The following is a 143090-nucleotide window of genomic DNA, read 5'->3' on the forward strand; positions in this document are numbered from 1 at the left end:
GCTGGAGTCCTGGCTACTGGACAGGCATTTCAAATACACCAAATGAGCCATGAAGGTCGCCCGAGGCTTCTTCCATCTCAGGTATCCAACTACTCTGCAGTTCTGAACCCACAGGGGACCCAAGATCTTGGAGATGGGAGTTAATAATTCTAAGTCATAACATTAGCAAACACTGAAAAAGTCGACACAGAGAGAAAATGCCTCCTAGCTTTCATAGGATCTGAAAAAACAATTTACAAACATCTCATTGATCTGCTCCAGGAGGGAATTCCTACGAATAGCAATGGGTGTTAAGATAAAAATTAATTATACAGCATCCATCATAACAAATTTAAATGGGTGAAATGTCACCAGAAATGTTAGGGTGCTCTTTACTGTTTTACTTTCACAAACATAAAGACATAAGGTGAGTGACACCCTCTGGCCCTTAACTCCAATTTTCACACTGTCAAAATGTCCTCATCTTCCAAGGGCTTTTTGAGAAGAAAACTGAGATTAATCTCAATGTGTGTGGAGGGGGGAAGGGACGATACTAGAAAGGGCTGGACTTAAACACAACTTCCGGTGCCCAGAAATTCCATCAGGATCCTTCCAGTGCCCCGGGTGGGAACACGCCGACTTTGGAGAAATAAACTGATTTGATGCCCTTTGATTCAAAGTACTTAGGAGGTGTCTGCCTTTCTGAGAACTATTCCTTGTGACCACAGGGCACAGAGCCACAAACCAACTGCTTCATATCTGCAGTGGTTCCTGTGAGCATTGAAATGACTCCACTCAGCCCCATTTAGACCTCCCTCCTGTCAATCAGGGCTTTTCTTGGCAGGGGTCGAGTGTGAGGGGGCAGGGGGAGGGAGATGGACCAGATCTCACGTTCATAAATAGCCTGAAATTTAGACATTTGTCATTTTCTCCAAATAAAGTTATATAAATGCTATCTCTACTTTTGGAGTGTCCAAATATTAATTTTTTAAAATGCAAACATTTATTTTATTGTATTTCTTTGGTAGGGAGGTAGGTTAGGTTTACTTACTTTTTTTTTTTTTTAGAGGAGGTACTGGGGATTGAACCCAGGACCTCATGCATGCTAAGCTTACACTCTACCATTTGAGCTATGCTCTCCCCCTAAAATGCAAACATTCAAAAATCTATCATGTATGTATACCTGTGTTTTGACATCTCTTCATTTTTGGTAAATTTGGAGCCTCAAAAATGGGAGCAATCTGTGTTTTTTCTTTCTCTGGGAGGCCCTGCTCCACCCAGTAGTCACCTACAGCTCTTCCTCGCAAATGTTGAAACTTCTCAAATGAAAGGCTAGACAGACACTAAGCTGCAAATGCGAGCGATAAGTGAATATGTAGTGGGTACAGGCAGATGCAGAGGGTGATACTAAAATCTATTCCATTGAGCCCCAGTAGAAGGTATATCCCTCAAGAGCTGGGGCTCAATCTTTCATCCCTAAATCCCTAATTCATAGTATAATGGCCAGAACACAGTAGGCGCTCAATGCATGGGTGTCAAACGGGTGAATGAATGAATGAATGAACAACCCAAGCCTGGACAGATTACTCTTTATGCAATATATGATGCTGTCAAATTCAACTGCCTGCAAGGGAATCATTTGTCTACGGAGTAGGCAAATTTTCAATCTGAAGCTGACTTCAAGCCATTGCTCAGACCAAGCTAAAAGGAACATAAATGATTTTTAATATCCTACCAAGGAAAGCATACGTGGGAGAAAGGAAATCCGCAGCTGGAAAAATTAGAACGTATTCCAAAGCCAAGGAGAAATTCCTTTTGGATCGTCAATTATTTGGGATTACCTGAGCCTGGGTCACAGACCATTGGTGTGGATAATCAAGAATTGACTGCACATGTGGAGGTTAAGCCTGCCTGGACTCAGGCAACCCCCAGTGGCCTGATCACAGCCTCCTCCACTCCCCGCCACGGAGAGCCCAGGGTAGACTTGGGGGTGTAAGTCCATAGCAAGACTGAGGACAGGGACCTCCTACTAATGTCCCCAAAGACTGGAGTTTCCCCCAGAGCTTCAGGAATAAACTGGGGTTTGTGAAGAACTCTGCAACTAGAACAAAGGTTAACAGGAGTGAGGGCATCGTAGAAAAGAGAATCAGAAATCGTCCATGCCCGTGGCATTTTCCTAACTCATTGCAACCTCCTAATACATCATGTGCATGAAAAGTGGGGACAGCTGTGAACACAGTGGAAGACTGGGGAGTTTGGGCTCTGTTTCCCCTCATCATCACTGCTTTGTCCCTGGCAACTGGCGTCCACTTGAGTCCACGAGCTGCTCAAGGTCTTTCCCTGACAGCTTCCCCCTGGGGATGATCGACACTCCCTGCCTCTCCTCCTGCCCCAGAACCAATTTCCTGTTCTGCCTCAGCTCTCAAAGGTTAAGGTTAGGGTCATTTGATAGATTAATGTGGGCTTTCAGATTAATGTGTCGATGGGCACGCCTTCTAACAAGAGTCTTCAGGAGACCCTTCCCTGTATGTGTTGACCCATCTAATGGAGTGGCTTGAAAGGAAGGCAGAGTGGGGCAGGGCTTGGTGGGGTCAACTAGAGGGAGACTGAGGCTTCTCTGTGGCTGGATCTGTCTACAGAGGTGGGTGATGATCAGAATTTCCTGGACTGAGGGATGAGTCTAGGAAGTCACTTGCTATTTTTCTACCCCAAGGAGCTCCTGAGGGCATGTTAGAGGCTCTCCACTCTATTATTCTAGTTTCCTGAGGATATTTAAGCAAACACGAAGGGGGACCATTTGAGAAATACACTTAGCATCATAATCAATACAGAGGAAGAGAACAAGATGGACCAAAGATTCTGTGGCCCATTCTAGGGAGGGAGGGCATGGGAGGCACATAAACAGAGAGTTTGTGCCCATAGCTGAGCTTTATAAAGGAGCTCTTAGCCTCACCCGAAAGAGTAGGATAATTTATAGGTTAACATTTTCTTTTAATGTGGAGAGCATTTTCCTCATTTATAGTTAATTAGGTTAAGCATGCATGGGGAGCAAGGGAGAAAGGCTTTTAGTGATGCTCTAAGTGATTAGTAATTTGAATAAAGTCAAGAACCTCTAAAAGATGGAGCCTGGGCACGTGGTAACCGACTCTCTTCTAAGCGCTGGCACCAGCCCACTTAGCTTCCAAGATATTGTGGTCACTGAAGCCTTCAGATAAAAAGATACAGACTGCGCTAAATATTTTAAACAGGTTTTATGCCATAGGTACACATGATATAAGTGACATCAAAACAAATAACTGAAAACTGAACATATTGGATGTTGAGCTTTGGCCCTTGGGTCACACCAGCTTGCCGGGCCCCAGGGGGAAGGTGGCAGTGATGGGCAAGAAACATCCCATTTTGAGTTTCAGGTTCCTCATTTACACAATCGAAATAATAATAGCACACACCCTCTTAGTGTTGCCATTATGATTAGAGATAATACATGTATTTACCGAAAGAATATTAGGTGCCAATAAGTTAATAATCAACACTGTTGTAAGATCGAAACCATCCCTCCTTTGTTGGACCATATCCAGCCTTTTTGCATGACTTGTCTTAGACCTCCTTTTAACCCACCCAGACCTCTTCAGTCTGGCAATCATCGCATGCAAACAAGGTGAACCTTCTTAGTATATAGTTCCCCTTAACGCTAATCCAGCTGAAAGAGTTCCAAGTACTGTTTCTTTACCAGTAATTTTCAACACACAAACATACAGGCAACAGAAAGTCTTTACCACAGCCTGCAGGACATCATTTGCTTCTGTTACTTTGCATCCACTGTAGGCCTTCCTAGCCCATCCACAGGCCTTCATCCTCTACGTACAGACAGGTGAGTGAAAAGAGCCCAGGGAACCTTGGTCTGGTCCTGGTCTCATCATGCCCTGCTTGCGCAGCCTGTGGCTAGCTTTCAGACTCTCCAAACATCTGATTCACCTCCATAAAATACAGACTATCTTTATTAAGTAAATAAAATAATTTAAATGAAATAATTAAAAGTCCCAATCCATGAGTCAAAGAAGTGTTTTTCTAGACGCTAAGTATGACTGAGACATTATGCTATATGCCAGAAATTGACACATTGAAACTGACCATACTTCAATAAGAAAATTAAAAAAAAAACAAAACTAAAAATAGGCTTACCATATGATCTAGCAATTCCACTCCTGGGCATTTATCTGGAGGAAACTCTAATTCAAAAAAATACATGCACCCCAATGTTCACAGCAGCACTATATACGATAGCCAAGACATGGAAACAACTTAAGTGTCCATCGACATCCAGATGACTGGATAAAGAAATTGTGGTATATTTATACAATGGAATACTACTCAGCCATAAAAGAGAATAAAATAATACTATTTGCAGCAACATGGGTGGACCTGGGAGATCATTATTCTAAGTGAAGTAAGCCAGAAAGGGAAAGAAAAAAATCATATGATATCACTTATATGTGGAATCTAAAATAGTGACACAAATGAACTTATTTACTAAACAGAAACAGACTCACAGACATGGATAACAAGCTTATGGTTACCAGGGAGAAAAGGGGGTGTGGAGCGATAAACTGGGAGTTTGAGATGTGCAGATACTAACTACCGTATATAAAATAGATAAACAGCAAGGTCCTACTGTATAGCACAGGAAATTATACTCCATACCTTGTAATGGCCTATAATGAAAAAGAATATGAAAAGGAATATATATATCACCATGCTGTACACCAGAAATTAACACAACATTGTTATACTTCAATTAAAATCTTTTTAATAAATAAAAGCAGTGTTCACAGCTGGATAGTGAGGGGTCATCACCTTTCAGTTTCTTAGCTACCCCACCCCCTCAGGCAGCTGGCCTGATAGGTGATTCTTTTTTCCATTGTTTTAATTTAATTCTAATTGAATCTATGGCTGAAGAGGCCTTAAATGGACTCTTTTTTTTTTCCTGGTTAAATTTCCTCGGGGAGTGTACCCCAAGACCTCTCTCTTTGTGATAACTTATTCCAGCCAGCAGGGTGGGGGGGGGCAGTGCAATTCTTCATTACATCTCCCTACAAGCCTCCTCCAAAGCCCGGGCAAGAGGGGCCCCGCCACAGTTGCTGATGACTAGAGAATTACTCAAGTGTGAACTGTTTCACTGTCTGTCACTTTGCTCATTAGGCAAGTGAGAAAATGTATCTATGGCTCTGTCTCACAGTCCTCATTAGCTTAGCGGCACATTCTCACTTCCCTTATTTGTTTTAAAGATGGATGCACAAGAAACAGGACTCAGTCGGTGTTCCTCAGTATAATTTTGAGAAGCAAAAGCCTGGATAATCTTATTATCTTCCCAATAATTGTGTTGTTCAGATGATAGGCAAAGGGTGACTGCCTCCACCGCCTTTCTAGCCAGGGTATAGGGGTGCAGTGTTTTCACCATAGTAAGGATTGAAGTCCTCAGCATTGGAGTAAGATCATGGTGCTTTGGGAAAGATAATAAACAGATACTCCAGTGAGCCTGCATCCTAAGAATGTTGTTTTATTTCCTTCCAATACTCTAGTCCCTGTAGACTTATAAAAAAATATATATATAATATACATATTTTATATATATATATAAAATTAACACTACCTTTGTGTTAAATGTAAATCTATTTCCACCTGGAGATTTAGCAAAAGGTTCTTTCTGGTGGCGAGGAGGGTAGTTATATGGGAGTGGTATGTAGGTACATTTAAGATTTGATTTTTATGGAATACTCTTTACAGCTATTTATGATTGTTTATCATCTCTAGATTTATTTACTGAGATGGTAAAACAGAGCTGAGTTCACCTAATATCATTCAAGAGTTTGACATTCCGGTTGCCTTCCTGATAGAAGTGTGTCAGTCTATTTCTTGTTGGCTGCGCTTGACTTGGGGTGTTTAGGATCAATTTTTGTTCAGCCACATAAATGTTGTTCCAAGTTCATTAGCATCTGTGTGGAGTCCCAGCCACAGATACCCTGTGGCTGATGATTTAAGTGGGGAACATCCATCCCACAGGGTGAAAAGACAACAAAAATGCTACGTTCTTTTCTTTACCTAAACTTAAACCTTCTCACAGGCATGTAGCATGTTGGAGTTGGTGACAGCTGTTGGCACTGGTTCACACATAGGTCTGCATAACCAAAAAAAAAAAGAAAGAAAGAAAGAAAGAAAAAAAGATGGACTAGACCGGCAAATATGCAGAATATGTTTCTCTTTATTTGCATTTTTCAGATCTAGAGTTTAAAGCCTAAGAAGTGTGGAGAAAGAGGCATTCTCCCATTTTTTTATTTGCATTCTTTTTTATTGAAGTATAGTCAGTTTACAATCTTGTGTCAATTTCTGTTGTCCAGCATAATGTTTCAGTCATACATATTCTCTGATTTTTTTTTAAAAGCGTGATTCTTTTAGTAACAATGCCAGCTGAAAATGCCTCATTTTCATCTCCCTCCACGATTTTCTTCATTCAGAGAAATGAGAATGCACGAAGACCCATTCAAGGGAAATATAATGCATTCTTATAATATGACTTGGCCTAAGTAGCTAATCACTTTTTATTAACACTTTTTGGCACAGGCAGTTGGGATTTCTCCAAGCTGACTGTCAGGGCAGGGATGCTGGGAGTCTATATTAGTAATTAGCATTACAAGATCTCGACTCCTGGGGTGATTCAAATTAATACAAAATAAAAGTGCAAATTTCCAAATAGCTTTGAAAGCCATTATTAAATTTATGTTATTAAAGCCCTTTGCAGCCAGTATAACAGGAGTTCGGGGCAGAGTTTCCTTAAATATCTGCACCACTCGCCTTGGACTCTTTACAATTAAATAAAAGAGCACACAATGAAAGATCAAAAGAATTTTCTGTACAATTGAGTTACGCCTTGGCAGTACAGTTTTCCACCAAACCAAATCCCTACAAAGCAATATGAGTTTCATGGTCACAGTTGCTTTTGGACATTCCTTGATACATTTGGCAGCTATCTTGAGAGCATCCAAAGAACCGCTGGCAACATCAATCACTCATTTCATAAGCAGGCCCTCAGAGGCGACAGGAGGGCGCTTGGCACATTACCATCTCTGCACCACGCAACCCCTCCCCGGCAGGAGAACAGAGAAGCGAGAAACGGTACAGCATAGAGACATTATGGAGTCCTCGTCTTCGAATAAGGTCCCACTAATGTGTAAATAACCTGCTTTCTCTAACCATGTCTTTAGCAGACTAAGTGGCTAATTGTTATTGATCAGCTCTGCCCACTGTTCCAATATCAGTCATTATTGAAAATAATCTCAGTATCCTTCATTAAGCATGCATCTGTTTCCATGGGAATGCGTCTGAAACGCGGAGTGCTCCTTGAGTGTGACTGGTTTCACCGCGTGTGCGGCACTGAGGGCTGTGGTTGCTCAATCTGTCATAGTTAATCAACTCTCATCTCTTAACACTGGCTGCAGTTATCAATGAGGTAAGGATTAATATTCTGGGCGAAGCAGATGATAAATCATTTGTATATAATTAGTGTACAGCAAGGTTACAGCTGACATGAATTTTTATCTTAATTATGAGAGAAATTTGTTCCATTAATTTAATTTAGTTTGCATGAGTGGCTAGACACCTAACAAAGTTAATCTTACACCTGTCATTACAACATTAAGGAGAGAGCCTGGCGTCGAGGCGCTAGTCTCGGGTTCTCCCACGACGAGGATAATGTTGTTCATCCTGATGTGAAAATAGATGATCGTAGACAGAAGAGGTAAAGTCGACTCTTTCTAAAGTTGTCCCCGGGGATTTATGGGAGACTACTGAGTGACTCAACACGCTGCCGCGCTTTGGATCCACAGTCCCCTTTCAAAATGACCTCTCTCCTGCCTTGTAAATCAGGAGGAAGACACTGGATACAGGAAGAGATTTGTTAGGTCTTTAATGTATATATGTTAACTTCAGAGCCTTTGGCCAAAGACAGCTTTGCCTCATGACAAGCTGTTATTGCATTTGTATCAAATGCAATGAATTAAGAAACGCCTTCTGTTCAGGTGGTCTAAGCGCTGTGCGTTTATGCTGTAATTGAATAGAATAACTCACATAACTCGAGCTGTTGTACGAGTGGTGATCATGCAGGCATCCCGAAGGTGTCACAGCATTGCACAAACTGTTCACCCTGTACTCAACATCTGAGTAGTGACTAAGCCTGATCAATCATGTTTGACCGACAGATTAGGTGGGACTGTTTATGCAACAGAATGTGACATTCTTTATTTTCCCGATGATTAACTACACATTTAAAATAAAGTCTTGCTAGCCTGGCTTCTTTAACATGGTTTCCTTTCAGACTTACCTCTGTGATAATTATTTGGCCCCAGATGTCTGATCTGGTGCAGGGGGAGTCTTTAAAGGAAAAAGAGGTGGGGGAAGAGTCACAAAGTCACAATGCAAAAAAATCCTTGTACACAGTAGGACCGAGGAACGAGTCCAGTGATGCTGAAACATAACTAAAGACAGGATTGTGGAAGAGCCTATTTCTGAAACAGTGTATTTGTAACACAAGTTTCCGCCTCCAAAGGAGTGGGCCTTTGCATTGAAGAACCCCCAAATCAGCCTGCGACGGAAATGCTAATTGCACAGTAACTCAGATTAATGTATTGTAATATTAGTCCACAATTATCACTTGGAGATAGGGTCAAGAAGTGTATAGTTGGTTATTCACGAGAAATGACTGATTTAAAAACAAAGAGCTCTAATGGAATTCAATAGTGCTTTTCAGTCATTCTGCTTGGCATCTCTATTACCTGAGATGATTCACAGTCCATTATGGGAGCTTCCATGCTAATAGAATGTCTATCTTCTGTAATACAGACACATCAGAGCACTAACTGGGAATCTGTCACAATGAATTTCATCTAGATTTCACTTCATCTCTTCATGGACTGTAAAATTTGCTCTTGTACAATGCCTAAATTTACTGTGGGTAATTGAGAGAGATCTATAGATGCAGCCGCACTCGGTAAAAAGCAGTTTTCCAGAGATCTATTGTAAATTGTGCGGCTTTGCCTCAGCTGGGGAAAGATTACGGTGAGCTGAATCTTGCCTTTACTAATGAGATGTTTTGGTGAGTTCAAAAGAGAGGTTGGCGGGGGCGGCGGAGGGGGGGACTGGGTTGTGTATGAGATGCTTTAGGGAATTCTGCCACGTGGAAAAAAAGGAAAACAAGGAAGACACCTATCTTTCATTCCCAGGAAAGCTTTGCAAAAGGGACGAAAAATAAGTTTGGACACAGGCTTCATTGCCTTCCCTGGAAGGTATGAATCAGGGCTACAAGAGACATGATATTTTCCAAATCTGCCTGCATTTACTTGGCAGAAGAAGAATGTCTCGTGAACAACCCAGCCTTCCAGGAGCTTATATTTGCCTCCCAGTATGACTGCAGGTGGAACAAATTCCATCTCTCATTTGCTAAACCTTCTGTTTCACAGATTGTTAATCCTAACTAAAATATTTGGTATTAAGCTCTCTGCATGAATTGTTGATAAAGAATTAAGATAACACTTGAGCTATTAAATATAATGTGTGCTCATATTTTTTCAATGGATACTTGGGTTACTGCTCGTAAAGTAGACACACTAACCTTTTTTTTTTCCCCTTCAAACCGTTTCCCTTTCTTTATTTTACTTATCCCCATCAAAAGCTAAACAGAATCACTGGGTGCCCTTAACAATCGTAGGATTTAATATTTGTTAGCCAATTAGAATTGTGATATATTCTATAGCTTTTTTCCTAAGCCAGGAACTGAATAATAGCAACACGCTTCACTGGCAGTGAAGTGAGCTGAGCCTTTACATTAGGAGAAAATCAGAATGGGATGACTGCAGTTCATTACTGAAATAGGTAACTGATGAACTGAAAAGACAAAGGGCATTGTTAAATGAAATGTCATTATTAGAGGTGCTCATGTTTAACAAATGTACTGTAAGTTAATTCAGTAGTGTTTTCTATAAAGTTCCTCACTGAACGTTCGCTGCTCGTTTTGACTGTCTATGCATACCTAACGTCTCCTTAAAAAATGTTTCAAAGGAAACAACGTCAACTCGCGATGGTGGCGAGTAATTAAGCCTCGGTCACAACCGTCTCCCGAGCCGGGTCCTGGCGTCACTGTCACTGAAGACTCTGATCAGATGCTATTGTGTTTCTGTTCCTAGACTTACGTGCAAACTGCTAGGATGTAAATAATGCCAAAACAATTTTTTTTTAAATAAAAGCGCAATCATTTTGGAGAAGACTTGAGAAAAACGTTTTCAGCTTAAAGAGAAACAAAAGCAATGCAACCCCTTTGGCATCTGTGCAAAACTGTTTGCTTGGCTCTGGAGGTGATAAAAATAATTTATGAAGCTCTACATTTTTAGCAAGAGGAAATGACCTCAGCTTTTGGCCATCTGATGCAGTTAGCGAAGCCTCTCTCGACTACTTTTATGGATTTCCTTGAGCTGCATATTCTGTGACCTGTATTTCAGATTTATTGGCAGATACATAAGCCACATTAAGCAATATAAAATGCAGTGAACGCATCAAACAACTCAGCAGGGACCGACTGACAGCGGACGAGAGGCGGCCTCTTCGAAGAAGTCGTTCTGAATCGGATACCTGTTTATGCGTTTGTCCAACCAGGCTCTGAATTTTTGTTTGAAATAAAGACATTATTTCAAAACAAAAGCGTCTCCAGCCGAACACATAATATATTGGGTGGCGGGAAGAGGGTGTATGGCCAACTTTAAAATCTAATCAGATCCTCAGCATTTTGAGTGTGAACACTCTTTGCTTCCAGAGGGGGAGCATGACTCCTCGGCAGGAGGAAGGGGGCCCCCAGTACATTGTGTCTGGCTGGAAGCAAGACAATGGAGTGGCATTTTGATAAGGGAGATGCAGACTGACCAAGAACACCTTTTGGTAAATGCGTCCTGCCCTGATTAAGAGAAGGGAAGGGTCTGGAGGGAATGGGTGTCAAATAGAGCCATACACGAAGCCCTTGGAAAAGAGATGGAAAAATTCTGGTAAAACCTAGACCCCCCTCTCTGATGTCATAAAAGGCAGGGGCCCCATGTGGCAAAATGGAAAGAGGACCATTGTGGCATTCAGGAGGCCTGATTTTGAGCTGGACCGGCTGTATCATCTTGGGTAACTCACACCCTCTCTCTCTCTGGAGCTCACAACGGGACTCCGGGCATCCCTTCCGGCATAAAAATCCCTTGATTCTTGGAACAATGAGGTCCAAATGATTGATGTAAAACCAATGAGATCACAGGATGCAGGGGCCACCTCAACCAACAATGAATTACTTGGGAAGATTCAGGCACTTGCATAAAGCCAAACAGAAAAATGATGGACGTGTGGTTTCATGGGGAACTTCTAATTTGCCTTCTTGTGACTGCTACATTTTGCTGTTAACAATTCCTTTGCAAAGATTACCTTGTGGAACTCAGATAACAGTACTCCCCTCCAAAAAACCCTCCAGGTGAGTTCACCCCATGCTGGCCTCTCCGTTCTCTGAAGGTGGACGGCTCTTTGTACCAGGTTCTAGAGTGACATGGCCCAAGTTTAAGTCCTGGTTCTGCCACTCTCAGCTGTGGGACCTTGACCTTGGGCAACCCTCCTAAGCTCTCGGAGCCCCACTTTCCTCTTTGGTAAAAGAGGATGACAGTAATAGTGTTTGTCTAATGGGTTATTGGGATGATGAAATGAGATCCAATTTGTAAAGCATTTAGCACCAAGCATGACGGAGTAACATTCTCAGTGAGTATTAGGTCTTATTAGTGACATGATTATTATTAAGAGTAATAGTAATATTCATGCATTTTCTCAACAAGAGAGCAATTCATTGAAGGCAGAATCACGGCAAGCACGTGTCATTTGTGTTCCCTACAGGGTTTGGCTCACATTATGTTTTCAGAAAATAAGCACTGACGGATGAAGTCCTCATGAAGTAGAGAAAGGAGAATGAAGCGTACCAACAGCAACATAAAAACCTGCGCTCCTGCGGCTTGAAGCACGGTTCTGACGCTGACTGCTGTAGTTCACACTCCCCTCCTGCCAGCCCCCTCCATAAGTTATTCCCAGTCCCTACCCTCCAAGATCTGTATTAGCATCCTTGTTTCACAGAAACAAAATCTGAAGTTCTGAAAAGGTAAGATTCACAAGGGATACATCACGGAAGAGAAAAAAAAGATGAGATTCAAGCCCAGGTCAGTCGGTTGCCAATGTCCACGTCTATTATACAGCCCTTCAGCCACAAAATCCTGTCCAATCAGACAGATACTCAGCTTCTGAACGTGCGACATAGCTATCTCCTGCTGCTGTGTAGTGGGAAGGAATCAGAGATGAGAGAGCCATCGGGACCCTCAATGCTGAGCCACAGAACAAAACATACGGGAGGCAGTAGCAACAGCTAGAAGTTGAGAATCAGCCTTCCAAAAGGCACAGTATGAAAAGCAATGCAGATCACAGTCATTTGGGACTCACGCCATAGCCATCATCATCACCAGGGTCCCCTTTGAACCCTAACGATGGTGACTTAAAGACAAAAGGTGATGAATAATTCACACAGTGAACATGAAGAAAGAATATGAAAACAAATATATGTACATATGTGCATCACTGGGACATTGTGCTGTACACCAGAAATTGATACACTGTAACTGACTATACTTCAATTAAAAAAAAAAGACAGTGAACATAGATATTAAATAACAGTAATACGATGCTTCATTACTTGGAAATAACAGTCACGCCTTTCACTTACAAAGCCCCTCTGTCTCCCTGAAATGCTCATCAGCATTAAGTTAGGGGCAATAACGTGGGGGAATTCACATGGGCAAAGTTGAGACATGGCCTGAGAAGGGAAAGGGGATTCAGGGAGGCAGCCAAGACCAGCCATAAAATCCCAAAGTGTCAGAGCCGGTTGTGGCTTAGACTAGGGCCAGTAGAGAAACACGCGGTCCATTCAGGACATATTGGGCATCACATTGTCAAGAAAGACATGGTTTGATGAATGTCTTTGTCTGATTGAAAATGTCCAGTCTCTCCAATCCACCTTTTCCAGATCTCAATGTTATCTACCTCTCAGAAACATTTCCTCCTAGACTTGAATTATCCCCCATTGTTTACCCAAATGCTGGGTAGAAGTGCTTGAGATGATAAAACAGAGAGCACAGGAGTACATCTGCCTTGGGGACACTTCCTTCAGGTGCTTCACGGCAAAGGAGCCCAGAGCTCTGCTGGCAAATTTAATACGAGAGTGGAAGCAAGAGCCCCCTCTGATCATTCAAAGCTACAATTAGACATTCACCTGAAAAACTCAGGTAACCAAAACAAAAATGAGGGGGACTTTGTTTATTTAAATGATGAGGATAATTGCCTCAATCCTCCAATTCCCCTCACTCGGGTAGACTTGGCGGGAGAGTACCAGTATCCATGGTGATGCATCTAATAAGTAAACTGCGTTAGATCTGCCACTAGCAGAGAGGAAGGGGAAAGGTCTTGAAATCTATCTTTTGTGGCTTCCTTCCAGAAAAAGGGATTTCATTATATCCTGAAGACATGAGGCAGTTCAAAGAGGTTGGAAATATGGAACAAGAAGAGGAGGAGGAGAAGTTTGGGCTTATACACTTGCTTTTTTGGTTTTGTTTTTATATATGAGAATCAGACACTAGAAACAGAGACTCTAGGGGGAAGCTTTATTCTTTGGCCCAGGATTTTATTTTCGGTTTGTTCTATGGTTGGTATCTTTCCAAAGAGTTCTCCCCTACAAGGAAGCTTTCACATTTACCCCTATGTACATAATTTCAAATAAGGATGACAAGGGAATCCTTTTTTAAAAGATACACACACGATTTTATATTCCATGGCTGGAATGAAACTTGATGGAACAAATGCATAATGGTACCTGTTTAATAAACCCAGACGGTGCGGAATGATAATACAAGTCATTCCAAAAGAGACGCTACCGTGTGCCTCCAACAGCAGAACAACAACTTGCTTTGCCTTCATCTATTTTGAAAACTGTTTTATGATTACAAGCATGCAAGCTGTTCTAAATATTATTGTAAATAATTAATCCTTTTCTTTACAATTACTTATTAATTAGCTGTCATAACACTGTTGTGAATTAGGAAGAAGACAAGGATTCAATACGCAGTATTAACACCCAATTAAAATATGCATTGCTTTCCATATGTTGTTTATAGCGTTGCTTCCTCACACTCGATCACGGAATTTCTCGAACAAGGAACATCCTCCATTCGCTTAGCGACATCGCCATCTGTTGTTGGGAAGTGGAAAATGCCCCTTTCTGGTTTTTCATAGAAACAATAGCTTCATCCTGATATGGAATTGAAGAAGTTTGAATAGCTTTTATATGGAATTGAAGAAGTTTGAATAGCTTTTATATGGAACTGAAGAAGTTTGAGCCACACTGTTCTCTTCCTGAAAGATTTTTCTAGACTTTACTCGTCCTGCCACTGACTAAAATATTCTGCTGACGAATTTCAGTAGCATCATCTAAGTGGTAAATTAAGTGACCCCCTTAACAAATTACAGGGAAATCATCAAACTAAGTCAACATAGGTAAAATAAGAGAGGGAGTTAGCTAATTAACTATTTGGTTTACATAAAGTCACTCTTGAGGGGAATTTAAGGTTGATCACCAAGTCACCTACACATCTACTCTGTACCAACTCATCTTTATAATGACAGCTCACATTCGTTGACTGCTATGTACCCACCATTCTTCATTCTTGCACAACCCAATATTATGGTGCCCATTTTACAAATAAGGAAACTGAGGCACCAAGAGGTAAAGTAATTTTCTGGCTAAGGGTCAGCTACATAATTTGCAGGATCCAGTGCAAAATGAGAATATCTAAGTGCCATTAAAAGTATTAAAATATGAAGCCTTTTCCTTTCTTTCCTGGCTCTCTCTCAACATATGATTTTTTATTTGCTATTTAATGTCATTCTAAGCAAAGAAAAATTTCATTTTTAGTTATTAGTATGAACTTTGCCATTCATTTTTATATTGTGCAATATCAGTTTTAAATTTAAGAGCGTTTAACTCATGTGCAAAGTGACCAAAATTACACAATTCATTATTTGGTAGCTTATATCTGTAGTATGTATCTTGCTCTTACCAGAACGGTGGGAAGGCTGCACAAAACTAACTCAGCTGTTTTTTTTTGTTTGTTTGTTTTTGTTTTTGAAGTATAGTCAGTTACAACGTGTCAATTTCTGGTGTACAGCATCATGTCCCAGTCATGCATACATACACATATATTTGTTTTCACATTCTTTTTCATTAAGGGTTATTAGAAGATACTGAATATAGTTCCCTGTACTATACAGAAGAAATCTGTTTTTTGTCTATTTTTATGTATAACAGTTAATATTTGCAAATCTCAAACCCCCAAATTTATCCCTTCCCACCCCCTTTCCCTCGGTAACCATAAGATTGTTTACTGTGTGCGCGAGTCTTTCTGTTTTGTGGATGAGTTCATCAGAGTCCTCTCTTTTCTTTTTTTAGGCTCCACATATGAGTGATATCATATGGTATTTTTCTTTCTCTTTCTGGCTTACTGCATTTAGAATGATGATGTCCAGGTCCATCCATGTTGCTGCAAGTGGCATTGTTTTATTCTTTTTTATGGCTGGGAAGTATTCCATTATATAAATATACCACAACTTCTTTATTCAGTCATCTGTCCATGGACATTTAGGTGGCTTACATGTCTTGGCTATTGTATGTAGTGCTGCTATGAACACTGGGGTGCATGTATCTTTTCAAATTAGAGTTCCCTCCAGGTATATGCCCAAGAGTGGGATTGCTGGATCATATGGTAAGTCTATTTTTGGTTGTTTGAGGAATCTCCATCCTGTTTTCCATAATGGCTGCTAACTCAACTGTTTTATTTCACTTGATATGTGCACATTCTCCCAGCACTCTCTACCTTGGGCTTGCTGATGAGTAAGGAAGGACTGAAAGGAAAAGGAATTGTAATTCTTTTCCCTTCTATGTCATCATTTATGGCATAAGTGGTTGGCTAACACAGAGAAATAATAGAGGAAGTGTGTGGTAGGATTCCTTGTCATTCATGTTTCTCAGACTGCCTTCTTTCCCCCTTCAAAGCAAGTTTTGGTTCAAAAGGAAAGTCAGTTGCAGACGCTGACCCTGTAGCACTTGGAGTCTTCCTGAACTCCCTGAATCCTTCCCCTGTCAGAGATTCCGGGGACCTACCAATTTGGAGGATGTTGGAAACTCCCACCAGGAGTTCCTTGGATGGTGGTGATAAAAGTTAGAAAAGAGAACCATTTATGGGAGAGGGAGCGCATGGTCATTTGGGATGTTTGAAATGTCTTCTGCTTAATCTGAATGGTGGTTGCTTGGATTTATATGCCTGTAAAAATTCTTCAAGATTGGGCACTTTGCTGGGTGTCTGTGACACCCCAATATGATGTCCCCACATATAATCATTTGCAGTAAGTGCTACCAAGAAAAACTATAGTGTTCTCCAAGAAGACTTGATCTGATCTGCAGGGTTGGAGGGGGAGTCCCGGATGGCTTCTCCAAGGAAATTGGAAGTGGAAAAGAGGGGTTCACAGAGATAAGCCTGAAGGAGGCACTGAGGGAAGAAGAACTTGGCCTCTGGAAGGTGAGAAAGAGTGTCAGAAAGGCTGGGAGATAATTAGTGATATTGAGCATTTTTTCATGTGCTTTTTGATCATTTGTATGTCTTCCTTGGAGAATTGCTTGTTTAGGTCTTCTGCCCATTTAAAGGAAATCTACTTCAGGATGACACCTGCACCCCAATGTTCATAGCAGCACTATTTACAATAGCCAAAACATGGAAACAGCCTAAATGTCCATCAACAGGTGACTGGATAAAGAAGATGTGGTATATTTATACAATGGAATACTACTCAGCCATAAAAACCAACAACATAATGCCATTTGCAGCAACATGGATGCTCCTGGAGAATGTCATTCTAAGTGAAGTAAGCCAGAAAGAGAAAGAAAAATACCATATGAGATCGCTTATATGTGGAATCTAAAAAACAAAAACAAAAACAAACAAACAAACAAAAACAAAGCATAAATACAGGACAGAAATAGAGTCATGGACAGAGAATACAGACTTGTGGTTACCAGGGGGGTGGAGGGTGGGAAGGGATAGACTGGGATTTCAAAATTGTAGAATAGATAAACAAGATTACACTGTATAGCACAGGGAAATATACACAAAATGTTATGATAAATCTCAGAAAAAAAAATGTGACAATGAGTGTGTATATGTCCATGAATGACTGAAAAATTGTGCTGAACACTGGAATTTGACACAACATTGTAAAATGATTATAAATCAATAAAAAATGTTAAAGAAAAAATAAAAAGAAAAAAGAAAAAGAAAGGCTGGGAGACCAGAAGCAACAGGCGGGAGTGGTGTGAGGCAATGTAGACCGTGTTGAGATGCTGCACTCAGCTCTGTGCCCTAAGGGGGAGCTTCTAAGGAAGAGACACATGGTAGGTTACTTAGCAAACAATGGATGTTCAATTCAGGTATTTTTTCTACAGGCTGAGTTGACAACTGAAGATCTCCCTGCAGCAATGCTTTATGGTCCTATTGCACGCCTGGGAGGGGGGGTCCATTCATTTAATTTAGACCATAACTTCTCTCCACTTCTCCTGCTCATTCTGCCCAAGACAGCAGTGCCACTGAGTCAGGCTCTGATAGACACACAGGATTGTGCAGATATTCCTCTCCCAGATACAATCTCTACGGAAGGACTACACCTCAATGTGTAGACCAAGACCTTGCGTCGCCGGCCAGCATGGCCCCTCAGAGCACCATTGCTCAGCCAGGCTTCCCCGGGGACACCAGTGCCCCGTGAAGCATCAATCAGCATCACACTTGTGAAATACACAAGTACACAGCTGTTCTACTGCGGGGCTTCTCCGGGTGTGAATGTGTATTACAATTTCCTAAGGGCGGGGGAACAACACGCAACACTTCCAAACTCACTTGAACCATGCAGCCCTTTGGTGGAGCGAACAAGATTAGCAAGCCAAGATGTTATTCAGTGAAACAGACCATGGGAAGCAGTGATCTGAGGTCTGACTGTGCAGTTCTTGGGTACTTTTTACTAGTTAGTGATGTAAGACATGACAACTGGGAATAGCCTCCTTTATCCTAATTCACTTTAAGAATAAATGTAAATAAATGACAGGAAGCCGAGGTTACTATTTTATTTGTGCTTTTTACCAAGTTCTCCTTCTTCCTCCACCATTATCTGCCCATCTTCTGCGTTTGTTCTTTAGAAGCTCACCCATCTCTGTTGGCTGTAGATTATTCTCTTCCCTAGTAATTTTAAGTACCTAAAAAATGTCCACTAACCCCTTGTATCGTTTGAAAGAAACTTTATCACTTTTTAACACTTCTTCGAAATTACCGTAAGTCAAACTGGACTCAGATCCCCATTTTATCGCTGATGACACACAAAATAGTGTTTTTCATCTCTCAAACCCAAAATCACATTATCTGGTATAGACAATTTTAGTGGAACAGACTGCCAAAAAAAAAAAAGAAAAAAGAAAAAAGAAAACCCTAGAAATGTTAATCCTGCTACAGCTGATATACTGAGAACTTTTGGTATTCAACCCAAGCTTTGCATTTTCTTTGCAATTTTCAAAATGCAGAGCCTCACGCTCTCCTTCAAAGGCTCTGGTATTATCCAGAAGCAATTACGAAGAAAAACGAAATTACCTTTCGTCATTCTATCTCCTCAGGGCTTTAGAAATGCAGACTGACAATGAGCTGACAATTATATGCAATCCACTTTCAGTTAATTTCACCATAAATTGAGCCTGAGGACTGCTGACAAATAAAATATATTATTCATCTGAAAACATTCTCTTTGGGCTCCAGATCTCCAATCTATTTCATTAGCGGTCATGATCAAACTAAGTTGAGAATTGATTTATGCAATAGTTATCCTTCTGCAATAATTAATTAAGAAAATAATACTTGGTGGAGCTTTAAAAAGAAGCAGTTTCTAAGGCCCTTTGATAAAACAGAAAACTTTTAAAATAATTATGAGGCAGTGTTCCTAAGGGAGTAGATATGCATTGCCCTTGTCTATTTCCACAAGCCACTACACTCAAATCACCATCAGAGGCAGCTCCCTGAATCTCAACACGGTTCATCTAACATTTTCTTGGTAAGCACTACATGCCCAGCGCTGTATGCTAAGTCTGGGAGCATCACAGAATTGGAGCATCCTCCAAGAATGGACATGCACAGGTAGCCACATACAGTATTAGCTGTCCTAATAAATGCTGTCATCGACATTATAGCAAAGTGTTTTGCAGCCATAGAGGCTCCAGGGACTAATTCTGATTGAATCATTGGGGAATGCTTCATGAGAGAAAAGTAGCATTGGAACAGATCTAGGACAATGGGTACATTTTTAATTGGCTGAGATGAAGGGCTGTAGGCTTGAGGGAATGCAAGTTCAATTCCAGGCAGAGGGAAAAGAATATACAATTGCAAGTAGAGCTGGTAAGATTCCAGGTGGGTTTGAGAAGAGGCGAGAAATCTAGGGTGGCTATGTGGAGGTAGGAGAGAAGGACACGCTGGGACGAGATTATGAAGGAGAAACTTAAAGTCCACAGAATATTTTTAATAAGTGAATTTTTTAAAATGTTTTATTTATTATATTATTTAATTATTTAATTTTGGCAGAGGGGGAGGTAATTAGGCTTATTTATGTTTAGAAGAAGTCCTGGGGATTGGACCTCATGCACCACTTAAGCTATACCCTTCCCCCAATATTGAGTTTTTAAATCAGAGGGCTGTGTTGTTCGGATGATAAATCTGGCGGCAGTGTCACCGGATGAAAGAACACTGTAGGGTATGGTAACTGTTCTGCTGGGAGGCAATAAAAAATTATGAGAGAGGAAAATAAAGATGCAAGAAGGAACCAGACCAGGGAATCATTTAGTTCATCCCCTTAGAAGTCAAGACACAGTGAGGTCGGAGGTTGGAAGGATCCTGTAGGCACTGAAATCATGGAAGTAGTGAGCCAAAGATGGTGAGGAAAATAAAGTGTGAATTAAATGCTCAAGTCTAAAAGGAGAGTGGGCAAGTCTTGGTGGGTGATAGAGAAGGATATTTTTTCACTCTTTTAAAAAAAATTTTATTGAAGTGTATAGTTGATTTACAATGTTAGTTTCAGGTGTACAGCAAAGGGCTTCAGTTATGCATATACATACATTGATATTTTTTCTTTTCAGATTATTTTGTGATATTTCTTCACTCTTTGACTCATTTATTCATTTAAAAAAAAAAAAAGCCTGTTATTGAAATCTACTCCACTGGGCTTTGGGAATACAGGCACCAATAAAGCACATTAAGTCAGCAGCTTTGATCAAAAGGGGAACTTAACTGTCTTCAAAGTTAGTTAACCGAACTAGAAAGTGTTCAGGGCAATAAGACTTTGTAAAGAAACGGGAAAAAAATGCTGGTACAATTTCAGGTTCCTATCACTTTTCCAGGCAGGAAAAGAAGAATGGAAAATGACAAATAATGTGTATGCTGTGTCTTATCCCCTTTGAAGGAATTTTCCTAGAAAACATCCACTCACTTTCTATTTCTCAGAAGTGGGTCACCTGTCTACTGCTAATCCCGATGGAAGGCTGGGAAACGGAGAACTTAACTCAGCATATTTTTACACTCAGCAGGTTCTACTAGAAAGGAAGCAAGGGAGAATGGACGTCACAGGCAACTAGCAAGTAGATTTTGCACGTTTATGTGTATTTTTATACTATTCCTCTGGTTGATTAAAATCTCACTGGAGTACAGAATTCTAGGGTAAAAATAATTTTTCTTTAGAATTCTGAGTGCGTTGCTCCATTGTGTTCTAGCTTCTGGTGCGACCTTTGAAAAACCATGCCATTTTAATTCTCACTTCTCTGTGACCTGGTCCTTCACTCTGTAAAATCTTGGCATCCTCTCTTTATCGCTAGTATTCTGAAATGTCATTGTACTGTGTTTTGGTGTGGACCACTCTTCCACTCATTATGCATGCATTTGGAGGGTCCTTCCAATCTGGAAACGTCTTTATTATTTATCTGAAAGTCCCCTCCCCTACCATCTTCTATTATGATGCCTGACCTCCTGGACATTTCCTTGGCTCTCTCTTCCAACTCTTCTATTGAATTTTTAAGTTTAGCTATCTTTACAAAAAATTTCCAAGAGTTCTTTTTCTATTCAAATTATTATTAATTCTAATTAGTAGTTATCTAGAATTATAATTATGTAATTATAGCATACAAGGCTAGTAAGTGAGGTTTTTAAAAATAAATTTGGAGTTTTGGCTGAAGCTCAAAACCTAGAATGTAATGTACCCCCACATTCCAAAAAAGGATGCTAGACCATTCATATAGGACCCACTAGGAGACAGTAAAACAGGTCCTGTGCCCTTAACCTACCTCTCCCCTCTAGTACACATATGAAGAGAAAGTAAGAAAGAGGGAGGGAGGGAGACAGATGGGGAAAGAAGGAAGAAAGGGAAGAAGGGATAGGAAGAGGAAGGAAGGAAGTGGGGGAAGGAAATAGCTCAGTGGTAGAGCACGTGTTTAGCAGATCCTGGGTTCAATCCCCAGTACCTCCACTGAAAAATAAAAATCATGTTTATTAAAAAACAAACAAAAGAAGAAGAAAGAAAGGCTGGAGGCACAAGTCAAGATTTTTTTAGAGTTATCTGCGGGAGTGGGAACATTTAAAACGGATGCTTCTCTCCACCCCTCAGGCCAAGCAAGGGGAGGCTTCTTAACCCACACTCAAGATCATCTGGGACCATCTGCCATGGCTGGAGACCAACGTCTTTGGCCGCAGCCAGCTCCTGCCACACTGCAGACACCTGTAGACCTACCCTATGCTGCAACCCAGGCAACATGCTGGGGAGAGAATGCTTTGGGAGAAAACCAGGCCCATGTCCTCCGGACCTACGGGGGTCAGATGGGTGGGGAGGGGGCAGAGAGATTAGTGCCTTCTAATCACCCGAGGCTGCCTGGAGATACCTGTGTAGAACAAAGAGGAGACTAGAGTAGGAACAGTCTAAACTGTCATAGTTGGAATGAACGGAGATTCACGAGTTCCAGGAAGTACGTGGAAGAGCAGCAAAGTGAGAGTGAGCTTGAAAGGATCCCCACCTCATAGCTCTGCACCAGAAGAATGAGCTCGCCCCAGGGGAAGACAGAGGGGAATTAAGGGACCATCATGAGTCATCAGCGTCATGGGGTTTCCCCCAGAGAAGTGTGGTGAGAGCAGAGCAAGTTCGAAAGTCCTATGAGACAGTAGGTGAAAATTCCTACAAAAGCATCCCCATCAGAAAGGGTCAGCCTGGGGCACCTGTCACGCAGGAGCCCCAGTGACAGCACAACCGCCCAGTCAAATGCAACCTTCCTCTTCTAACGCCAGCTCCCCTTGGGCGTGGCACTGGGAGGGGCAGAAGCATCAGTCAGTGGATGAGGGAGAACTGGGGTAAGAGAGAGATGAAGGAATAGTCCATGAACCCGCACTTCTATTTTGCAGAATTCCAGGTCAGGCCCAAGCTAGGAATGGGGGAAGCTATGAATTGGATGAAAGACTGAAGATTAGATTAGAGTGGACTTTTTAATACCTGAAACGGAGATTATTGTAACCTCCTAAAGTGCCCGTAAGAGGCTCAGAATCCGCACACCCTATCATCCAGGCAGCGGGGAAAGGAAATCTAACAGAGCAACTTTAAGGAAGATGGATGCGAGGAAAGCCAGGTGGTGTTCTGCTTGCAGCTTATCAAGTATAACTCATTTACAAACTGGTTATAATAGCATCTTTGTTCCCTCTTCCATTTTCTTCCATTCTCTTGGCCCTTGTGGAATCTTGTGATACTTTGCTATCATTTTATTTGGATTTTAGGACAGAGAGAAGATGGAAACATGTGTTCGGTCCCTTTTCTAACCACAAGTCGATGCAACTGCATTTTCTTCCACAAGAGCTCTTTTTCAAGAATGACTAAGTTGACCTACTGATATTTGAAATGAGACATCAATAGATGATAAGATAGTTTCAAATTTCCATTTAAATATTGGGTTCTTTCACATATATTGCATTAACTTACTTAAGGGAAGCGTTCTAACTGTGGTCCATTATAGCTGGCATCTGAACCCTTTTCTCTGAAAGGATAATCACTGACTGTCACATCTGCCATCTAGTGGCCATTCTGATGCACACACGATGCTAAAGTTCCCATACTTCATCCATCCACCTATCCATCCATCCATCCACCTATCCATCCATCCATCCATGATGTACTTGTTCCAGGCAGGTTCTGGGTATGCAGGTAAACAGAACACATATAGCCTCTGTCTTTCCTTGAGGAGCTGACAATCGACTGGGGTGAAAAACATGCATCTTTAAGGGAGATTTGTAAGAGCTAAGGCTCTAAGGTTCAAGTCTGTATATTCAACTTTTTTTTTCTCAACTGGGTTCTTCTCTGCAATTTCATCAAAGATACTCAAGTCTCTTCTATCTTTAAAAAAAGAGCCCAAGAAACAAACTCTCCATCAATCAGACTCCTAACCATCTTATTTCTTTCCTTCAGTTCATAGGCAAGCTTCTCCCAAGAGGAGTCTACATCCTCTGTCCCCTTGTTCTCACTGCTAATTCACTTTAGTAGTTGTTTTCCTTTATTTCATTTCCAATATATTTTGTTATAAAATAATTAAAATATGCAGAAAGTAAGAATAATATAATTCCCATGTATTTATAACCACCTTTATCAAATATTGACATTATATCATATTTGCCTGAAATCTTCTTTCCCCCAAGAAATAAAGTGTTATACACAGAACAGATGCTCTGTGGTCCTCTTCCTCCTTCCTGCTCCATCCCCTTCCCTCTCCCCAGAAGAATCACAATCATAGGCATAATTCCCATGCATGCTCTCACACTTTCACTACACGTTTACATATCCCTAAGCATTGAATAATATTATTTTGAACGTCTGAAAACTTAGCAAATCATTATGAGTTTGATTTTTCTTGAAGACTCAACTTTCCATTTTTCCTAATTATCCATATTCAAACACATAACTTTAGTTCATTTTCACCACTGGATATTAAACCACTGCATAAAGATACCCCAAATAATATATATCCATTCTGCATACTAGTTCACGTCTGTTTCTCATTCAAGGGCCCAGGCAGAGGGAGCTGTTCTCATGATGGATGGAATGGACAGGAGGGTTCTGAACACCTCCATCCAGAACTGGCACAATCTCATATCTCCCAACATTTCTCTGGCCAAAGCAATTCTTGTGACTCAGTCAAGATGGAACACTTGACATCCACAATGGCTGGGTGCTAAATGGTTGGTCACTGTGAAAATTGCAAATGCCCCTTAGGTGCTGAGTCACTCCCCTCACCCCCACTGAGAACCCTTCTCAGTGTTTGGCACACAGTAGGCCCTCAACGGATATTTGCTGAAAAATCAACTTTGTCAAATTGCCCTCCAAAACCTCCTTGTAAAACCTTACTCAAATTGCCCGAATAGGGAGTGTTAAGTGTTAGTTTAATGTTCTCAAAACATTGATTATTTCTTCCATGCAAAGGTACCTCATTTTGACTTTTTAACGCGAGGCTGAGAATTTCTTTTCATCCATTTAGTGACAATTCTTCACGTAATTCTCTAGTCAAGCCTTTCACTCATTTTTCTATTAAATTTTTCTTCCTCATTTGCAAGAACTCTTGTCACAGGTAATGAATATTTTTCCAGTTTGCCTTTTAAATGTTTTAATGATTTTTGGACAGGACAGATTTTTGCTAATATTTATATAGCCTCATCTCTTACCCTTCTCTTTCCTGCAGTGAACATTTTTACTGGCAACATTATGTTGCACGAAAAGGACATCCTATGATGTATTTACCCATGCTCTCTCTTTTTTTTAATGATTGTCTATCACTTTTACTTTGTTCTGACTTTTTTTTTCATTATTGAAGTATAGTCAGTTACAACGTGTCAGTTTCATCCCAGTCATGCATATATACACACATACTCATTTTCATATTCTTTTTCATTATAGGGGATGTTGAATATAGTTCCCTGTGCACTACAGAAGAAACTTGTCGTTTATCTATTTTATATATACATAGTAGTTAGCATCTACCCATTCTCTTTTCATAGGCTATTTACATGGTTTCCAGGTTTTTCTCTCGTAAATAATGTTAGGATGAAGAGCTCTGTCCATAAGCCCTAAAAGTGAAAGTGTATTCAAGGCTGCTTTTTAAGTTCTTGATACAGTTTGCCAAATTGCTTTTGAGTCTACTTTTCAGATCCCACACTGTTACTGAGTCCAAATTCATTCTGCTGGCCACATGACAGGCCAATAAATTGGGAGATGAAGTGCTGGGACAAGGAATAGTGACTTTATTTGGAAAGCTGGCAGATCGAGAAGATGGCAGACTAACGTCCTGAGAACCATGTTCCCTAAGTCAGAATTCAGTGTCCTTTTATACTAAAAAGGGAAGAGGGTGTGGTTGGTTGTCGCAAACCTCTTGGTGTTGGAATCCTTTGTTCTTGCAGCTGTCCATGTAGCTTGCAAACCTCCAGCAAGACTAGTGTTATTTTCTATTCTGCAACTTTTTATCTTTATATGAATGGGAAAGTGTTATACCCTTAATGGTCAGAGCCTTGAGAATGGGCTCTCCTATATATTTCAGGCTATAGGTGACATCCTTTTACAAAAGGTGCAGAACCAACATGACTCAGCACGGGAAACAGCCCACGGTTAAAGTCAAAGGAACAGATCTACTATGGAGTTAGAGTTGTTCTTTTCTATCATAACACCCCAGGCCCTGCTGATGAAGCCCTCATAAGCCAACCCTGTACAGCAGCAAGCAAGGTGAGACGGCCAAGAGTGAGCCTGGAGGGGCACAGGGAGGCTGTCCAGGCGACCCTAGATGCTCTTCCTGCATGGAATGCTCTTCCCTGAGATCCTCCCACAGCACCTTCTTAAGATTTGGATCTCCCCTCAACTGGCACTTGAGAGCCCTATCCTGCCCCCTTCATCTCAAAGATGTACACGATGTCAGATCCAAAAGAGCTTCTGACTCCAACACATGATTTCCTATCACATTGTACTGTTTCTTCTTCTTGACGAGCACTTACTTCTACCCAATACTATCTTACTAATTTACCGGTTCAATTTCTGTCAGTAATTATATTGTCCATTTTACTAACTTCGGTATCTCCAGCACTAAGAATCAGGCTCTGGTGCAGAGTGGTTCTCAAACTGGTTGCTCATTGGAATCACCTGGGAAATTTAAAAAGTCCACCCGACCTCCATAATAAGAAATGCTTAGTTATTACATCATTTTACCAAGAAACTCTTAGACAGTATTTTCTACATGAGAAATCCAGAAGGGAGTAGATGTTCTCAAGTACTTATTTGTTGCTGTGTAGCTGGATCCTTGTCAAGTCTTGTCTAGCATAGCTAACAGCATGTGGTTGTGACAATTATGGGAACTGTTGGAATTCTTTAATAAAACTATCATCTGTTTGGAAAAAATGTACTGGAAGAACTCATCCAAGTGTGTGTGTCCTTGTGTGTGTGTGTGTGTGTGTGTTGAGTTGTGTCCAGAAGCAGAGGGGGGATTAGATTTACTTGTACCATCTGTGCCTCTATTTTTCACTACAGGAATGTGACATGCTGAATATAGGATGGTGTCTTGTAAAACTTCTCTGCCTGAGAACAGATCAGTGTACAATTAAGAATTTTCAGGAAGAATTCATTTAAGCTAAAGACTCTTAGTTTGTCTATGGACCTTAAATTTTGTGTGTCACTGCAATCTATAAAGAAACATAATAATGGAGTCACTGTAGTCATTACTGTGTTGCCCAAGTTTATATACCTGTATCTTTTTTTTTAGAGGGGGTAGGTAATTAGGTTTATTTATTTAATTATTTTCAATGGCGGTACTGGGGATTGAACCTAGGACCTTGTGCATGCTAAGCATGCACTCTACCACTTGAGCTATATCCTTCCCCCTGCATATACCTGTATCACTTTATATAGAAAAAATATATTCCAAGAGAAAAATTCAATATTCATGTTTTCCCCCCAGCTCAATTAAATCAGAATCTCTGGAGGTGGAACCCAAGGCATTGGTACCTTTTAAAACTCCCTCGGTGATTCCAACGTGCAGCCAAGTTTCACAGCCACTGACATAAAAGAGCTCAGGAATATTTGTTGGATGGATGGCTGGTTGATGGATGAATAAAAGGACATGTGAATCAGAAATGTGAGGCTCTAGTCCCAGCATTGCCACTAACATGCTAAGTGACCTGAATTGTCACTCTACTTTCCTAAACACCCATAGTTTCCTTCTAAGGTCCCTTTCTGCTTCAAGACTTCAGGATTCCCCTCTTGGTTATGGCAAGAGCCCCGGAGTGGAAGGGCGAGGAGAAGCACGAGGACAGGATGATCGAGGCATCATAAAAACATCACCCAGCATAAAGGTGACCCTTACAGGAAGCTCTTCACTTTGGCGCCTTCTACTGGGAAAAGGAAAGTATTTGTGAGGTTCCTGAAATCTTGCACTGAGACAAACATCACACACTTCTGTGTGCAGAGGAGGGACAGAGTGATCCCTAATCCCCAAATATCCCACTAGGGAGACAAAATGTGTGTATGGGTACCCTGAGCCAGGGAAGGGGAGAGAGACTTTTATTGGAGTCCTACAAACCTTTTCTGACATTGTGTGTTTGAGGTGTTCTCCATGGCCGAGCAGGGGTCCTTCTCTCAAATGTGGGCTATTCAAGTTTTCTTGACTGCTGTCACAGCTGTTTTGCTAGGATCTTGAAAAAAAAAAAAAGAAAAGAAAAGAGAGGAAAGAAAAAAAACACGCTGCCAACCCAACTCTGCTACTGTCACCTGACAGAGACAGTAAACTAGGACAGTCTCTTCCTGGGAAAGATAGCTGCTTATATTTATTTAAAACACTGCAAAGACATTTACAGCAGGGAACTCCCATGTGGCCTACCTGAGTCCTATTACTCTCCAGGCCTTATTCCCCAGGCTGCTTTAAATACAGCTATTTAGGTCACAGCTACGCAAGATTGTGCTGTTGGTCCCTTAGGCATCAACACCTGCCTGGTCATCCAACACTGCTTACAAATTATCCCCCCTTTATTCCCCTTCATCCCATATCATCTCAGGGAAGGACAGTTTTAAGATTGCAAAAATAATGCGTGTGGGGAGTTATGAGAGTGGACACCTTAGAAATTGCGTTTCATTGGTTTCACAGTGGGTGAGAGCACATGCCACCAGAGGTAGGCAAGGGAGTTCTCATTTAACAGCTCAGTTTGAATATTCAAATTTCTAAAATTATTGGAGTTTTAGGGGCGTGGCACACAGTTTTATTAGCAATATTTACTAACTACATTTTAAAAGGACATGGTCATTCTTAGAACTCTTTGAACCACTTGTATACTCTCATTCCAGAAAAACCTCTGTTCTGTCAGGATAAACTCCAGGAAGAGTACAAAAGGCACAAAGAATTTCTTCAAGGATAAACATTGACTGAGTACCTATTTCTTACGATGCAGAGAGGAACACACGAACACACGCTTGCGCACACACACACACAGCCCCCTTGATCTCAAAGAGCTTCATAGCCTCACACACACCCCCTCCCACCCTACGCACAGAGAGGATCTTCTCAACAGAAAAGTTTTCAAGTCACCTCTTTCTTCATCGTTAAAAAAAAAAAAAAAAAAGCCTGGAGAAGCCATGGAGCGGGTGCGAGGGGCTTGTGGCCAGAGACACAATTCCTATACAGCTGCCATCCTCTGGGACAGGCCAGGGGTGCTTCACTAAATGATGCAGCTAAAATAAATACCGGAGTCACATTCTCAGAGATGGCCTTCCCCTCAGGAAGACCCAGACACTGAGGATGATGGGGTGGGGGTGGGAGGACATTATCACAAATCACGTTTCCCAGGGGACACGGTGACTCTCGGGCACCAGGGAGGCAGCGAGGGTGAAGAATCCTCTTGGGGGGACTTGGTTCCCCGGTCCGTACATCGAGAAGTCTGCCTAAGTGCGCGTTAATCAGGGGACATCGCGATTCTGAGCCAGAACAGGGCCAGAGTCTGAATCACCAAGCTCATCAGCGCTCTGACTTTGACCCTGGAGCAAGGGGACTTCCGAAGTCCGGCTCGCAGAGAGGACCGGACCCACTTGGGGCATCCGATGCCCGTGAGAAGTAGAGACGGGAGCCAGGGTGCAATATTTCCCCAAAATACAAGAACAGTCCCTTTTATAAAGCACCGTGGAGGGAAATGCAGATCCCCGGCGCGAAGCTACGGGGGAACGTCGGCCCGGGCAGGCAGGCTGCGCTGCAGCTCCTCAGCCGCCGAGGGTCCGGGCCTCTCCCGGGCTGCCCTCGCGCAGGCGTAGTCGCGCCGCGCTTCCGCCGCAGTGCGCATGCTCCGCGAGCCGCTGCGCTCCGGGGCCGCGGTGGTGGCGGCGGCGGCGGCCGCGGCCGAGGAAGTTCCCGCTTTGCACTCCACCCCGGTAGCAGCTTCGGGGCCGGGGACAGCTTCCTCTGGACGCTCCGGGGGCTTCGCTGCCGCCGCGCGGCGGTCGGACGGGACCATGGGGTTGCCCAAGGGGCCGGAGGGCCAGGGTCTCCCGGAGGTAAGGACTCCCCCCGCCCCCACTCCCTGACACGTCGGGGTTCCTGAAGGAGGGCCGAGCCTAAGGGGCCGCGGGCGCGCGGGGATCCGGCTGCGTTTAGGGCGCCCCGCTCCCTTCCTCAAGTGTGTCCACCGCCCAGTCGCTGGGGGCCCAGCAGCCCCCCTCCCCGCCGCGTGGGCGTGGACGGGGACGAACTTCAGCCGGTGCCAGCCTCCCGGGACGGAGGGAGCCTTCCCAGCCCAGTACCTGCCCCGTCTCAGCCGCGGGGCCCGGGGTCGCACCTCTCCGGCTCTCCCCGGCAGTCTCCCCGGTCCCCGGCGCCGCACGCCTCGCCCCGAGGACCCAGGCTGCTGCCCCCAGTGGTCACGAGACACGCGCTGTGAGATGGTCCGGGCTCGGGTTGTGCGAAGGGCGGTGACCTTGCGGCGCCTGCCGCGGCCTCTCGGGGCCCGCGGGGTCCTGGTGGCCGGCACCCGCCGCCGTGGAGGGAATGCCGCCCTGCGTATACCCCGGCGCCTGGCCGGGCCGGCGGGAGGAAGTTTGGGAGCCGTGCGCGCCCCGGGTCGTGTCGGGCCGGGTCAGCGCGCCGCTCTCTCCGGCGGCGCGGGGTGGCCAGGCGGAAATGTTACTGTTTCTCCAGAAGGTAGCGGTGCCTTCCTTTCAGAGGTGTTTGCTATTAAGTCCTCACTCGATCCTAGGCTACCGGATGACCAGTGGTTTCTGAATTTGCAAATTGGCTGGAAGGGGAAAGTGCATTTCCTTTTGGCTTCAAGTATCACTTAGATAGGTACTTTGTATCTATCTACTCTTCCAGTTGATTTACTCCAAAGCTAGTTTATCTTACTAGATTCTTGAAAGAAATGGAATCCATGCTGGACCTCTGTCCCCCTCCGAAGGTTCTGAAGCACACGTTTGGCAGAGGGACTGATTCCTGGACATGGTGCATGGTTCCTTCACACTTAGCTGCTTGTGGCCAATCTTGCTTCTTTGCCCCCCTCCCCAGATCCTCAGTTCTTAAATCCCGCAAGTACCCACTCATTGAGGGATCACTGTTATGTGCATAAAAGCTGGGGCTATAGTGATGGGAGGATAGAAAGTCTGTCAGTGTGTACTCCCAGAATGCAAATCCATTTTATTATCTTAAGAAAACCTAGCTAGTGTAATGTCAGAACCCTTGTGTTAGGTGAAACCTGACATTCAGGTTGCTTTGATGGGACCAGGAACTGTGAAGACCAGAATCTGTACTGTGATTTGATGTGTTATTTCTTTTTTGCCTTCTTTATTCTAAGCTCTCATCAGGTTTTTGCCTGGCCTTTTGCTGTGGACTCCTGTCTGGCCTCCCAGATTCTACCTTAAATCTCTTCGATTCGTTGTCCCACAGTACTTTCTAAAATAAAAAGCAACTTGCTCTTGTTTGTCCTTTGTTTAACCCTTCACTGTCAGGAGACTGGGTCTGATTTGTCACTTTTCTAAGTTCCTGGCAATTAGGAGGTAGACAAGGTGAATATAATCCAGTTATTATCTTTTCGTTCAAAGACCAGTTCATATGAATATGGATGGTCTATGTAATTAAGCTGTCACTAGTCCGGTTAATTCATTAAATTCAATTTTTAAACCCTTTAGATTTGTGAAGGATAGAAAGGTAGCTAGACCTGGCCCTGCCTTCCAGCCTACATGAGCTGCAGTACAAGACAATTGACAATTTAATGTGCCTGATGTAAGAGCTCACAGTCATTCATCTGTATGAGAATTTTAGTTTTAACAGTTGCCTGTATTACCCAGACTGGTGACTTTTTCTAGCTTCAAAAGAGGATATTCTCTCATTCCCTGTGTATTAGCCAATGACCCTTCCACATTTTTAGTTTTAATCTGTGAAGCGAAGTTGGAGTCGTGTTAACATTCTCCATTCAGTGTCTTGCGCCAAAGTTATTTCACAAAGTGAATTGCAAAAGTACACTTCTCCATTCTGGGGGTGAGCGGGTGGGAAGCCTGGGTCCTGCATCTGCCATGGTGTGGTCCATAGGTGCCCATTAGGTACAAGGTGAGGCAGGGATGGTCCTCCTGGATGATCTTGTCCTCTTCTTGGAACTGTTTTCATGATCAATGATTTAACAACAATAAGTGAAGGGGTCCTGTTTTACCTCCCAGGTGTTTTAAGGAAATACTTATGTTGTCCCACTCTCCTCTTCTATTCCATTTTTGTGAACTGTAACTGTTCTTTATTTTCTCTTTTCTTTGAGTGTCTTTCTAGAGACTACTTATAGATGTTTTTCAACCACTGCAGGTCTTTTGCCAAGGAAGAGAAGGTGTGAAAATTAATATTTATTTTTGCATGTCTCCTGGGAACTAGTGAATGCTAACCTTCAGAATCTTTGATAGGTCATACTAGAGTCATTTGAGAGGGAAGTGAAATGAGCAGTGTCACAAGGCTGTCCCCTTCACTGCCACCACCACACCACCATTGAAAAGAGTTAACAGTCACTTTAATAATTCCATGTTCTACTGCGTGTTGACAGGTATACTCCATCTCCTGGCAGTTTGTGCTTTCAAATAAACTTGAATCTCCATTATCAGTGTCATGACTATGAGAACATTTTGTTAACACCTGACTGGCTTAGGTCATGCACTTTAGGTAATAATTGAGCATGTTATTCCATGTTGAATAAGAGTGTCCTTGGAGCCTAATGCTGTTTCAGATGAAAGGAGTAAACGTGGGTGGATAATATATGGACTGTATGAACCAGCTAATAGTCCATTTGGAAAGACAGGCACGTAGGTTAACACCAGACCATGTCACTCATAAGAGGGTGAGATTTAATTGTATGAATGACCCGGACGATAAAGAAACTAGAAATGCGGAGGAGTGACCATGTGAAGCTGCAGGGTTGACCTTGAATTGGTACTCGAACGTGAAGATGGTTTCTGGGCACTTAGAGAACACCAGGAGAGCCGTATAGAAGTGGGAATGAGCAGTGTTTGTCTAAATTGGCCACCGCTGTGTGTGGATCATTTTGGGGGCAGGTAAAGGATGCAGCTGAAAAGATAGGTTTCGGCCAAAGCACCAAATACCAAACTAAGACATTTGGAATTTATCTGGTAGACATTGTATGATGCCTTAATGAGGGGGGGCTGGGTGCAGAGCTGTAGAGGGACGATGAGAAGGCTGTGATTTAGGAGAGAATGAACAAGACAAACCTGGAAGACAAAACAAGAGGCAATTGCAGTAGTCCTGGCATGACATGTAAAGAGAAGGGAAGGGAGGGGAAGCGTGAGATCTGTAGTTAAGGAAGATTCAGCAGGCGTCATTGGATCAGGGAGTAGTTAGAGGTGGGCACAAGGATTTGAACCAGGATACCTTGGTGGTGTTTTAGGCAGAAAGGAGGTTTTTGATTTTCTGTAATAATGGGAGAGAGAAAGGCACAATTTAGGAAAGTAAATGGAGGCAAAAGTACTGGGATATTTAGATGAAAGTATCAATAAAACCGGGGAGTGAAGTTAGGATATAAATTAAAATGTTTAAATCAAATCCCTATTTGAATATATTGAGTGAATTTGTTATTTTTAAGGCAATTCTGTTACATGGCAGTAATTGCCCTGTAATATACCTGGGTTGAAAGCCTTCCTTATATTTGCTTCTGAGCAAAAAGTGCAGAGGGACCCATGTTTGAATTCTTTACGCTTGCCCCTCTTGTCAGTAACTTCTAGGACTAAGATGAATATAAAAAAAGAAGAAAATAAACCAGCTGTTCCATCTGAAAGTTTATAATCGAGTCAGGAAGCCTGTCCTGTAAGCTGTGTGTTTGAGAACTGGGAGGTAATGTTCTGTAATCATCCTTTCCCAGGACTCCTCCTCCTTCAGCACCAGATGGACAGCCCAGACTACCTGTACGTGTCTTCTGCCCCCACCTCTAACGAGTAACAGCTTGTTGAGGCCCAGGGACCCTGTTCCATGTGACTCCCACAGCACTGTGTCCCCAGGCCCCTGTGTGAACGCAGTGATGCAACCAGTGTCACCTGCTCCTTGGCAGTGAGGTTGTGGCATCAGAGAATACACCTGGTGTTCCTTTATTCAGGGTAGCTTTTACCAGCCTAACTGTTACCTTTTGTTTTAGGTGGAAACAAGAGAAGATGAAGAACAAAATGTCAAGTTGGCTGAAATTCTGGAGCTTTTGGTTGCAGCTGGGTATTTCAGGGCAAGAATTAAAGGCTTGTCACCTTTTGACAAGGTAAGAGGAGGTCTTTCTAACGAGAAGACTGTCGTTTGTCAGGATGGCATGGTTTACTGTGGAAAGGAAGAAGAGATTGTGTTTTTACTTTCTCTATGCCCATGTTGTCATTTCTCCCTAATTCAGATTTGTTAGGGAAGCATTAAAATTTCCTATTAAAATAATCATGTATCAGTAGATGCACCTTGAGGTCCCTTCTCTGTGCCCGATGCTCTGGGAAATACATATAAGCAAAATAAATAGTTCCTTATTTCAAGGAACTTAAAGTTTAGGTCGGGAGATAAAGCTTATGTCAGATAAAATAATCCGAGTTAATAAGGAGCTGTCCCAAGTCAGGGTGCTCACAGACGGCTGCCAGAGCTTCTCTGGATGGATGGTAAATGCTGAGTTTGGAGGAGGGAGAAGTCACCATGGGATGAAGTCCTTTATTTCAGCAGAACCTTGAATGACTGTTATGCACAAGGCAGAGTAGTAGGTGTCAGGGGCACAGAGGTAAGAACAAAGGCCTTGTACTCAAAGAGCCTAGCTTCTAAAGAGTAGGGAAGAGAGACAAGTAAGCCAGCCCATGTAGAATAAATGGCACAATTCGCTAAGTGCCACGGCGACCATACACATTAGTGAACTGTCCAGATCGGGCAGGGCAGGCCTGGAAAGCTTCCTGGTGGAGGAAAGCGTTGAGTCCTCCAGTGGGCCACAGCCCCGGCTGTGCGTCCCAGAGTTTGTAATACATATGTCTAGGCCTCTCCCACTGGAATTCTGGTTAGTTAGGTCTGGACCGGGGACTGGAATCTGTATTTTATGAGGCATCTCACCTAAGTCTGCAGTATAGCCAGGGATAAGATTCACTGTGGTCTTCTAATATCAAGCTGTACCTGAAAAAGTTTTGTTTCAACATGGATTTTTAGCCTTAGCCTCGTTGGCATCTCAGGGAGATCCTGTGACAAACTAGAGCAGGGATTCTCATCTCCTTTAGGTAGAGGGAAAAAAGTGAGATGTATGGGAATTAAGTAACGAGCCACAAAATGTCACCCTTGCCACTCACATATCCGGTCCATAAAACACAGAATTCCTCTGGAATCTGGCACTTGCCTGTAACTGGATTCAGACTTGTCTCAGCTGAATTAATGTCTGTCCCCATTGGTATCAGGAGGATCCATGCATCGTATGTCCATTTCGTCATAAAAGTCAGCTTCTCAGCCCACTGGCCACATTCCAGGTGCTCTGCAATCACGTGTGACTAGCGGTACTGGATGGGGCACTCAGAGACAGAGCGTTCCCATCTCTGCAGGAAGTTTTGCTCAGCAGGGCTGTGTAGGTGAACTGTGGTAGACGGAGCCAGGACACAATTGTCTCTCTCTGCAGACACATGATTTTGTATGTTCATCGAATCTGCCAAAACTATTTATGTTTTATCTGCCTTTCGCTTCTTCCCCTCTTCCCAAACCAGGACGAGCAAACGGGTATTTTGTGTGTGTGTGTCTTGCAGGTGGTAGGAGGAATGACCTGGTGCATCACCACTTGCAACTTTGACGTGGATGTTGACTTGCTCTTTCAGGAGAACTCTACGATAGGTCAGAAAATGTAAGTTATCAGCGTTTGCCCTGGAAGAGCCTCAAGGGGGAGAAAAGAGCTAACTCTTGAGCACGTGCTGTGTGCCAGAAGTGGTGTTAGACACTGTGCGTATTTTGTTTCAGTTTTCATTACAAGGGATATGACTGCTGTTTAACAGATTGCAAAACTGAGACAGAAAGAAGCCAGGGCCACACAGCTAGCATGTAAGAGTCACCTGATGTTATTATAACGTTACATACGCTACTTCCAGTGCTTTTTCTTGATCAGAGTTTCCAGTGACTGCTTGGTGTGTCCCTTTCCAAAGGTAGCGAGTTTGGATGGAAGTTAAGTAGCTGAGGGGAGAGGAATCCTTCCCTCTCCCTTGCCTCTGCTTAAGGCAGAGCCTCACTTTGTCTCCCATCAAGTGGAGGTAGCCTGAACTCCTTGCACAAGTTGTCACCGGAGGGCACCCCGGCTGGTCTTCCCTTGCTCACCAGAGCCTTGGTGATTTCATGAGGGCACTGGGGATCCCCAGTTCTGCCCAGCCCTACCAATGGGCAGCTGTGTGACCTGGGACAAGCCTCGGTTCCCTTATCTGTAAGAAGGAGGGTTTGTGATCCCAGATCTGTGTGCTTCTGTGACTGACTTAGTCATTTTTCTGAAGCCTCCTCCTCCTCCAGATGGATTAAAGATGATTTACAGATATGCCTGGGGAGCAGTAATAGTGGAAGAGTGAAGCAAAGACAAAGCAAAGCTAAAGGGAAAAAAAAAAGGAAACAAAAGGCAGGGTTGGGATAAGAAATACACCTGTAAGGGGCCGGCCACAAGGCTCGTTTTCCTAAGGGTGGAACACAGATTTGGCTCTAAGCTTCCTGGCAGCCAGCAAAAAGAGGAGAACGTGCTAAAGTATCCAATATACAGTTTCCATACAGTAGAAGAAAAATCGGTCCCTAAGAATCACAAATTCTTAACACTAGGAGTAAAGGCATCTCTAGGCTCCTTGTTAAGGAGGCCGTGCAGTTTGACACGGTGGTACTGTCATCAGTGCTCTGCATCCTAACAGCTGCGTGTGGGACCACGGCATCCCATCCAGCCACCCGTAATGAGACGTCCTCCCATGGGAGGCGGTGTGATGGAGTCCAGGTGGGTGGCCCTGCTTCCTACTGGGCCAGCTCAATCCGGAGGTAGATTTGTGTTCTTGTCCTTTTGTTTATTTTTATTTAGGTGTTGAATACATAAAGGTTAAAAAAAATTCAAATGCCACCTAACGGAGCAAAACATACAGCTGATGTCTCCCCCCTTCCCATTCTACACCCCAGTTTTATTCCCTGGAAGGAGTCCTCTTTGACAGTGTAGTTCAGATCCTTCAGAGTGGGCACGTCTACATCACCGACTATGTATATGCTCCGTTTCACTTATGTCTAACAAGAGGAGGAGGCTGGCTCACCTGTACCACACACTACATCCCTTTGGGCTTCCATGCTCCAGTCTTTTAATTGTCTGTTGTTCTGTGATCACTGGCATAATTTTAATCTACTTATGCTTCTATTTCTTGACCCATTAACATAAACTAGCTTCTCCTGGGTCCTAACTATGTAGGGTAAACATTATAGTACCTCTGTCTTTCCTTCTCCCTTTCAGCCTCCAGGTACCATCATAACATCACTTTTATATGATTAGGGCATAATGGTTATAGTCTGTTCCATAATAGCAGTTAAATTATCCATGCTTTAACTACAGGTGAATTCTAACAGTATAATCTAAAAGTAAATTCTAAAAGTAAATCTAAAAAGTATTTACAGTAAGAAGTAAGAATTATAATGGGGTCAGAAAAAAGGAGATGCACTCTTCTGGACCGTAATGATGCTGTTTAAACAGGAATATTCAGACTGTCACAGCGAAAAGCAATCTCTTTTCGTGTGCTCGTTGACTCAGTGGATATTTATCGAACCCCTGCTATGGGTCAGGCATTGATCTGGACACTTTGGATATATTAAGTGAAAAATGTCCTGCCCTCACAGAGCTTATAGTGTATGGGGGAGACAGACCAGGAACTAATTTAATGAATATGTAAATTATATGTAGAAGTAGTGTGTGCCCCAGAAAAAATTAAAGCTGGGGAGGGGTATGAGGAGGGACATGGGGTGGGAGGCAGTTGTGGCTTTAAGTTCATGTAGGCCTCATTGAGAAGGAGATGCTGGAGCTAAGACAGGAGGGAAGATGGAACTGCCGGGGGAAGGCCCAGAGCAGAAGCTTACCTGGGGAAGGTGGGGGACCAGAGCAGGTAGGGTCTCCTGGGTCAGAGTGAGCACTTCGGGTGTACTCCGTGAGACAGGGAGTCCCTGGAGGGCTTTGAGCAGAGGAGGAATGCAATCTGTTCTGTGTCTTGGAAGGAACCCACATCTGATGACTGAATGAAGGGGGTGAGGGTAGAAGCAGGGAGACATAGGAGATGGTGGGGGCCTGGATAGTGGGCTAGCCATGGTGGCATTCCAGACCTGTTTTGAAGGTAGAACCAACAGGATTTGATGACAGATTGGATTTGGAGTGTGAGTAGGAGGCGGGGCAGTGGTCAAGGATGATTCTGAAGCGTTTGCCCCCAGCCAGTGGAGGTGGTCTCTGCCAGTCGCTGAGAGTCAGGCACACTGCAGTTTGCTTTATATTCATACAACTTTTTTCCTTGTGTTTCTCTTTGTGTTTTTTTTTTTTTTCGTGGACAAAGAAGCACATGCTTTTCCCTGTACCTAATAAGATCAGCCAGTTTCTTTCTTTTTTAATTTAATTTATTTTTATTGAAACTACATTAATGTTCATCTTTCAGACTCATTGGTAGTGACTCCCAGGTTCTAAACCTCCAGTTTAAAATTCTCATTGAACTTCAGCCCTTCATCCCTGTCTGCTGTATTTACTCTGATGGCTACGGTGTCTCCATCAAAACACCCTGGGCTAAAAGAAAACCCAAATCCCCGCTCCAACAGTTCTCACAGCATTGCCGTCCCACCAGGCAGTCAGGCCTCCCTGGGAAGTCTCACTCCCTCAACTTCTTCACTTAATTACCCAAATCCTCTTTTCTATAGACCTAAATTGCAGAATTTCTAGCACAGAATTTAGGACTTACTTATAAACAGTTTTACATATTTTAAGCATTTTTTCACATGCGTCCTACTTGGTTCATCGGTTAGATTATATAATTTGATAACTTGGAAACCAAATTTATTCCGTATTTCCCCCAGCATTTAACACAGAAGCAACTAATGGTGCTCAGTGAATTCTTTCCTGTGATTTGGCCAGCTTCACATGCGTCTTTTTCAGATGTTGGTTTCTACTTATGCAAAGAAGAGTTTTGGAGGATTTTAACATATTGTTAAACATTTCTTTTAATTGAAGTATAGCTGACCAGCCAGCTTCTCAATTGACGGCATGCATGCACTGCCTTCTAGAATACACTTTTTTTTTTTGGTGAGTTTTCGTTTGTCTGAAGTATAGTCAGTTTACAGTGTTGTGTCAGTTTCTGGTGTACAGCGTAATGTTTCAGCCATACATATACATACATATATTTGTTTTCATATTCTTTTTTGTTATAGGTTACTACAAGATATTGAAGGTAGTTCCCCATGCTATACAGAAGAAACTTGTTGTTTATTTATTGTATATTTAGTAGTTAGTATGTGCAAATTTGAGCACACTCCGGACTGAAGCCTCTTTCTGTTCCAGTTTGAACTGATGGCTTCTTACACCTGTGACACCCTGGTCTTCTCGGATTCCTTTCCACTGCATTCTTTCTGGGCTAGTCTTACTATTTTTTGATTCTACAAAGCCTGCCTTCCTAAATTCCTCTGGAGTTTTCAGTGAGTTTTAAGCGCCTTTTTCATGCTGGCGTCTCTGGGGTTTGTGATACTTTCCCATCAGTGACAGTTCTCTTAATAGATATTGGAGCATCGTGTTTTTCACACAGGTTCCCAGTCCCTTATCTGTATTTCTGAACTCCAAAAAAACATTGAAAATGGGTTTTTGTTCTAAGTGTGGATACAGAACTTAATTGCAAGCGAAACTTGACCTGACCTGACTTGAGGCTGTTTCCGGTCTTTTTTGATCCCACTTACGTGAATATTGATACGTTTTGCGGTGGAAATGTTCGTTTCTTTGATTATAGGGTGCTGCTCTGGCTTTTACTGGGTCTTATGTAATGCATGGTATATGCCCCTTAGGTATACAAAGGTGCGGACATCTAAAGAGTTCTGAGTTCTGAAACATCTGCCCCTAAAGGGTTTGGATAAGGGGTTGAGGATGTACTGTATTCTCTGATAAGTACTTGGTGTGTGACTTCTAAGTGCAGAGCCAAGAACTACAGTTGAAGGCAAAGCTGGGGAGAGGGCTTTGCCTGGAAAGCCCCACCAGACTCCTAGCAGTACATCAGGGAATTGAGTCTTTATTATCTGTAGGAGAAACGCCGTAGCCACAGGGCACTGAATTATCCAGAAATTTTTTCTGTTTGGTTTTGGAATGTGTTCTGTGTCTGGGGGCCTCCCCACAAAGTTTCTGGTTGGGTGCAACTTAGACTGATACTGCCAGGTGTCTACAGCCCCCCGGCGTGTCCCAGCGGACCCGAGAGGTGGCCAGCAGCACCTCTGAGGAGCACGCTGGCTGCGCAGGGCGTGATTACCTTTCCGGCTGTCTTCCCTGTGTCCCCCACGGGGGCCTTGTCCTCCTTGGTCCTTCTTTCACAGGGTTCCAAGAGCTTCCACCGTCCAGCCCCAGCCTGTCCTAAAGTGCTGTCACCACAGGGTGCTCGGCTCCGAGGCTCATCAGTGAGATTTTAGGTTTATAACTGAGTTCCGTTCTACAACACGTTTACTAGGCACCTGTGTGCAGAGCACTTGCACGTGCGTTTTACTGTTTAACCTTCACAACCACCCTTGAAGAGGCAGGACAGGGATTAGCCCTCGCTCTGTGATGGGAGTGTTGGACCAGAGGGACTGGGCGGCTTGCCAGAAGTCCCAGAGTAGGTGATGGAGCTTGGAATTTAGACCCTGGTTTAATTCCCTCTCTTGTAAACTGCTTGCAGTGGAGGAGGAAACGGTGCACTGAACACTCTTAAAACCTAAAGGAATCAAACCAGTCTCCTGTGATGAAAAGTAGGCGTGTTAAAATCTTAGACTAGGAAGCCTGCCTGGTGAGCTCTACAATGATTGTTTCCCCATTTTCAGAAAGTCAGAGGATTGACAGGGGGAGGCCGAACGAATAGAGACTGGTAGGTTTCTGCAAGAAGTCTCCCTGCCCTTTGCCGCCTGCCCCCAGGCAACTTGTGTGTCCCCCCCACGTCCACCCTCCCAGCAGCGTTAGTGCCTTCAGCTGCTTCCACACGCTGCTGACACTGTGCAGACTTGGCAGTAATTTCTAGGAGGCGGGTTTAAGAGGGTTGTAAACCCTGGGATGACCCTGGGCGTCCTTCCCTCAGGGCCTCAGGGAACGGGGAAGGAGGGCTGTCTCTGAGGAGTGGCCAGGAGAGCCTTGTCTGAAAGAGGGTTGGCTGCCTAGGGTTGGGGGTCCCAGCCTCTGGTCCTCAAGCTGCTGAGTGGTTGTAGGCAATCAGTAACCCTAGGCGGACCCACGGATCTGTTGTGGATGCTAGAGGGCGCTCTCCTCCTGCTGGGCAGGGGGCCCCCTCTGAACAGTTAAGACCCGCCCTGAGCAAGGGTGCAAAGCCAGAGTTGGTGATCATCTTCATTTGTTAAGCTTGGAGTCTAGGGAGCAGGGCCAATTAAGCACCTATGTCTACTCCTCACAAGTTACAAGGAAATTAAGGAACAAGGCATGGGAGTCTTAGAGAAATCAAATTAGAAAATAAAGCTGATCAGAGAGAGCCTTAGATGTGTGGCCAAATGAGTTTGGTAATCCTTCCTACCAAACTGTCCCATTCGGGCCCCAGGAAGAGCTGGACAACCACAGGCTTCCCCACCAGGGCAGGCCCCGTATCTCGTGGCAGAGAAGTCACACGTGGCCGAGGACAGGCTGCTCAGGGAGGGGCCTGTAGGGGCGCCCAGGGGCCATGTGACACTTTCCCTCCTACACTTCTCAGGTCTTTTGGGTAAATCACACCCCCTTCTGTTTGGGGTGGAAATGTCCTCCGCTATGCTTCTTCCCTGGGCAGTGGGTGTCCTTCCTTCTGTGAATGTGTGCGGTAGGGACCAGTCTTCCCTTCGCATTCTTTTCTCTTAACATATTGGACTTGACACTGATACTATGGTCAGTGGAGCTGGGAGTGTGACTGTTCCCCTCCACAGCTTTAACTGTTATGAACACGGTTTTGTAGAGTGTTTTCTGAGGACTGTTCCCTGGGAGCCGTTTGGCTTTTGTCCTTAGATTACTTCATTCCTCCCAAGACTGAGGGCATCAGACCTTCTAAGGAGAATGTCGGTAAGATAACTGCTCTCATCCAGGCCCAGGTTAGAAGTTGGTATTAAGGGTGTCTGTCTCCTGGGAAGTATTATGGAACCACAGAAAGACAAAGGTGTACAAGATTTCTTTGAATAAGTAATACTTCTGGTGGACCCCAGACTTGCTGCATTTGAAGCATCTAGTAAGAACCTGGTGGTGACCTTGTTCACCAGGGCCTCCATATATTAGAAAACAGTCTGACTCTTGTAAATGAGGCCCAGCAGCTGCTACTGGCTATGATTTTTTAAGGGTCTTAGGTGGAATATAATCTAAACTACCCAAGTAGGCTAAGCCAGAAGCCCCCATTTCTCCATGTGGCCCCTCAGGGTCATGGCTTGTGACTGTTTCTCAAGGTTCCAGGTCCACATGCTATGGTTTGGGGGGTTAGTGGACCCGCTAAATGATCTCCATTCTCTTCTCTTGAATCTGATCCAATTCAGATCAAAGAAATAGGAACCAGGCAGTTGGAGATCAAACAGCAACTGATTAGAAAAGGAGATTTAAGTCTGTGGTGGAATGGACTCACACACAGGTGCATCTATCACTCCTGCCATAAAACTTCCCTGCCCTCCCCAGGCCAGGGCTCAGCTGAGCATCCAGCCATGGGAGGGTGCTTACCTCCCAGCTGAGACAGGAGACAGGAGCCCCAAGGAGCCGGGCCCCTCCTCTCCTCCCCCAGCAGTTCAGGGAGGACGGGAGCAAGGTGTGGGAGAGAGAGCTGAGTGTCCCTCGTGAGAAGTGGAAAACTCCTCTCTGGAAAATTGAGTGAGGACACGAATTTCCCTCAAATCCAGGATTAATTTTAGAGTATCAAAAAAAGTAAGGGCTTTTTTTTTATTTCAAAAATACTTTGTACCAGAGTAGAGAACTTCAAAAAAAAAATTTTTTTAAGCACGAGGTCCCATGTTTTGTCTTAATACTCTGGGCACCCAGCACAGGGTCTGGTAAGTATTTGTTGCCCAAATGATATTTAGAGCAGTTTCGAGTGTTAAGCCTAGTGGTTCCCAGACTTGTGGAAAAAGTAGAGCAGTAAGAAATGTAAAAGAATACAGGGCACTGATAACTTATTTTACCATGTAGGAGTGTTAAAAACTTACTCAACTGTTGTACCTCAAACGTGATTGTAACTTCATAAAGAAACAGAATATTTTAATATAAAAAGTAGGAAGCACCCAATCTTAGAATGAAGGGTGACGGCGGCTTTGCGGACTTCCGTGCTCACACACATCTAAGTGGTGCCTGTTTTTCTCCCTTTGCCGTCAGCTGGGAGAAACTTGGTGGTGGTCTGGTACTGAGAAGCCCCAGGTTCCTCTGGGGTGCAGCCCCGCCGAGCGAGATGCCTAAGGGACGCTTACTGCGTTCTCACTCCTGCTCACTGCTTTCTCCCAACAGAGCTCTGTCAGAAAAAATCGTCTCCGTCCTGCCGAGAATGAAGTGTCCACACCAGCTGGAGCCGCACCAGATCCAGGGGATGGACTTTATTCACATATTTCCTGTCGTTCAGGTGAGAGCGTCTGCGGGGTTTCTCGCCCTCTGAGTTCTGACGGGGTCTGGCTCTGGGGCCGTCCGGCCGGGATCCTGGAATTTGCTGGGCCTCGTGTCTGCTAGGTGACAGCAGAACATGACATCCTCTGGTGTCGTCCTCGAGAGGTCCTCAGTACCCCATCTGCCCTCGTTCACACCGTCACCTGCTCCGATCTTTGTACCTGTTAGTAGCTTTTCATTGCCCCCCTGGGAAAGACAGAACCCGGTAGCCCCCCAGGCTCTGGTCCCCTCGGCCTGTCCAGCCTCATGTGAGTTCTTGCTTCTCGGGGTCCTTTCTGTTCTAGCCCCTCTGACTCATCTTCAAATGTCCTCACACATACTATGCCTCCTCCTGCCACGATACCTTCCTCTCCGGCCGGGAAGCTCTTCCCTTCTCTCCTTACCTGCCTAATTCATGTTCATCCTTCAGCTCTCAGGTCCACCAAGCTTCCTCAGGAAAGCTTCCCCTGCCCCCCGAATCCAGAACGGGTTCCTTTACTGTGTCCTCTCACATGGCCGCATCCCTGTCTTCACTGCACTTCCTTACTGCGGTGTGTGGGCGTGTACATGCAAGCGTCTGGGTGATTCTCCCGTCAGAATGTAAGCTGCTCCCTGTCGTGTCTCTGGCACCTCCTAGAGTTTCTGGCACTTTATAGGCATTCAGGTCTTATTTGAGGACTAAATATCTAATGAGGGACTTATCTCCAGCACAGCTTTCCCCCAGGGCCCTGTGGCTCGTGCTGTGTCAGCCCCTCCTGCAGGCACCACAGAAGAGGAGGAGCGAAGGGACTCAGGTTTGTTGCCTGCTGTGTGCTCAGTGCTCTGCCTCTGATCCTAGCAGCGTTCTTTGAAACATCTAGTATAATCCCCATCTTACCTCTGAGCAAAGTGATACTCAGAGAGGACAATCGATTTGAGAGCAGAGAACCAGGGAGGAGAGAGGCAGATTCCAGCGTAAAGTCCTGTCTTCACGCCTTGTGCTTTTCCCACTCCGCCAGCATGCGGCCACCACAAGCTAAGCTGCACAGCGCTCGCTGGAGAAGTCTCGTGCTTCTGTTAAGTTTATACAGTGTAGGAGTGACAGCCTGGACTCTCGAGACTTCCTGGGTTCAGATCTTCACTCTGCCGCTTTCTAGCTCTGTGACCTCCGACAAACAACGTAACTTACCTGTTAAACAGAAATTATGATAGCGCCTACCTGACCGGATGCTATGATTTTTTTCCACCACCGTATCAAATTTGAGATTCCAGTGACACTAGCACAGCTGGAGGTGCTGCTGGTGACACTGCACAGGATTTCCTGCCTTCTAGTTTCTGTCCGGAGAAAACACCTGTCCGTTCGTTCCTTCCCCCTTTCTGGAGGAAAATCCACTATGGATGAAAACTGAGTAGGTTAACGTGTGTGAAGTGCCTGGCTGAGGGACTGGCACATTTAGTGCTTCGTAAGTGCTACGTGGTTGTTTCTGGGGCTGTTCCTGTGACTGGGAGTCTCCCCCTGCTGTAGACTTCAAAGCACGTGTGATGAAATTTGTAAATGGTGTTTACACATCTGAGGCTGAGACTTTGACTCGGGATGCCATTTGGATGTTTGCTGCGGCAATGGTCGCTGGTCCTCCTTGTGTGGGTTGTCACTGACACCTCCAGCACCACCAGGCTGACGTTGTTGCCTGGATCTCTAGTGACCAGACCATGCTCAGTCCTGTGCTAGAACTTTGAGGGCCAAAACTCGAGTCCAGATGTGAGAAGGCGATGAAGGCAGAGTGGTTTTCCATAGTTGGTTTGGGCATTCTGAGTGCCTGATGTTCTGTGCTGTGAGTGCAGTGCTGGAGGGCTTCCCGTCTGGGTGTGAGCGCCTCGGCTAATGGTTACCAGACTTCACTTCACGGACCTGTAAAATTTTAAACCAAACATGTTGGTTGACCTGTGGTTACCGCCTGTATTTTGGCCCATATGGACATCATTTTTTTTAAGTAACCAGTATCTTTCTCTATAATATCCTAAAAGAAAGACCCTTTTTTTTTAGTGGAGGTACTGGAGTTGGAACCCAGGACCTTGTGCACACCAAACACTCTGTCTACCACTGAGCTATGCCCTTACCCCAGAGAAAGGCCATTTAACCCCCACTTTTAAATTAAAGGACAGTCCTTCAAATGGAATATGTTTAATCTTGTAAAGAACTCGCCACACGCCTGGAGGTGCTTCCTGTCATGCTGGACACCAGTGAAAGGGCAGTCACGGACCAGCCACGGGGCACCACTGAGCTGGTCGCGCGGTGTGCTTCCAGAGGCTCGCCACCCTCGTTCCCGCCGTTAGCGCAGCTGCAGTGACCCTGAGTGCGGCCAGGAGAAAAGCGGAGCTGACTTGCAGCTCCTGGGAGTTCCAGGTCTCATCATTTTCTCCCACACGGGACACGTGAAGCCGGTGAGGGTAGGCATTTGTGTCGTATGCTAGGGGCCCGTGGCGGAGCTCAGCTCTCCTAGAGTCCCCCTCTGCAGCCTGTCACACTGGGGACTCCAAAACAGAGCAGCCAAGTCTCAAAGGAAATCCTGTGACTCAGACAGCTTTGCCTTCCTCCTCTGAGCGCTGGGATCCAGCCGCAATAACTCAGTGTAGATCTAATTAATGGAGGCAGAGCTGAGAAGGAAACAACTATGAGAGGCCAGAAACTGGGTCTCCAGATGCAGAGGAAAGCAGAGTGAAACTGAGCTGAGCAGTGAGTCAGCCTCCTGAGTTGAGGGGCAGTGCTGGGGTGGGGGTGCCGGTAAGGGCCTAGGGTGGTTCCCAGTGCTGTCTGATCGTCTGCCCCGCCCTTCTGGGTTTTAGTGGGTGCCTGAGGTCATTGTTTGGAGGTGGGGTGGAGTGGAGTGATGGAGATGAATGAAGGATACCAACAACAAGAAAATGATCCCCTAAAACTAAAAGAATAGTTGTTGGCAGCCCCCCTGCCCTGGGTACCTGCTTCCTAAGCGCGTCCTTTCCTCAAGCTGGCTGCATTCCTGCCGTCCCTGCAGAAGTCCGTGCCCCGTGCGCGTGTAAACCTTGCCGCCCCTGGCTGTGCTCTCGGGGAAACAGAGCTACTGTCCCAAACCACCCAAAGGCGTTAGGAGTGCTCTCTGGAGAGAGATGGCGACCCTGACAGATGGCAGCCCCTCCATATGTTCTTGAGTAACAACAGGAATGAAGGAAGGGTCGGGGAGGAGAAGCGGAGGCACTTTCTGCATTTGCACTCTCACCCTCAGAGCGCCTGGGTCTTGCGCAAGCTGCGGGATGTGTGTGTGTGTGTTTCAGGTACCTGGAGTTGTCAGTAGGCAGACACGAAGAGCAGCCCCTTCTGCACATCAGTTCCGTGGAACTGGGAGACTTCATGCGGCTCAGATGTGCTAAAAAGCCCCCGATTTGGGGCCCACAGCTCTGGGGCCCGCGGGCTGTGGATCAGGGGACAGACCGTGTGGTCTCTTAGCTTCCGATTCTATTACCTTATTGTGTCGTGCGGATTCAGAGAGCAGGTGCGGTGAGCGCCAGGCCCACCTGAGCCGGGGGCTGTGTACACAGTACACCCTGCTCCCAAGTCTGAATACTGTGGGGATTTTTTCACCTATCGCAGGAGGTTAGACTAGGTGTTCTCAGTGGTTCTCTGGCAGCAGCAGCACCGGTAGGAGCGAGTTCCAGTGCGATCTGCCTCTAGGAGCAGGGAGGTGGGGACCAGCTGTGTTCGTGCTGTGTGCCAGGCATGTCCAGGGCTCTCTAGTACTTGAGTTCATTTGCTCCCACAATCCCTCTGTACAGTGAAAGGAACAGATACTCTCGCCTCCCCCGTAGGTGTGGAGGGGGAATCTGAGGCCTGGGCACCTGGAGTGAGGCTCCCAGGCTCCTGCACGGCTGCCAACTCTAGGTCCCACTGGACCCCAGCATCCAGACGCCCAGCGGTGGCCTTTCCTGTAGGGCAGAGTGTGCTGAGTCTCTTGTCGCCTGCTCAGTGCACATTCTGTGACTTGGATTCATGACTTGCCCTGTCCCGGAGTCAGCCTTTACCGCATTGGTGTTCCATCCCCGTCAACCCCCGTCTCCCTGCTTCCTTCCCCAGTGGCTGGTGAAGCGGGCTATCGAAACGAAAGAAGAGATGGGTGACTACATCCGCTCCTACTCCATATCCCAGTTCCAGAAGACCTACCGCCTCCCCGAGGTCAGTATCCTGTTCTGTTCTTGTCCAACTGAGAACGTGAGTGCACAGCTGGGGGCCCCCCAGGAAGGGGCAGGGTGAGCTCAGGCTCCCTGCACTGCCACCCACCTGCGTGGCATCTCTGCCCCGACCTGGTCTTGGCATTTCTGTCTCTACCTGGTCCGCACTGAAACTGGGCCTCCTGCTTAATTAGAGTTGCCTCTTTAAATAGGCACTCCGTGTTAAGCCCTGCAATTTTGTCCTTTTCTCTCAATTTTGGCACTTGATCCAAAGCTTTTATTAAATTTCAAGAGCATGAGTATGTTTTTGTACAGTCATATAAAGGCTTTTCGGGAGACCATCTGCTTAGAACACTCCGGTAGTAACAGTTTAATAATAATCACAACAGCAACAATAAAAGCTGCTCATTTTCAGATACTAAATCCCAGTCCCAGCACATCACGTGTCTTCTACTTTTTAATCCTCGCGACTGCTCGCTGAGATAGATGGCCCCATTTTACAGATGGAGAAACTGAGGCTCAGAGGTTCGATAACTTGCCTGAGGTTTCAGAGCTCATGAGGATTTGAAGTGAGAATACTTGTCTTCACTGCCACACTCTGTAGCCCCCCTTTTTCTGACCGGCTGTAGGGATCTGCTTTGAAGCCGTCTGCAGAGGCCCTGGCTTTTTCCCGTGCAGAATATATTCCAGTGTGTTAGAATATTGAAACTTCTTCAGGCAAAGTTGTGAAGAGAAGTCAGTTTATAAGACGGGTTGCTGGGCAGTCCAGTTGAGTCTCAGTCTTCATGCAGGCTTTGTTTAATCCCTGGGTTCTGTCTTGTAGGATGATGACTTCATCAAGAGAAGAGAAAGGGCCATCAAGACAGTCGTCGACCTCTCGGTAAGCTCCCTTCCTGAGCTCTTCTGCAAGGGAAGAACGTAGGGTCATAGCCTCCAAATAGCCCTTTGATTTAAATCATAGAAACCCCTGCTCCCCGAGGTTTCTATCTGCCAGACTTACCCAGAAGCTGACCTCACATGCGCATGTGAGGGAGGCTTCTGCCCACCTCCCTGCCCGTTATCCCATGCCAGTGTCCACGGGTCGAACGTGCCACAACCACAGCCCTATGTTTTCCTTAGTTCCAGTTTTCTAAACCCAAAGCCCTTCCTCGTTTGCGCCAGTGGCAGGTGTGAACTTCAGGGAGCTCCCAAGGGCAGATGATGAACTGGAGCTGATCTGGTGAGGCCTCCACTCTCATGATGGCTGTGGAGAGGCAGAGCAGCTTCTGAGCTTTGTGTGGGAAACTCTGGGATGGCCTTTGTCACCATGCACGGTGCATCTGAACCACGGGGTCTTCCCCAGCACAAGGCCCAGGGAAGAGCTTGGGGCCTTTTCAGAACCTTCTGGGCCAGAGCACAGCAGAACTTGGTTAGCACCCCCCTACCCCACCCCCCGGCCTTCCTACCTGAGCTGACGGGAATGGAGCCTCAATGCCTGGGTGTAAGTTCTCTTTCTTCAGAAAATAATGTATAATCTTGCTCTTTTTTTTTTTTCACTTTAAGAATAAATATGTGGTCTCTCAAGGTGATTACTCTGGAAAGAATAGTAACTGTTACATGATGAAAGGCTTAGAATGCTCATTTAAAACAGAACAAAAGAATCTTTGTCACTTTATAGTTGTAATTTGCATCTTTTCCATGGTTCCATTTTGGAAATGGCAGGAATGGAAAACCTATAAGAGAGTCCACTCTGAAGCCAGATACTGGTTTCAGATTTGGTGGCAGTACTAAATAGTAATAATTAAGAGGACGTGATAGAACAGCAGAGTAATTTTTTTCCCTGGTTATGAAATTGGTGTACAGTTTATAACATCCTTAAAGTTTTGGTTTTTTTTAAAGGTTGATAGATACAGAGGGAGAAAATCAACCTTAATCCAACAACACAGAAGCAGCCACTTTTGATGCTTGGACCTGTCTCTTCCGTGTTTTTAATGTGCATTTTTATACCAAACTAGAATTTTACTTTGACTATAAGTTTGTAAGTTTTTTTTCCACTTACCTACATGAAGTCTTGTATGCTATTAAAGATTCTTCCTAGTTACATTTTCAGGACAGATAGTAACCAATTAGTTGCTTTCCTTGTTTAAATGTGCTTCCTTTTTTCTGCAGAGATCTGAGAACTAGGTGGCAGGGTTACCTCTGATACAGGGAGCCAGGGAACCAGGGGCAGAGGGGAAAGGAAATTCTCTTTTCCCTGTAAACCCTGTACTGTTTGAATTTGATACTGAGTCTGTGTATTACCAGTTCAAAAACAACGAAGTAAAAAATATATAATGCTTAATCGACTATCTTCAGATGTAAATCTCACTTGGAGCCCTGGGTAGAGAGTGAGAAACATTACGTTTTGGGGCTGTATCACCGAGAATGAAAGGCCCGTGTAGCTGTTGGTCAGCCTGTCAATGAAGCTGAGCCTGACACCTCTGTATTTATTAGACATTTCAGGCCTCTAGAGACACATTTTTTTCTTCCTCTCATTTGCAATGGAGTTTTTAAAGAAAATCCTCACTCAGCACCCGGGGCCTCCATGGTGGTGGTGGTGGTGATTTTATTAATGTGGACATGAAGGAAACAGGCATACTTGTGCCAGTTATGATCACTTTTTCTTGTGGGATCTTTCAGGCCCCCGCACGCGGTGGTGGGAACACCGGTGGTGCCCCTTTGGGTGGAAAGCAGTGTTTGTTCAGGGGCTCGTGGGCTGGGGTGTCGGGTGGGCCCCGAGGGTGAGCTGCTCGGTCAGCGCAGGCAGCCCCTGGGACTCCGCTTCCTGCTGGGCCGGGCTTCGCCGGCTCCTGGAGTCCACAGGGGAGTGGCTGTTGGTGGCCGTGGTGAGGACGTTGCTGCACATGCGATCCTGGTGCTCGTGTTTGCCTCCCTTTCCTGCCATTTGAGATGCGACTCAGAGGGAACCTGACTGGTAGCTGGGCCTGCAAAGTTGAGATCTGTGACCCTCATCACAGGGGCTTCTGCTTTACAAAAGGATCACCGATTTTTTTTTAACCCCGCTCGTGTATCCTTTGGCATCTGCTGAGCAAGTGATCTGAGCCCACCATGGAGGTGATCCAAGTTGAGGTAGAACACACTTTGCAGGGTGCTTCAGAGTCTCAGTTCTGGAGTCGTCCTGTGTCTGTCGTTTACAGCCTTGGTGACCATGGGCACGTTGTTACCCTGTGCTGTGCCGTCATCCGTGTACGTGAACAAGGATGGTGCCCTCGTAGGTGTGAGGGTCAGGTGGGCAGCACGTGCCTCGCGTTCGGTAAAGGACAGCCGTTCTGCTGCTGCCGCTGTTACCGACAGGAGAAGCTGATTGTGCGTGCCTCCTGAAGAGTGCAGTCATACATAAAAGCGTAGGTCTTCGAAAAAATTAATGTCAGACTTTAAATTGTTGATGGAATCATGCTACCAAGTCATTATCTTTGCAGGGTTAAAAGAACACAAAGAATGAGAGACTAGGAGTCTCCTTCAAGATCCGACCCGCATTTTATAGACAAGGAAACAGGCGCCTTGAGGGGAACTGCCTTTCCCTGGGTCAGGATGGCAGAGGTGGGACTAGATGTTGGTGTTCCTGACTCTTATTGCTTTAAAGGGTGACTTAGCAATAGTTCTTTGTAGTTGGTCTGGAAACCTCTGACGTTTAGATCCTTTACTTAAGCAAACCATTGTAACGATGCAGGTGGCAGCCTCAGATTGTATGATGTCTCGTGAGAGGGTTCAGCTTAAGTGACAGGTGGGTGACTGGAATGCCCCGCAGCGGCAAGTTAGTGTAGGAGGAACCGTTGGGATTCGCAGCCGGGGTACCTATCCTAGCAATCCTGGACAGACTGAGTAACAGAGTGGAGGTGACAGTATCCGCCTTGCCTCTGCCTTGTGGTGTGGTTATAAAATGCAGAACGTGAGGTGCATGGAAGCTGCTTTAAAGTATAAGGAGTAATTACACAAAAGGCCAACATTGTCGTCATTTGGCAGAGTAAAAGGTCCTTGTGGCTGTTGGTTTCAGTGTGCTGTTGTTTTGGAATCAGTCCGTTTTTAGAAGATCCCAGTTTCCTGTCTGGGGTCACTGACTGTGTGAGTAGTAAGTAGGGAAGGTAGTAGTTAAGCTCAATTATACAGGGCTGCTGTAACAGTGGGGCTTAGTGGCAATTAGATCGTGCACAGTACCTGACGTCATACGGGTTTATGATGTTTCTCATTTCCCCATAAATCTGTTTTACGTTATTTATAGCTTGCTATCCACGTAGGCACCAGCAGCAAACGAGGCATATTTGTGGCAGCAAATTATAAGAACAGTCCTCCAGTATCATCCCAGAACCTGTCTCATTCCTCTTCCTCAAAATTGTAGAGATTGTATATATGTTACAGAAAGGATATTTTTTTCTGTATGTTTGAAACTTTTCATTAAAAAAACAAATGAGATAATAATAAAGTTAACCAGGATTATCAAGAGGGGAAGAATTCTAATTAGCATTAAAATGCCACTGTCTGGAGAAACCTGATGATAGTGCTTGTCCTGGTGATGTCCAGGTAGTGAGTGGGTGTGGTGACCTCTAGTGGTAGAGAAAAGGTCCAGGGACGAGCTAGAATACCCCGCATGAACAGCTCCCTACTTGCACCAGAGCCCTGAGCAAGTATTACTGAGGTGTTATATGATGCCAGTTTGGCAACCAGGAAGGATGTTCATTTGGGGAAGAATGACAAACCAGGTAATCTGGGGGTGAGGATCTACATTAATTGAGCACCTGCTACGTGCCATATACTTTATTTAGGAGTGTGTATTTGTACACACACACGCACATATGCAGTTTTGGAATGTGTCCTACACAGAGTAATCTGTATTTGTTTCTACATTTGTAACTAAATCATACTCTAATCATTTTAAAAGTCAGAGAAAGTTGATGGTGTATTTTATGTTTTCATAAATTTTTTTGAGGATAAACCTCAAAACGCTTTTGTAAAAAAAGATACGTATCTCTGAAGGGTTTGTATCTAGTCTTCTTTTCTGGTATTACAGTTTAAGAATTGAGATTTCCTTTGCCATGAGAGGATTTTTTTTTTAAGAGTCTGGGTTAACATATATATCTGTGATTGTTGCACAGTTTGTGGCTCTGGATGGTAAAACAGTTGGGACGTGTAGTGATTGTAGAAAATATGTATTTTTTTCTGGAAAGTTTTATTAAGGAATAAAAAAAAGATTTGAATAGAGAGATAAACCTAAACCTTGCTTTTCAAGGCAAGATTCAGTATTATAAAGATGTCAGTTCCTCCCAAAGCAATCTATAAATTTGGTGTGATTCTAATAAAAGCTCAACAGTTTTTCATAATGAACTTGACAAGCTGATAACTAGAATTTATTTGGAAGAGAAAATGTGTAAGAAGAGCCAGGAAATTTGGAAAAGAACAGTGGAGACAGGATGAAGACTCACAAAGCAAGAGGAATGGAAGAGGATAGCATTGGTGCACGTTTTTATGTGTGTTTTCTAAATCAAGGGGAGGATGGACTGTTAAGTTGATGATGTTGGGATCCTTTGTTTTCCATTAAAAAAAACAGATATCAATAGATACCTACTTTTCACTATACCGAAAAAAAACCCTAACTAGATTAAAAAGCTATGTATAATCTATAAAAGCAACATACAGGAAGGAGCTTTTTTTTTTGGCAGTCTCTAGGTTAGGAAGTGAGATGACATGTTTGACATGTTAAAATGTCATTGAACAAAAAATCATCAAGTTGAAACAGAGTTGACAAGCAATAGATGGGGTAGAAATCTTTGCTACGGATGTGAAAATCAAAGTGGCAGACTGCTTGAAGGCAGCCCCTTGTGCCGGGTGTTCTGCCGGAGAGCTGTGTACTCACCGTGACCGGGAAGGACTCTCACACCTCACTGGCTGGACCACCCAGCAGCCGGTTCAGGAGGAGAGCCTCCTCACAGCTCAGTAACTCTCTGTCTCATCCGCTTCTCAGGATGCTTACAAGCCCCGTCGAAAATACAAACGCCAGCAGGGAGCAGAGGAGCTGCTGGATGAAGAATCTCGAATCCACGCCACGCTTTTGGAATACGGCAGGTAAGGAGCAGAACCCAGTCTCAAGTCCCTGGTTGATCAAACCATTGAGGAGAAAAGCTCCTTTAAATCGCTTCTTTAGGATTACGCTGGCTGGCTTTCACCTGACTGAGTTTGTGGGTTTTGGCCTGTGATTCCCCACACTCTTGAACTGGCCCAGTTTCTGTGGGTAGCCTCCCTGATGGGGGGAGAAGGCTGAGCTTTGAAATTCCTCCCCTGCCCTGACTCTGCCCTCCCCGGGGAGCTGGGGAGTGTGGGGTGTTTGCAGAACCTCGGGTGGTCCGCCCTTCGTGCCCCTGTGGTCTGTTAACATCTTCCAGTAAACTGAAGGACTGAAAGCTATGATAGCAGTTTGACTTTGTGTTACAGTAATAGCTTTGGTTCCCTGTGAAAAATTGTCCTGACCAGGAAAATGAAGAATTTAGAAGTGGTTTTTGTCACTTCTTAAAAACATCTCTAATTTAAAAAAAAAAATTCCTGTAGCCTTAGTTTTTACTTAACCCTGCCCCCCATACACACACACAGGGAAGCTCTTCTCCCTGAATTTTTTGCTCCACTCCTCCTGTTAACCTTCATTTGTGTCCTGCATTTTCCACTTAGGATAACTGATTCCTTGATGTAAGTATGTCTCTTCATGCTTCCTTGCCCTCTGGTCCAAGTGGTTGCTGTGTGCTGCCCCGCCCCATGGCCCAGCCCTCGTTGGGTTTCTGGAACTAACAGCACTGCCCCTAGCGTTTCCGAGTGAGCATCTAACGGCTTCTGCCCCTGGGGGACTGGCGAGAACCAGAGGGAAATTAACGCCTACTTGGCTTACTTCTTCCATCTTTCAAATGAAACTGCAGTTGCCTTTTTCGTTTGTTTTTGTTTTTAAGGAGGTAGTGTGAGGTCAGATCCTTTCTTCCTAAGAATGAAAACTAGTCCGATTCCTTCCAAAGAAGTTGTGAGTTCTGGCCCTGACCCGGGTGTGAGGGCCACGCCACAGCTCCCCACTTGTGGCTGTGAATTGAGCCCCTCTTCTAAGTTGGCATCACCAGACCCTCTGCATAATTTTCAAGGCCAACTATAAAATGAAAATGCAGGGCCCCTGGTTAAGAATCATGAATAATGATTAATCATTAAGAATTTCATGATGGCGATAACAACCAAGGGTGGAGCCCTTCTGAGTGTGGATGGGCACATGCCCTGGACACTGTGATGGGGTCTTTCTAGCCACGCCCCCGCTGCAAGCAGACAGGTGAGGATGCACTGGCCTGAGCAAGCCAGAGCTGGAGGAACAGCCCCTGTGAGTGTCGCGTGTTTCAGAGCCAAAGAGTACTTAGGGAAGTGCCATGGGTTTTGTTAGTTTGTATTGTTCGTGCCTCCATTTTTTTTCCCCCAACATCACAGATGTACTCAGATGTTCCTGGGGGTTGAAAAGAAGTCAGATTCAGTAAATTGCCCACCTCACAGAGGCCATGCTGACAATATCTCAGTATTTTGTCTTGAAATTGTTTCAGATTGGATCTTTTCCATGGGCCGTAGCTGGCAGTTGTTGTGACCATGCGGTGCTGGGTGAGTTTAGGACCTCCCTGCTCATCTTCAGGAGCAGCTGGTGCAGTTTGAGGCCCGTGTCTGGCTTGGCTTTCTTTAGGGAGCGGAGTTCGGGGCCCCTCCCACATTTGGGGTGTGAGGAAGTGACGTGGCTCAGCCCCAGTCTCAGTCCCTGTCGGTGGGGGCGTGCTGACTTCTGCTGAGTTCTAAGCCCAGGGTAGGTGTTTGATGGAAGCTTTTTTCCCTTTGTTTTTTAGGAAATGGGATAATTTTGCTATTTTTTTTCTTTTTTAGCTTCTCTGGTAAGGAGAGGGTAAACTTGTGAAAAGTGGGAAAGTCTCATGGTTTATACAGATCATTCTCCTTTTTGAGAACAATAAAGACAGCATTCCCAAAGATTAAAAAAATAATCTGCCCAAGGCCAACTCTTAGCTGTTAAGAACTAGTAAGAGCCTCAAACTGGGACTTGAACTGAGGTTTGTTGGACTCCGGAAGCATGTCATTATCATTAGCTACAAATGTTAATTTGACCCTCCAGTGAGAGTTTGGTTCCTGGTTTTAGGAAGACAGGCCCAGCCTTTGTTGTTTGGTCTGAGACTGAACAAGAAGAGAGTAGTTACTAAAACTGACAGCAAATTGGATAAAACTGAGAGCCCCAAGAAGTGTTTCTTTTATTCCCTGTCCTTGGCAAGGTCCCTCCCCTCCTTTCTGGCTGTCAGACTCTCTCCTCAGGGTTGTGTTCAGTGCTCTCCACTGCATGGAGATCTTTCCCATTAAATGAGGATTACCTAACAGTGTCTAGATGAAGGACTTTGAACAGTTTCTTCTATGTAGGAAGCAATAAATGTCAACTATTAGGTGCTGTCTTCATCATCATCATCACCATCATCACCTTCATCATCATCTCCATCATCATCACATCATCCTCATCCGCACTTTCCATCATCGTCACCATCCGCAACGTTACCATCATCACCACCACATCATTTTTAGCAGCAGCAGTTTTCAGTTCTCAAATGCCCTTAAATAGGGTGATCTTTAGATTCAGTGAGGAGCCTATCTTGAGCCTCTCCTTTCCATTCTCCTTGTCCCTATGCTCTCATTACCCCCGGCTGCAGCCCTCCCTCCAGCTCCTTTATGATAAGTCTCACCCGTCCTTCCCGGTCCCCTTCCCCACTCAGGCAAGGCTCTGGGACTCACTGTGCTCCGCCCTGCCTCTCCCTCACCCCTTAGTTGCTCATCCCCATCTAGAAATCAGAATCCCCATCTGTTGTCAGTGTTTCTGTTTTTTCCTTCATCTCACTTCTTGATAAGAGAGTATTTTGACTCCTAGAGTAAGAAGGTCTGAAAACAGTGATTCCTCTTTGGGTTTGAAGGTCACTCATCAGCCTCGGTGCACAGTGCATCTGGCTTTGAAGCCAGCATTCCAGTTTCTTCCCCTTTTTCTTGGACTTTCAGTTGCACAAATAAGGCTGGACTTTGAGCCTAGTCAACTATGCTGAGGGCCTTAAGGACTGTGTGTCTGTTAAAAACACGTTTGGATATATTTGTTTAAATATTACGTTGTTGGAAAAATAAGACTCATAGTTTTGATTTTAGGCTTAAACACAATTGTAACTTTATAATATTTCAATTACATTATGGGTCTAATTAACTTTTAGAAGCTAGCTTAAACACATAACCAGACTGTAAAACTGCCACTTTAAGTGCGTGTGACATGTCTCTCCACCTGTGTCCCCTCTGAAGGCCTATGACATGCTCACAGAAGGTGTTTAGTAAGTGCTTGCTGAATGAGCAGAGCCCGCAGCCCTCAGTATTTAGGACTGCAGTGTCCCTGTTTTGTTCTGGATCCCAGGCAGTTTGACATCTGCCTGAATTTGCCCCGGGCCAGCTGTTCTTGAAGGCTAGTTTTCTGGAACTGTGATGTCCGGTATGGTAGCCACAAGCCACATATGGCTGCTGAGCACTTACAATGCGACTAGTGTGGCTCAGGAACAGAATTTTAATTTTAATGAAGTTAAATTTAGTTTTTAAATGCATGCTTTATTTAGTTATCACAGTATGTTTAAGTATGTTGGGAATAACTGGGACATGTGAGTCTACTAATTTAAAGTTACATGTGTGGCTCCCATGCTGTTTCTTTCGGACTGTTCTGTTCTGGAAGGTGTACATCCTTGATGCTGAAGACCGAGTACTGGGTCTAGGGTGTGAGGACGTGACTGGGTGGTGAGAGGGCCGACAGTGTAGACATCAGCCGGGTTGGTGAATCGGCACTAACAGAGGGAAAGGCAGGAGCACGTCTGAGCACATGACCCTGCGTCTCAGACTGGCGCTTGGGAGGAAGGGGCCTGGCTGACGGGGCAAGAGAAAAGGGAGGTTGTAGGGTAGAGCAGTGTACCTAGGAAGGATGAGAGGGAAGTAAATGCATTTGCAATAGAAGTAAGTTGAAGGATCTCCTTGTTCTTTGTGAGGGATGATAGGCCATAAAGGGATATCACGTTCTCCTGATGAAGCTCAAACTACGTGGAAGAGTCCCTCCCAGAGACACCGGGACCCGTGAGCAGATGAGGCAGGCGTTGACAGGCAGCCGAGGACAGCTCTTCTTTGTCAGGGAAGCATTGCCGCCATGCCACATGGAGGAAAGGGTCCTTTAGGAAAATCACCTGGGCTCTTCATTCATTCAGCAAGCATTAATTGAGTACCTACTGTGTGCTAGGCACGACTAGGCGCTGGGGATAGAGAAGTGAATATTCATAGTAGCACTATTCATAATCACCAACAAGTGGAAGCAACTCAGATGTCTACCAGCTGAGGAAAGGATAGTCGGAATATGATGTATGCATACTAATGGGGAGTTCCTTAGCCATAAAAAGGAATTAGGTACTGATTCATGCTGTAATATTGATGAACCTTGAAGGCATGCTAAGTGAAAGAAACCAAGCACAAAAGGCCACGTATTTTTAATTCCATTTACAGGGAATGCCCAGAATAGGCACATCCAGAGAGACAGGAAGTAGATCAGTGGTTGCCAGGGGAAGAGGAGAGGGGGAGATGGGACTGAGTGCTATTTATATGTTGGGTGTGGATTTCTTAGGGTGATGGAACTGTTCTAGGATTAGACAGTAGTGATGGTTGCACAAAATAATACACTAAAAACCTGTACTGTGTATACACTCTAAAATGGTGAATTTAGTGTTATGTGAATTATACCTCATATTTCAAAATGTAAAGAAAAAAGTGAATGAAGCAAATTTCCTCCCCTCCAGGAGCTCAGCAGACAGACTGCGCAAAGCACAGAACTGTCGTACACTGAGATGAGTGCTTTGGTGGTGTCAGCACGGAAGCGCAGCGCATGTCTAGGGGGCCTAACCTAGTTTTAGGTGGTCAGGAAAGTCTTCCCAGAGCCTCTGTCTTTAAGGAAGAGCAGATGGGAGCTAGGAATTGAATTATTCAGATTTGGTTGTTTGCTGCTTTATTTGGGAAACCCACAGAGTGCCTGGGCCTTAGATGAGGGCTGTCTGCCTGAGGGGGTCTTCTGCGCTAAAGGTCCCTGCAGGTCAAAGGCCTGGAGAACAGAAGAGTTGCCAGGGTGCAAGGACAAGTCTAGGAGCGGCACACTCGGTGAGACCTTCTGCTGGTCAGGGTTCCTGGTCCAGGACACAGGACCCTCCCACGTGTTCCAGCAGAAGGGACTGATTGCAGAGATGGACGGGAAGAGTTAGGAGATGGGATCTAGGCTGGGCAGGGCCATTTCCCATGCATCCCATTAGAACTGGGCCCCCATGGATGCTGCTTCCACCTCTGTAATCAAGCAGGGTAGCTAACAGCCCGTGGAACTGGGAAGCTGGTGCTGCAGCCACTGACCAAGAGACCGCAGCACTGCTGCCCAGGTCAGAAACCGCCGTGACGGCTCCTAGCCCAGAACCGGCTGGGGCCACTGTGCTCTCGCTCTCTCCTCATCTGACTGCTGCACGTTCAGAACCCCAGCAAATGCATCTCACTGATGGAACCTAAACGATATTCAGAACCCCAGGTGCAAAGGAGTGTGGGAAATAGAGTTGTTTGTTTTCCTGCCTCTGCAGTGTGGGAAGACGCCATAGGTCCTTTCCTGAATGTGCATGGATACTCAGAATTTCCCTTTGGTCTGCTGCACTTTGGGCCTATGGATTTATGCCTGGTGGTTGGGCACACTGTACCCAGCAGTGATTTTTGGTCTCTCCAGTTATATGACAGCCTATTACAAGGTCAGGTGATACTTTTGGCTTCTTGATTTCTGTATTTTCTTAGAGAAGGATGCAGACATGCCAACAGTCAGTTAGACATGATTGCTGCCCAGGAAGTAGGGGGAACACATACAGATGCAGGGATGGATCAGCCAGGGCAGAGTGTTTGTGCATGGGGGAAGCTTCAGAGAAGTGTCCAGCTGAAACACCCAGCCTCTCCTTTGTGTATCCTCCCAGCCCTCCCTACTGTCAGGGGTGATTTATAGATATCCTGTGTGAGCTGTTTAAACAGGGCTTGGGGTCATGTTTGCATTCCCACATCAGCGGTACAAAGCTCAGAGAGGCGAAGCAGTTTCCCCGTGTCATACAGCTGGCTGGCAGCAGAGCGAAGACTCTAGTGTCCAGACTTTGTATTGCCCAGCCCACCCTGTACGCCAGATTCAACTATAAGCCTGGGATTTGTCAGCAAAGTCCTAAGAACTTTTGTGTCCCGGTGTGTGGTTCCCTTCACACTCATCACCTGGCAGGCCAAGCACGGGACCCAGATTGAGATTTTTCAGACTGAGAGTGGAATTGACTTTTGGAAATAACCAAAGACATCCAAAGCGAAGTCTGGAACTGCTCCAAAGAAGAGGTGGCCCTAGAGCTGAGGTGTGAGGAGGGACTGGAACAACTGAAGGAGGCAGAGAACAGCCCAGTGTGCACAGAGCGGGCTGCTCAGGCGGTGGGCGTGCAGGAGGGTGGAGGTGAGGCCAAGCAGTTTGTTAAGGAGGACTGTGGCAGGGAGGCCTTCGTGACAGGGCCGAGGAGGGCCTGCTTCCTCCTGCCCTTGACAGGGGCGGTCAGCCCAGCGGGAAGTTGAAGAAGGGATGGGAGCCGAGACCAGGTGAGAGGCTGGCACACCAACCCAGCCAGTGAGGCATCGTGCTGTGAGTTGAGGGCAGAGTGGGGTCCCTAGCTTGTTCTTTCCTAAATGGTTGCAATTTTATTTCCTCATAAACTCTTTAAAGGTAAGTGAGTTTGGGTGCTTTGCATTATGGTTTTAGTTTTAGGTTGAATGGGTTTTGCATTGCTTTAAAAAAATAGTTATGAATTAGAACCTGAAAATAAACTAATTTAAACTAAAGTGCATTTGTGAGTTTCTTTGAATTTAAAGTTGCATGAAGTGAACAGACAACATTCTGTTGGCATCGTGCTTGGGTTGTGTTTGAGAATAAAAAATGGCCTGGAATGAGGCTATGGAAGTAGTCATTAGAAAGCATGTTTAGCCTGAGCAAACACATTCGCATTTATTTGTACAGATATTTTAGCTTAAACTGTGCATTTGAAATGCGGTTCCTGATTCAGAGTGATGATTGCACTTAAAGAGAATGTCGTTCTCTGCACTGAGAGTCCCCATTTACAGTATTTACATGGCAAATAGAATGGCTGGACCTTTATTTGAAAGCATTGAAATAGGTTTGTGGTCACGGCAGTTGAAGCAGGTTCTCCAGGCAGCAAATAGTCTAAATTCTCTTTGATGCTTTTCATGTAGAAATCCAACCAAAATGCGTTTGACCAAATTTGTTTTTTGAATAGTAATTGAACTCCTCTTTTCTGGCTTTCAGGAGATATGGATTTAGCCGCCAGAGCAAAACAGAAAAGGTAAGAAAAGCCTGGAGAATGGGAGAGAATGTTTGAGAGATGGACATGCCCCTCCCCTTTGCCCCTGTCTGACACTGACTCTGGTCCGCGGGTGACCCTGGGCAGCGGGGCTGTGCAGGCTGCCTTTGGCCACTGCAGTTTTCTCCTGATGTCCCCAGCTCTGCACCTCATCGTGGGCCTGGAAGTGAAGGGTGATTGAAAGTCATGGCCCCAGGGTCAAACATGTGGGCTGTGATAACGCTAAAACTGTAAAGATGAAGTCCAGTCCCTGGGCCCTGAGCACTCCTCACATGGTGAGAGAACGTCTGTGTATGTGACCATGTTCTGAAATAGGCTATTTGGTTAGATTGGAGAACTCATGAGATGCCCAGGAAATAGTATTGACATTGGGCTGGTCTTATCATTCTTACGTCCAATGGCACATTTGAACTGGAAGTCTTGTCACCTGTACATATATGTTGGAGCTCAGACTGTTCCCCAGGGTCAGTCATAGGCTTGCCCTAGAAAGGCAGCCCAGAATCGGGATGGTCTGGGAAGAGGATCTGAGGCCAGTCCTTTCATTCAACCCTAGAAGACTCTGATATCCAGAGACTGTAAGCCTGAGGTCTCCAGCGGGTACATGCAGAGATGGAGCTAAAACCAAGGACTCCGGACCCACAGGCCAGGTTTGGGGAGCAGTCATTAGTCCAGGTGTCATGAGTGCGGTGTGGTATGTTTAGAGCCTGAGCTTGGGTCCGAAGCATAGCTTGATCACCAGGTCAGGCTGTTTCAGTTTTTATCCCTTAGACCAGTGGTTTTCAAAGCTTGATGACCCCCCTTGAAAGTAGGAATTCTGTTTTTCATCATGACTCAGTACATACATGCACGCACGCACGCTTGCTTGCGTGCACACACACACACGCGCGCGCGTGCGCGCGCGCGAAGACATGGTCCCCAAAACAAAAGTTTCGTGAAGCAGGACTTAACCCTTTACTACCTGTCATGCATGCTGATCTGTTCGGTTATTTTTGTTTAATTTATTCTGACGCCAGTCATACCTGCTAAATTACTTTCACATCCCACCAGTGGGTCTCAACTGAAAAAAAAACACTCTTAAGCCAGTGATCTGCTCTTGAAGGTATTAAGGTAGGGTAAGGCCCAATCAAAGGGTTAGGATAAGTCTGGCAGAGGCGTGTGACCTGATAGGAGTTTAACCTGCTCGCAGTTCAGGAGTGGAGACAGCACTGGGCAAGGTGCACGGCTCCACCCGCTCGGCCTGTGGTTGGAGGGGGAGCTCAGGTCTCTGGATTTTGCCTTCTTTCCTGGGAGCTGGGTCACTTCTCCAGATATCTGTGTCTTCTTTCACAGACTCCTGCCCTTTTACAGTGTTGTCCTTTCTCTGCTGGTTCTCTAACTTGAGTGCTTAGCTATTTCCACATCTTCCCTTCCAGGCTGAAGACAAGAAAACAGCGCTACCCACAGGGCTGTCGGTTGCAGAAAAAGAGGACACCCATGAGGAAGACGAGCTGCAAGCTGCTGAAGAGGTGGGTGGTCCATGGAGCCCGCCCACCCCCAGGTCTCTGTGTAAATTGGGGAGAAATTTCACCTTCATCACCAGCTTTCCAGAATGGCCAGCTGCTTCCCGCAGCTGTGGGCTGGCCTTCCCCACCCTTCTCGGTTTCCTTTCATCACCTCTCGTGAGGCTCACCTTAAAACGAGATGGGGTGAAACAGCCCTTGGATTCTGCTGCGAAAACCCATTTAGACGTACTGCTTAAGTCCTGCGTGGTCAGACCTGCTCACTGCTGCTTCTCCCTGTTCCTCTTTCAGCAGCGTATTCAGTCGCTGATGACCACGATGACTGCCATGGCCAATGAGGAGGTGAGGCGGGGCTGGTCGTGTGGGAGGGCATGGGGCGGAGATGCACACTTGGAACCACCCCGCTCTGTTATAGGGGGACCTCCTCCCTGTGACCGCCTTCAGAGCCCTCTCTCTTCAGCACTCAGTGCTCCCTGTTTCCTCGGGATCTTCTGGGAAGCTTTTCATACATGCATAGTGTTACCGTCCGTGGGAACCTCCGGGAGGGAGACTTGAAGGCCCCTTGTGAAGACAGGAGGGCCCAGCTAGGGTGGCATCTCAAGGGCGTCTGTGGGAGAGCCGTGGTTCGGCACCGCCTCTCCATCACCACGAGCTCATCCCATGCCACAGGAGCCCTTGTCTTCTGTTTCCCTCCTACACCGTCCAGGCAGAAGATAGAATACCGAATTTAGAGTTGCTGCTCCCAGAGTGCAGGGCCTGTCCAAAAGTTTCAACCAAGTGCTTTGAAAGGAGAATTCCTTTTTAGGGCAGGAAAGGCCTGTGGCAGGAGAGACTTCAGGAATTCGGAGATCCCTCATCCTCTCCCATTGGTACTTCTTTTTTAGTTTGAATCCTATGCCCGCCAAGTTCCCTTCAGACTCTCTAGTGGCTCTCAGAGTAAAGACCTTGGGATGGGATGTAAATGGTGAAGAGTGATTTTCCAAAGATGCCCCAGGGGCTGAGGAGACTCTCACACAGTCAGCTGAGTGACCCAGGAGGAAGAGACGTTCGTCCTGAGGCTCGTCTTCTCCCTTCCTCACTGACGAACACATGAGCAAAAGCCCAATTACTTTTCCCTGGGAAGTTTGTCAGTTTTGCTGCAACACTCAGAGTGCCCGGGGGCTCCAGTGTTTGGCACAGTGCCTGGCCTTAAGAGTACCCCTCCCTGTGATTGCAGAGCCGTCTGACCGCCAGCTCCGTGGGCCAGATCGTGGGTCTTTGCTCAGCCGAGATCAAGCAGATTGTGTCTGAGTACGCAGAGAAGGTACGTGGGGACCCCACTGGAGCAGGTGCCTCGGACAGTCCCTCCAGGATTGGCTCTCCCGCTTCCCTACCTCCTCCCAGCAGTGATGGAGGCCGGGTGTAATTCATCAGCCACGTTTGTCAGAAGCACATGCCACGCAGCACCCTCTGCGTTTGCACATTAGCTGGATTCATTTTCTTCTGTAGCACCTGTTTTTCTGTAATTATAAAGAGAAAACCTGTCTCTCAGAGCTGTTACTGCATCTGATAAATGGATGCCTTAGTTACGGCCCAGAATTTTTCCTTCTCTACTAGGCTTCCTGTATCTCGGGCTCAGTTTGGTAATGGGGCTGAGGGATGCAGCTGTGCTGCTTAGGAAATGAACCCCATAACTCAGCCAAGCCCAAGGCAAAATTGTGTGTTCTACTTTATTAAAAGGGTATGGAATGAACAAAAGCCTGAAAGTCATATTTCAGCATTAGACATTTTTTTTTCCATCCTAAGAATAGGCAGCAGGACCTTGACTATTTCAGGGAGACAGTGATTAATCATTTGGCACATAACTGATTCCGGCTGGGCTGAGATGGAGTGTGGGTGAAGCCAGATTTACAGGGCATTGTCTCACGTCCTTCCTTCTCCAGCCCTACTCAGTGTGGCCCCCTGAAATGTTGATGTCTGTGAAGCTCTCAGCTCTGCTCACCCTGTCTCAGAAGCCTTGATGACAGATTAGCTCTGCCCTGACCCTCTGTGCAGTACTCTTCTGAAACGGTTGCACACTTCATGTAGTTGGGAAACAGGTGTCACCTGTAATCTGTAGGTTATAATCTGTAAACACAGCACGTGGTCGTTTCCCACCAAGCGAGGGGCCTTCTGAGCAAGACGGAGTAAAATGGTGTAGAGCAGTGGTTACCCAAGGGGAAGGGGGCTGGAGGAGGGCGAAATGGCAAAGGGGGTCTACAATACAGTGACAGACGGAAACTAAACTTTCGATGGGGAGCACACTGTAGTGTATACAGAAGTCAAAATGTGCACATGAAACTTATGTAATGTCATAAACTAAATTTTACAAATGACACAGAATGTCTGGGGTTGGGGTTCTCTGGTTCCCCCAGCCCCCAAGTCAGTGCTTCTTAACATGGGCTTTCTAATCCAACTTTCATAGAATCCAGAGTAACCTCACTTTTCATTTACCACCTGAAATTTGACCAGAAAAAGACTTGGGTCTTCCTAAAAGTACCAATAAAGTCAAAAGACTTGAGGATGTAGCTGTGAAAGAGTGATTAATTCACTGCCCAAGACGACAGCGTCTTGGTTTGCTGTCGGCATGCACACCTGCACGCAGGTGTGAGTCTGCACCTGCCCTTTGGTTGCCACGTGACACTGCTGAGTGACAAAAAGTCAGAAGGTTGGGGCACTCACTGCTGTTTCCACAGGGACTCTGATTTATCCTCATACTTGCCCACTGTAAGCAGATAGGAGCTCAGATTATTATACGAGAGGGAGCACGCAGGCAGACGCTCCCTAGTCCTCCTCTCTTTGTCTGGGAGTCTTGAAGCTTCCCTGTCTTCCCAGTCAGCTTGGCAATTCCATGTTTCCTTCCGGGTCTCTTTCTCCCCTGAGTTTTCGCCTCCTCACCCTCTGGTGGCTGCATGCTGATGTTCTTCATTCTCTACCTCCATTCCGTTCTGCCAGAAAAGAGTGAAATTGGAAGTCGTTTTGGACAGGTCTTTTTCCAAGGCCGTGTCTAATTAAAACTTCCTACGGAGGATTGGAGTTCACAAGTGCACTGCCTGATTGTTGCTTGCGTTGGGTAGGTCATATATTACTAAAGACAATGGTTTTTAAAATTTAGTTGCCTTTAATCCTGTTCCCAAATCACAGTTATTTCACGTTTGCACATTATATTTCAGTGTTTGCCCCCAGATACCCACGGTGGTACCTAGTTGCAATCGTCCTGTGTGTCTATGAAAGACACAGAACAGTGTAATTAAAAACACAGCCTTTGGGGTCCTGTCTTGGTTCATGTCTGTCTCCCTGACTCCCCAGCTATGTGACCTTGGGCAGTTTATTTAACCTCTTTGCTCTAGTATCTTCATCTATAAAATCGGGATAATACTACTTTCCTGGCAAGGTGTTGTGAAGATTAAATGAAATGTGACCAACATGTATAAAATAGTGCCTGGCACATTATAGCTATGTAGCTAATGGCAGCCTTTATCTGCACTTTTATTGTCAGAATTTTTTTGTCACATTAAATCCTAAACAGTTTCCATGTTACTAGCCTTCATAGTTACTTGAACACTGAATAAACATGTGTTAACACAGCACAATTCATTAGACATTTCTCTCTTGTTCAATTTTTAAGTTGTTTCTGTTTACCATCGTTGGTAATGCTGTTGTGAAATCTGAGCAGATAGTTTCTACAAAAAGATTTCCTGGGACTTGGATGATTGGGTTGTGACTCCTTTATGTTGCTTAACAAATAATTTGTAACAGTGTAAAGTACTGTCTCCGTGAAGGGGCTTCCCAGCATGACCCCAGCATTTCCAGCTTTGAGTGCTCATTTGTCTGACTTGCCACGTTAGTAGCTGTAAAATGGCACATCTTTGGACCACTGAGAGGACTGAACGTGGCTCCGTGTTTTTGTTTGCTCTGTTTTCTATGTCCTTTACTCATTTATCTTTTGGATATATGATGTGTTCCTTGAAAATTTGAATGAAGTCTCTTCTAGATTTAAATATTTTGTCACAATGACGCAAGTATTCTCGGGCTATTCTTTTATTTGTCTGTTGCTTTTCATTATATGCAAGGTATTTGTCCCTAAATTGATCAGTCTTTTTGGTTTTGTTTCCAAATGAAAGAGTTGTCATTTTTGCATAGATCTGATAAAATAATTCATTACATTTCATCTCATTTTTCATAAATTGTGTTTGATCTTTTAACCTAGAGTTCATTTTTATTTAGTCTAAAATGTGACTCTGTCTCAGCTTTCCTGCTCCTTTCCACTCATCCTAATACCGTTCATCAAATTATTTATTTACACTCTTTTAGAGGTACTCTGTTGTGTACGTGTGTTCTGTATCTGACTTAAACTGTCTACGTAGTCATTCTTGCTTTTTTGGTTCATGCTTCTGTTTTTATGCAAGTTCCGTGATAAAGTCATGTTTGCTTTTCTTCTTGTTGTTATTTGCTTTCTTTGTTTGCTGTTGTTTTGACAGTGCCTTCCAGCCAAAGACCATTAGGAACACACCTGAGCTGAACAGGCTGGGTGCCTTGCTGGTTGTAGTGAGGGCGACCATGTACCAATGGGAACCATACAGCATCTCAGTAAGGAGACGTCAGAAAAGACTTACTGTGGGTTTCAGACTTGTGTTAGGCCGTTTGGGGGAAGGTACAAGAAAGTGGGGTAGCCTTTCTCTGTATTGGATGCTTTAAAGAAGGGCAGTTCAATAAATGGGTATCTAAATAAATCTTCTCTCAAAGACAGGAGGACTGAATCAAAGTTAAAGCTATGAGCTCATATTAGCCAGTATAAGGGGTTGTTTTCTCATTTGGGGGATTTGATCAGTGTTCAGGTTTTCATCCATGTACAAACATGGTTACAGAGTAGTGGTCATGGTTTTGCTTTGCTCTTTGTGGCCTGTCTGATGCTGAGGTTCTTTGGAATTGTTTGTATTTAACACCAAAGCCTACTATGCATGCAGTCCAGCTGTCAGCAACATCAGGGCTTTGCTGAGAGTACCATGTTAGCTCTCAGATGTCAGGGGTGCTTTTCTCTTTGTCTGTTTGTGTATTTGGTTATGTATTGCTATGTAGCAATATTACCACAAATACAGTGGTCTAAAACAACATACATTTATATCTCACAGTCTCTGTGAGTCAGCAGTTGGGCACAGTGTAGCAAGGTCCTTTGTTTCAGGCTCTCACAAAGTTGCAGTGAAGGTGCTGATCTGGGCTGCAGTCTCACCTGAGGCTCGACTGTGGAAGGATCCACTTCTCAGCTCACATGGCTGTTGACAGCATTCAGTTCATTGGCACCTGCTGGCTGAGGTCAGCAGTTCTAGCTGGCTCTCAGCTGGAGGCTGCCCTCAGTTCCTTGCCAGGTGGCCACCCTAAGATTGCCACTTGTTTCATCAAAGCCAGCAAAGGAAACACTCCTCCCGAGACAAACATCTCCTCACAAGACAAATGTTACAGTTTCACATAATGTAATTACGTATATGCAGACACATACATCCCACCGCCTTTGCAGAGAATGTGGGGCCCTGCTAGGGCTGCCCACCACTGTGTGCTTTTCTCTTTAAGCTTACTGCATCAGTTGGGCTGAAACCAGACACTGGCAGTTCACCTGAAATTCATGCTCCTCCCTTCAGGAGCTCAGTAATGAAACCCTTAAGAGTAGAGATGGGATGGAGGAATTCTCAGGAGGGGAAGTCAAATTAGGATGAGATTTTTGCTTAGTAAAGAAAGGAGACATGATCATTTTTGGTGGATTAAAGTGTGAAAATGATTTTGTGTGACTGAGGAATGAATCAGACAGCTTGCCTGATGTAGGCGGTTGGAAAGTCAACAGGTACTGAGAAATACAAATTAAGTTAAAAAAAAAAAACATATGCAGGCTTCCTTTTCATTGTAAAATTCACAAGTTCTTATGACAGTGTACCATGGTACACGGTCCATGTGTTTCATAGCAAATCACTAAGATATGTAACTTAATTGAATGTGGTTCCTATAAAGCAGCAGGGAAGAAGAAAGTGAAGAAGCTCCCAGCTGTATGATTCATGAGTGTCGGCAGGCTCCCGCCAAGGAGCACCATCTCCCTGTGTTTCCAGAGGGCCACACCCTTCCCAGAATGTGCTTGGTGAGGCACCAGCGTGCTCTGTGATGTTGGTGTCTAACGTGCTCACTGCATTTTGGCATTCTATTGATGTGATCTGCAGAAAACAAAAAGCTTGACTGTCCCCCAGATGCTTCCACTCTGCTATCCCAGAGGGAAAGGAAGGAAGCTGAGCCAAGCAAGGCTGGGCAAGGAAGGTGCAAGTTCCCTGGAAGGGCAGGAAGGGACTCTCCTCAGTGCCACGTAGTAACCAACCATACTGCATTGTGACTCTTCTGTAACTAAATCATTTTTTGGTCAGCATCTCCCTGAAACAGGGTCTGAAAACATTTTATAGATCTAGAGGCACAGATCTGTCTTGGGGAATCGGAAGACTCTACCCTAAAATGCCTTCTCTGTGTCAGGTACTTTTTTTTTTCAGTGTTTTTTTAAATTAAAGTATATTCAATGTCTTATAATAACCTTTAATGAAAAAGAATATGAAAATGAATATATGTATATAAATGCATGACTGGGACATCATGTTGTACACCAGAAATTGACACATTGTAACTTATTATACTTCAGTTAAAAATAAATATAGTTGATTCACAATACTATATTACTTTCACGTCCAGCATAATGTTTCAGTATCTTTAAAGAGTATACTCCATTTAAAGTTATTACAAAATAATACCTGTATTTCCCTGTGCTGTGCAATATATCCTCTTAATCCCATACCTTATCTTTCCCTTCCCTTCTTTATTCTCCCCACTGGCATTCACTAGTTTGTTTTTTGTATCTATGGGTTTGTTTCTGTTTTGATATATATATTTGTTTGTTTTACTTCTTAGATTCTACATATACATGGTAACATACAATATTTGCCTTTCTCTGTCTTATTTCAGTGAGCATAATACTCTCTGGGTCCATCCAAATTGTTGCAAATGGTAGAATTTCATTCCTTTTTATGGCCGAGTAATATTCCATTGTGTCTTTCTATATGTGATATATCATGTATATATATGTATATACGTATATATACACACACACAACATATCTTTTTCATTCATCTTTTTAAAAACATTTTTATTGAGTTATAGTCATTTTACAATGTTGTGTCAAATTCCAGTGTAGAGCACAATTTTTCAGTATACATGAACATATGTATATTCATTGTTGCATTCTTTTTCGCTGTGAGCTACCACAAGATCTTGTATATATTTCCCTGTGCTATACAGTATAATCTTGTTTATCTATCCTGCATATGCCTGTTAGTATCTACAAATTTCAAACTCCCAGTCTGTCCCTTCCCACCCCCCGCCCCCTTGGTAACCGCAAGTTTATATTCTATGTCTGTGAGTCTGTTTCTGTTTTGTATTTATTTTCTCTTCTTTTTTTTTTTTTAGATTCCACATATGAGCGATCTCACATGGTATTTTTCTTTCTCTTTTTGGCTTACTTCACTTAGAATGAGATTCTCCAGGGACATCCATGTTGCTGCAAATGGCATTGTGTTGTCATTTTTATGGCTGAATAGTATTCCATTGTATGAATATACCACATCTTCTTTATCCAGTCATCTGTTGATGGACATTTAGGCTGTTTCCATGTCTTGGCTATTGTAAATAGTGCTGCTATGAACATTGGGGAGCAGGTGTCTTTCTGAAGTAAGGTTGCTTCTGGGATATATGCCCAGGAGCAGGATTCCTGGGTCATATGGTAAGTCTATTCCTAGTCTTTTGAGGAATCTCCATACTGTTTTCCACAGTGGCTGCACCAAACTGCATTCCCACCAGCAGTGTCGATTCCCTTTTCTCCACAGCCTCTCCAGCATTTGTCATTTGTGGATTTTTGAATGATGGTCATTCTGACTGGTGTGAGGTGATACTTCATTGTAGTTTTGATTTGCATTTCTCTGATAATTAGTGATATCAAGCATTTTTTCATGTGCCTATTGATCATTTGTATTTTTTCCTTGGAGAATTGCTTGTTTAGGTCTTCTGCCCATTTTTGGATTGGGTTGTTTGTTTTTTTCTTATTAATTCATATGAGCTGCTTATATATTCTAGAATCAAGCCTTTGTCAGTTTCATCATTTGCAAGAATTTTCTCCCATTCCATAGGTTGTTGTTTTGTTTTGCTTATGGTTTCCTTTGCTATGCAGAAGCTTGTAAGGTCCCGTTTGTTTATTCTTGATTTTATTTCTATTGCTTGGGTAGACTGTTCTAGGAGACGTTTTTGAGATGTATGTCAGATAATATTTTGCCTATATTTTCTTCTAGGAGGTTTATTGTATCTTGTCTTATGTTTAAGTCTTTGATCCATTTTGAGTTTATTTTTGTGTATGGTGTAAGGGAGTGTTCTATCTTCATTGATTTACGTGCTGCTGTCCAGTTTTCCTAACACCATTTGCTGAAGAGACTGTCTTTATTCCATTGTATATTCTTGCCTCCTTTGTCGAAGATTAGTTGACCAAAAGTTTGTGGGTTCATTTCTGGGCTCTCTATTCTGTTGCATTGGTCCATATGTCTGGTTTTGTACCAGTACCATGCTGTTTTGATTACTATAGCTCTATAGTATTGTCTGAAGCCTGGGAGAGTTATTCCTCCAGCCTCTTTCTTTTTCTTCAGTAATGCTTTGGCAATTCTAGGTCTTTTGTGGTTCCATATAAATTGTATTTTGATGGACACTCAGTTTACTTCTGTGTCTTGGCAATTGTAAATAATTTTGCTGTGAACATTAGGGTACATGTATCTTTTTGAATTACTGTTTTCATTTTGGGGGGATATATACCCATGAGAGGAATTACTGTATTATAGGGTAGCTCTGTTTTTAATCTTTTGAGGAACCTACATATTGTTTTCCACAGTGGCTGCACAAATTTACATTCTCACCAGTAGTATATAAGGGTTCCCTTTTCTCCACATCCTCACCAAAATTTGTTATTTGTAGACTTTCTGATGATAGCTTTTCTAACAGATATAACAACTCATTGTGGTTTTGATTTGCATTTCTCTAATAATTGGCAATGTTGAACATCTTTTCATGTGCCTGTTAGCCACCTGTATGTCTTCTTTGGAAAAATGTCTATTCAGGTCTTCTGCCAATTTTTTAATTGGGTTCTTTGGTTTTTTTTTGATATTGAGTTGTATGAGCTGTTTTTGTATTTTGGATATTAACCCGTTATTGGTCATATCATTTGCAAATATTTTCTCCCATTCCATAGATTGTCCTTTCATTTTGTAAGTGGTTTCCTTCACTGTGCAAAAGCTTTTAGGTCCCATTTGTTTATTTTTTATTTTATTTCTCTTGCCTTTGGAAACAGATCAAAGAAAATATTGCTGTGATTTATGTCAAAGAGTGTTCTGCCAAGGGGCAGGAAGGTGGGAAGGGATAAATAGGGGGTTCGAGATTTGCAGATATTCACAGGTGTATATAAAATAGACAAACAAGTTTATACTGTATAGTGCAGGGAAATATATTCAATATCTTGTAGTAGCTCACAGTGAAAAAGAATGTGAAAATGAATATATGTATATTCATGTATGACTGAAGAATTGTGCTGTACACCAGAAATTGACACAACATAGTAAAAAGACCATAATTCAGTAAAAAAAAAAAAAGAGTGTTCTGCCTATATTCTCTTCTAGGATTTTGTAGTGGCAGGTCTTACATTTAGATCTTTAATCTATTTTGAGGAGTTTTTTTGTATATAGTGTGAGGAAATGTTCTAATTTGATTCTTTTACATGTAACTGTCCAGTTTTCCCAGTACCACTTGTTGAAGAGACTTTTTTCTATCATATATTCTTGCCTCCTTTGTCATAAATAAATTGACCATAGGTGCATGGATTTATTTCTGGGCTTTCTATTCTGTTGCGTTGATCTGTGTATCTCTTTTTGTGCCAGTACCATGCTATCTTGGTTTCTGTAGCTTTGTAGCATACCCTGAAGTTAGAGAGCATATTACTTCCAGCTTTGTTCTTTTTTCTCAGTATTGTTTGGCAATTTGGGGTCTTTTATGGTTCCATATAGATCTTAGGGTTATTGGTTTCAGTTCTGTGAGAAATGTCATGGGTATTCTGATAGGGATTACATTAAATCTGTAGATTGCTTTGGGTAGTATGGCCATTTTAATAATGTTAATTCTTCCAATCCAAGAGCAGGTGATATCTTTCCATTTCTTTGAATCATCTTCAGTTTCCTTTATCAATGTGTTATAGTTTTCAGCATATAGGTCTTACACCTCTTTGGTTAAGTCTATTTCTAGGTATTTTTAATGAGATTTTAAACAATTTTTTTTCTTTCTGGCAGTTCATTATTAGTGTGTAGAAACACAACAGATTTCTGTATATTAATCTTGTTATCCTGCAGCCTTGCTGAATTCATTTATTAGTTCTAATAGTGTTTTGGTGGAGACTTTAGGATTTTCTATATGTAGTACCATGTCATCTGCAAATAGCAACAGTTTTACATCTTCCTTTCCCTTTGGATATCTTTCTCTCTCTCTCCCTCTCTCTTTCTTTCTGTCTGATTGCTGTGGTTAGGACTTGCAATACTATGTTAAATAGAAGTGGCAAGAGTAAGCATTCTTGTCTTATTCTTGGTTTTAGAGGAAGAGCTTTCAGCTTTTTCCTGTTGACTATGATGTTAGCTGTGGGTTTGTCATGAATGGCCTTTATTACGTTGATATATGTTCCCTCTACATCAACTTTGAGAGTTTTCATCATGAATGGATATTGAATTTTGTCAGATGCTTTTTCTATGTCTTTGATCATGTGATTTTTATCTTTCCTTTTGTTAATGTGGTGTATGTACCACATTGATTTATTTGTGAATATTGAACCATCCTTGAATTCCTAGAATAAATCCCACTTAATCATGGTATATGACTCTTTGTATGTATTGTTGTTGTCAGTTTCCTTATGTTTCATTGAGGGTTTTTGCATCTACATTCATCAAAGATATTGGCCTATAATTTTCCCTCTCTCCCTCTCTCTCTTTTTTTTTTTTTTTTTTTTTTTTTGGTAGTGTCTTTGTCTGGTTTTGGTATCAGGGAATTGATGGCCTCATAGAATGAATTTGGGAGTGGTCTGTCCTCTTCAGTTTTTAGGAATAGTTTGAAAAAAATAGATACAAGTTCTTTGTATGTGGGTTAAAATTCCCCAGTAAAGCTATCCAGTCTTGGACTTTTGTTTGCAGGGAGTTGGTTTTTTCATTTTGTTTTTGTTTTTACCGATTCTGTTTAACTTCTAGAGATCTGTCCATTCAAATTACCTGTTTCTTCTTGATTCAGTTTTGACAGGTTGTATATTTCTATGGCACATAACTGTCCATAGCATTCTCTTAAGATTTTTGTACCTCTGTAGCATCATTTGTCATTTCTTCTCTTTCATTTCTTATTTTGTTTATTTGAGTTTTCTTTGTTTTCTTCTTTGGTAAGCCTAGCTAAAGGTTTATCAATTTTGTTAATCTTTTCCAAAAAAATAGCTCTTGATTTCATTGATCTGTTCTGTTGTTTTTTTAGTCTCTATTTTATTTATTTTCTCTCTGATTTTTATTATTTTCTTCCCTATAGTGATTTTAGGCTCTGTTTGTTCTTTTTTTGATGCTTTTAGATGTTAGGTTAGGTTATTTACTTGAGATTTTTCTTGTTTCTTGTAGAAGGCCTGTATCACTGTACACTTCCCTCTTAGAGCTGCTTTTGTTGCATCTCATAGATTTTGTAAAGTTGTGTCTCCATTTTCATTTGTCTCGAAGTATTCTTTGATATCCTCTTTGATTTCTTCATTGACCCATTGCTTTTTTAGTAGCATGTTATTTAGTCTCCACGTTTCTGCTTTTCCCACTTTTCTTTCTGTAATTGATTTCTAGTTTTGTACTGTTGAAGTCTGAAAAAAATGCTTGATATAATTTCTGTTCTCTTAAATTTGTTGAGGCTTATTTTGTGGCCTAGCAGAACGTTGCATGTGCACTTGAAAAGAATGTGTATTCTGCTGTTTTTGAATGGAGTGTTCTGTAGATATCTTTTAAGTCCGCCTGGTCAATTGTATCATTTAAGACCACTATTGCCTTATTGATTTTCTGTCTGGGTGATCCGTCCATTGATGTAAGTTGCATGTTGAAAGTCCGCTACTATTATTGTTTTATTGTCAGTTTCTTCATTTATGTCTCTGCTCCTATATTGGATGCCTATATGTTAACAGGTGTATATATTTAGGTGCTTCTGTGTTGGATGCATATATATTAACAGGTATATATATTTAGGTGCTTCAGTATTGAGTGCATATATGTTAACAAGTGTAATATCCTCTTCTGGTATTGAGTCTTTTATCATTATATAGGGCCCTTAAGTTTTTGTCATAGACTTTGTTTTAAAGTCTTTTTGTCTGATGTGAATAGTGTTACACCTGCTTTCTTGTCATTTCCAATGGCATGAAATATTTTTTTCCATCCCCTCACTTTCAGTCTGTATGTCTCTTTAGCTCTGAAGTGAGTCTCTTATAAACAATATATAGATGGGTCTTATTTTTCATCCAGTCATTGACCCTGTGTCTTTTGATCAGAGCATTTAGTCCGTTGATATTAAAATAATTAGTGATGAGTATGTACTTATTACCACTTTATTGCTTGTTTTCCTGTTGTTTTTGTAGTTCTTCTGTGTCTGTTTTTTCTGTTTCTTCCTTTGTGGTTTATTTTCTTTAGTTGTCTGCTTCTGTTTCCTTCTAGTTTTTTGTGTATCTGTGTAGTTTTATGATACGTGGTTACCATGGGACTCATGTATGTTGATTTATGACTGTATCTACTTGTTTTAAACTGGTGGTCATTTCAGTTCAAACACATTCTAAAAGATCTTTTTTATTGCCCTCCTGCACACTTTGTGCTTTTGACGTTGTATTTTGCATCTTCATGTCTATCCCTTCATGGTTTATTGTAGTCATAGTTGCTTTTACAATTTTTTGTCTTTTATTCTTAACAGTAGCTTATTTAAGTGGTTGATCCTCAGCCCTCATATCTGTTTGCCTTTCCTAGTGGTGATGGCCTCCTTGGCCATCCTTAGTGTCCGCCTTCCATGGCCTCTCTAGACTCTCCCACTATCTAACTGCCCACCTTGGGCTGAGTGGAGAGAAGAGACCACGTCATGTTGGAAACTAACCACAGAAATAAGTAAAAATGAAAATGACGCAGCCCACCCACTCTTACAGAGTCACACCTAAACTGCTGAAATCCGTGGGATTCTTTTCTGTTTGGGGTACGTGAGTGGCTTTTCATATCACTGGAAAATACCACATTAAAATGTTCTCATCCAGCTCTCTAGAGTGTAACCTCCTAGCCAGAAGACTGTCAACATCTTGATCTTATTCTCAGATGAGTCATCAGGGGACTTATTTGTGGGAGTAATTCTTTTTCTCAATAGGTTTTGGAAATTTTCCTGAACAGCAATTAAGAAATTCTGGCTCTCACTGCTTCTGACCTTTTGATTCCAAGAACCATTCTCTGGCAGTTCATCAGAAGCCCTTATTCTGTCTTGAAATTATATCTCTCCCAAGCATCTGGGAATCTCCTTAGGTGATTAGGGCCTGGCTGTAGACACAGAGAGGTAGTGGCCATCTGGTGAGAGATGCACATATGAAAACACAATGGGAAGAAACTCTCCTCTAGAGAATGCAGATAACCACGTTTATGTCTTTTGTCTCCATTAGAGTTGGTTTTGTCTGCCTTCTACCATGATCATCTACTTTATGCTGCAACCGGCAGAGAAAATTGCTCAAGTTCTGTTGCTCACTGGACAGCAGCTTCATAGGAGCCTTTTGGTTGAGTGGTAGAAACTCTGCTAAAATGATGGTATAAGCAAAAGCGAGTCTTTTACATTTCTGGTAACTGTGGGGTGGGGTTGGGGGGGAGGTCTGTGAATGCAGGGGTCCTAGGGGCTCGGACCACCTTGTTGGATCTCTGTGCCCTTACTTCACTCTCTCCCTTTGTCTTGCACCTTGGAGGCCTCACCGCAGACTGTTTCAATCCCCAGCACCCTCCCCACATCCACGTGTAAGAGCCTAACAAAGGATCCTCCTCCTTTTGGCACAGCTCAGGTCACATATTCCTCCTTTGGCCAGTCATTCTGGCCAGGAGACTGGCTTGTTGATTGGCACAAGAGAGAGGGAGTGGTTCCCCAGAGGAAGGTGTTGCGGTTACAAACCCAAGGGTTCTGGGCGCATGTGACAGCCGTATCACCATAAGCCTTTGGTCACAGAAGGCCCTCGGGAATCTGTTAGACTGCATTGGATGGAACTGACTCAAGAGAGTCAATTGCTGGTGTATTACCTGCCTTCTTCATGTTGTTATTTCTCTACCCTGGTTTTGAAATTCCAATTAGCGTTATGAGGTCTTCTTCAAATAAAGACAACTGGTATAATTTTTTTGAGGTATTTTTAAGTCTTTAGCTTGATTTCTTTTCTGCCAGCCAACTGACAGAATTGACTCCCTACGTGGGATGATTTCTTTTCTCAGCAAACACCTTTTGAGCTCATGCTGTGTCCCAGGCTGTGTCAGGCCTGGGGCGGGGATGGAGTTACTAGTAAGACACGGCTGCTGCCCTGCGGAGCTCCTGGTTAGGTGTCCATCAACCTGTAAAAAGATAAAATTACAGAATAATGTCATGTATGTTCTCAAGGGGATGCCAGTTGCTACTTGGTTGGTGTTGCCATTTGAAATGTCAGTATCTGCCCAAAGCAAAGCATTTGGTATATTTGATATTAAACTTCTTTTCCTGTGAATAGTTAGGCAGAATGGGTGACTTTAAAACTGTACTCGTTGAGGGGAAATGGAAAAGAATAGTTTAAGAGGGCTGGGGACTGAGTGAATTACTGCTCCTCAGGACCACTTAGCATCCAGGAGACCCTGACTCAAATTGTCAGAGAATCTCTCCTAAGCTGGGACCAGGGTGGTTTCTAAAAAGCTTAAATATGAATGTCTCTAATCTCATCATCCGGCCTCACCCCAAAACACATGTTTTCTAGCAGCATTGGTGTGTGGGGCTGAGGAAGAATTGTGACTCAAGGGAGGCGTCGCCCTCCTGGGACCCTCCTGCTGTGGCCCAGATAGAAAAACCCAGGTTGAGATCGGTGTGTGAGGGCAAGGTGGGTTTTTGTACCCCTTCTTTCTAGACTCTGTTTCTTCACCTAGGGTCACAGGCGTTAGACAAGTCATGTCCTAAATCTGTAAACTTCTGGAGGGCCAAGATCTCGTCTCTCATCTCTGTACCCCTATTGCCTGGCACATGGCAGCACTGAGTAGAGGCTGGTGGGTGGCTGGAGGGCCCTGTAGAGACCCCCCCTGTGGTCATTACAGGTCACTCTCCTTCCTAAGAAGGGCTTTTCTCTAATATGTGGGTGGGCTCCTTGTCTCCTTTGTAGCACTGCTAACAGGGTGCTATTTCATTCTTCTCTGCCTGCCTCCTGGAACTAGAATGCTTGCTGTCAGCGAGGGCTGGCAGCGTTGTGCATCCGCAGTACCTAACATAATGGGGTTTTCATAAACGTTTGTGGAAGGACAGAAGAAAGGAGGAGGGGGAAGGAGAAACAAGATGAGTTTTCAGAACCCTCGTCCTCTGCGGCACAGTGGAGGCTTGGGGAGAGTGTGGAGCTACAACACCTGCATTTGTGAATGAGCCAGTGTTACCTGACTAGGCTGTGAAGGCCCAGGGTGAGGTCTCCATCTTTTTCTGTGGCCCCAGGACCTAATCCTGTGCCCCACAGATAATAGGGTCTGAGTAAAGGTTAGTTGAACGACACAAAAGAAGGTGGGGAGAGAGATTTAAAACCGAATCAGAATTTAGAGATGAAGGAACCCTGTAAATCTGGAGAAGAAAATGCTAATAATATGTTTGTGTCTTAAAACTGTTCCAGGATTTCCTACAGTCTGAGTGACTGAGTTGTGTAATACACAGAAACTAACAGCAAAGAGAACGGTGTTAGCTAATGAGTTGTTGGTTTCGTGGGGTTGTCTCAAGCCACGCAGCCTAACCTGTACCTTCTAGGGGCTTTATCAGTTTGGATAAAGACATAGGAATTAGCTTCATCAGATTTGAATTGTCATTTAAAGCTAGCAAAGAAAAGGCAGCTGATACATTGGAGAATAGAATCAACCTTCAAAAATACCTTGGATTGAAATGATAAGCCCAAACAAATAAATTCATTTTGTAAAGAAGGTAAATGTAGGCTATTTTATTTCAGAAAAACCAGTTGTACCAGTTCAGGATTTGGTGAGGATGACACCTGACCTGACATTAGTTCAGGGGGTAAAAGTGGGAGGTTTGGGATTTTGTTCATGCCTCCTGAATGTTAGTTGCATTCTGGGTGGGGAGACTTGCTTACCTCTAGACTCAGAGCTGCATCTTAGACTCAGCAAGGTTACATGCATATGGGTCTTCGAAATCCATGGGGTTTCATGAGTGGGAGTCAAGAAGATTGAAAGGAACATTTATGTATCTGGCTTCATTCATGGAAGCAGAGTGTAGAGCAGGGAAAGTGGATGATTCCATCCTGTCTGCAGTGCTCAGATGCCATCGGGAATGCTTGGAAAGGATTATGAGCTGGGATGTGTCCAAAGGATAAAAGCCAAGGTGGTGAAAGGAGCTATGTCTTGGCGTAGAAAGGAGAGAGGACAGGGCTGTGGTTGCTTCTGTGTAAGAAAATTTAAACTGTTATATGAGAGTGATTACACGCAGTCTCTGTGGCTTCAGGGAGGAATGGGCACCTGTGTGCTTGAGTTTGCAGGTCCCTTTCTGCCATTAGTTTTTGCTGGCTTTTGCTCATGATGCTTTGACTTCATGTGCACTTTTGATTTTTGACTGTAAGTTCATATTGCTTGGAAATTTATCTGTGGAAGTTCTTTGAGGCCTCGAATTGAAGCCTTGCTCTTCCAGAGAGGATTTGCTTTTGCTCTGCCACGCACCCGGGCACACCCCAGCTCTGGCCCCTTGTGCGCGTGGTCTTGATGTGTCCATTTTGGGGACCATCCATATAGTGTGTGAATTCAGACTGCAGAACTGCGTGAGGGCAAATCTTTTGTTGCAAAATCTCATTGCAGCTGTTTTTCCCTCTTACATCTGTGTCAAGGATTAAGCAAAGCAGTTGTTGAATTGTAAAAATCAGAGCTTGAGATCAGCTGGCTTTGGCAGAGACTCTCCAGAAAAAAGCCAACTTCCATGGGCACACGTACCTCCTAGGCGCCCACTTTCGCTACCTCTTTGGCCTTCCAGGATTTCTTACATTCTCGCTAGCTCATAGCCTTTTTTTAGAAGATTAAAAAAATTTATATTGTCTATTTACTTGTTTTCTGTAAGAGGGTTCATCCAGGTCCAGAAACTGAAGTCCCTCTTCAGTTCAACATGGAGAACATATGGCACCCTCATGACTTAGGGATCCTTTATTATTGACAGCTTAGTGGCCGTGCTTTGATGGGGGAGGAGAGGGGGGGGATGACAAAGGAAAGATTCCTGTATTAGGAAGATTGATATGTAGATAACCTTTTGGGTCTCTTTCATTATAAAGGTATATAGTTTTAGCTAAAGTAATCATTTTCGTTTCTCTTAGGAATTTACTATTTTGAGCAGGACTAATATTACCCAGTGACATTTATATCTGGTTCCCAGAAGAACAGAAGTTGCAGATGTCTGTCAGTTGTTAGAAAACATCGAATCTGCACTAGAAGCCTTCTTAATCCACTCAGTGGTTTTGAAAGCACGTTCTTAATCTGAAATTGTTGAACAAAATTAGATTGGCACTGTAGCCCTCACTCTAATGTAAATACAAATGGAATATTTAGAGATGGTTGGCATTCTTTGATGGGTGTTGTACTTTCCAAGTAGAAATCAGTTAAGATATCCCCAAGGACTTAATTTTTCTTTTTCCTGTCAAGGATTTAATGTAAAGCCCCCTCTCCTAGTCTCCATCTGTCCAACTTTGTCTCATCCTTTAAGATCTAATGTGGTCATCTTGTTTTCTTTCCACGGTGACTGTCAGTGAACAGAATGTGAAATAAGCCATACTGTTTCAAAGACCTGTTTCTGCCTTCATCTGTCTAGTTCTTTTGGCTTTGAGGAGGCTGTTTGAAAGAAGTGAAGGTTTTCAGTTGCTTAATAAAAAGTATGTTTGAAATGTAGAGCAGTCAGCTTTCTGTTCGGTTCAGCTCTGGAATAAATTATTTTTTTTGTACAAAAATAACTTCCCATTAAACAAAGCAGTTTGCACAGCACCATCTCTAGACTCAGGCAGATGAAGGAACTCACAAATATGTGTGTACTGTGGGCTATTCGTGTGCATGTTATTCACTTTAATTGCACTGGAGAGATGTCAGATACGGAAATGGGCTTAATATCCTGATATCAATGTACATTAATATTTTGCAGATGCAGATTTAGGGGACTGCACAGAGCAGTGAGAATTGCTCCCTAGCAATAAGAGAAAGGATTTTGAAAGCCCATGTTTGCTTGGAACATATACTGTGGTAACAGAAATGTAATAGTAAGTTTGTCTAGAGACTTCAGCATCCTTTCTGTGCACTACAGGTATTTTCTCTCCGTTTGGTTGAAGCTGCTGTCTAGTAAGAGTGTGGAATCAGAAAGAACTTCCCCCGCTCAGTGTTACGGGTGGGCCCACCCTGTTGGTTGGAGCTCAGTGTTACTGAGGCTGTCCCAATCACTGGGTAGATTCCCAGGTGAGCCTGGCTCCTTAGAATAAAGTAATGATTCTCAAAATTTTTAGTTTTAGGACCCTATAAGAACTCTTAAAAATTACCGAGGTCCTAAAAGCTTACATATTAATTCATTTACAAATAACAATCATATACATACTACATATTAACATCAGCGCAATCATATCATCACATGCCTTATAACCACTGGAAAATTTTACTGTACAGTCACAGAGGATTGAGAGGAAAAAAGTCATATCTTAATATCATTTTGAAAAGGATTTTGACCTCAAAGCCCCCCTAAAGGGTCTTAAGGGACCATATGGCTAAAAATAAATCAAGAGGGAAAGGGCAGGAGGCGGGGATAGCCAGCTAGCCTGGAGATCCTCTTTGCAGATATCAAGATAGCTACTGGTTTTCATGCAAGAAGGGTTCTTGGAAGTGAAATCAAAGGTCATAGTTTTAAACAAAGCCATGCCTGTTGCCAGGTACACTGATAAGAGGGTGTGGAATCTGGGTGGGAAATGCAGTTTTCATTCTCTTGGAACCTTGGCCCTGAAAGCAGTTTATCAGCAGGAAAGCATGCTGAGAGTTGGAGATGTTTTCCAAATCATGCCAAAGGTGCAGGACAGCACTGAGTGAGTATGCGCCGACCCTCTTACCCCCGCAGACTAGAGGACATCTCACTGGGAGGTGAGCCAGGCGTGTATCCCCTGGTGCCTGCTGGCCCACAGCTCAGCCTGGTCCAAAGCCAGAGAGACAGCCAGAGGAGGTCGGGCACTCTAGATAATCCTGCCGTCAAACACAGAGACACACCATGTGGCGTGGTTCCAGTGGCTGGGGAATTACTTCCATTTCAGACATCAATAAGTCATGAGATAGAAGGTTTGTGTTATTCTGCTAGTAAAGTAAAACGCTCTTAGGAGATGCTGGTGACATTTTGGAAATCAGTATCAAGGGATCTAAGCTGCATATTAAAACCCAAATCTGAAATTAACTATAAGAAAAAAGCTGCTAAATATGTAACAGACAAAAGTGGCCAAATTGATAACGTAGTACAGGGTGATGCAGAGTGGAGGAGATATAATTAGTTAATTATAATTATGTTTCTGACGAGTGATTTGAAAATCAAGAGGAGGGGGTGCTCTGTCTCCTTTGTGGCCTACCCGCCCATGAGATAGAAAATGATGCTTGTCTGGCATTTTATGCAGCTGTATCCTGCTGGTGGTCTCCCACCTTCATTGTTAAGCAGCAAAAAACTCATCAGCCATTAAAAACACCTCTGGATTATTCAGGGTAATCCTTAACCAATCTAAACAATGACTATACCATCCCATTTCTTCTCCTTCTCACTTTTCTGTCTCTTTTCCTCACAGGTAAATCTTCCCAAACTTTCAAGCACATGATCACTGTCAAAGCATACAGGGAAAATCAAATATTCAACTAGTTTTCTTATACTTGGGCTTAAAGTTAATGAACAGCTTGGAATTGGGATACTTCCAGTGAAAAAAAGGAAGTGTGGTTATAATGGGTGTCCATTTTAATTCATTGTGTAATAAAGCTATCTATCCTGTGATCATCCAAGAAGTGTTTTAAGGGCACCTGTTGGAATAGGGCTGGCCTCCTTGTTTCTTTTCCCTGGGGCTTCCCTCCCTGGTGTCTTGAGGCCAGTGTTTGTATTCAGTAACTACACCAAGCTGCCTCCTTCTTTGCATGGTTTCTTGATAACGTTGCTGCACTCACCTCATCATCCCATCTAGAAGTCTCTCCCTTACCCACTTCCCGTCCCGACAGGCTCCGCGTCCTGCCCAGTCCTCCTCCTCCATCCCCTTGTCACTTACACAACTTCAGGAACTTCCTGCTGGCCTCTCTCAGCATCTCTCATCCCTCTCAAATCTACCATCTGCCAACACCAGAAGGATAGAAATAAGAAATGATTGAAAGAGAATGGGCCCATGGATGGGGAGAAGTAAGCTGAGAGGCTTTTTCTTTTCATTGTAAGTGCTTCTGAATGATTACATTTTGTAACTATATATGTACAATACTTTTAAAGTGAATCAATTCACATTCTTTTACTTTTTTTTTAGTCTTTTTCGGGGGGGTGGTAATTAGGTTTATTTGTTTATCTATTTTTAGAGGAGGTGCTGGAGATTGAACCCAGGACCCTGTGCATGCTAAGCATGCACTCTACCACTGAGCTATGCCCTCCCCCTCACAGTCATTCTTGATAACTCCAGAATGGCCTTAGGAAGATACTGGGATGACCATGTTATTCCTCCCTGTGAGACCCTTTAATGAGACCCTATTGCTTATGTGCTGTCAGCCTAACTAATGGCAGTTACATATCCCCGGGCTTCTGCACATGCTGTTCACTCTACTGGAAATGTAGATTCTCTTGAAAGGGCTTTTGGTCTTTGTGTCAGAAGAATCTTTTTCTCTAGACTGGGTTTTGCACAGGACCCCGTGCTCCGCTGGCTTGGTGTGACCGTCTGCCCAGGAGCGTTCTGCCCAGACTGAGCTGGGGTGGGCTGTCTCAGTGAACCGAGGCAGACTAATTAAATCCTTTTTGGGTGTGCCCTCTGTTTCCCACAGCAGTCTGAGCTGTCAGCTGAAGAAAGTCCAGAAAAGTTAGGAACCTCCCAGCTACATCGTCGGAAAGTCCTTTCCTTGAACAAGCAGATTCTGCAGAAGACCAAACGTCTGGAAGAGGTTAGTGTTTTCTTTCCGTAATTTCGTTCAAGTAACATGAAACCGTTCTTCCAAAAGGGAGAAACCAGGGATGGAGTTAAGGTCTTTGTGGCAGAAGGGCCAACGGAAGTTCCAGAACAGGGGTCGGCACACTCAGGCCCGTGGGGGTCCAGTGCTGCCTGTCTTTGGAAATAGTTACACTGGAATGCACGCACTCCATTCATTTACGTATTTTCTGCAGCTGCTTTCAAGCTCTAGTGGCAGAATTGAGACCATATGGCCTACAGAACCTAAAATATGTACTGTCTGGCCCTTATAGGGAGGGGATGTTTGCCAGCCTCTGTTCTAGAGGATCACAGGACAAGAGGAGCGTCTGTTAATTTGCAGAGATTAGCCAAGCACTGCTGCGTGCTGGGCACTGAGCTAGGCTGTGCTGGTGGACGAACGAGTTATGATCTCTCCTCTCAGGGGTCTGAAGGTAGCAGTGGGGAGACACACACTGACAAAGACGTCCCGCAGCATCATTTCGTTAGAGCTGTGATGGAGAGCCAAGAGCGTGGGACCGGAGGACAGCGACTGAGTAGGTGCTGGCCAAGCAGGACATCTGTGTGGGCAGGGTGGCGACTTAGGACAGGACATGAACTCAGACCTGCGAGAGGAAGGGTCTTGGCCAATTTCTGTTTTGTGCCTGGAGAGTCACGAATAAGGCAGGTGGTCGCAGAGTCCAATCAGAAAGGTCATGATACAGACGGTGGAAGCCGTTGGAGGGTTTAAGTAGGGGAGGGGCCTGATCAGATTTGCATGTTTCAGAGACCATTCTGTTCACCGTGGGAACAGGAACTAACTGGACTCGGATGAGAAGGGATTCATGAAACACATTAGGAGTCTGGCCCAGTAGTCCAGACGTGAGCTGTCAGTGGCTTTGACTAGTGGCGGTAGGGAAGTGGAGGAAACCAGGTCATTTTTAAAAGAGCTTTGGGAGCTGGCTTTCTGGCATCCTGGATCATGGGTGGGACTGTTGTGGAGACTTTCATGTATTTGCCTTGGGAAGTAGACATTAGAGGAAGTTTTGGAGTTTGACTCAGGATCAGTCATAAGAAGACAAAAAATCGTTACATGCCTCAGTTGCATTGGCAATAAGATTTAATTAATTAGACAAATACATAAACAGCAGAAGATTTTGGGAATGAATGTGGCTCTCTAAAGAACAGTTCACCAGTAGTTCATATGACAATTGATTTTCCAAAAATGGGTGCCAGTTGGCATTTTGAACTTGTACGTTTTTCACCCTTTCAAGTCCCACATATTCAAAAAATATTATTATATCAAATGGTCCTTACTTAGTCATCCCTCTGTTTGAATTTGTTCTATTAGAATTTATTCTACCATAGCTGAACAAACGACAGGTTGGCTTTACCAAAATACTCTGGATCATAAGCAAACAGGGATGTAAATTTTGACTGTGATTTGGTTTCCGTTTGATGATTTGTTTGGACATTTTAATGCTTAGCTCAGAGAGTGTCACCTCTACTGCTGACCCTTGCCAGCGATGGGAACCTGAAAGTGATTGGTTCACAAAGAACTCATTACAGAATCAACATGACCCTGAATCAAGGATGAGGCTTCTTTGTCATAATGTCTTCATCCCCTGAGGGAGGATGGTTTTGAGGGAACTGCAGATCCCATGAGCCAGAGTAGCTCGGCACGAGTGGATGTTGCTTCATCTCCCGTCCAGACTTGAGAAGAAGGAATGGTAAGCCTCTCAGATGCAATTCAGGCACAGTCTTAGTCCAGCTGAAAGGGTGGTCCTCTCTGATCAGTCTGTTTTGCAGTAGTTTTTACCAAGAGCCCGTTAGTTTCCAGCCACACTGGCTGATATATTGCAGGCTGTCATTAAAGGATGGCAGTCTTTGCTGTAGCTTGGGTTACTGGAGATGACCAGCATGCCCAGCAGCCCCTGGCCAGGGGCTGGGCCAACTGGGTGATGAAAACGAGGTAGAAAGGGAGATTAATCCAGGGTCACATATCACATAGGAGTTGGGGGTCTCAAGTGATGCTCAACATGTGTCTGGAGAGATTGCTTCAAGGATGAAGTGAGGATACAGGCAGGGATTCACTTTTTTACAAAGACAAGCTTTATGCAAATATAAGGAACAAAAGATTAGCATGTATGTTTCTCAAATAAGCCTAGATCTGAATGTTTGGTAAAGATTAAAAGCCAACATCAACATGTTCATAAACAATTTTTCTTAAATGATGATTTAAGCTATAAGAATACGCACCATCCTTGCCGGTGACTTACTCAATCCACTTCATCCGGAACATCCCACAGGAAAATCTGCAGCCACTGAACTTTGTTACTGTCCCTAAATTTGCCCTCCTGTAGAAGGTGGTTTGCCTCTAGGCTAGCCGGTCTACAGAATTCCTTCATCACCTAATAGGCTCAGAAGTCATGGGGTGCAGGGACCAACAGCAAGCCTTTTGTGTAAGAATCCAGGCCTCTGGAGCATCTGTCCCGGCCCTTCCACTCTCACCCCCTGAACTGCCTCCCAGGGCCTGGGCAGCGACCCTCACCCTCACTTCTCGGTGGGCCCTGAGCAGCGAGTCGTGAAAGAGTATATACTCCACATGCATGTGCGTGTGCAGTATGCCGAACACATTTTTTGTCTTTATCACTGTAAATGCTTCAGCGTCTTTATGTCTTTTTAATTATAGGGATAATACAAGCCCACTGTAAATAAACCAAATGGTACAGAACTATATGAAGATGGAAATGGAAATCCCCTTTCGCTTTTGCCCAGTCCCTCCCCTTAGAGCAACTTCCTGTTTTCTAGGGAGAGTGGGTCATCTTGGTTATAAAAATTGAGTCTGTTTTTCATTTATTTTAATCACAGATATCTCTCTGTCTAGTAACAGTAATGACTAAAAAGGACTTTTTATGGGGTAATTACAAAGTGTTTTACCAAACTAACTCGTTCAGTTCACACAGCATACTTGTGGAGGAAGTCCTATTATTACCCTTATTATACAAACAAGGAACCTGAGACACAGAGAAAGGAAGTCGTTTTGCCTGTGGTCGCACAGCCTGTTAGCGGAAGGCCCAGGATGGGAACATACAGCTCTCCCTCGTTCTTTCTAATGACTGCGGAGTGGGACAGGGTGTGTATGTACCATGGTTTATCTATCTTGTCCTCTGTTTATGAGCATGTAGCTTTTTCCAGGTTTCCTCCCCCAACTGTAAATTTATGCTACCATGAACGTCTTTATACAGTCATCTTTGTGCAAATATGGAAATATTTCTGTAAGACGGATTTTAGGAAGTAGATCCATAAGTATATGCATTTTCAGTTTTTCTAGAAACCGTCAAGTTGTTCACCAATAATTTTACTCATCTACATTCCTGCCAGTAGTATGTGAGAGAATCCAAACTCCTTAAATCCAAGAGGCTCTCCCACAAGGTGGTGTGGGTGGAAAGCAAGCAGGATGTACGTGTGGCCTGGAGGGTGGGAACCACGGAGAGAGGCTTAGTCCAACAGAGAGATGGGAGGAGGAGGAAAAGGGGGAGGAGGAGTAAAGAACATCTCATGGTCCAACAGGGGAATATGTGGTGAAGGCATAGACTGCAGTTCAGCTAGTACACAGCTGGGAAGGAGCCTGAGATTGAGGAAGAGGAATCCAGAAAGGCAGTGTTAACCAGCGGCTGAACTGGGGGGTAAGTCTAGGGGTTAATGATGAAGAAGGACACAGAGGTAGGGGACTCATGGCTGAGACTCTGGCAAGACGAAAACTTAGCTAAGTAACCAGAACATTCCCTGTTAAAGAAGAGGTGGTCAGTTGAGAAGATGAAGAAGGCTCTTAATAATTAAGGAGAAGAGGTGAGTCTTCCCTTCGTTAGCAAGTTCCAGCTTCCCTGCCAAGAGCCAGCCCCCATGAGTCTCTGTGGGCAAAGCCTTCCTCGACCTCCCTGGTAAGCAGGGTGCCGCTTTCCTTGGCCTCCCCAGAGCCTGGCTCTGAGCCAGCTCACCTTACACATCCATCCCCAGATTCCTGGTCCAGCTCCTTGAAGGCAAGGACTGGGCCATGGTGTTCCTCTTCCATCACACACCTCACTGAGCAGATCCTTGGGTAAATGTTGGGTGGGTGGTGGGTGCAGGGGTGCAGGTGAGCAGGACAGTGGGTGAAGCAGGTGGGAAGATGCCAGGACCTCTTCCTGGAGCTTCAAGGGTACATCCCTAGGATTTCAAGAGGAGAAACTTTCCCCACCTACCAGTGACACAGACGGGTTAATGAAAGTCCTTGCCACACAAGGCTCCCTGTGAAAAGCAAGGAGCAAGAGCACCCCAGCTCCCCTCCGGTGTCTCCTCTGCCTCCACTTGAGGTGGCTTCCCGAGAGGCCTCCTTGGAGATTCATCAGTCACAAAAACCGGTGGCTAGAAGCACCGTGTAGTAGTGAAGTTCTCTGAAGGGGACAGAACTCTGAACAGGTTGCTTACCGGTTCAAGGATGGGGCGAGTTACTTTGGAATAATCTTTGAGAGGCAAGTTTTCTCACTGTTAATTTGTACGCAGGTAACAACCAAAGAGTCTGATGAGCCTGACGGCGGTCTTTTTCAACTTCCTTTTTGCAAAAGTAGAAATGGACAAACCCTTTGAGCTTTGAATGGAATGTTTTCAGAAAGTGGCAGGATCACAGACAGCACAAGGATACACCTTTTTAGTGAGGAGAAGGGACGTGGCTTTGAGGTGTAAGTCTATGGCCGTGGGACTTCGGACAGTGAAGGAGGTGCGCTTTCTTTTACTAAGTACTGTCGTCCTGCCTCCTTTCTCACATCTACCTGGCCCCGCTTGCCATCCGGCGCAGCCTGTGCTGGATTCTGGGTGCCCCAGTGGTGCAGTTCGTGTTCTGTGAACGAGCAAGTTGGTTCACTGAGTTGACTGTAGCATACAGAGAAGTCAGACCTGAATTTGAATCCAGGCTTTATCAGTTACCAGCTATGGAGTCAGTAAAGTACCTTAACCCCTGGAGCGTTTATCCCCTCATCTGTAGAGTAAGAATAATGTCCTCCTCCATTCACGGTTAGGGTTTATGCAGAACACCTAGTGCCTCCCTCACCTGACGTGTAGTCGGTGCTGACTGAGTCTGAAATCCCCACATGTGCTCAGTTTCTCTCCGGGCTTCCATTTCTCATCTCTGAAATGTGGAGACCACTCGTGTCTGTGCTGCTGTGGGGCTCAAATGAAAGCACATGCCTTTTATCTTTTCTTTTGCAGCTGCAGGCAAGTCACGGCAGCCTGCAAACCAGATACGAGGAGAAAAAGAAAACGCTGACAGAGGTGAGCAGAGCTCCTTCCCCCGCAGGGCCCGTTGAGAATCATTTTCACCTGCACTGCTCGCATCAGTCCTGCGGAGGGGTCATGATCCCCTGCTCTGGGGCTCAGGTCCATCTGGGGACAGAGGACGGTCATGTGGAGCGTGTGACCCAAGCCATCATTTATCCACGCGGCCGAGCTCTAAACCATCAGGGTCTGCGGGGAGAGATCGCCGCGGCTGCGGGGTCAGGAAAGCTTCCCGTGGGCGGCAGGCCTGACAGGTGGGGCCGGCCACGTGGAAGAACGCGGGGGGGTGGGTAGTCGTTCACAGTCAAGGGCCCTTGCTTCCCAAGCTGCACCCAGATCCTGGGTTCCTCAGGAGTGAGCAGGTTTCTTTCTGTAAGGTGACACGACAACAGAGGGGTGTGATTTGTGCAGAGTTGCTGGTGAGCCCCCAGGTGGCATGAGGGAGAGGGGTCCCGGGAGGAAGACCCAGGTGGTGGGTCTGTTTTGACCCTGCGATCCGTTTCCTAATCCACATTGCGAGTGTGCCGTCTTCCGTCCACATCATCGCGTTGCTTACCTCCCACTTCTGATTGCCTAGGAAACCAGGCCAGGAAAACAAGCGCCCATGATGCCAGCTCTGTGCTGGGGGGAGCTGAGGTATTTCTGTTCCTGTCCCTGTCTCCACGGAGGACTAATGCTGTACCGCACCCGGGCCTCACTGAGAGGGCCCCACCTAGTACTTTCCGGACCACGTGGAAGCAGGGCTGGTCTTCAAAGACATCTCTGAAGCCAAGGCAGCCCCTCCCTAATTTATTTTTTTATTTCACATAAAATATGCACATTTAAAATTGTCATTTCTCTAACAATATGCAGCACTCAGTTTGCTGCCTTGCTGTAAACCTGGCAAAGCTTTTTAATTCTGACCTGGACTAGTCTCTTCAGTTATTGTCAGAATGTTTGAAAAGGGCAGGCACAAGAATGACAATTAGAGGAATTTTTTTTTTAATTCTTCCTAAAGACACCTTTGTTCCATTTGGAGACATCAGCTTTCTTTCTACTGCCCTGAGACGATATTCCTGCACAGTAGGTGGCAGACTCCTGGGGCAGAATCCCTGTTGCCGTCCGGTTGTCCTTGCTGCAGAGTCCCTGGCTTGAAGTTGGCCAAGTCATGGACCCATCTCTGTATAACAACCTGGAGGAGATTAAAGGCAAAACATCTTGATAGCAGTTTCCCAAGACACTCACATGCCTTAGGATGTAAATCCTATGTGGCTGTCAAGTTGCTTTGGGGATTAAACACCAAGTCAGATATTTTTGAGTCCCTCTCATGTGCTGGGAAGGTAGAAGGTGGGAGTGAAGTCAGTAACAGGAGATCGTCTTCCTGTCCTCACATAAAAATAGCAGCCAGCAGTACAACATGCCGGGTGTGCCCTGGGCACGTCGCTTGTATCCGTCCATTGACCCTTCCTAACAACCCTCACAACGCACTGTTAACATCCCTGGTCTGCGGCTGGAGAAGCTAAAGCAGAGAGGCCGTGCAGACTCCAGTGCTGACAGCCTGGCACCAAGGACCTCTCAGAGAGCTGACTGTCCACTAGGACAGTCAAACGCATTCCCGTCTAGAAAAGAGGGAGGCTCCAAAACCTAGTGCTGAATGACTTAAAAAGAAGCCTGATTGGGTCAGAATGCTGAAGACCAGGACCCTGAGTGAGTAATGAGCTCTGCCGTTGGGCTCCAGTCTCCGTACCTCTTCAAGGCGAGGACTGGGGAGAATGCGCACCCTGAGCCCTTCCGTGCCAGCGTGCCCAGATGCACCTTTCCAGCACAGCCTGCCCTTCCAGGGTAACCTGGTGGCACTGAACACCAGGGAAGACCTGTCTTTCCAGTAAATTTAGGGAAAGGTAAAGCAGGGCGTGGAGGATGCAGGACAGAGGACGGCACCTGACACACGTGGTGGGGCTGCGGGTCCCTGTATTGGCAGGGCCCCAGGATCCAGCTTGTCCACGTTTAACTTCGGCATTCGTAACTTTCATTTCCTGTGTGTCACATTGGTTCTTCTTATATACACAGTATCCTCTCCTGTCTCTCTAAGGGCAGTAACTGTCTAAAGATTTTCTTGGTTTGTAAACTCTTCCTTCAGATGAAAATGCATCTGTTGAGTTGATACCTTTGTTTTTTATGGTTTTATCCTTCTTCACATGTTTGATAATTCCTGATGGTGTGCTTAATTTTGATTCTGAAATTTCTGCTACCAACTGTATAGATCCTGTATCCATTTTAGGCCGCCTGCTTCGTGCAATTATCCTAGTAGGGGGCCCTACTCTTGGGTGCGGTCAGCCAGTGGTAACTGATACTGGGGGTTGGGGTCTTCCCCCTTCCTCCTGAGTCTTGCCTGCCCCTGGGACACGTGTGCCAGCTCTTGGGTTAAGGGAGCTGGGCTTCACCGCATAGCCCGACCGGCTGTTCCTTGTGCAGACCCCAGCCTGCAGACAGTCCTTCCCCAACACTGGGTCCACACTACAGTCCTCCCCAGGCCCTGCCTCTCTGCTGGCCGTCTTCCTTGTCCCCCTCCCCACGAGGGACCCCCTCCCAGGATTCACCATAATAACCTGGACTTTCTAGGACTTCAGGCAGGAAGGGCTTGCTGCAACTTGTACTTGCTCTTCTGTTTTCAGCTGGAAACCTTGGAACTTTCTTACCTGTATCTTTTTTTTAATAGGTCACACATTCACATGGTTCAGAATTCAAAGAGCTCAAAGGGTGTCCCTCTGTAACCCAACCACAGTTACTCTCTCCAAAGGGTGACCAGTTCCTTGTGAATCTTTGCAGAAATATTTCATGCACATACAGATATCACGGAAATTCTTTTATATGCATGTCCATTCAGTGTACGCATTCCTTTATACTCACTGCAAGCTCGTTAGAGTCATGGGATTATGTTATTTTCTTCAACTAACAGTAGACATTCGAGATGATCATAAACAAGCTGTTTCTTCTTTCTTTCCTTACAGCTTAGTATTCTATTATAGATGTGTCTACACACTTTATCAATTAAAACCTGAGTTCCTTAAGATGTTTTTTTAAATTCTCACTGTCTGACTCGGGAAAAAGATGAAGGTTTTCAAGAAAATAGGAGACTTAACACTGCCCATGACAGTGGTATCTGGCAGTTACAACCCAGGTCTGTCTGTCACAGCCTGTTCTTATTTACCTCTTCCTACCGAAAGGCACCTGCTGTCAGCGTTGCTTTTGGTTTTCTGCCCGTTTGCTGCTGTGATTTAAAGATATCACCAGTCCTCCTTTTACCAACAGAAAGTGTCGAGAAGGGTCCAGTTTTGACCTTCACGTGCTGTCCCTCCACCCCCGTCCTGTTCCTCTTGTCTCCGATTTTCTCAGTGTGCAGCCAAGTCCAGTGGGCATGGCCACCTGTGGGGCAAGGGTGCAGGCGGGAGCCGGGGGAGGAGAGTGGGAACCCTCACCGTCTGCTCTAGCAGGTCTCCAGCAGCCTGCCTCCTCCTCTCTTGCAGCTGAAGAGTTACAGTGAGAAATTGGACCAAGAGCAAGCAGCCCTCGAGAGGATAGAATCCAAAGCTGATCCGAGGTAGGGGGTCTCAGTGTGTGCCTGTTTTCTCTGTGGAGGAGGTAGCTTCGCTGGTTCCTGGGTTTGAACACAGGACTAGGGGGCCCCGGGGTCATTGCTGCTGGCTGGCCACTCCCTTCACTGTGGATCCAGAGCATGTCCAGCTCCCAGGCACAGGCTCAAGAGGGCTCCGTCTGCACTGAGCCAGCCGCTGCCTCCTCCCAGTCCCCCGGGGGTCAGAGGCAGCACTTTTTTGTATTTTATTTTGTTTTGTTTTCTGTTTTTAAAAACTAAGTCATACACTCAGGGTTCAATAAGGCATACGCTGAAAAGTCTTCCTCCTGCCCCAGTCCCCTAGCCACCTGGTTCTCCTTGGAGCCAACTGGTGTTACCAGTGTTTAACAGCGCATATTTAAGCCCTGACTCCTTGGGAATAAAGGTACATTATTTTTTTTGCTAAGACACAGCTGTTGGGTTTTTGGATTTTTATTTTTTTAATTAACTGTCTTTAGATAATTTAAATATAAGAAACACTTACTTACATTTAACCATTTTAGCACCAAACTGGGTGGGAAAATCTCCCAAGTGTCACTCATTTGAGTGAGATTGTGAAATTCTAAAACCTTGCAGGCACAGAGTGAGCACTTCTGGATTTGATGGGCAGATTTAGGAAAGAAGTACCTACAGATTATTTGCTTTATGATTAGAAATGCTCTTTTGGAGCAAAGTTCTATCAGACATGTCATTTTTCGTTTAAAATTAGTGTTTTTAATGACCTTAAACAACCTGTTTTCCTTTGGAATGAAAATTAAAAATGGGAATTCAAATGACGGTACTGTTTATGCTCTGAGTCTGTTGAATAATTGGTATCATTAAAAATATCCAGTGATCTTGAAATTCATTGATGTTTCTGCAGTGGACATTTTAATTCTAGATTCTGTCCTATTTGTTTGGATGCAACCTGATGGACTCAGCTTATTAAATGAGTAATACTGTCAGTTAAACAGTAGTCGCCATCGTTTATGGGAAACCAACCCAGTTGACACTCTTGGGAGAGATAAAGGATATTTTAAAAGAAGTCCCTTTTTACCTGGGATCTTGGTTTTCACTGGGGTATTGGTTTTAGCTGTGATTCATAAAATCACAATGGCTTGTCGGAAGTCACCGGTTTTTTTTTTGTTTTGTTTTTTTGTTTTGTTTTTGTCTTTTCAGCATCCTACAGAACTTGAGAGCCCTGGTAGCCATGAATGAAAATCTGAAAAGTCAAGAACAGGAGTTTAAAGCACATTGTCGCGTAAGTGTTGCTTGGTGTTAGCAGAGATTAACCAGGATTCGCGTAAGATCTGCTTTACCCGCCTTCGTGCTGCTGGGGCACCCCATCCAGGAGCAGCCAGAAAAGTAGACTCACCAGGCAGGTCCATGTCAGTGTGCGAGAGGAACAGGGTACTGTGGTAGGTCCTGTGTCCCCCGACGACACTGGAGTGAGTCAGATGAGTCACTGCGTGTGCCAGACCCCAAAGCTGAGAGCAAAATCAAACAGTGTTTTCTGATGTGCAGATGCACTTAAGAAAGTCTTACAAAGTGTGAAAGGAATATCATCTATGAACCAGGGCCGCACTGAAAACCTGGGATGTCCGTGTGTCATATGTGTCCAAGCCTCCGCTCTGCCGCCTGGGAACTCGCGATCCAGCAGTGGGGGTGGGGCTTGCACACAGGTGACCATGGCGGGGGCAGGAGAAGAGGACAAGTTCTGGGTGAGTCCAGGGGAGGGGAGGCCACGTGACACAGGAGCCCTCTGGGAGCTGGATCTGACTCCAGGAGTGAGGGTGGCCAGTGGAGGGGGCCTTGGTGAGGCAGGGTTGTGGGCTGGAGGAAGGGTGGACAGGCCTGTGGAGAAGAGACGAAGCAGAGGAGGCCGCTTGGGACTAGGCTCAGGCCTCTCCTTCGTCCCGTGTCCCAGGGGTTACTGCGAGCCTCGCCTGCCCTTCAGGAAGAAAGGCCCCCTCTGACTGAGGTCCAGCTGCCAGTATCCTCCTGAAAAAACCTTTCCAGGCTGAAAAGTGGGAGTCTGCACAGCAACCTTCTAATGGACTTTTTGTCCTAGCATGAACTCACAAAATGTGAAAATAAGACTTTAGATCAAGGTAAATAATTGCATCCAATTACTAGGCTGTCCAAGTCTTACATTAACAACGTCCATGTTGCTTTTAAAGGAGGAGATGGCACGGCTGCAGCAGGAAATTGAACACTTGAAGGCCGAGAGGGCGCCAGGCGGAGATGAAAAGGTGGGGGCTCCGGAGGAGTCCTCCGGCCTGCCGGGGGCCACTGTGGCCTCCACCATGAAAGGTCTGCTGTAGGGCTAACCGGCAGAGGCTCTGGTGCTGTGAGAGATGGGCCAGTTTGCTCAGCCCAGTCCTTGACTCTTTTTATCATAGGGTTTTCTTAGATTTCCATCCGCATCCTTGTCTTCCTTCTGTGGGTAAAAGTAGCCATGGGTGTGGACAGCAGCGGTTCCAGGGCAGAATTACCAGCTTAGGAGTCTGGCCTCCCCTTCCGCTAGGGAGGCGGTGTTTCCAGAAGCCCCCTGAGCTCTGTTCCCACCCATCCTGTGTGCCCCTAAATCCTGGGCCAGTTTGCTCGCTTCTCCCTGCGCTGCGTGCCAGCCTGAAAGGCGGCAGGGAGCCCCACTGGGCGTTACATTAGAGCTCCGGCAGCCCTGGCTGAGAACACATCCCTGTTGGCTCTAGGAGCAGAGGCGTTGATCTTCCAAGGAGCCACTGTGGACGAGGACAGACAAACAAGTCTGTTACTCTCACCAAATGAAATTGTAGGGCTCACTGTGTTTTTGTTTTCCTTCCTCACGCTCCATTCAAAGCTTATTTTCTGGGGATCCCTCTGCCAAGGATGTGGAGAGCAGGATGTGGCCTCGGGACCCATCAACTGCACCCTCCCCCTTGTAGAAATGGGAGGGGCGGGGACTTGCCCAATCAGCCAGCATGAGGCCAGGGACGACCTGCCGGGGCCTCGTGGAGGGCCGGCCTGGACACTGCCATGCTCAGGGCAGGAGAGAGGCCGTGGAGGTGCCACCACCCTGTCCTGATGGACTGTGTCACTTCAGCCAGGCTGCAACCTCGTCACAGCCCCAGCCATGAGGACTGGTGCAGAGGGTAGCGGGGTCCAGCCCTGCAGTGCGGGGATGTCCTGGGACCGTCTCCACAAAGCTGGCTTCCTAGGTGTTTCTGAAACATTGACGCTCTGATGCTCATGTTGTCAGCTCAGCCAGCCCCTGAGTTTGCACAGATCACAGACTTTCACCATCATAGTTTCCTTCTTCACGTCCTGTTAGAGAATTTATGACTCAACGTTCAGAGGCAGTTACCCATTTGGCCTGTTAGCGTGTGATTGACCAACATTTGAGAACAATTTAAAATCTGGGGCTCTGCGCAGCCTGCTCCCTGTTCAAATGTGGTCGGTAAACTGCCCACCCCCAGCCCTTCCTACATCTAGACCCTCAGCTTCTATTCCAGCCTGTTACTCAGAAACGGTGTTTATCACTTTTCCTCGTTTCAGACTGTCTCTAAAGGAGAGCCACATGGTACCCTGGCCCCTGTGATGACTCACAACGTGAGTACCTGCCCTCAGGGCTGCCACTGTCGTCTGTGGGTGTGGCGGCCAACTCTGTGTCCTCCTGTGACAGCTTCCCACGTCCCCTCTAATGCCACCTCCTCCTCTGCGGGCATCACGCATACCTGCCCCAGGGATGGCCCTGAGGCTGCTTTTCCCATGGGCTTACCCGCAGCACCTCGTTCTGCCTCCACTCTGGCACCTGAGCTGAGAAGGGGAGAGACTGGCCTGGGCCTCACGTGCCATCACAGCCCATAGGCTCCTAGGGTGGGCAGTGCAGAGGGCAGAGCTGTCCCAGCGGTGCGGCGTCCAGGGCTCAGCAGACCGTGAGGGGCTGGGGGGTAAACGTCGTCAGCTCTGTGGGCCAGCTCCACTACGCTGCCGTAGTACGTAAATGAAAGGATGAGGCTGCCTTCCGAAAAAACGTTATTTACAAAATAGGCAAAGAGGTGCATTTAACCCAAGGGCTGTAGTTGGCTGGCCCCTGTTCTGGGTTAAACCAGTGCCTCCAGGAGAAAGGACTAGAAAAGGCAGCGGAGGAGGAAGAGAGAAGCAGGAAAGCCTCTGATGCTCACGTCCTTGGGCTTCCTCTTCCCTCCGCTCGCCTCTTACCTCCCTAGGTTCAGTGAGGGGCTGGTTTCTCTCTTTTAATTCAGCGTTGTCCAAAAGAGCTTCCTGCTGTGGTGGGAATGTTCTGTGTCTGCCCTGTCCAGTGCAGCAGCCACTAGCTCCATGTGGCTACTGAGCCCTTGAAATGTGGCTAAGGCAACTGAGAAACTGAATTTTTTAAAATTTTAGTTAGTGTAAATTAAAATAGGCACATGTGGCTGGTGGCTGTCATGCTGGACGGTGCAGCCTAAATGGAAACGTAGACGGCGAGCCAGCATCACCCCTAACACAGAGACGAAGGAGGACGGCGCTTGAAGCAGTGATTGTCTCCTCCTCCTCATGGTTTTCTTTGGTGGCCGAGGGAAGGGCACGTGGGTCTGGGGGATACTTCACTTAAGAACTCCAGATTCAGCCTGGATCCTGGAAGAAGGAGGCGTTGTTATAAAGTGAAGTGAAAGAATATCAAGGGTCTCACAGGACGTGGGACCCGACCCTGAGCTCCACCATTTGGGAAAAAAACTTGGGGCCCCAGGGTAGGGGAGATACAAAAAAAAATTCTACTTCAAAAGACTTCATCAAAAAATGAAAATTTCTTACTCCTGTATAATTGTGGGGTGTGTTGGTTTTTTTTTTCAATTTCAGGAAGACCTAGACAGACGGTATAATATGGAGAAAGAGAAACTTTACAAGATCCGTTTACTACAGGTGAGTAAAAGCCAGAGCCAGCGAATCCGTCTAACCAAGTTTGTGTCCTGCAGCAGAACAGAGGGTCGCGGTGTCTGAGAGCTAGGAGACCCAGTCCTGGGGCTGCTGGCTGCTCTTCCGCCTGGAGTGTAACTTGGGGGGTTAAGATGCTGGTTGATAACACCTCACATTGGTGTGTTGTTTCACTGGTGGGGAGCAGCTGTTAGCCTCACTTTCCACATAAAGAAATGACTCCAGTCTGTTGAGGACAAGCAGCGCTAAGTGCCAGAGCCAGGATTCAAGGTCTAATGTTTTTGTCTGGAACATTTCCTCTAAAGTTAAAGTGCCTGTTTAGCTCTCCTGGTTGTTCACCTTGGGGGTTGGTGAGAAGGCCATCAAATATGGGGAGGTAGGTTTTGAAGTTGGCTCTAAATTCGCAGAGAGTTAAAATTACATCCTAAAATCCCTTGCATTGCCAGGATCTGGCTCGTGGAAGCTCAAAAGCCAGGAGTTAACTTGCGTTGCACTTTGGCCTTAAACTCCTTTTGTTCTCTGGGAGGGAAGGTCAGGTTCTGGTGGGAGCCCCCAAAGGGCCGCAGGGGCCAGCGGGACCCTGTTTCTCCTTCCTCTGGCTCTTGTTTCTTCTGCTGAGCTCTTAAGTTAAACTTGGATGGGCCAACTTTGTCCTTAATACAGGGACACTGTACCAATCTCAGAAAGACAACAGAATTAATAAAGTCAGGACAGTACAGCTACATACTTGGACTCTTTTTGACTGTGTGCTTGCTCTGTATTCAGTGTTAAGCGAGGTCCCAGGAATAGTAAGTGGGGTGGCCCGTCCTCTGGGAGCTGACTGGCTGTTGGAGAACCAAGATGTGTCCACATACATCAAAGGACAAGGGAGTTTATATGCATATTTCACACCGCGGGCAGCTTCAGACTGGCTGGAGCGAAGCCACGGTAAAACAACGAGCCTGCCGAAGGCCCAGGCCAGGGCAGGGTCCGTGGGATGGATGGAAATGAACTGGCAGGCGAGAGACTGAGAAGCTACTTCTGATGGAATTTAGCATCAGCTGGATGAGAGAAGCAGCAGAGGCGGGATGGTGGGAGAATTTCTAACAGGGGCCCCAGGGTGGATCCAGATACTTGTGTTATTCATTGAGGAGACGCATAAAGGGGAAGGGGGATGGGAACGTGAACAGAAGTGTTAATGAGGCCTGTTTGGGGCTTTGAAAAGTTGGGGTACTTAACCAAGTAGGCATGTGCAACCAAGTCTAGTCTGGGCTGGAGATCTGGGTGTCAGCACTGTGTCAGTGAGAAGAGGCTCTGGACTGAAGCCTGGCTGAGAACAGCAGAGGAAGAGAAGGAATCCACCAGTGGAGACCGAGCGGGCTGCCAGAGGCCTAGGGAAACCAGAGCCCAAGTTCTCGTGGGGAGCTCAGCAGAGAGATGGGTAGATGTTGCCAGAAGTCAGGAAAGCTGGAAGCTGAGAATAACCGTAGATACACAGAGAAGGTCTGTGGTGAGCCTGGCGAGAGTGGTTTCAGTGGGTGCTGGGAGCAGCCAGCAGCAGTGGGGAGAAGGGTGCCTGGAGGAGAGTGAGGGGCTCAGAGGCACCGAGGGTCCCTGGCTTTCGGGAAGTTGTGCCGTTAGAGGGAGGAGAAGGATGATGGCTGAAAGGTGATCAGGGTTTAAAGAGGGGCCTTTTAAGGGGTGAGGAACTTGAACATACTTAAATGCTGACGTGAAGAAGCCAGTAGCAAAGGAGAGGTTACAGATGCAGTCAGGGATGGTTTGGCTGATGCAGACCCCAGTTCATTTCACGGTGAGGAGGGGATTGCCAGCAAGGTACTTCAGGAGTAAGTGGTGGGATCTCTTCAAGCAGGCTGAGGGGTGTGGACTTTAAGGAGGCAGCAGGGGCATCTGTCAGTCCCCATCATCTGGGAAGACCCCCATCGCCTGTTCCCCACCTGGCGCTGCCGGAATCAGCTGCTCTAGAGCCCTCCTGGGCGGTGGGCTGGCTGGGGGCACCATCCACAAATGCCCTCCCCATTCAGAATCTTCCTTCCCGATCCATTAATTTGACACCTCCTGGGGCTCCTGCTCACTGCCACACCTCCACGTGTTGCCAGGTAGAGCTGGAATCTGGGATGGGGAAGACAAGCCACCGCAGGGTTGTGGGCCTGTGTACCAGGGCATGTGTCTGGCACAGGGCAGGTGGGGGTGCTGTTTCGGCTTCCCAGAGGGCCATGTGTGGCCTTTTCACCAAGTAGTGCTGTCTCCCTTCCCTTTTGCATTTAGGCTCGAAGAAACCGAGAAATAGCAATTTTGCATCGCAAGATTGATGAAGTGCCCAGCCGAGCCGAGCTGATACAGTATCAGAAGAGATTTATTGAACTCTACCGCCAGAGTAGGTGCCTCCACCACACACAGGCTCCCGAGGCTGCCCTGGGTGGGGAGGAGGGGTGGTGCTGGAGGCGAGGGGCTCCGTCCTGCTTGAGTGCAGTGGAGCGTGCATCACAGCACCGTCCGTGCCAGCCACCCCCGGGAAGGGCTCCCTCTCCTAGTCAGGCCCACTCGGCACTCACTCCACGTAGCCCGGATCCCAGGAGCAGCACCGTGGTGCTCTGACGCCCTCCCTGGACAGTAGCTCTTAGAGTCGTGCTTCCAGCCCACCCTCCTCCCCATCAGCCATCAGGCTCCACCTGCTAGCTTCGCAGGGAACCTCGTGACCCCTGCATCTCTAGATCAGTCCTGGCTTGTTCTTCTCCGCAGGCTTTCTTGTTCAAGTGGTCCTTGCCTTTAACAATGTTGTGCTCACCCAGGGATCCAGACCAGGTCTCTCAGCCTGAATCAGTGCCCACATCTCATCCGGCTCAGGGTGGCCCTCAGAGCTGTTGCTGCCTTTGTGTTCCTGGTGCTGCGACCTTAGCTGGCCTGCAGCCCCTTCTCTGAGTCCCTCATCCACCCATCTGGTTATATGACTTCTCTCCAGGGGCAGATCCTCAGGAGCTCCCAGGACCCACTGAAAAAAGCCTCTTTCCTTCTACCTGGGATCCTCCGAGTCTAAGTGGCCTGCCTGGAGGGCCCCATCCTTGCTCTCAGTCCCCACTCTGGCCGCCCTTGCCCACACGCTGCCTCTGAACACACTATGTACTTGGACGTCCTAGGCCTTGATGACTCCTCTTCCCTGTGCCTGGGACCCCTTCTCAACTCTGTCAGCCAGAATCCTTCAAGACCCAGCTCAGATATCCCTGTAAACAGGTCCTGGACCATCCCCCTTCCTCAAGACTCCCATGCTGGCTTGTCTCCTGGGTCTTCAGACTCAACAGGTGCAGAACGGAATTCAGCCTCCCCAACCCCTTTTCTCTTGGTCTCTGGGGTAGCTGTCAGGCCAAGCCAGACCCCCCCCCCCATCTTAGTCTTCTCTGACTCCTGCTGCTCTGACAGTCCTGTTTCGGAGTAACGGTCACGTCCATTTCTCCTGGACTTCGTGGCTGCCTTCTCATCACTGCCCAGAGTCTAACCCCTTCTCCGCACTCTTGTCTGGGAGGTCTTTACTCACACAGAAATTTGATCAATTTTCACTCTTGCTTTAAAACTTTAATATTTAATAGCTCCCCACAACTGGATGAACAATTCTCTAGAATTCTTAAAACACTGACCAAAGTCCCTGCCTCATCTGGGCCCTGCAGTTCCCACTTGGCACAGCTGTTAACTGGGCAATAAAGTTTAAAGTTGACTGACTGGTTTAAAGAATCAGGTCTTGAACATTAGTGGCAGTTGCCCAAGAAACCCGAGAGTGCCCAGGCCTGCCCTGCCTCTCTCTGCTCCCTGACCTGTGCTGCTCTAGAGGGACCCTGTGTTCAGGGAGCAAGAGCCAGTGGGAACAGACCCCATTGTGGTATCGGCTAAGTCTGACCACCGTTAGGCATCAGGAGCATTAGCTGCAGCTAAACTGAAGCTGGCAGCTTAGGCCTGAAGCGCGACAGCGAGCCCAGGGTTCGGGATTTTGTCTCCCTCTGGCTACCATGGGAATTCAGAACAGGGAGGAAGTCACACAGGCTCAGAGCAGAAAGGCTGTGCCTGAGCAGGAACCCTTCACCCCCGTGACCGGTTCCCTGGTGATCATGGCACCCCAGAGAGAAGGGGAGGTGGGCAGAGAGAAAAGCGGTTTTATGGGTAAAGATGTGGGAGACTGGTAAGTAAGGCCCCCTTCGTCATGTGCATGGGGAGATGGGGGGAGAATCCACACGTATTAGGCGTGTGTTCTGCCCTGGGGTGGGTGTGCCATTTGCCCAGTGGGTGTTCTGGAGGGCCTGTTGCCTAGGCCTGAGCTAAGCACGGGGTTACAGAAGTTACAGGCGGTGGGAGGGAGGGAGCCACACAGACAGGAAGAGGTGGCGCAGTGTCTTCCTCACTCCCACCACCTTCCCCCTCGGACCCCTCACCTGGAGGACTGCTGGGAAACCCACCTGTCCCACACGCTGACAGGGAGCACCTTCCGCCCCTCGTCCTGGCTGGCCTGTCCCAGCTGCCACAGCCATCAGCCTGCAGCAGCCCGGCCCCCGCGCCCCTTGGGGTTTCCGCACAGTCAGGAGCGCGTGCCAGCCCTGGCCAGTCCAGTCTGTGTCCGGCGGTGTGCCCCAGCAGGGAGAGGTCACCCGGGGTCATTTTGATGCGTTTTCTTCCTCACGTGCCGATTTCCTTGCCTTTACAGTTTCAGCAGTGCACAAAGAAACCAAGCAGTTCTTCACTTTATATAACACCCTGGACGACAAGAAGGTTTATTTGGAAAAAGAGGTAAGAGCCTTTATAAAAAGAAGACAGCTTCATCGGTTGAGCAGCTCCTAGTGCCATGGGCCCCAGGCAGATCACGTGAGCCTGGTGTTGGGGCATGCCCAGCGTATGTGGGAGGAGCACCTGTCACATGCCCAGGGCTGGGGTGCAGAGTCGAGAGCTCACACTGCCGGGCAAGGTTGGGGGGATGGTGGGCAGCGGTCGTGAGCGCTGGGTGAGAGGCGCCATCATAGAAAGCAACGGTGGGAGCTCGACAGGTACCTACTGAGAGGGGCCTGGAGGTGGTGAAACTTTAGTTTGGGTTTGAAAGGAAGGAGAGAACCAGCTAAATGCAATGGGGAGGGCGGAACATTGGAGCGGACGTGGGGAAATAGCTGTTTAATCGTTAGTAGCAGACGGAGGCATGAACTAAAATTGTAAACTTGAAGGCAGGGGTGAGAGGGCTGGCCGTGGGCAGCCCCCTCCCACATCACTCTGACTCTCACGGGTCAGATCCGCTGGTGATTCGGGGCTCCCGCGATGGAAGGCACCTGACTGGGGCAGCTGTACAGCTGTGTTTAGAACAAAGAGCAGTTCTGTATTCACGGCAGCAGCTCGGCGTGGTGGCGAGAGCAGGAGCTGTGGGGTCCCCCAGGCGTGGGCTTCAGTCCAGCCTTGTTTTCCTCACCTGTAAAGTGGGGGCAACTCCTGCTGTGATGGAGACAGCATGAGAAAATGCCAATGAAGCTCCCTGCACACAGTGATAGCTGGGAGCCCCAGCCTCCCCGCACCTCGAGGGTGACAGAAGCTGTTTCTATTTTATCATCACCCTGCAACCTGCACTAATTACCACTTTAATAGCAGTATTACAGGTGTATCTTCCACCTGGACCCAAACGGAGGCATCAGTATTGTCACCTCTACTGCTTGTTGTCAATCAAACCAGATCAGCCTCTGCCCTCCTGGAGGCCCTCCTTGAGGAGGGGTGGGTTCTCTTTCCTCTGTGTCCAGCGCCTTACATGGTGATGGGCACATAACAGGCACTTAGTTAATGCTTGAATAGATGAGTTGAGGGCATTTGGGGGGATTTATGTCAGACCTGGGGGCTAGATGTGCTGCACACCCTGGCCTTGGGGTCCCCCCACCCAGTGAGGGGAAGACTTGCCAACCCTCACTCAGGGACAAGCCAGCCCCTCCTGAGAAAGCCTGGAACCCCGTTGACCTCCCTTCATCAGCAGTGTTTAAAGTTGTTGCATCCTTTTACAAACTAGGAGGACTTGGGGGTTCGTTCCAAGCCACGTTAACTCAGTTAGAACTTTGCATTTGCTTGCACGTATATTTTATTCCCAGTCTATTTATGCCTGTGGTATTTTCGCTTTCAACATGCCGGTGAAGTCACAAGGACAAGAATATCATCTCCGTGTTACAGACCACAAACCTGAGTCCCAGTAGAGGAAATGCCTGGTCCTGAGCTCACAAGCTGGAGTCACTGATGCAGCCAGAAAGGGGACCTAGGTTTCTGGACTCCAGACTCAGAGCCCTGCCCCGACTGTCACCGGGGCAGATGGAGGGTCCCAGAATGTGGGCTAAGCATTTCCATGGGAGAGGGGCCTTGAGTGGTGCGAGCCCACGGAGGAGGCTCTGAGCCGCCCGGCAGCTGGCTGTGCTGGCAGAGAGATTCCGTGGGAGGGGGTAGGGTGGGCACAGTTCTCACTCTCCACCAGGACCATCTCCGCTAAGCTGACAGCCCTGAAAATAAAGTGCAGGGTTTGGCCAGATAGAAGGGGCTGTGATACAGCTTCCCCCAAATACCCCAGATGTGGGTGTGGGCTTCTCAGCTGGGGTTTAGGGCCTGTCAGGGAGCCGCTTCCTACATTCCTGTGGTCAAGGTTGTCAGAAGATAGGCACTTGGGGAAAACTACAGGGCTAAGAACATGTTGCTCCCCCCCCCCACGCTACTTTCCATCCATGTGAAGAAGGTGTGGTCCTTTCAGAAGCGGTGTCCACAGACAAAAGACAAGCTTTCAGGGGTCAGGGTAGCACAGGGATCTGTCAGCCTTTGCTTATTGTTCTGTTCTTTCTGTTTTTTCCTGTCCTCCCCAGATCAGCCTGCTGAACTCAATCCATGAGAACTTCTCACAGTAAGTGCTGGCTGACCCCCTTCGTGGGTACCACGAGTGCCCCGTCGGTGCCCGCTCACCTCCGTCCTGCAGGGTGTGATCGAGCAAGACTCAGTGCTTGGGGCGGGGTTCTCGCACTTTCACCCCGGCTGCCACGTTCAGATGAGTCCTGGCTGACGCACTCCTTGAGTTCTTGCAAAAACGCAGTGATGGAAGAGTGAATTCTTAAAACCCCAAGGAATAGCTTAGGGAAAACGTGAACTTCCAACTAATGTATCTATACCTAACTACTGGAATCTCTTTGTAGATGACTTTTGTTCTGCTACAATTAGATTACTGCCCCTTGTTCTTGGGCACAGAGAGATGCTTTGAAATTTAGATAATGAAATAATCTATGTAATTTTTTTTAATGTTTTTCAAATCTCATGGTAAATTTTGCTTTTAAGTTAATGTGCATCCTCTCAACTGCTTTGTTCAGGTATCAGTGTTTTCTCCAAAAATTGGACGGCAAGGCCCATCTGTACCCACATTATACCAGCCCTCAGGCCTGCCCATTGAACCACCCACCATCTGGGCAGCCCCAGGGCTGGCTGGCTGTCCAGCTGGCTTCCTCTCCCTGCAGCAGTGATCTCCTCCAGCCCCTGGCAGGTGACCAGGGACCAGGATCTCAGTGGACTACAAGCACTAGATTTTAAGCTTCCTTTCTAATTAAAAACAAACAAAAATCCAACAGCTCCCTTTAATATTCAGATTCAGTTAGTGCCTTAACAGCCTTGTGACATTTCTAGAAATGGGGCCTTCATCTTTGTGCCCTGTCGTTGAGAGGGGCTGACGTTTGGGCGCTTTTGTGGCAAATTCTGCTCTCCGGCAGGAACTCTCAGTCCGTGTCCCTGTGTGCTCGGATCCTCCTGGTGTCATTCCCTCTGCAGAGCGGGAGGGGAAGGGGAACATTTGAGGACATCAGGAAATTCATTTAGCTACTGCTCCTGGAAATAGGACCAGGTTTCCCAGCCTGGTTTTAGGAAAACCTCAGAAAACATCTACCAGTCTTGAGCAGTGCTTCTAAATCCACAGATGTTTAAAAACCAGGTGGTATTCATTTCTTAAGCAGTACCTCAAAGTAAAAAATATATTTTTTGTTATTTTAGCCACATTTGATTTTATTTAAGAAAATACATATTTAAGAAAACTGTAGGGAGGAGAGTGGAGATGGGGAGGCAAAGAAGATTAATATTCAGTTACAAGACCAGGTTGGTTTTCACGCCTTCCTCAGAGTTGGGAGTCATTGGCTTCTGGGATCGCAGGGGCCCCACAAGTCCATCCTGTCCTGCGAGGGCCTGCTTGCTCTGGGGCATCATCTGGGAACAGGGCTGACCCCGTGGGGCCTCCCGCTTTTCTCAGAGTCCTGTTTGCCGGTCATACCTCTGCTTGTCTTTCTTTCAGAGCCATGGCCTCCCCTGCTGCCCGGGACCAGTTTTTACGGCAGATGGAGCAGATCGTAGAAGGAATTAAGCAAAGTCGGATGAAGGTCAGATGGCTTCTTTTCTGTAATGTGGCCTGGGTTGCACACTGGTGATGGAGAAGGCCCTGGGGAGCCAGGCCTCTTCCGGGTGTTCTGAGAATGTGCTCTCAGTTCTGAGGACACATCTCAGTGTGTCTGCGGAGGCTCCCAGCTTGCCTCTGGCCCTGCAGTGGGCAGGCCAGCTCCACGGGCTGCCTGCCCTGGTCATTCAGACGCCGCTTTTGGCAACAGCTCCCAAGGAAGGACTGAACACCCACCGTGTGCCACGCACTGTGTAAATCCCCCTAAAAGCCCTCTGAAGTGAGCATTGCCCCCCGTTTCACCAGCCAGGCTTTCCTTCCCGCCCAGAACCGTTTCCTCACTGGGTCTTCGGTTCCCGACCTTCTGCTGTGAGGCATTTGTTTCTTAGCAGCTCAAGAGCATTTTGGTTTTCAGGAACCCCCTATGAAAATGCAAATAATTGCTGAATTCTGCTCAAGTGAGAGGATATTGAGCCTCAGTAGTTAGAAGAGGAAAGTGAGGAACTGGGAAGCCGTGTGGGAGCTCCCAGGATGAGCTGGCTTAGCGGGGAGTCGCCCGGCCTTGGGGCGGCATCGGGGCTGGCTGCTTCGGGCACTGCACGCGCATGGTCCGTCAGTGGGAAGGCAGACTTGCTGCCGGTCTGGAAGCCATTCGCACAGCCGCAGCCCCCCACTCCTGCGACCGGGCAAACCCTAACCAGCACTGCCGGTGTCTCTTGCCCTCCGTCCTGCTTAAAAGCCCTGTCACACACCTGGTCCTCAGGCGCAGTGGTGAAACCTTCTGGGGACCTGGGGCGTCTCCTCTAACAAACTTGGGGCAGAGGAGTCCAGTGAGTGAGGCCAGAATGTCAGCACATGAGAGAGAGGATTGCCTGCAGGATCTGTCATAAAAACCTACTCAAGAAAGAGAAATTCAAGCTGCCTGTAATCCCATCTACAAGAGGTGAACTAAGGCAAAAGCTCACCAGACCCTTTTGTTTGTAGCTAAATATTAATCTCCCCATTAAGGACTTCAGTAAAATGACGTCAGAGGAGCAAATATATATGTGTGTGTGTGTGTGTGTGTGTGTGTGTGTGTGTGTGTGTGTGTGTGTGTGTGTGTATCACTGATGGCAAGACTGTTCAGCCACAGAAGAGAGGGCAGAGGTGAGGCAGCTCCTGTCCATGTGCGTGGACACTCACCCAGGGTGGGACAAGCTCTCATGCGAAAGGGAGTAGGGTCCCTTCTTGATGATCTGGGGTCTGAGGGAGGTGGAGGTAGAGGGCAGGGAGCCTGGCCAACCCAAACCTCAGCATGGAGGTCTTCCCGCCCTGCCGCGCTGGTCCTCGGGGAGCCGCTCTCGCCCACAGTGAAGAACAACAGGAAGTTGTCCTCCCTGATTGCTAGCAATGCATTCCTGGGGAAGGACGTGGGCCTGACCCCTTCATTCTCTCCATCCTCCCCCTGGCTTCATGCTGTAGGCACCTCACTGCTGTCTGTCTCCCTGACAAGGTAGCCGGGCACCAGATGGGTGGTCAGGTCCCCTGGCAGGGAGGGCTGTCTTCTCTCGTTTGTGTGGCTGGTGGCCAACACAGCACCTGATCCGTGGCAGGCACCCAAGAACTATTTGTTAAACGAGTGAATTCATTCAGTCCACTCCAAAAGCAGTTCTCAACACAGGCTCCAGGTGGGGTTTGAATATTGACTGGCCCCTGGATGGAGTAAGTGTGTCCGCTGTGCACAACAGCACTTACGTGGATGGATGTCTTTGTTGTATTTGTTTAAAACAAAAACAAAAACAAAAACAAAAACAGAGCCCTCTGTGCCCAAGTGCCATGCTGGCCTCTGCTCAGATAGGTATGGCAGGGGAGTGTGTGTCCCCCAGAGCACAGGTGGCCCCAGAACTGGCAGGTCAGCGTGTATGTGAAACAGACCAGCAGTGAGTACAAGTAACAGTATAGGTGTCTGCGGTCCGTGGGAGGGTCCTGAGCGAAGAGGGAACCACCGATCCATTTCTTGTGAAATTGTTTGTACTCACACACACAGAATGGCAATAGTTAAATGGCACGGTTAGCCCAGTGATAGAACTGCTGAATAAATTTCAGTCTCTCTGCAATATCACGCAAATAAGTTAACCTCAAAAGTGATGCATGAAAGGAGATCCATGAAAACGTCAGTGACAGTGGTCGGTTGGGGGTTGCCAGCCGCCTTTGGTCAGAGCGTGCCTTTTCATCAGTGTTCCCGAAATGTCTCAACAGATGGAAAAGAAGAAGCAAGAGAACAAAATGAGAAGAGACCAGTTGAACGACCAGTACTTGGAACTGTTAGAAAAACAGAGGCTGTACTTTAAGACCGTGAAAGAGTTCAAGGAGGTAAGAGGGCGGCTGGGCGGGGCCTGCAAGGCTAAGGAGAGAACTGTGCTCACCTCCAGAGCAGCGTTTGAAAACCAGACAGTTCTCTGGTTTTCCGCTGGTCTGTACTGGGAAATACCAGGTTGGCGGTGAGATCTTACAGTCCAGGTGCGTGAGGAGCTCACGATCGCCTTGTTCTGTGGCCCATCCTGAGGCCCTAGTTGAAGTTCTAGGCAGCATCACTTCATCTTCCTAACTCAGTAAGCACATTAGACTCACAGGTAAAGGGCACCATCTGCTCACATTCAGGCGCCACCTTGAAAGAGCTAGAATTGTCCCTCCTCCCAGTCTTAGGCTGGGGAGGGAGCAGCCACATGGGAGGAAAGTGGACGGGGAGGACGGCCACCTTGGGGTCAGACCTGCCGCTCACCAGCTGTGCACCTGCGTCGGGACTCAGCCCTCAGCTCCCTGGCAGGTGGGGTCTGTGGGCAGGGCAGAGAGGAGAGCTCCGGCACTGGGTCTGGCACCCGGGACCCCCACGCTCGGCTGAGTGCCATGTGCGCCTGCCTTTTCCCCCTGCATCTCGGCACGGTTCCTCACTGTCATTCCAGAAAGAAAAGTGCCCTTTTCTTAAGAGCTTTTCCAGAAGGGAGATTTCATTCTGTCAGTTGCCGAGATCGCAGCAGCTTCATTTTTGGGAATTCCTTCCCCCTTTCTAATGTAAACCCATGTGGCTTTAGTGAATTTGGAGATTGGTGAAAATACAGGGGTGCTAAAGATGGTTATATCCTGGTGTGTGGGCTGCAGAACAGAAAACAGTCTTTCCATCCCAATCATTTTGTCCTTGCATGTTTTTAACACTCTTCTGTCTCCCTCCCTCCCTCCCTTCCCCGTCTTGTCCTTCTCTACTTCTCCTTCCCTTTTTAGTGACTTAACTTTTGGGAGCCACAACCATAGGCACTTCAAAATCAACCTCTCACCCTTTCAATAAATGTTCCTCCAGCTCCTGCTGTGGCCCTGGGAATACACAGGTCATAAGAGAGACCAGGTCCCTGTGTCCAGGGTGGGCGGGGGAGACAGATAAGAAGCTAGGAAACAAACCCCCGAAAACAAGTAATCACAAGTCAGAAGTAATTCCAGGCTTTGCCCTGGAGGGACTAAGGTAGAGGGTGTGGTCAGGGGAGAGCACTCTCCGGTGAGAAGGACTTGGCCTTGGGCAGAGCCCGAGTGCTTCGGCCAGGGAGCAGCACGCTTGAAGGCCCAAGGCAGGGAGCAAACTGCGACCCGCTGTTTTTTTCCCCCCAAATAATACGTAAAGAGAGAAGGCCCAAAGGAGGGGAATTACACTTCCAATGTTGCTCTGCTCTTTTGACAGCAAAAACAAAAAGCAGGTGAGCTGGGCAGGGTAAGGATAAGCTGTCAGAATCAAAGCAAATAAAAGTGAAATGGAAAAGCTCATTCTGGCACCGCAGGCTCTCGGGGCTAAAGGCTAGGTTGACCTGCAAAGCAAACGGGTCCCTCAGATGCATGAAGATCAAGATTTCTGTATTACCACTGCCTTGGGCACAGCCGCTCCCAGTCAGAGACCAGGAAGGGGGGGTGCGGGGGCGTCCCTCGGAGCCCGTGAAGCCCCCAGGACCAGGGGGCTGGCCTCCATTTTCTTCAGTCCAAAGCAAGTCAGGAAAAAAAAGGGAGGGCGAGTGTACTACGCCCTTCAGACAGCTAAATACATTTCATTGAAAGGACTCACCTTTAAAAATAAAACAGCCTGTCCTCTTGTTCTTTGATGTTAAAATTGCTTTTCTCTTATAAAATGATGGTGATAGTGTGTACTCTTTTTTTTTTTAACCACTTAACTTGGCAAAAAATTTGAAATTAGCAGTCACGTGTTAGTGTTCCCAAATCCTGAATCTTTTTTCGAGCTCCTCCAAGGTAATGTGGGGCCAGTTGTTGAGGAGAAGGTAGTGGCAGAGGCTTGCTTGCTGCCCCCAAATTTCCAGCCCATCCCTTCAGCTCCAGTAATTCTGCTGTTTTACGTATGCAGTTCCATGTAGAAGAAAAACAGATTGGCAAGTCAGACGTTCCCCCCAGGATGGCATCTCCTCCCGGAACACTCTGTTCTGCCTCCTTTATCTGCCTCCCCAACCTGCTCAGTTATCTGCTCCCAAGTTGTGAATTCTCGCTGCGTCCTGGTCCCCAGCACCGTGCTAGGCAATGATTATTCTCCACACGGAGCACGCTGTCGTCCACAGCATGATCTTGGCCACCACGTTCTTCCCTGTACGGGCTCAGCTGACTCTGTGTGAGTTGAGCCCCCACGACGCCCACAGGCTCCTGCAGGCACCGGGTCTTGCTCTCGCTCTGACTCCAGCCTCCCCTGGGATCCAGGCCTTTTTAGTTAGAGACATTGGGTTATCTCTAAAACCCCCCTGCCAGCTTGCCCTGGGAGGGGCTGTTAATAACACGTCTGCCGGAAACCGCACATACTCTGGAACCACCTCAATTGCAGTATCACTAATTGTGTTTGTAAAGCACAGCCTCTCACAAGGTCACCAAAGCAAGGCTGAAAGTCAAGCCTAGCGCTGACAGCTGCCAGGCATAGGTGCTTATGAAGCTGCTTTGGGCACGTACCCTCGAGCAAGCTGAACTCACTGCGTCCGGCACATCGCGAGCCCCACGCGGTCTTCAACAGGGGAAGAAGCAGAGACTAGGAGACATTTTTCCCTTTTCTTCTAGAAAGAAATCCCTAAAGGGCCCTTTCTGTATTTGCTTTGAGCAGACAGCCAGTATCACTCTGTGGTCTCCCAAAAGGCCTCCAGGAGATCACATGAAGTTTAATCAGCGCTCACACACCCCGGGTGACAGCCTCGGATGTCTTTACTGAAAAGCTCAAGCGTCACCTCAGTGTGGTGCGGGGAACAGAATCGCCCCTGGTGGGGACCCTCTCATAGCACTGTCTTGATGCTTCTGAGGGTTTTGTTGTGGGTTTTTTTTTTTTCATTGAAAAGGTGAGGTGGGTGACAGTTGAAACTAATTTATTTCTTTATTTGTCGTTTTATGGTTTTATCTCTTTATTATGGAAGTTTTCAAAAATACACAAAAGTAGAGAAAATAGTATAACAACATAATAGTGTGACTCTCTGCCTGTTCTTCTCCCGTCCTTACCCCTCCCCAATTTTTTTGGACGGGGTAGGGTGGAAGTTTCTTCCCCCCAAGCAAATCTCAATAACTCATTTTAAATAAAACTTCCTTGTTCACTTTTCTAACGCAACAGATATTACCCGTCTTCACCTTTGTTCTCTTCCCACCCCCAGGAAAAACTGGACTATCTCCCCCTCCAAAAACATGTGCTTAAAAAGTGTCAAGAGTATCTTGCATCTGGCAGAATAATTCAGCCTTACCCCCCACCCGGAGCCGAGCTGCCTCCCCAGCTCTGAGGGGCCCATGAGCGTAAACCCCCCGGGTGAGCCGCACTTCGGTGAAACCCGGGTCTCTGCATCAGAAAGCAAGGGGTGGGCACCTGGCCCAGTCCTGGGAGCGGGAAACACCGACCTGGGGGGTCTTGGATGCAGAGGCTTTAAGGGTGACAGAAAACCTTTCTTCCACACTGAATGGATCTCTAGGGAAGCATGACGACCAGAGGCTGTGACCACCCCTTCAGGCCCTTCTCACCGTCAGTCACACTCACCCCTCACTGTAAACAGGGCTCCGTGTGGCGCGCCCGGGAAGGGGTGGAGCTGGTTTGCTAGCAGCTGGAGGTATCCTGAGCTGTCAGGGCCACTCCAAACACGGGGGAAGGAGCAGGCACAGTGAGAAGCTTTGGAAGAAGGGACTACAAAGTGGCGGCGGCCTTGCACCGTGGGCGTCAGGTTCCGCATGCAGGGCACGGGGCAGTGACCTCCCTCAGTAGTGTGCCTCAGCACATCCAGTAATGCGTTCCTACAGCTCATTTCATGTCCCTTGATGCTTACCTTTCACCCTGTCTTCTGTGGGTTTCCCTCTAGAAGCCAGTGACGTTCTTCTTTTTGATGGGGGGGTGGTAATTAGATTTTTACTTACGTATTTCAATGGAGGTACTGGGGATTGAGCCTGGGACCTCGTGCTTGCTGAGCACGCGCTCCACCACCGAGCCGTCCCCTCCCCCAGCTGAGGGTAGTCTCAACTCCAGTCTCACCAGCGTAGGAACTTCCCTAGCGCTCTGCCTGCTGTGTGACCTGGGGCTGCCTTTTACAACCCCTGAGGCTGCTTTACAGACCCTTCCTCACTGCAGGGGTCCAAACTGGCACAGAAAGCGCCTGCTTTCTGCTTCTGCCCCCTGAAGATTTTAGAGGCTTCAGGACGTCTTTTGGAATGACAGTGCCTGCTCCTCTCCTGTTCTGAGTCTGCCAGTCCGGAAGCGAGTTGTCACCGTAGCTTTTGGGGCACTGAAGGCCAGGAAGTGGCCGTGCAGGGGGCGGTGTGCTGGGAGGCTGCTTCTCGGGGCGAGGGCGGGAGAGTGAGGCCACCAGCGCCTCAGGCGGCGCTGAAGCGGCCCTCGCCAGTCCCACCCTCTCCGCTTCCCCTCCAGGAGGGCCGCAAGAACGAGGTGCTGCTGTCCCAGGTGAAAACCAAGGCCTCCTGACGGCCCCAGGCAGCGTCCTTGTCATCGGTGTTTTCTCATGAGCGCCATGCGTCAGCTACAGGTGGTGAGCAGGTTCTGAAGGTCGCGGAGGGAAGACGCTCTGTACGCCCCGGGTACTTTGTTCCCCTCTTTGCTTCCGTTCACCTCTGCGTCGGTTGTCGTCGGTGGAATCAGACGGTGTAGACGCCGCGGCTTGGATGACACCCCATCATCCGAGGAAGAAGTGCGGGCAGTATTTGTTCTCTGTGTCGATTCAGCTTTTATTTCTCCGGTAACGTTGCACATTTGAAGTGCCCTGTATTTGTATGGACTCAGAATAAAGAGGAATCCACTTGTTCGGTAGATGTTAATTAAGCAAACGCTGAGGGGTAAGGCCCTGCACCTCAGGCTCCCAGCACGAGGCCCCGGAGCCTGACCACTGGGGTATTTTTTCCTTTAAGTGAACAGAGGCTCTCAGCTGCATGACCAGCCCACATGAGTGCTGGTCACTTGGACCTTTCACTTGCCCACGGTGCCTTTTGTCCCTGGTGCTCAGGCCCAGCCAGCAGGCTTCCTGGTGCAGCAGCTCCAACGGAAGCACAGCGTCTGCCCTCGGCTTCAGCCTCACACCCCACTCACGGGCATCTCACGAAAAATTGAACACAGGGGCCTCGGCATAAGGACATTTAAGTCAATGACACCTTCCCTCACCCTGTCCACCTGCGAGTCCCAGCCAGCCAGGGGGTGGTCCTGTGCGTCCCCCCCGCCAAGCACATCACTCCGAGCACGGGTCGGGGCTGGGCCTGGCAGGGACACACACGCCAGTCACTGCAGTCCCTGCCAGGGTGTAAGTCCCGGAGGGACGGCCAAGAGCAGGTGCCAGAGGGCGTCCCAGCAGGAAGAGCAGCTCGGTGTGCGGAGACCCAGGAGGCTTCTTGAGCAGGCAGGGTCTGGGCCTGAAGGGGACACAGCTTAATAGCAGAGATTGGTGGGAAGGCCGTTTTGGATAAAGTACAACTGTGATGAAAACCCAGGAGGGGAAGGTACAACGCTTGCTTGCTGGGAGAGAGCGGGCGGGCCGGTCTCTGCAGGAGACCAGTCCAGAAAGGTAGGCTGGATCCGCCTTCGGAGGGCCTGGAGGGGAGGGCAGAGGGCTTGACTCTCCCCTCTGGAAATGAGTAGTCCATCCCAGAGGGGCTCTTCCTGCCTCGGCCCGCGGGAACCCGGGCACAGGTCAGTGCGCCCCAGCGCCAGGTCTGCACTGCATTCCGCACGGACCTGGCGTGTGCACCAGTCAGCGGGCTTGGACCACGAAACATAAAAGCTTCAACAGGCAAATAGGGCGCCCTGTGCGGTGCCAGGAACATCCGGCTCATCTGAGTTCCCTAAGAAGCCTGCCGTGGGCAGACTTAGAGAAGCTCGTGCTGGAGTGACCGCATCCCCGGGTGTCAGTGCTGCCCCGCCAGGCCTGCCTGGTGAGGAGGGCGCTGCTCCTGGGCCGTACGCGTCCCCTGGCCTGGGCCCTGGGCCCCGATCTGTGTGGATTTTGTAAGGGATCAATGACGCTGAAGGGAGGGATTGCCAAAGAGCGCGTGGCGCTCCCAGGGCCGGGGAGGAGGTGATGGTTTGACTCTTCAGTTGTTTCAGGCTCAGGGAAGCATCTAGGGGATCCTGTTGAGAAGCACATGGATGCCCTCCCTCACAACAGCGTTTGAGCAGGTAGATTGTTCTCGTATCTGTCCGCATGTGGTAGGGAGGAGGGATGGGTGATCACGTCCAGGGTTACGGGTCCCCTCCTCTCTGCATGACTGGGGAAATGCTGGCACCACTCATCCAAAGCCACCGATCATTTTTTTTAACATGGAGGTGCTACCTGCGGACCGTATTTCTAGAGTTGCATTCGGTTTGGTATAGGGAGGTCTGGGCAGGTATCTTCCCTTTCTTGAATCCCCAAGGCCTGAGGCAGATAATGAATTAGTTTCTGTTCCTTGAATGCATTTTGAATTAAACTCCAGAAGCAGGTCTTAAGAATCCTGTTTGCTGCAGATAACCCACAGAGCGGATGGTGCCTTTGTGAGCAATGAGGACATTAAATGTGCTTTACCGTCAGGCCTTCGAGGCAGAGGAGAGGCCCCGAGGCCACGATCATTTCAGAAGCCCTCCAGGGCGGCCCTCCCAGGACTGTGCTTTGTGTACCCACAGAGCACAGCTGTGTGTCCTGCTAAGCCCCCAGGCTTTTCCGGAGCCGAAAAGTAAGGGGGAAACGTCCCTAAGCTACTTTTGTGGAATGTGTTCTTTAGGAGGAACAAGGTTCCCCCAGGGAGCATTGTGCCTGCTGGTCAGAGAGCTTGCTGACGGGCCGGTGTCCCGGGATCTCGGGGTGCTTCTGGGTCCCGGGGCTCCCCTCTGTCCACATGCGCCTCGGGGAGTACAGGGGGCTGCTCTGGTGTAAATGAACTCAGAGCTGCCGTGAGCAGGCAGGACAGGAGAGATGATCACGAGGTGTCTGGGGAGACACCCGGGACGTAGTTTTTGCCGTCCTCGGCCTGGGTTCAGGCTCACGGGTCACGGGGGTCAGGTGGTCACACTGGAGGGAGGCACCGACCTCTGGCGAGCAGCTGTGAGGCTGCGCGTCAGGGGCCTGTCCCCTTTTATCTCAGGGCACATCCCGAGGTCGTCAGGCCTGAGCTCTCATTAGAAGTGATGGTTCTAACTGGGTGCCGGTTCGTTGCCCACGTTCTGTGGAGACCCAGGTCCTGCCACATCCACCGGCCCTGGCAGCGGAACCAGAAGGCGGAGGCGCCAGTAGGCAGAAGGCCTTTCCCAGGCGGAGGAACCGCCCCTGACAAACGCTGCAGCTCCCGGGCCTCCTGAAACCGGGAGCCGGGCTCGGGGAAGGCCTCACACAGCCCTCCTCCGAGACCTCGGGCTGCCCCGTCGATGGCCCCGATCACGTCTGCAGCCCTGCCTGGAGCACACTGTGCGCAGTCCGCAGCGGCCTGAAGCCTGTGCCATCCCGGGCTCTGTCGCCTCGGCACGGCCTTGTCTCCCCCTCCCTGCAGGTGAGCGGTGACCAGTGTAAGAGGGAGGTAGGCCCTTCAGCAGGAAGTGTTACCAGTTACTTTGGCGGAGCCCGAGGTGCAGTTAGCTGGCTTGGAAGACGCTCTGAGGAAGGACACTTCGGGAGGTGCTTTATGATTCACTCCTGGCCAGCGGTGGCCTCGAGGGAAAAGCCCGACTCACAGCAGAGCCGTCCAGCAGAGCGCCCCCGTGGGGTGCGGGGCCTGCCCGCTGTCCATGTGGCCAGGCCCTGGCTCATGTGAAGCACCTTCAGAATCCCAAGGTCCTCTCCTGGTCCTCTCCCCCAGTCACGGCGTTCCTTCCCGCAGCGCGTGGTGACAGGCTGAAGGCACTGCTGAAGAATAACGTCGTCACCGTCTCTCCTCTTGTCACAATAAATGTGTAAAAACACTGGGCGGGGGGGTGGATTTAGTAGCTGGTCCGCGGCCTGTCTGACTGTGTGGGGAATGCTCTCGGCTCTCCACGGCGGCCTTCCAGCTCACACCTGCTGCTCCTCTGCCTGGACCGCTCTCCCTCCAGGCTCGTGGGCGAGGGCTCTCCCTGACCCCCTGGCCCCGTCCAGATCCGTCAGCGTCAGCCTGCAGCCCGGCCGCACGCCGCCCTCTCCCCGCTCTCTGTCTTGGCGGCACACATCACTGAGTCTCAGTCCTTTGCCCCGTCTGTTGGCCGCCCTCCCCTCGGGGCTGTAAGACCAGCAAAAGCAGGGCCCTCGCCTGCCTGCGTTGTTCATCTCGGTCTCCTCAGCATCTCATGAGGCTGATAAAAGAGCATCTCCACACTGCAGCTCTGCATCCCCGCATGAGCGAAGTTTGGATTGAACCTTTCAGCTAATTTATTAGCCTAGCTTGAGAATAATTACGCAGCTTTGGGGGATCTTAGAGTATTTGTTACTTCTACCCTTGATGGTGGGGATGGGAAAGGTGTCAGAGGAATGACGTTCTACAGATGTTCCTTCTCCCCATGTCGGGTCGGGGGGCGGGTTAGGGAGCACACTGATGTCAGAGATTAGATGGTGATTATGTTTTGGCTCAGAGTATGCCATGCAGCTGAGGGTCACCTGACTGGTTGAAATGACTGAGCCACATGAAACCGAGGAGTGGGAAACAGCGCCTGGATACAGTGTTGACAGAGATATGAACCGTCCAGCCCCCAGGGAGGGCAGTCGGACAGTATCTGGCAAAATACAATGCACAATGCACTTGTGCACAACCTTCCGAGCCAGCGATGCTACTGCTAAGGATTTTTCCTGCAGATGATTTTACTGGTAACAGCAAAAAGCTGGAAACTACCACCAACATAGGACAATGGTTAAATAAATGATGGCGAATGCGTACAATGGGCTGTTAAGCCTGTCTGTATGTACTGCCAGGGAATGGTCGCTAAGATGCATGGCTGAGTAGGGGGAAGAGGCTCTTGTGTTTGCTTCTAAAAAGAGAAAGGAGGCGGAGAAACACGTGTGTCTGTGGCTGTGTGTATATACACGTGCATGTGCACAGGGCACCTCTGGCTCCTGGGAAGAGGGCTGGGAATTACTCTTCACTGTCGACCTTTTGTACCTTTTGACTTTTGTACCGTGTACACGTATTGTGGATTCAACAAGATGAAGTTTTTCGATTTTAACTTTGCTTACTTTTCTTAAAAAATGGAAACGTGACATCAGATTCTCGCTCAGTAAATCTGCTTTCCTGAGGAATTGAAAACCCTTGAGCCAAAAGTAGGTAAGCTCTCCTCTTCTTGGGAGTCCGGGGAAATAGGGAAGCGAAAAGAGGGGCTCTCCTCTTCTGGAGGAGCAGCTCTGGGGGGACAGAGCAGTGAGCGTGGTTCTGCTCTGACTGGGTGAGGGTCAGGGTGGCCACGAGGGGGACGGGTGCGGAAGTGGATGGTGATATGGCTGCATCCTGGGAACAGACCAGGGCTGCTCAAGGGTGCCTGTGTCTCGGGAGATTCACCACACGACCCCTTGCCCCTGGCTGTTGGGCTGCAAAAGATGGAGGTGGTACCCCTGAGCCAGGGTCCAAGGCAAGCCGTGCCTGTATTGTGTGGAAACCCGCTGTGTGTGCGTGATCCTCTCCCCACCCCTTTCCTGACCAGCAGAACTCATGTCTGCTATTCTAAAACAGTGATGAGAACTCATTTCTGTTCAGGAATCAATTTACAGACGCATAGCCCAGTCATGGCCAGTAGGGAGGACACCTTCCTACTGGTAGTCAGCACGAGATGCATGAGGGGAGCAGGTTGTCGCAGGTTGGACGGGGAAGGACGAGATGGCCGGAGCAGCCTTCACTATTTTGAGCCGATGAGGAGTGACATCCCGGCACACAGAGCTCAGCAAAGCGAAAGGCTGTAAAGATCCTGGCTCCCTGAAGGCAGGACAAGCTTCCGAACCAACCTGGGCACTGCTTGCCTCCATATTTCTTATTCCGTGAGAAAACTAGATCTCTGTTCACGCATTCATTCAACCAACAAATGTTTGAGCTCCTGCTCTGGTTCAGGCCCCAGTGATACATTAGTGTCCTCGGCAGGCAAAGGGACCTGTCTTCCTAAAGCTACACTCCAGTGGGAAAAGCAAACAGGTAAATGCTTAAACTATATCGCAGAAGGATCTGGAATGTCTGGTTTGGTGGTGATGGCTGCAGTTTTATGATGAGTAGTCAGGGACCACTGCTTTACATTCTTTACTGAAAACTACCTCACATTATATTCTGGAAATTTACCAGAGCAGCAGCTAACCTTGCAGCCTATCCGAGATGCCGCGCTGTATCCATCCTACCAGTGACTCGGCGTTCAGAGCCTCCTGCAGGAGATGTCGTTGGAGTGTCCTGCTTTACAGGATGTCTCCTGTCCCTAATTGCCTTTCTTTCCCCTTTTAGTCACCCTGATTTTCTCTGAACTCTGTGCATGCTACTTTACGTGCTCTTGTTTGATTTTTATCGGGTATAAACCAGGTACCGGTTTCAGGATGTAAATGCTATGGGTACTATTTCTTTGCACAATTTTAATACAGTTATCTCTTAGAATATTTTGGTGGTGTCAGGTTAATTAGGGCCGGAGAGAAAAGATGTGCCTTTGGCTCCTTCAGTCCAGGCCCAGATGGGATGGTTCCCAAACACCATCGATGCTCAGCTGTTGGGGGAAGGTTCCTGCCCAGACCACTGGTGAAGGGGAAGAGTTCCGGTTCCCTCCCGACAACCCTACCCACGTGTCTCTCCAAGCCCTGCGTTTATCTCTGCTTGGTGAAAAGGCTCCTGAAAGCATTGTTGTAGTTCTTGTTAAACGCCGTGTAAATCAGGGGGTTGAAGAAAGAATTGGAGTAGCCAAGCCACAGGAATATGCTTTTCCAGATGGGGGGCAGGCTGCAGGCACAGAGGGGGCTGATGAGCGCCGTCAGGAAGAAGGGGATCCAGCACAGCACAAACACGCCGATGAGAACACCCACCATCACCGCCGCCCGCTTCTCCTTCTGCTCCCGCCCCGAGTCTCCGCTCGTCTGCGAGGACCCCCGGGGCCCACGCACCGTGAACATCCTCTCTGCCTCCTGAGGTGCCGCCTTCACCTGGGAGCAAAGGAAACACGGCATTAAAATAAAATGCTAATGCTGGATGATAAAGCAAGGGGGCTGCTCCATCCTTGGCCAGCACCTCCCCTCCAGCCTTATTCAAGATGCACTGATACCAAAAACCATCAAGAAAGATGAGGGAGGAAAGCTCTTGAAACCGTACCTTTTTTAAGTTCTGAAGGTTCTTCCGGGAGTGAGAGCGGTGGTCCCCCCACCCCCACCCCTGTGTCAAATAATATGATCAAGAAAGGGAGGGAGGCAGTTACAAGCAGGAGTTGGTGTCGGACCCAGGAGGAGCCCGTTTCCCCGTCTGTGAAGCTGGGTGACCAAGTCCCCTCCTGCCACCATAAGACTGTCATGGACATGAACTGAAAATGTGTGTTGGGTCCCCCCAGCACACCCCCTGGCACAGGCACTCACCATTCATCACTCATGGAGGGGGCTCGGGGCTGGGACCAGGACCCTGCACAGAACAGGCCCAAGCCCGCCCCTCACCGCCCACAGCTGGGGAGGCAGCCAAACGTCCACGTCGCAAGGAGTTACACAATGACTGTGCTAAATGGATTTAAACACTGGGATAATTTTGTATCGCCTGACTTAAACAAACTGTAGATACCTTCGTGGTCATAATCAGCTGCCATTTACAGAGACTCGGGCACGCTCTCCACCCTCGACCTCCATCCTTCGATCATTTCCTATTTATGTCTTGAGTAAAGGCCACCAGCCTTCTCAGAGTGGCCTTCCCGCCCCTCTGGACTCAGTCACCGCTCCCTGTGATGGGGCACCCTCTTCCCCTCCTTTGCAACAATGTGTGTGATCAGTCACAGGTGTAATCTCTGGGTCCCCTCTGGTCCAAGCTGAATGAATAGCACCTGCCTGGCAGCACCACCTGGCGCCTGATAGGTGCCCAGGAGACAGCTGCTAGATCGACGGAGCACTTCAACAGCATGGTCCACACCTGATGTCTCTTCCCGCCCCCACCCCCGCCCCGAATGCTGCCAGTCACGATGCCGGAGAAAACACAGAGGCGAGAGGCTCCCAGGCAAAGGCTGTGTCTAGTTTCTCTCCTGGAGATGGCCTGCAGGAGAGCCACGCAGCCATGGGGCACTGTACAATGTCCTTGCCCCCCTCACTCGGGGTAGGATGGCGGAGCTTAGACAGCGGAGAAGCCCCCTGGTGGCCTGACCTGTGTAAACCCAGGCCTCCCCGCTCTCAGCTCTACCTTCAAATTCTCGGTCTCTGCCACTCTCCCCCACCCCCATGTTTATTTGTTTGGAAAACCACTACATCAGCCTCAAAACAGATCCTGGCGACGTGGACACGGGAGAGTCCCTTCCTTTGTGAATGCACACCTGCATTCTCCTGCCTGCCACTCAGGGAGAAAGAAAGAAAAGGCAAGCGACATCACAAGAGAACAGCCGGCATTTCCCTCCCCCCGCACCCCCGTCCCTTACAAAGGCCTGGCTTGGGGTCCAGCCGGCCCCAGGTTTCCCATCCTCATCCTCTCCGAGGCAGGTGGGAGCTGCAGGTCACCTCTCCCCTTTAGAAGAGGTAGCACTGTCCAGGGATCATAGTAGACCACTCTCAAGTCACCAAAAAAAGTCTGAGCATCCTGAAATCCCCCCCGTGAACATCCAGCAGCCCATCGTCGGGGCGGAAGAATACGATCCGAGCCTGAGAGGACGTGGCAGGTGGCTTGTTTCCCTCCCACTCAGCTCATTAACGGGCACTTTCCCACCCATTCCTCCGCTGACCTCAGTGACCTGCCATGCACTTGAGTTCTTCCACAGGGTAATGCAACTCCAAATCCTTGTTATGCTACTGAGATAAAGACATGGGGTTAGTTCAGTTCAAAGGGATCCTCAGGGAAGAGAAACAGAGAAGGGGAGTCCACTGATTAAATAGGTTTAAAACACCCGGCTTCCATCACTGCAGCATTTTGCAGAGTCCCCCGTTGCTCCGCTGAAGTATTCGTTTGCTGGAAGCCTGTGGTCACGGCTTGCACCTGAGCCTGCCAAAGCCGGTGCGCAGTGATGGCGGAAGACATGGAAACTTTCCAGAAACAGCCTCAGAGAAAACCAGTCAATCCGGGATGACCCCGATTTGCAGGGAGACTGACAAGCTTGACTTTGTTTGCTTGTTTGATTGAAATGTGATGTCCAATACAAAGCCGAAAGACACAAGGAACGACTCCGGAAAGGCTCCTGTGAAACAGACAATACGCTACACACTTGTCATGAATGACTCTAATTCATTCATCCTCATGCCAAACCTTCCAGGCATTATCTCCATTTTACAGTCGAGAAGGCACTCCGAGAGCTTCTCTGCCTTGTCCAAGGTCGCACAGTTGCTTATCATTAGAGCTGGAAGTCAAACTTGGGTGTTCTGGGTGGGAGGCAACCCTCTTAACGCCTACCTGTTATTCTGCACTTTGAATAAAAGTGATCGATCAGAATAGGTCCCCGCAGAACCTATTTCAGGATCCCATTTATGCTCGGGTTGCTTTCGGAATGGACATCTGCGGCTTCCTGGGAAGTTCCTAGGGCCTCTAGCAACCAGCTCTGGGGCCATCCCCGAGCTTCTCCATCTTGGATGTCTTCTCAGCCTCTTTGCCCTGACTGCCATCTGTGCACCTGTTGGAAAATGACCACTCAGGCTTAAGAGGCCTGCAACCCTGGGCTAGAATGCAGAAATACGGACTGTTGAATGCCTACAACCAATAGCACCCGGTGCTTTTTGGTCCTGCTGTAGGACCAAAGGACAGGTGTCCTGGATGCATAGAAGTTTGGAGACATCAGATGGCCCAGCCAAGGCCACACAAGCAGGGCCAAGCAGAACCAACGTGCTTGCTCAGTCTTTCTGGTTCCAGGCCTGTGTGGTCTCTCTCTGCCGCTCTGAGACATGACCTAAAACATGAGTTCACCTAAACATCTCTGCAGAATTTGAAGTTTTTCCATCTAAAATTAATTAAGGACCAAATCTGCCAGACAATATACACTCAGACATTAATCTTCTACTGTGTATATTGGGGACTGTGCTTTGGAATTTCCCATCAAGTCCCAGTTTCAAATATTCCGTCCCAAGATTCCCATACGCACTCTGATATCAGGGCATGGATTCTGAGTCATCATTCTGAATCTCGTGTCAGCATCAGCACTCCAGGAGGGCAGGGACCACGAGTGTCCTGTTCACTGAAGAACCCCAGTGTAATGTATGGCATATAGTAAAAGCTCAATACACATTTACTGAATAAACAGATATTTGGGGAGACGACTCTTAAGTCCCTTGTGTTTCTGCACATTTTGCTAGCGAAGGCACTGACAGCCCTTGTTTCGGACTGGCTTATCAAGGATGTTTGGATAGCAAACAGCCTTGGAAGATAGAGACAGTGTCTCCCAACTAGAAAACAGGGCAGGTTCACTTGCAACCTATTATAAAAGATTCAGTTTTCCTAACAGCAAAAGGCTGGTTTATTTATTGTCCAGCCCTGACAGTGAAGACTTGAGTTCCCTCATCTCTACTATGTGTGATGCGAATCCAGTGGGCCACTCTGTGTAACTCCCACAAGGCTCTGAGGGAACAGGGAATGGATGCACTGGAGAAGCTCATGCTCATGCTGCCTCTGTCCCGTGAGTAATAACGTCTTTTAACTCTGATCTGGGAGTCTTGTGTCTTCTGCTAGCATCCAGTAAACTCTGGGAGGCCGACTTGCTAGCTTGCAAGCAGGGGACAATCTCAGACCTCACGGCTCCTGGCAGTTGTGTAGTGGTTGGCCATGTGAGTCCACACACCGTCTTAGTGATGACAACAAGTAGTAAAGAAGGAACGAGGAGACCCAGGCTCAGAACGCAAGTTAGTGTTTGGCTAGGATTCCAGTCTGAGCCCCTATTTCTACCTGTCCAACCATGAAGCCCCTTACCTATATGGTGGGCTTACTGGAGGTAGACAGTGAGACAGCAGTACATGGCAGGACCTCACGCATGTCAGTGTCATGTCCCCTTATCCCTCCCGTCTCCTCTAATTAAAAAAAAAAAGTCCAGCTGCTGCAGAAAGCACCCACAAATATTTGTCAGCCTCTAATGTTGTCAGATAAACATCCTAATAAGAAGTACAGTGGGGGAGGGTGTAGCTCAGTGGTAGAGCGCATGCTTAGCATGCACGAGGTCCTGGGTTCAACCCCCAGTGCCTCATTTAAAAATACACACATGAATACATACATACATACCTAATTACTCGCTCCCTGAAAAAAAAAAAGGAAAGCAGAAAGAAGGAAGGTTCCTAATCGCTTGTGGAACCAACCAGTGTGTGTGTTGTGACACATAAGTCAGGCAACCAGTGTGGTGAGGCTCCTCGCAAGGCTAGTGTGGGGGGACCAAGCTAACCCCAGTGACTCCCCGAGCTCTATGACCTCCGAAAGAGGGGAGAGGACACTGAAATTATTTCCAGTTTTGGTTGAAGGCCATCTGGATTGTAACTGGAATCCCCCATGTCTAACCGAAGTTCAGCAGGTCAGGACTTGGCATACCTGGGGCCGCATCCTCTCCGTCCAAGGTGCACCGAGATAGCCAAGCTCCAAGCTGCATGTCTTGAAGGCACTTTAAAGCGATAACGAACCAGAATAGCCCCTCAGAGTAAACAGGAGCTGTCTAGCTTGTCTGGCAAACAAGGACAGGAAATTTTCTCGGCTGCTGCTTTTGTGCAAAAGAAAGCAGAAAGTAAATTAAGGAAGCTTTCTTGTTAAAAAAATAAAAATAAAAATAGAGCACTGCTGGGCTTGAAAAAAAATTAACTTTCCCTTCAGTGTAATTACACACACAAGAGTACAGTTTGGCTGAGTTCTTGGGTATGATCATAATGTTAGGTACAACTCCATCATTCTTATATTTGGAAAATATGGATTATTTTGGAGGGGGGTAGGGGGTTGGTTAGTCAGCCTGGAATGATTAAGGACCCCCTAGAGTCAATGCTGAGAAGGGGAAATTATAATCAAGTATGTTAATTAAAATTAGCCTACATTTGTTTCTGCTCTAATACCATCTGATCTAGTCATCCCCCGGTACAACCAGGTGCCATTGGAAGGTATTCCATTGAAGCAAGAGTCCTGACTCCGAAGTCCCTAGCCTCCCAGGCCAGAGATCCTGGGCACAGGGGAGACTGGGATGGAGAGAGGGGAGATTTTGCCTTTTGCACGTGCCTTGTCCAGCCTCAGTGTTCTGTTATGCCCTCCTAGGAGGCCATGGCTCCCCTGACAACCACTGCCCTGCCTCAGAGAGTCCCAGTTGCCACTGCACTGAGGGATCCATCCCTCAGGAGAGCCAGATGGGAGGAAAGGCTGAGCACCGCTCTCCAGAGATGGGCGTCAGGGAGGGCACGCTGGGCAAGCAAGCACCTATGTACCTTTCTGGGCAGCAAGTCCAAAGCTTTCTTTCATTTTCAAGGAACTCGGTGACCTACCAAAAGGTGAAGGATGCTGGCATTTGGATCTCATTCTTTCACTGAGAAGCTCAATCTTCTCCAAGAACGACACAGATTTAAGAAGTAGCTTATTGCAAGGTCATTGGTGAAAATACATGATCGCTGCATCATCCTGTCTACATCCCCCTCTGTTCCTCCTGCTTTCCACTCTTCCCCAAAAATCCAAGCAGAGAAAGGAGAAATGGAAGTAAAGGTAAAGAGGCAGAATGAACATAATGATGTAAGGGAACAAGGTGGGAGTTTATAGAGAGGGGAAGGCTAGAAAGATTTCTAAAGGGATAGAGAAAACACTCCTTTGTTCACCCAAGTAGTTCTGGAAACTTTCAGACAATTAGATGCCAGTCTTAAAAGAATCAAACCATAAACCAGATAGATGTATTGTCACCCCTGGTACAATTTGATGAATAAAATTCACTTTTCTAAAGTGAAAATAACCTTGCAGTCTGGCATGGGAATGTGTTTGAGTGTCATATTTCTTTTCATAGAATCAGAACAAAGGTGGTGATTTTTCACTATCTTCTTCCCATACCTGAGCTCTGACGGAACCCAGGTCCCACATGCAGTTCCAACCATAAGCCCACCAGCCATTTAGTCTTTGGGGTGGTCCAGATGACAACTAAACCTTGGACAAGTGACAGAAACATCAAGGGCTCTGTATAGATTTCAGATCACTCAAGGCTTGCAAACTGTATGCTGACAACACAGACTTACTAATGTGAGTGTAGAGGACTCGCATAGAGAGCCAAGTATTTTGTAATATAACATTATCTCAAGTTCAGATCCAAGTTGTCACAAACCCTGTAACTCAATACTACACATTTATTTTGCCCTTTCTAGTTTACAAAGTGGTTTTCCATCCACTATGCCATCTTTCAGGATCACCCCAATGTGGACAGACTTCTAGCAGAGCACCTGTAAGACTTTACTGCGTGTGTAATTCTGTAATTGTGGTTTACTAAAGTTAATCCCTTGAGAGCAGAGACCACTTCTATGAAACCTCAGAGGCTACCACATTGCCTGGTGCATAGGTCAGAAAAGGTCAGTCAAGTAATTCTGAGCACCACCTGCATGTCTTGTGGTGGTGGTTTTTAAAATATGTCCATGGGTTCATTGAACCATCTCCCAAAGGTGGAGCCTAATTCTCCTTCCCTTGAGTGTGGGCTGGAGTTAATGACTCACTTCTAATGAGTGGAATATAAGGGAAGTGATGGAATGTAACTTCTGAGGCCAGATTGTAAAAGGCACTGCCACTTCCTTCTTGCTTCACCCTCTTGGATGAGGGGAAGCCAGCCGCCACGTGGTGATACATTCACGCCGCTCTGTGGAGACCTCCTGCTGACAGCCATGTGAGTGAGTCACAGTCACAACCACAAGACACTGTGGACAGGGACCACCCTGCTAAGCCCTTCCCATTGCCCAACCCATGGAAACTAAGACCTCATACATGTTTGCTGGGCTTTTTTTTTTTTTAGTTTTTCTTTTCTGAAGTATAGTCAGTTATAATGTGTCAATTTCTGGTATATTAACAGCATCATGTTTCAGTCATCCATATACAAACATATATTCATTTTCATATTCTTTTCCACTATAGGTTGCTACAAGATGTTGAATATGTAATTGTTAAGAAATAAATAACTAATCCACCCCTATTGGTGAGTAATAGCAGTAAGAGGTATAAAATAATAATTCATGATTTATAATTTATAAGATGAATTTCCAAAAAACCACGCAAAGAGCTCAGCAGCTATCATGCGTGGTTTGCTATGTTAGTTACTCATTTCTGCTATTAGCTCATTTACTCTCCACAAGACTACTGAAAGGCAGATGGCAATATTTCCATTTTACCTACGGGGAAAAGCCGACGGAAATGAACTCACTTGGCGAACGTGCTAATAAGTGGCACAGAAAGAATTGAAATCCAAGTCTCCTTGTTTCCAATTCCCATGCTCTGAACCACTGTGCACACCATCTCCCAACACATGTTTATTGATTGAGTGGATGAGCAAACGGTACCAACCAGGGCTGCCTTATAACGTTCATGAGCCCGAGGCATCCTGGCCTCTGTGGGCCCTTCCTCCATTAAAAATATTAAAAATCATATTTTGTGGCCATATTATTATAAAGATGAACATAATCGAGGCTGGGTTCATTATTGTATATTCATTAATATGATATTCATTTTTTTCTAACTTTAAAGGAAATTAAAATTAAACCATTTCCATGGACCCCTAAAAGAAGGGTGGCTCTTGCTGTTGACCCTGCCATGATAATGGATAACCAGGTCCTGGGAGCAACTTGTGCACAGCCATCAGACAATTGAAAAGAAGAAAATATTTGATGTCGTATTTTAAAAGCCAAATGAACGCTCTCTATTGACTTTGCTTTTTCCTTCTTCTAAGCAGTAGAGGGCACAGGGCAAGGGGAAACGATCAGAACCCATTGGGGGTGCTTTGGGTAGAGCAGAGTGTACTGTATGTGCAGTGGTCTGTCCATGAAGCTAAAAGGAAGACTGCGGTGGAGGGTGATTAACCCCACCTCCTGAGAGAAGCTGGCGGTGCCTCCGTCAGCTGCGTTCAGCTCTCTTGGAAAGGAGTTCGTGGGCATAGCTTTGAGATCCTGCTCCCTGTGGATGAAAAATGTCACCTGCCATATCAGTAAACAAAGGATGCTGTGGCCATCAGCCCCTGTACCGTGCACCCTGAGGGGATTCAGGATGGAGAGAAGCAGGATATTGACCCTAGAGAGTTAAGGTGCAGATCAAAGGAATGATTTCAATGAGCCCAGACTCTGGCATCTTCCCATACATAGAAAAGCACTAAGTTCACTAACGTGAGATGTCTGGTTTTCTTTAATGTAATCTTTTGATGTTCCAGTTACCTGGGTTGTGTTGCAGAACTCCTGTATATCCTGCTCCTCCCTTACCTCTTCAGAGCAGAGCTGAGAGGCTGTCTTCCAGGCGTACGTCCTCAGCAAGTCAGCCGAATAAAACATAATTCTCAACTTTTATGCTGAGCACTTTTTTTCCTGTCGACATCCCTGTGACCCACCTTGACTAGGATATGACTGACTCCCTCCCATGAAGTTCGAGATGCTTGTGAGATACTTGTGACCGTGCTCAGAAGTTAAGTTCCGGGAGAGAGCACGACACAATGAAACAGGAAGGTAAAACAAAATGACTTTTAGATCTGGGACAAACTTCTGCACCCAGGAACTGTGTGGTTGTGGATGAACTAACTTTATAGCACCTGAGTTTTATCATCTTTAGAAGGAGAGCTGGGTGGCAAAGATGATCAGTGCTCACCAGACAGCCACAGGCTCCTCACGATTTCAGAGCCAGGGTCTGGCCAGGGGAGTGTGAGCAGAAGGGACACTCCAGGGCAAGGCTGGTAGAAGCTGCTCTATGTCCAGATCTCATTTTCCCTTCCACAGCAACCTTGGAAGCCACGTGTTCAGGACAGCATAGCTAGAAAATGACAAGGGGCTCAGATTCATGAGCTACTGCCTGGAGGAGAGCTGAGCAGGAGAGCCACCAGACCCATGTTGAATGCTGAATGAGAGGGAGATAAACTATTAGTCTGGGGGTTCTTTGTTACTCAGTGTAATTTAGTTTATCCTGACTACCAGAGACTGTAACGTCAGTTTGTCTGGATCATGAAGATTCAACAGGAGGATGAATGAAAAGCATCAAACACAGTGCCTGGAAGAGGGAACACAGTCAGCAATTCTCTCCTCTACTTTCAAAAAGTGAGGAACTGTTTCTGATCCCTTTCTGATACTATCTGAGTGTTGGGACCTAGCCACAGAAGCCTGAGAAAGGTGAAGGATGTGAACAGCCTCGCCATCAGAGGCCTTCCGGCTTCCTCGACTCCCGTCGCCCACAGAAAGCAGTACAGACACTTTGTAGGACCCAAATTCAACTCAACTCATTTCCTCCAGAGTGTAGACAAAAACAGGTGAGGAAAGGCATCGAGAACGTATTCCTGGCACATTATTTAAAACTTCTGTTTAGGCGTCCTGTGGTTGGCAAGCTTGCACCGGCAGACGTAGCAATGTTACCCAAAAGGGGCAGCTTTCTGGAGCCTAAAGATCCAGGATGATCTCGAATTCCATCTCATCTACAACCTCAGCATATCACATGATTCAAGACTCTTAGCCATGACTTAGACCAATGCTGTGTATTAGAGAAGAGAATTTGTAGCCCAAAGAGTGGGAGGGACTTGCCCCAAGTCCCACTGGCAGCCTGTGGCTAAATCACCACACGGCCTCTGACTCCCAGAGCTCCTTCTCCCCGTCAGTGGCCACCCCGATTGGCCAGGCTCCTATCCAGGCACATATGCTTTGTTTCACCTGCTCGAATGGGGTCTGTTAAAAATGAACACTAAACTCGGGTTTTCTGGAACCCATTTCGCCACAATTTCTTTGGGTGCACCCTGGATCAATGTAGCTATTGAAAGTCACCCATCCTCAGCAATCAGATAGAAAAGCTGTAATCACCTCCCCCAGCATTTCCAAGGGAACTTTCAAAGTACATCATTAATTCTGAATAAAGCTCTCCCCAAACAACACTTTCCAAGTATAGACTTGACTTTCCTATTCTATCCTACAAAATTCCCTGTCTATGTAATGGAGAAAATAGTTCTGCTTTTTAAAACACACATATTTGTGTAGCCCAAGTAGCTGAGTTAATTTTCAAGATTAAAACAGAACTAACAACACAAAACTTACCCTGTCTCTCCCCTGCTACCATGCCCCCTTTCCGTGGTCCCTATATTGTATTAGGAAAGGGACAGTAAGTCCTGTCACTCTCCAGGACTGAGTGCTCTCAAGCTCTTACACCCTCACACCGGTAAAAGGAAAGTTTGGAGTTTCCAGAGTGAGGAGGGAGCTGATATCTATTAGGGCCTGGCCAGAAGGCAGAAAGCCCGGATTCTCAATACAATGGAGAGGAGTTCTGCTAAATGCAGGTTCCTTCGTCTCATTAATTTCCCGGGTTGTTCCGGCCCTTGCAGATTGCCAATCAACACCCCTGTTGATGTTCTTGCTCCAGCCAGCTCCACCCCACCACCTCCCCCCGTGCCAGGTACCGTACTTGGTGCCTGGAGTTCTTCATCTCACCATAACCCTCGCCAACAGCCCTTTAAAGTAGGAATTCCCTTGTTTAAAGATGAGGAAGCAAAGCTTGGGGACGAAGCAACTGCCCCAGGGTCCCGAGCTGAGATTGGAACCCAGGGTTCCCTCTCCTTCCCGAGTTACTAAGGAGAGTACTGAGGATGGGACAGGGAAAGGAAAGTGACACTTGGCAGGGAGCTGGTCGAGGATTCGCTCATCTGCGGGACAAATTCCCAGCCCCCTGCAGTCCCGCTTAGTCGAGCAGGGCCTGGGAAGTCCGAGGACTCCCACGGGTATCATCGCTCCAGTGGAAAAACCACAGAGGGCGCAGCGGCTCAGACGTGCCCTCCCGGCTACCGAGCAACGCTGCCCCGTCCCCGCCTCAGCGGCGTGGCGCGGCGGTGCCTGCTCGCGCTGCAGCTCCGTGTGCAGGCGCCCAAGCCCCTTCCCCCGCGCGCACCGGGGACGCGGGCGGCGAGCCCTCCGCTTGCGCGCCGGGCGCGGGCGATGAGCCCCTCCGTGTGCGCCCCGGGAGAGCAGAGGGCAAACTCCCCGTGCCCTCTGGGCGCGCTGGTGGCCCACCTTTCCGCGCGTGCGCCGAGTGTACCAGCTTCCACCCCCCCAGCTCTCACTTCCGCCAGGCTTCCTCCTCCCCCAGCCCCCCCCCTCCCCGAGACCCCCTTCCGCAGCCCGCCCCTCACCTGCACGGTGGCGGGCAGCGGCAGCACAGCCCTGCGGCGGCGACCGAAGCGAAACTTGGCCGCCTTGTATATCTTCCAGTAGACAAATAGCACCACGCCCAGCGGCAGGTAGAAGGCGCCGCAGGTGGAGAAGATGGCGTAGGAGGGTTCCTGGCTCACCTGGCAGCGCTGGAGCCGAGCGTCGTACGCCTCGCCCCAGCCGAAGAGCAGCGGCGCGAGGGCGATGAGCGCGGAAAGCGCCCAGGTGAGCGCGATCATGAGCACCGAGGCGCGGCGGCGGGTGCGCAGCGTGTACTGCAGGTGGCGCGTGATGGTCCAGTAGCGGTCCAAGGCGATGGCCGCCACGTTCCAGATGCTGGCGGTGCAGCACAGCACGTCGAAGGAGATCCACACGTGGCACAGGCTCCGGCCCAGCCGCCACCGTCGCCCAGCAGACAGCTCGCTCACCAGGCTCAGGGGCATCACCAGCGCGGCCACTAGCACGTCCGACACGGCCGTCGAGGCCACCAAGTTATGCGGCACACGGTGGAAGGCGCGGACTCGCAGGATGGTGGCCAGAACCAGCAGGTTCCACAGGAAGGTGGCAGCGATCAGCAGCACCAGCAGCGTCACCACCAGCACGGTGAAGACGGAGAAGAGAGGCTCTCGGCCAGGCAGGGAGGGGCCGCCTGGGGTTGATCCCGCCACCCCGCCCGGGCTTGGGCTGCTGCTGCAGGCCTCGGGTCCCAGGGGAAGAGCGACGCCGGTAGTGGCCGCAGAGAGGTTAGCCTCTTCCATGGCGCGCGTTGCGGGGGATCCCGGCTCCTCGGCGGGGACGCACGCGCGCCCGGGGCTCTGCGTGGACCCGGCGGGTGGGGCGTGGAAGGGGGCACTGTGTGCCCGGGGAGGGCAGAGTGGGGTCCAGTTCGCCCCTACTCTGGTCCCTCCTTGGGCTGCAGCCCTCCTTTGGCGCCTTTGCATGGAGCCCTCGTAGACCTCTTCCCCAGTGGTGGGAGAAAAAAGTGCGACCCCTCAAGAGACCAGATACTCTGGGCGCGCCAGTCCCTCCCGCCTCTCCTCGCCGTCCCCGGGGCAACCAGCTGTCGTAGGGCTGAGAATCCGACAGCGCCGCGAGTTTCTGCTCGCAGGGGCGGGCTTGGAGAGTGGCCCCACAACCCTGACACCGGCAGCATCGGGAGCAGAGCTGCACCCCGGGTGGGAGGGGGCCGGGTGGTCTGGAGAAGCCGCTAACAGGAGCCAGGCCTTTGCCACGTCCCTCAGGTCTCCCCGCCCTCGCCGCGCGGAAAGCATCTTAATACCGAGTTCCAGGAGAAGGTTCACAATCGCGGAGGAATTCCGTAGCCGCCACCTCCGCGGATCCCTGTGACCGGCCTGGGGCACAGATTGACATCCGGACACAGAAGGGCTCGCCCTCTCCCGGACCAAGAGGTTCTGGTTTTATGATCTCCATCCTAAGTATGAGGGAACTAGGAGAATCTGGTATTGGGGCAAATCAAACAGGAAGCTCCGAAACCCGGCTCCATCCTGCCTGCTGCTTCACTCGCAACGCTTTCACCCAGCGAGGGCTTCACGGTGCCTTGAGAAGTTCACTCCCTTTGTTGAAAGAACACGGCTTCTAAGCAGTTTGGGAGAAGCCCGGGGGGGAGAGCGCTCACAACTTCCTCTCCATCCCTGACCCGTCCCGTCACATCCCTACCCGCATTCCCACGCTGCCCTCCCCTTCGAGTTGCTAACATTCTTGACCCTAGTATCCGTCTTTCGTCTTCAAGTTCTTCATATGCAGGGTAAGGAGGGAGTTATTTTTGTTGACTCTTGAGCAAAGGTAGAAACCACGCGAAAGGTGAAATTCCCTGAGCCCGCACCTGTGGCCCCATTTTCAGTCTCTTAACACGTTAAAAAATAGATCAGTCATAATGAAATCAACTTAAAGCTGCATTACTTTAGTTCCTGAGAGCAGAACAGAAGCGTAGAATGCAGAGCCCAAACTGCCCCTTCTCGTCTCAGCAGCGCGACCAGCCGTCATCCACCGGCTTCCTGCAAACACTCTGGGAACAGCCTCAGCCTGAGCAGAGCGCCCAGAAGAGGCTCTTTCCGGGAAGGTCCCCGAGGCTGCAGCAGGTGGAGGAGCTCCTTCCCTGGTCCTCTGACACCTCTGGCATTCCGGGTGATCTTTAGGGATCCAGACCCTGCAGGAAGGACACCCAAAATGTCCTCCTTTCCTCCCCCTTCCTAAACCTCTCATGGAGCGGGGGCTTTGGCTCCCTGCCTCCTGTGTAGGACTGCTCTTGTTTCCACGCACAGACTTGACAGCACACTCCTGGGGCATAAAAAGCAACATGCAAAGGAATCAAAATAAAAATACTTGGACTTTCTGGAGTCAGTGTCAAGTGGTTGATAAAAATACCGGAAATGGTGGGCTGTCTCAGGGACCTCAGGGATGGGGGGTGTGGTCAGTTACTGAGCTGCAGGGAAGGGATTTAGATGTCGGACAAGATGAATGGAGGGTGGGACCTGGCCAGGAGTGTGAGTGGCTGGGGTCAAACCGGCGGGAGATGCGCACGCAGGCTGTAAATGCCAAGCAGCAGGGTTTGGACTTAATTGTGGGAAAAGCTGAATTTGGGACAATTTTGAGAAAATCGACATGACAAAGACTATCCTTTAGAAGGAAATGGTGACTCACCTTTGAAATAGTTTTGTAATAATTTTCCTCCCATTTTATTGGGCAAACACGATGAGAGCAAATATCAAAACTGTAAAAGCACTCATCTTGCCCCAGTCAGATGCCGGGCACGCTTCTATTTTCCCGTCTTGGTGGCTTCTATCCACATACCTTGTTCATGGCTAAAAAAATCAGTTCTTTATTTTGCAGATTTCTCTCAACATTGTTCCTGTTGCTATAGTTTCTCTTTTTTATGTGGTTCCATTGATAAGATGAGAGACTTTGAGCAACTTAAGCTGTCTGAGACTCAGTTTCCTCATTTTAAAAATGAGGCTAGTTATACCTGTCAGGAGATTATTAGCAAACTCTAGTTTTATACTTGACTGCGTGTTCCATTGTAAGGACTACTGCTACTATTTTTAACTTCTAGTTCAAAGCTAAGATTCCATCCCCTTGGGATCTTTTTCTGGAGATTGTGGCTTTACAGTTTTAATCTCTCAAATATTTGTAACTACACAACATGTTCACACATTTTATTTCACTTGATCTTACCCACAAGCTTCTGAGGCATCTTTCCCACGTGCAGATGAAGAGACACCGAGGGTTTTGTGGCTCGGCTCTTCCAACGACCCCCGCCCCACCTTGATCTGTGACACCAAGCTGCCCTCCATACACTGGACTGGGGCTCCAGCCTGATGGTTTCCATTTAACTCTTTCATGCCAAGTGTTTTAACATACGAAGTCCGTTTGTCATTTTAGAAAAATATATTTTGGGGGGATGGAGGGTATATAGCTCAGTGGTAGAGCGTGTGCTTGGTGTGCACAAGGTCCTGGATTTAATCCCCAGTGCCTCTATTAAGGAAAACTAAAAAATAAATAATAAATTAAAAATCTATACTGTCTCCATTACATGTCTTCTTGGGCTTTTTAACCCTCATCCCAGACCCCTCTCCCTGGTCATTGCCCTGCAGCCACCTGGCTCGCGACACGCTCACTCCATTCCCAGCGCTTTACCGTGTGCCTGGGACGCCCTCCCCTCAAGGGAGACTTCCTTCTGGTCTCTGGCCGTGTCACCATCTCAGGCCTTCCCTGACCATCGGCCCCACAGCCGATCACTCTGTCTAAAGGCGTCTCCGTCCCACTCCTCTGCTTTATTTGTCTTCACGACACTTCACAGAAAACGCCATCATGTTATTTATTGGCTTCCTTTTTGCTACTTGCCTCCCCTACTATGTAAGCTTTTCTTACGCAGGAGATGTACTCCCTGTGGTATCCTTAGCCTCCAGAGGTGACCCTCGGGTGATGCCAGGGGTTTTGGGTGCTGACTGCCACACTGTGGGAAGTCTGCCTCTAACTTTACAGTCAGCCCTTCCACCCGAGGTTCCATATTCACGGATGCAACCAACAGGGGATGTGTGGTACTGTCGTAGGTATTTATAGGAAAAATACCTGAGTGTAAGTGGACATGTGCAGGTCAAAGCCCTGTGGTTCAAGGATCAACTGTATTTCAGGGCCAGGTGCACAAAAGGTGGCTTGATAAATCTGAATGGCTATGCTGAGTGAATGAAAGAGGCACTGCTGGGAGCGGTGATCCTGGGGCCCCGAGCCCCACTGCAAGGTCACTCAGGGCAGGTCAAGGTTACAAGGCCCTGACTGCTCATTGTCCAGGCCACCTCTCAGAGTTGTGTTTGCAGCAAGCCACCTTAAAGGATGAGCAGCCTCCTCCCCTGGGCCAAGGGCCAGCTTGCTTCCAGTCACTATGGATGCGGTGAATCCCCCAAGCTCAGTGTTCCTTTCCTTAACACAGCCTGCTGCCAGGGCAGGGTCCCGCATGGGACTCGGGAAACGTGGGGAGACAGCCCAAATGAACGCGGATCTCCAGCTCCCGCTGCTGCCCAGAGGAATACCGTCCTTTGTCTCCGACCCGGGAGTCTCCTACCCTCCGACAGTATCTATGAGACAGTTACAGGGTAGCGTGTTCGCTGGCAAGCAGGGTAAACTCCCAGACCCTGCACAAGACTTGACAAGCATTTGGTTTGCTGACTTTTACATTCCGATTAGCAGAACTCTTTTGCCCTTTTGAGATTATTTCTTTGCTACATTTTCTTCCAAATCTAACAACTGAGTTGAACTGTGGCAACAGGGTGCTTGTTCTTTTTACATATTTTCAAATTGTACCTCAGAGAGATTTCATGGATTCACCGTTCTATTGGCTCTGTCTTTGGAGAAACAAGAGAGAGACCAACAGCCTTGCCAAAATCCATTTGTTATCATTAGGAAAGCATGTTTAATTGGTGCACAATGATATCTTTTAATTGTTTTAATTTGTATCTTTTCCATGGCTCAAAAATCCTGCATTTTTCCACATAGTAATTTATTATCTATATATCCTTGTGTGGAAATTATCCATCCCCTTTGAACTACTTTATACAGGAGTCTGGGTACTGACTTTATGACTATTGATCAATTTCAGTATAATTAGAGAACGGATTTTCATCCATGTTGTTGCCACGTATTTTTTCCCTGTCATTCCTCTCTTGGCATTTGTAATTCTATTACATTTTGTTGAATAATTTTTTTCTTTTATTACAGCAGGACTCATTAACCTTGTCTTCATTACTGCCCCTCATTTTCTTGGTAATCGCAAGTTGCTTTCCTGCCCTTTATTTCTGTCACTGAAGTTTTATGGCCAGATTTGGGAACTTACCTCACTGATTGCTCTGGAGTCATTGCTCTGTGTGACACAGCAGGCGATGGGGATGGGGCCTTCGCCCCCAGGCCGTGTGTCATCCCGTCCAGTGAAGCCCAGCTCTGACTGCTGAGTACAAGACATTGAGGTGGAACAGAGGCAGGTGAGATGCTGTCCTGACCCTTGGCAGAGAACAAAATCTACCTGTTGGATGGCCAGAATGCAGCAAAGTATGTGAGCAGACGCATAAACAAAGGCTTCTGGTCTTGCTGGGGGAGAGGAATCACCTCCGATGAGAAGGAGCAGAGAAGGAGGCTGCCCTTGACCTGGACGTTATAAAATGGGAGAATTTTCCCCAAGGCAAGTAGGCGAAAAGGAGGATGGAGCATAGCCAGAGGGAGGAAGAGGGTGAGCAAAGACCTGGGGGCAAAAGAAGAAGAACAGCAGCAAAACAAGGGCACCAGCAGAGAATGGTCAGGAGGTGCCAGACATTGAGCGGTCTTCCTTCACTTCCGGTTTGCCAGATTTTGCTTTTAAAAAGACAGAGGTAGAGCATTTCTATTATCTTTAGTCAGGTGATTTCTCTCTTTAGTGCTTCCATGCATCTCCCATCACTACCTTTCTCTGCTGTTATTAAAAAGCATTTGTTCTTTGATATCATTGCCCTTCTTTCTTCCAGATGATTTTTAATATCATTTTATCCACCCCTTTTCCTATTTGTTGGTTAACTCTCAGAATAAGTGTGTTACCTCCTTTGAGAAGCTGGCTCCAGTCCCCACCTCTGTCCCACCCCCAGTCTTAGCGATGCCCTGGCTCTGGCCATACCCTGGGGTCAGCCCTAGGACAGGGCATGTTTCTGCCTCTCCACTAGAGGGCAGCAGGGTCCCTGAGGATATGGCTGGGTCTCTCCCAGCCCTTCCTCCCTGCATCTGCATTGTACCTGGTGTGGCTTGGTGAACATGCATGCATGCATGAATGAATGAATGAGTGAATGAATGAATGAAGAGAGCCAAGAACCAGTTCACCAAAGGTGGAGAGCAGCTGTGGGTGTGGAAGGATATGAGGGAAGAGATCTGGTAGGAGAAAGTGAAGAGAAAGGATTGGTTAGGCATGAAGCCAAGTAGAAATAAAGAAACAGCAAAAGAGAAATATAAAGAGTTTCCCCCTCAAATAGGAAAAATAACATATTTATGGTCAGGGAGGAAGTTAGGACAGGGTCGAGAGGCACTCCTGTGTCACAGCCCAAGCCCACCGCCTGCAAATGCACTCATGCATTAGTTCTCAAACATCAACATGCATCAGAGTCACCCGAAGGGCTTGTTGAAACCCAGATTGCAGGGGCCCAGCCCCGGAGTTGGTTCTGAGCCGGGCACCAAGAGTTTGCACTTCTAACAAGCTCCCAGCTGCTGCTGCTGCTGCTGCCGGTCCCGGGACCACACTTGGAGGACCTCAGGTCTACAGCAGGTTTCCAGCTCTTCTCTCTCCACTTTCCCCTTTCCTTATGTAACTTGTTAACCCTCACTGTGTGCACGTGCTTCCTGTCAATCAACACAGTTCATTTTCCCAACAACCTTGTGAGATACTTTTATTATCTCCACTGTGCACATAAAGGAAGAAGCAAGAGAAATTAAATTATGGTACCAAAGCCATGCAGCTAGTGAAGCTCTGAAGTCTTTTTGACGATGAGAGCAATTGTAAATGTTCTGAAGGGGTCAGACTGGGACTGATTTAACTGTCAGGTGTGGACAGTTACTTATCTCTATAGGCGCTCGTGTGTCTTATTAAATGAGGACATAGTAGCTCGTATCTCATAGGGCAGTCGGGGAAATTAAACGTTAATTCACAAGAGCTGGTATTATAATTATGACCTGAAATGTGCACGATTCTTAAGGGTCTACTTTCCCAACTAGAACAGAAATTCCATGAAGACAAAAAATTTGTCCCATTGGTTGCTGGGACCCCAGAACCCAGAATAAAACCTGACACACACTAGACCTTCAATAAATGCATCTTTACCAGCTCTTTTCTTTCTAAATCAACATTATTAGTATTTTTGAGATTCAGCTTTTATGATATTTGCATATAAGCTTCTAAATAAATTTACTACCTCCATCAAGGTCAGAATTCCTCAACCTAAGCTCTGTTGATATTTGGGGCTAGATGATTTTTTGCTGTGTGGGGAGGGGACAGCTGTTGCTGGATGTTTAGCAGCATTTTGACGTCTACCAACTAGATGCCAGCAGCTCCTCCCCAGCTGTGACAACCAAAAATGTCTCCAGACATTACCAGATGTCCCCTAGGGGTCAAACTGCTGCAGTTAAGAACCACCAACTCAGGTAATTCAGATGTGTCTCTCTGGCCGGCATCTCCCTTCTCAAATGTCCTGCTTGACTGAAGAAGTCTTAGTCCCATCCAGCTTCTGCTCCTACAGCTTCCCAGAAAAAGTTCCTCACCATTGGTGTGGTCCCCTGCCTTAGTTTGCCATGTGATAACCAATCTTCTTTACAAGGAATCACACAGGGAGAACCACTAGGGGCTGGAGACAGCGGTTTGGAATCACCATATTGTAAGGTGATAAGGTCCCTCCAAGGGAGGGCCCGTGAGATGTGGTCGCCTGTCTGGAGTTCCAGCCTCAATCCCTTCATCCTCACCGCCCCGCCTGCTTCTGCGGTGTCTGGCCCGTAGAATGTCTACTCTCATCCGAAACAAATGTTCCTTCTAAGACCTTCCCTTAGTCCCCAAGTCCTTCACCTGGACAACACCAAAACCTGTTGTAGTACCTTTTCTGAAAGCAGAGTTCTTCAACCTGCAGTGGCGCTTGGCATAGACCTTTACAAACAAGCATGAAATGAAGATGTGTCACTGCATCCTTCCTGCTGCTGTCCCAGCTCCTAACACGTATGATTAAATTCTTGAACCAGAATGTGTCTGCATAAACACACACACACACACACACACACACACACACACACACACACATATCCCTCAAGAATAAACAAACAGAAAATTCAAGGACAGCATGCCTAAACGCACATTTGGAGGAATTTGTTTCCCCTAAAGGGAACCTGACCAGCACTTCACACACAGAGGAAGTGCTTTTACGGAGCTGCGTGGGCAAGTTTCCCTCCTTGTGGCTCCTGAGCTTCTCTGTTCCAGAAGGGATTGCACCCCTGCCCTGGCATAACCAAGATGCTCAAAGTGCTAAGTAGTTAGATAACTGGGGGCACCGGGCAGACAAGGTGGATGAGAGGGAGGATGGTCTGGAAGATGGCGGTGTGCCCACCTTCGGCGTAAAGGGGCTTTACTTCCTCTAAATGAGTGCCAGCAAGAAACTGGAACCCAATGGCCACAAGTGCGTGGTAGCAACAAGGACCAAACCGGACATGACCCAATGCTTATTGTAATACAACTAGCATTGTGGCTTAGGCCCCTTCCCCCGTGGGTTTTCCTGTGTGCATCATGGGTGAGGGCATGCCCAAAAGGGGACAAGCATGACTAAGCACTCCAGGGGCAAGAGCCGTCCATCAATCTAGAGACCACCTCTAAGCGCGGGTGTAAGAGAAGGGGCCGAGACCACTGCTGTCCCCCCTGGATCACCCGCCTCGCGTTCTGGGAGGTGTGCTTTCCCTTTGCTAATAAAACTTTAAAAATCGTTCGCTACACAGTGCTTCCATCTCCCATTTGAATCCGTATCTTTTTGGCAAGGCAAGAACTGGAGTCTTTTCCCTTCCCCTTTTGGGGTAACAAAAGGAACTGCCTCCCAGTAAAGGTGCGATTCAGGCCTCCACCTCCAGAGAAACCGAAGGCTGCCTGCAACTTTAAAATAGCCATCTTGCCTCCTCACACCTCCTGCTTGTCTTCATCAAGGTTTTAAAAAGTACCCCAGCCAAGTACCCCATTATATCTACAGTTGGAAACAAACCTAAAAACACATCCTCTATACATTAACATACGCTACAGTGTCACCTGCCTTTATGAAACAATTTTTAAACACATTTTCTTCCAGTATGTTTTACACTGAAATGTAACAATTAAAAGCACATCCCTCCCCTATTCTGTGAATGGTGATCACTGGTCCTCGGCCATCCAGAGATTTGCGTTCTTTCTGGGGTCTTTCCCACCTCGCACACATGAGCGAATTAATCTGGGTTTGGTGCTGGTCCCAGCCTCCCACTGCTGTGGCTTTGCCTTAGAATAAAAGTGGGTGAAAATAATTCTTCCAGATGAGCAATGGACTTATCTCCAGTCCACCATCACAGTAACGTTAACGTCCATCAGATGGTGACGAGGAAGGGAAAACATGTTCAAGGAAACAGCTAGGCATGATTGGCGTTTGTTTTTCCACTGCGGGGGTGTTGGAGCAAATTTGTTTGCAGGAATGTGGGGAGAGAGTGCCTTAGAGTAATTGTTCCTCCTACTACTCTTAGAGTTTTAATTAGCAGATGGGCTCCACTTACACCCTCCACCCTCAGCTGCTTTCGTTTTTACATGACCAAAGGTAATTTTTCCCCCCATGCATTCAAACTTCAACCCTTGAAAATCCCTCCTTGCTCACTAAAACAAAGACCTCTAAGCAAAGACTCTTGGTCTAGAGCTGAAAGTTATTCAATATCAATGACAATAATAAAGACCATCCCAGGGCTGCCATGGCACCAGCAGGTCCCATCCTGACGGGGGTTCCATCGGACTGAGGACTCTGCCCAGTTCAGTGTTTTCCAGGCTCAGTGGTCTGTTCCAACCCTAGTCTAATTCTCTCTGGTTTCTCTTCCCACTGGTTGCCCCCTGTCCCCCATCAGAAGGAGTCAAAAGCAGAATAAGGTGAGGGAGACGAGGGCGCATGGAAGAGAGTGTCTCAGTGGACCTTGTCTGCATTTTAAACTGTTCTCAGTACTCAGGAAGGCGAAACTGGGGAGGGCTGTAATGAGATCCAGAATTACCCACATTCCCCCTGCAGGCTAATTTGCATCCTGTACCCTATCTGAGCTGCAAGTACCAGGGGATTCAGCCCCAGATCCTATAACTGGACCAGCAGCCCTAGAATGACCACCAGTTGCAATTTCTAACCCTAGAAGAACAAAAGAGAAATGTGCTTAGAAAACAAAATCGAGAAAACAGAAACAAGCCTCAATTTGAAAACATCAGTTAGGAAACAAGCCATTGAGAGAAGCACAAATTAGAAAAAATAGACCAAAACCAGATGATACTTGGTAAAAATTTTTTCCTTGTGATAAGTCCTCTTAGGATTTGATGTCTTAACACTTTCACATATAACATACAGCACTGTTAATTATATCTATGACAGTGTACATTACATCCTTAGCATTTATTTATCTTAAAACTGGAAGTTTGTACCTTTTGACTGCTTTTTTTTAATGAATGAGTTTTTTTTCTTTTTAATTTTTTTTGGGGGGGAGTAATCAGGGTTTTTCTTTAATTTATTTATTCCTTTATTTGAATAATGGTACTGGGGATTAAATCCAGGATGTCCTGCATGCTAAGCTTGTACTCCATCACTAAGCTGTACCCTCCCCTAGTACTTGGTAAATTTAATGTATAGATTATTGGGTTGAATACAGAGAGCCATAAAGAAATAGCCTAGCAACGTGTTGCTTGTTGGTGAATTTTAGTGGGAAAGTGTTAGAGAAAAGCATGACACATTTTGAAAAAGGCATAGATTTGTGTACAGATTATAGGAAAAAATCCCTCACTCCCTGTCCTCTTGGATGAAAACTTTAATTTTGCCCAAGATCCTTGGGGGCAGAAGGTATTATGATTTTGAGAAGCTCTAGACTTATTCCTTGTGTGTTGGGGGGAGGTGGTGTTCTGAGATGAACTCAGATTCTTGAGCTGCAGGGGAGACCCCGTGGTGCCTGTTCCCTGGTGTGATGCCCGGCCACTAAATGAACTTCAGAAGTGGGAAGCGGAGAATAACACTTTGAAGCTGCCCAAATCCTGCCAGCCGGGCTCACCTCTGCCTCCTGCCCTCTCCTCCCTGCCTCCCTGTCGTTTTGATCTTTCTCTTCCTGGGATTTGATTCCCTGCAGGTGGTAGGACAGCGTCATTATCATGCCTCCGCCACGGACTTGCTTTGATGTTTATCACTTCAGATTCCAACACATTCCAGGCACACTTTTTTATCTCCAGAAGTCGGAACCCTTTTGAGGGCTTTACGGAAAGTCTGGTCTCTGGATGCTCTTAGTTTCGGCAAACGTAATTTTTACCTTCAAAAATACGGCTTTATTGTGCATGGAATTATTTTCCATCTAAGAAATTTTTCTTTCAGTCTCTAAGGGTTAAATGGAGACCAGAGGACTTTCGAGGTCCTCTTTCTTCATTTTGCGCCTAGTTTTCCTTCAGCGTCTCCAAAGACTTCCCAAACAACGAAGTGACCCAGCGCGCAGTTTGCCAACGGAGAGGGCAGTGAAGGGGGTCTCTGGATG

At 46.9% G+C, this 143090-nt stretch overlaps 2 protein-coding genes across 2 annotated transcripts; one reads left to right on the forward strand and one right to left on the reverse strand.

Moving 5' to 3' along the window:
• Nucleotides 1-29580: 29580 nt before the first annotated feature.
• CCDC93 (CCC complex scaffolding subunit CCDC93) lies at nucleotides 29581-113736 on the forward strand. Its single transcript, XM_072960843.1, has 24 exons — nucleotides 29581-29793; nucleotides 33906-34019; nucleotides 35506-35600; nucleotides 43401-43512; nucleotides 47617-47715; nucleotides 48535-48591; nucleotides 53707-53807; nucleotides 61165-61201; nucleotides 62632-62724; nucleotides 63010-63060; nucleotides 63935-64021; nucleotides 84102-84218; nucleotides 89468-89530; nucleotides 93040-93113; nucleotides 94305-94386; nucleotides 95306-95377; nucleotides 96663-96716; nucleotides 97968-98030; nucleotides 100311-100419; nucleotides 102730-102812; nucleotides 104891-104928; nucleotides 106351-106435; nucleotides 108688-108801; nucleotides 113348-113736. The coding sequence occupies exons 1-24, from the start codon at nucleotides 29581-29583 to the stop codon at nucleotides 113399-113401; spliced, it is 2067 nt and encodes a 688-aa protein (XP_072816944.1). The 3' UTR covers nucleotides 113402-113736.
• Nucleotides 113737-119052: 5316 nt separating this feature from the next.
• Nucleotides 119053-132694, reverse strand: LOC102535187 (5-hydroxytryptamine receptor 5B). The gene is made up of 2 exons (XM_006196095.4): nucleotides 131303-132694; nucleotides 119053-120014 (listed from the first exon to the last, which is right to left on the reverse strand). Exons 1-2 carry the CDS (start codon nucleotides 132260-132262, stop codon nucleotides 119682-119684), a joined length of 1293 nt encoding a protein of 430 aa, XP_006196157.2. The 5' UTR covers nucleotides 132263-132694; the 3' UTR covers nucleotides 119053-119681.
• Nucleotides 132695-143090: the final 10396 nt, after the last annotated feature.

The sequence above is a fragment of the Vicugna pacos genome, chromosome 5 (assembly GCF_048564905.1).
Source record: "Vicugna pacos chromosome 5, VicPac4, whole genome shotgun sequence".
NCBI classification, from domain to species: domain Eukaryota; kingdom Metazoa; phylum Chordata; class Mammalia; order Artiodactyla; family Camelidae; genus Vicugna; species Vicugna pacos.

Bases quoted from the DNA above. Each gene is read 5' to 3' on its own strand.
- CCDC93 (XM_072960843.1), top strand. From the start codon at position 29,581: ATGCTCCGCGAGCCGCTGCGCTCCGGGGCCGCGGTGGTGGCGGCGGCG. The intron at 43,513-47,616 runs GTGAGAGCGTCT...TTCCTTCCCCAG, and splicing joins ACATATTTCCTGTCGTTCAG to TGGCTGGTGAAGCGGGCTAT. The intron at 93,114-94,304 runs GTAGGGGGTCTC...TTGTCTTTTCAG, and splicing joins GAATCCAAAGCTGATCCGAG to CATCCTACAGAACTTGAGAG.
- LOC102535187 (XM_006196095.4), bottom strand. From the start codon at position 132,262: ATGCAAAGGCGCCAAAGGAGGGCTGCAGCCCAAGGAGGGACCAGAGTA. The intron at 120,015-131,302 runs GTGAGGGGCGGG...CTTTGCTCCCAG, and splicing joins CGCTGCCCGCCACCGTGCAG to GTGAAGGCGGCACCTCAGGA.